This window comes from Strongylocentrotus purpuratus, unplaced genomic scaffold (assembly GCF_000002235.5).
Source record: "Strongylocentrotus purpuratus isolate Spur 01 unplaced genomic scaffold, Spur_5.0 spur5_scaffold_16, whole genome shotgun sequence".
NCBI classification, from domain to species: Eukaryota; Metazoa; Echinodermata; class Echinoidea; order Camarodonta; family Strongylocentrotidae; genus Strongylocentrotus; species Strongylocentrotus purpuratus.
In genome coordinates, this window is record NW_022145601.1 from 17,951,986 (window position 1) to 18,096,164 (window position 144,179).

The 144,179-nt window shown below is 38.7% G+C and overlaps 9 protein-coding genes across 10 annotated transcripts in view; 5 read left to right on the plus strand and 4 right to left on the minus strand.

The window, feature by feature from the left end:
* Nucleotides 1–9,470: 9,470 nt before the first annotated feature.
* Nucleotides 9,471–13,417, plus strand: LOC593741 (cytochrome b5 domain-containing protein 1). The gene is made up of 4 exons (XM_793209.5): nt 9,471–9,653; nt 10,774–10,850; nt 11,594–11,812; nt 12,482–13,417. Exons 1-4 carry the CDS (start codon nt 9,536–9,538, stop codon nt 12,710–12,712), a joined length of 645 nt encoding a protein of 214 aa, XP_798302.2. The 5' UTR covers nt 9,471–9,535; the 3' UTR covers nt 12,713–13,417.
* A 3,111-nt stretch (nt 13,418–16,528) lies between these two features.
* Nucleotides 16,529–44,991, minus strand: LOC115924544 (pre-mRNA 3' end processing protein WDR33-like). Its single transcript, XM_030986954.1, has 16 exons — nt 44,914–44,991; nt 41,941–42,196; nt 40,984–41,095; nt 39,904–39,972; nt 39,381–39,485; nt 38,589–38,684; nt 35,872–36,026; nt 30,809–30,906; nt 27,627–27,905; nt 26,074–26,152; nt 24,338–24,448; nt 23,304–23,401; nt 22,229–22,312; nt 20,431–20,775; nt 19,366–19,464; nt 16,529–18,665 (listed from the first exon to the last, which is right to left on the minus strand). The coding sequence occupies exons 2-16, from the start codon at nt 42,102–42,104 to the stop codon at nt 17,281–17,283; spliced, it is 3,279 nt and encodes a 1,092-aa protein (XP_030842814.1). The 5' UTR covers nt 42,105–42,196; nt 44,914–44,991; the 3' UTR covers nt 16,529–17,280.
* A 242-nt stretch (nt 44,992–45,233) lies between these two features.
* On the plus strand, nt 45,234–56,643 carry LOC115918684 (RNA polymerase II subunit A C-terminal domain phosphatase SSU72-like). The gene is made up of 5 exons (XM_030986955.1): nt 45,234–45,353; nt 52,719–52,862; nt 54,059–54,198; nt 54,683–54,801; nt 55,865–56,643. The coding sequence occupies exons 1-5, from the start codon at nt 45,283–45,285 to the stop codon at nt 55,964–55,966; spliced, it is 576 nt and encodes a 191-aa protein (XP_030842815.1). The 5' UTR covers nt 45,234–45,282; the 3' UTR covers nt 55,967–56,643.
* A 3,829-nt stretch (nt 56,644–60,472) lies between these two features.
* On the minus strand, nt 60,473–67,342 carry LOC105447393. Its single transcript, XM_030987599.1, has 5 exons — nt 67,155–67,342; nt 66,009–66,181; nt 62,891–63,081; nt 61,662–61,789; nt 60,473–60,841 (listed from the first exon to the last, which is right to left on the minus strand). Exons 1-5 carry the CDS (start codon nt 67,315–67,317, stop codon nt 60,627–60,629), a joined length of 870 nt encoding a protein of 289 aa, XP_030843459.1. The 5' UTR covers nt 67,318–67,342; the 3' UTR covers nt 60,473–60,626.
* Nucleotides 67,343–84,646: 17,304 nt separating this feature from the next.
* LOC115924692 (macrophage-expressed gene 1 protein-like) lies at nt 84,647–91,154 on the plus strand. The gene is made up of 7 exons (XM_030987437.1): nt 84,647–85,038; nt 86,647–86,694; nt 87,467–87,678; nt 88,258–88,347; nt 88,685–88,835; nt 89,853–90,035; nt 91,129–91,154. The coding sequence occupies exons 1-7, from the start codon at nt 84,669–84,671 to the stop codon at nt 91,152–91,154; spliced, it is 1,080 nt and encodes a 359-aa protein (XP_030843297.1). The 5' UTR covers nt 84,647–84,668.
* Nucleotides 91,155–91,211: 57 nt separating this feature from the next.
* Nucleotides 91,212–94,194, plus strand: LOC115924545. Its single transcript, XM_030986956.1, has 3 exons — nt 91,212–91,508; nt 92,006–92,208; nt 93,510–94,194. The coding sequence occupies exons 1-3, from the start codon at nt 91,217–91,219 to the stop codon at nt 94,002–94,004; spliced, it is 990 nt and encodes a 329-aa protein (XP_030842816.1). The 5' UTR covers nt 91,212–91,216; the 3' UTR covers nt 94,005–94,194.
* Nucleotides 94,195–105,423: 11,229 nt separating this feature from the next.
* LOC115924546 lies at nt 105,424–111,538 on the plus strand. Its single transcript, XM_030986957.1, has 2 exons — nt 105,424–105,491; nt 109,010–111,538. Exon 2 carries the CDS (start codon nt 109,024–109,026, stop codon nt 111,478–111,480), a length of 2,457 nt encoding a protein of 818 aa, XP_030842817.1. The 5' UTR covers nt 105,424–105,491; nt 109,010–109,023; the 3' UTR covers nt 111,481–111,538.
* A 3,690-nt stretch (nt 111,539–115,228) lies between these two features.
* Nucleotides 115,229–118,126, minus strand: LOC115924547. Its single transcript, XM_030986958.1, has 4 exons — nt 118,009–118,126; nt 117,621–117,742; nt 117,000–117,321; nt 115,229–115,958 (listed from the first exon to the last, which is right to left on the minus strand). The coding sequence occupies exons 1-4, from the start codon at nt 118,124–118,126 to the stop codon at nt 115,753–115,755; spliced, it is 768 nt and encodes a 255-aa protein (XP_030842818.1). The 3' UTR covers nt 115,229–115,752.
* A 20,723-nt stretch (nt 118,127–138,849) lies between these two features.
* The window catches only part of LOC115924550, a 7,769-nt gene continuing 2,439 nt past the window's right edge, over nt 138,850–144,179 (minus strand). The window contains exons 1-5 of one of the 2 annotated variants that reach the window (XM_030986961.1): nt 142,580–142,586; nt 142,202–142,326; nt 141,815–141,936; nt 141,171–141,492; nt 138,850–139,248 (exon numbers count right to left, since the gene is read on the minus strand). In XM_030986961.1, the coding sequence (XP_030842821.1) occupies nt 139,043–139,248; nt 141,171–141,492; nt 141,815–141,936; nt 142,202–142,319 (768 nt within the window). In that variant the 5' untranslated portion in view covers nt 142,320–142,326; nt 142,580–142,586 and the 3' untranslated portion in view covers nt 138,850–139,042. Of the gene's footprint in view, nt 139,249–141,170; nt 141,493–141,814; nt 141,937–142,201; nt 142,327–142,579; nt 142,587–144,179 lie in introns of those variants that run through there. The other variant, XM_030986960.1, reaches the window with a different exon arrangement.

A 144,179-nucleotide genomic window follows, 5' to 3' on the forward strand; every position in this document is an offset into this window, starting at 1 on the left:
ATTTTCGAGACTCCCGATGACGATGTCTCCTTATACATGATGAGGGACAAACATTTTTCGTGGATGTTTGTTTTTGTTTGTTTGATTGTTTGTTTGCATTTAGGTGTATTTCCGGCGTCTTACGTAGCTGCAATTTGCGTCATATCACCAGAATAACATCAAACAAAAGTCTTTTGATAATCGAATCAACCAAAAAGGGGGAAAAACCCATCTAAAACAGAATGTGACATACTAAACATTATAATGTAATAGGTGAGTGTGTGCGTGCGTGGGTGGATGCCTGTGGAGTATGCGTGCGTGGGTGCGTGGGTGCGTGTGCGTACACTACAGAGAAATAACCCCAAAAGCAGAAGATTATTCTGTGTTTCAAATAAATACGATTCAACTACGATTCAAATAAATACAACAAAACTACGCAATATCGTGGGATGGGTGGAATAACATACCCCGTCATAAAATTTGTCCGAACATTAAAATTGTGTTAAAATGCAAATTCAATGTATGTTACTGGCTCGAAGGGGTAATTTTAGGACCTTTGCATCCAGGGGGAAATCAGACCTACTATTCAATTTAGCTGTTTATCTTTCCCTCTGGTAGCGAGTCATGAGCGTTTCATCAGGTTGACCTCGTTTGAAACAAAATGACGGCCAATTTTCATGTTTGTATGCATGTTTTGCACCTCTCTCGATCTCGCTCTCTCCATTATTCTCTCACTCTCTCTACCTCACTGTCTCTCTGAGTCTCTCCATCTCTCCGTCTCTCTCTCTCTCTCTCTCTCCCTCTCTCTTTCCCTCGACTTCGCCAAATGCAATTTAATGTTGTTTTAATGTAGAGTTACATTCCGAGAATGTGCTTCACAGACATGCTCGTAGTAAAATCTTCGTCTATTCCCAATATACCTTAGACCACCTGGAGACAGAAACTGTCAGTTTCACGAAAAGATTAGTTTTATTCTATTTGTACCAATTTGACTCTCGGAGGAGAAAGATCGTAGCAAAGGATGTATGTGTAATCATTGTTGGTTTCGTGACGTTGAAAAGTAGATGGTATAAGATTGTGATTGAATTACCATATATAAGAATGAGCTTATGAATGACAGAAGCAGACGAATGGAGAATGTGATATTCGATCATTTTGACAGGTACCCAATAATTGCAACAAAAAAAATAGCATTCCATTAATTTGGTAGGCGAATCATTCCTTGGGAATGTCACGTGATCCGTCAAAGCCCAGAATATCAGTTTTCCTGATTCTCCGGGGAACTTTTTTTCGAGCAACATCTGAATAATTGTTTTCAATTCTCGTCATAGCTGCTGAATTAATTCTCACCCCGCATTTGATGCAGTCATAAAAATACAATGTAGCGAAACTATTTTTGTTGATTGCTATTCCATGATTTCATATATATACTTGGTCTTTAGGCCTGGGCCTATATCACTGTTAAAAAAAGACATGTCAAATGTTGAGCAAGTCTCGACAATTTTGGATTCATTTGCGATAGGCGAACATTTTAGTTGATTTCAAAACAAATGCGTGTAATAATAACAACATACTACTACTACGACTACTATACTACCACTACTACTACTACTACTACTACTACTACTACTACTACTACTCCTAATATCAATATTCATAATAATGATAATGATACTACTACTCACAATAATATTGATATCAATAATAATATATGTAGCAACAACAATATTATAATATACGACAACTATAATTATTATTAGACTAATAATGATAATTAGATACGTGTATGTGTGTGTGTGTGTATACAGTCAAACCTGCCAATGACGATTACCCAAGGGAAACACAAAAGACATGTTCCTTCAATGCATGTTTCAATGAGAAACCAGTTTCAAGGGGGAAAAGTGATCTTTGCAGACAGGTGGTCACTCAAGCAGGTTTGACTGTTTATATAATTATATATATATATAAATACTATATATTTCTTACTATTTCTTAACATTGTCCTCGTTCTTTCTTTCTTCGCTGCAGAACATGGAGCACCAAAGTATGAGGGACATGGTATCAGCACGACTCTGGTCTATCATCCAAAGACTCAAGATGGACCAAGCCGTAGACCTGAAAGACGAGCTTGATACACTAGACCAGGGAGCCGAAAAAATGCTCAGCGAAGATTTCAACAAGAGGGGGCGTCGTCCAGCAAGAAAAATCTGCATCAATGACATTTGGAAGGGCCGTGGTGGTGGACTTAGATGCAACTAACTCTTATCTGTCTTTTTTTCATTTTGTTTCGATTTTCCATGGGACACGTTTTCTCCTTTGTTCCATTATTTTTGTTTTTGAGATTCTTTCTTCGTTTTTAAAGCTGAGTGATTTATTTGGGGTCTGATTTCAAATGCCAACTGGTGTGGTGATATTGATTTTGTGCTGCCGAAATTCTACAAATGTTCTGTTTTGTTTGATTTCAAATTATATTCTCATTTTGAAGTTTGCTCGTCGAAGAAGAAAACGAGATAAAAGAAGATGATAGCGATTTTTATTTCTAGTAAAGCTTTGTACGCATACCAGAATATTGTGTTCAATTGACCTCTTCAGTAGATGAACCTGTTTCTGAAGCAGAATCCTCATGTACTGGTGTGTAGCTCGTCATTTACATAACCGTTGTTTATTTTCTATGAACATCAATGCCTCCTCACAACAAATTCAAACCGAGATCGACATTTTATAAATTGAACAGTGAGCCCGCATTTTATATTCGTCTTGTAAAATGCAATTACATATTTCTAAATATTCTAAAGTTGATATCTCCTGCATATCATTGATGAATGCGTAGTATTTCTCAGGCGCATACGTTCATCACAGCTCATCTTGATAATAAAATAAGTTCTTTTTTTCCCCTTTTCCTTCAACAAACTATATAAAAAAAAACTGATGTTCTTGATGTTAAAACTAGGTAAGACTAGACCTACAGATCGATTTCGTTTGAGCTACCTCGCTTTCCTTATGTGAACACACAATAATGTATATTCTCTTACTAATAAGATGCATAATGCGATAAAATAACACGATTTCGTTCATGATTCTAACCGCGGTTTATATTTGTCGACTCGGGGTACTTGATTTTCTATTTTCTTTGTTGTTTAAAATGAATTCGAAGTAACATTCACAGAAAAGGAAAATTGATTACCCTGCTTATCATTTCCATTTAAATGCAGCTCGTATGCTTAAATGTAATCACCCGACAAAGAGCTTTGAACCGAATTTTCTTTACGTTCAATATATTTACATCATTTTGAAGATTCATTTCAGCCAATTAAATGACCAGATACCTGAGATAGGCCTAGTTTGAGACCTAGAAGGACGTTATCTCATATACGTCTATACGGGGTTAACGCCCTTCTGGAAATAGTTAGAGGTTTATTTAATTCGGACGCGACCGAGATTTAGGGCATTGGTATTGAATCACATTATCATTGTACATTAATGTTTTATTATATTTCACCCCTGCACTGTATAGCTTTATTGTGACTTTTCCGGTTGTTACTGTCTGTCAATTACTACTATTCGACCTGATGTTAGGAAACAAACATGTATATAGTTGGTTATAACAAGTTTTTTTTTCTTCAAATGTGCAAATAGGTCTTTTGCCCTCGTATGCTGTAACCGGACAGTAATTTCAGATTCGATAGATAAATATAAAATCTGTTTGATATGTTTATAAACTGGTGAATATATCTAAAAAGTAATATTCTTATCCTCAATTGAATCTCCTTTTCGATTCCTGACCATGATTTCATGACATATTCTTTTATTACAATGGGGCTTATCAGACGCATACGATGTAAATAAAAACAGCTCTGTGAATTCCAATGACAGTGTTCTTATTCGTAGCTAAATTAAATCGCATTTTAGTGCATAGATGTAAATCGCCCTTCCTGTCATGTTTTTCGTTTCAAGTAGTTATTTTTGCCTTGAGAGAGAGTTTTTAAAATGGTAGACGTTTATTGATCAATAAAAACAGATGCAATCTAAATGTATTGCTCAGTTCCTATTCATTAATTTGTTTGTGTTTGAATTTAATTGTTATTTGTACGTGTGATGTTACGTAATATCGATTATGAATAAATAATTTGAGAGATTCCTTATTTTAAGATCAGGGACGGATGAACATTCAAAATTGGTGATAATGATGAAGATGATGATGATGCTGCTGCTACCGTTGATGATTATGGTGATAATGTTGTTAATGATGGTGATAATGATGGTTATAATGATAAATGACGATGGTGATAATAATGATGATTGTAATGATGATAATGATGATGATAATGATGGTGATAATGATGATGATAATTATGATAACGGTGGTGATAATGAAGATTGTAATGAAGGTAATGATAATGATGATGTCATGTTAATAACGATGATTATGAATATAATCAACAACAACAACAACAACAATAATAATAATACTAATAATACTAGGCCTACTTCTTTTAATAATAAAAGTAATGTAATGATAATAATGCAAATTATAGTAATGATGAAGATGATGATGATGATTAAGATGATATTAACAATGATTACATCAACAAACAAGAAGGAGAAGAGGAAGAAAAGAAAAGAAAAGGAAGAAGTAGAAGCAGAATATTTATAAGAAAAAGAGGAAGAAGAAGAAATACAGACAGTAGAACTTATTATGATGGGTAAACGCCTACACAATCTTTGCATATTAATGTTAAAAAGGGAGGAAACAAAACATTTAAGCCCCACTGTCCTACTTGTAGTAACTTTCTCTCTCTATATAGAAAACTTCCCTAATCGGTGCCTGTTGGTCCCCCATGATCCTCTTTTTCTTATATGAGTTTAGAGCTGAATGAGATAGCCACCTGTCAGTGACCTTGCTGTGTGGTCTAATCCCTTCTGGCCCAGTATTATTGACGGTCTTTAAAAAAGTAGACGATGATGACACCCTTTGCACGCCCTTCAATTTCTAACCCTGCTCATTCACATTCCATCCAGCTATTAGAACAGATGCCCCCCCCCCCAAGACATCATTACTCCATTAATGACTGTGCTCATTATTCACCCAGTAGCGGTTCTAGAGGAAGATTTGGGGGGCTCAACCCCTCCCCTTTTCCCCCCCCCCCCCCCCCACAAAATGGTATTTACTATAATGCATTTGAACACGGGAAACATGTATCGAATGAATGAAAGAACCTCAAAAGCCGCAAATATCACAAAGCCCAACCCCCTCCCTGCCCCCGATAATTCCTCTAGAGCCGCTCCTGTAGGACATTTATGGTCTTTGTAGGAATTCATCTTAATACCTTAAAGGGGCATGTTCTCCGTATTCCAGAGGGCGCTCAAAATACGTACGCGCTGGCAGACGGCGCTATAGCTGCCTATTGCCCAAACAGAATACGGCTCTTACGCAAGATGGCATGTTCCGATAACTACATTGGTGGGAACGTGCCCCTTTAATACAACGTGTGGAAAGCTGAAATCAACTAATATTCTTCAGGTTGAGCATTGCAGAAAGAAATAGCTCTAACAAATTAAAAGAATAGAGTGACATAAATGTTATTTGACAATGGATACACGACCGTATAGTCAGCTGCTAAACAAACCTTCCGAAATCGATTATCAACCCCCTCCCCCCCCCCCCCGACAAAAATAACCCCTCATTGACTAGCCTATTGCAGTAACAATCAAATGCAAAAGCAAGGAAATATCATTAAACAACACGAAACCTTACCGTTTGTTGATTTCATTTAATTATTTATTTTTTAAAGTTCTGAATACATAATAAAAACAGCATACATAAAAACATACATGCATGAAGAAATATGAACTTTTTAAAAACAGAACTGGCCATGGTTCCAAGATAAGCAAAATCGTGTGAGCCCTGACAACAATTAGTTACTGTACGAGCAGAATATTATTAGGGGTTCCTGGTGATGCAAAGTACAGCAAAGAGAAGAGAAGAATGATAGGTAGAGACAGAGAGAGAGAGAGAGAGAGACAGAGAGAGAGAGAGAGAGAAAGAGAGGGAGGGAAAAGAGAGAGAGAGAGAGAGAGAGAGAGAGAGAGAGAGAGAGAGAGAGAGAGAGAGAGGGGGGGGGGGGTTGTCATGTCTTGTTTCAATGCACTTTATAAACGAAATGCATTGACCTTTGCAGAAACCCGATCGGAAAGACTCTTAAAATATCAAGCTAAGCCATTCCAATTTAATCTATCGCCTTTTTAAATGTGCCGACATTTCATGACATGATGCGTAATCCCGAAACAAATTCTCTACTCAATGCAGTATTAGGGTTTCTTAAACTTCCCTTGAGTTGATTTCTCGAAAGTCTTTGCGACATCTCGATATATTACGAATCCATCAACTAAATTATGTATAATAATATACCTTTCGGGTTCTTTATTCAGGGGAGGATTTCACAAAAAAACTGTATGAGCTTTAATTATAATCATTTAATTTTATTTACTCTCAAAAAGTCGAACTTCAGAGCTTTCCATCAAATGATAATTTCGGAAAATGGTACGACCGGGGATCTTTAAAGGGACTTGGTAACATTGTTCAATTGAGAGAAAATGGTGCCAAGGTAGTGACTTTAATGCTAGATGTACAATTAAAGATAATCTGAAAGTTTGAGTGAAAAAAACAACATTATTATTGTTGAACAAAATCGGGGAAAACTGATCTGATCGATTCTTTAATTCTCCCAGGTATATTATTACAATTTAATTACATTTTAGGTGAATGTAAATAGTCACAAAACAATAAATTGGCTCTATATACCATTCCAGACATTTAAGAGTTGGAATTTTTTTTTTAAAGCCTGTATAATGTCTTATTTTCATTGAAAAACGGTTGGGAAAATTCAAAAATGGTTGGGAGGATTTACTGTTAGAGGGTGTTGCGCAGTGACGCCTTCAAAGAAAAACATTAATATCTTTGTGGTTTGATATTTTGTTCAGGATTTCTTTAATGTTGGTGGGTGAATACAGTAGAAGGAATATAATAAGTAACATTTCTTACACAAATTAAGCACTTTTGTTATCAACCATTAACAATGATACCAAGGCACTTTAAAGATACTATGTCCCTTTTGCAGCCAACCTCAAATTGTGTAGAACTTTTCAGGAATTATGAATATGTCATGTATGTCTTATCTGTGAAATGTAAACGTTAGCAGTGTCCTAATATTCAAATTATACAAGGAAACCTGTTTACTTGCTAGACTTCACTGTCAGACACTATTGTCAGTATTGAGTGACTGACTGGCTTTTTTTCTTCTTTGGTAATAACATACATAAAATGAGCTGTAAATGATTTGTCTACATCAATAACCCACTTCTTGTAATGGCCAAAATTAAACTGATTGTTCTTTGCGCAGCATAAAACGTACGACCATGCAAGTACAATGGTCTGAAAATCAAGACTATTACTTATTAGCTCTATTGCTCCTAAGTCGATTTGACAACTAATAGTCGTTATTTTACCACTTTTAAGACATTTTCAAGCCCCGCCCCTTTTTTTAAGGGGAGTTCTAAATTAGTATTATCTTTCAAATGCCATTGGAATTTAACCTTTTCATTTTTTTGGCCTGCAAATGGGACATAGTACCTTTAAGCACACACGTGTCGGCATACTTCCATTGCCACAAGGCATACAAAAAATTAATTATGCAGACTTTGGCATACTGCAAGCGATATATGCCGACAAAGCGTAAATCCTTTTCGCGAACACATTAATTTCATTAGTAGCATATTCAGTGATTAACTTACTCATTATTCATCTTCATACACGTACAGTACCCAAATTAGATCTCATCTTCTAATTAGGAACATAGGGAGTTGAAGTGATAAAATGTAAAACAGCCAGTTTTAGTAATTAATTGATGTTTAAAAAGGGGGGAAATCGACAAAGAGTAGGCTTTGTTCCTCGCTGATTAAACGAAGAAATAATTTTAAGAGGGTGTTTGGGCTGGTTAATTAAGAAAGTTCGATTTAATATCTAGATACAAGAAATCGGTATGAGATTTCATGGAGGTCATTTATTCAATAGTGGGAGGTGAAATGAATTTTTAACAAAGATTCGCTATGCCTCAATATTATTATTTAATTCCTGATATCCATCATACCTTCCCCGGATGAGAGTTAATGAATTTTTAATTTTATTAGGCCCATATTTTACTTTTTTTGTAGTTTAAAATAATTAAAATATCACGGTAAGGAAACCAAAGAAGAAAAAGAAACAAAAAAACAACAACACAATTTTGATTTTTGTGCGAGACTGGGGTGAACATTTATTTCAAGGGACTAGACGAATCGCCATCTTCCTCTTAATATGAGAACAGATTTTCTCAGTCTTTTCAGCAAATTTGGTTTGCACAAACTTGAGACATTTGTTTTTACTGCTATTGAGGTCCAATTATCTTGCAAATGATATTATACAGTGTAGTTCGATCAGAAGCGGATCTAGAGGGGGGGTTGGGGGGTTGCAACCCCCCCCCCCCTTGGGCGGCCCCCCCCCCCAAAAAAAAGGGGAAAAAAAGAAAAAAAGAAAGAAAAAAAGAAAGAAAAAAGAACGCACGCTGGAGAGAAACCCTTTCAAGTGCAAAATAATATAATATAATATAATATAATATTGTGAGAAGATATTCAACTCATCTGGTAACTTAACCAAACACATGATAACTCTGGATATAACTATGTATTAAACTGTTACTTGATTTAAAAAGACGTTATCATGCACTGCTTTTTATGGTCTCCATTGTGCCAGGAAAACATCACTTACGGGGTTCAAATAAACACCCCCAAAAAAATCGGCTTCGCGGCTCGTGGACGATGCTCCGCATCGTCATTATTTTGGTCAAACCCCCCCCCCCTTAGCAAAAAGCTAGATCCGCCCCTGTCGATACAAATTTTCAAATGGAGACTTGACCATTTTCTTCTGAATAGTGACTAGGCTATTGCATCCCCCAATCAAATATAATTTTAGTGTGACTTTGTGCGGCAATTTTGATTGACAATCAAAATACATAAAAAGACTCAACAATGTTCAGTCTTTTTATGTATGTATTTTTTATCATTGTTTTTCGTTTAAAAAGGGATCTTTGTGTTAATGAATCAGTAGTTGTTATTGTAGTATTTTTTCCTCATAAAAAAATGATTCATAATACTTTTACCGGGGGTCCTATCTATAAGCTCTGCTTTTAGTCGGCCCTCCTTCCCTTAATTTTCAATTTCATATTTTTGAGGTAATATATTGTATTGTGCAAATTGATCTATATGTATAATGATATGCGAATATGTAAAAATGTACCATCGTTGTAAATATGAAAAATTGAAAGAGGAAAAAGAAATGAATTGAATTGAATTGAATTGAATAGAAGATGACGCACGACATACACACATATCAGCGAAGTTTACTACAATAAAATAAAAAAAATCACCTTGCAAGCTACCATAGTATTCGGTAACTTGGCAACAACGCTGAAACTAAGAATTTTTTTAGAATCGTTCTTATTTGAAGCTGAAAACGGGAAAGATGCGTCCTAAATATTACACTCCCAACGAGGTAGCAGTGCACAACACTCTTAAAGATATTTGGGTGTCCTTCTTGGGTAAAGTTTACGATTTAACGCCACTATGTGAGAAGTACGAAGGTGAGTGCAACATTTTAATGTCGGTCCCACATGCTGAATTTCATGCGTGCTATCGGGTGTGGTGCATTGCCATTGTAGATTGATCGGAGCCCGAGACTAGCCTGGGCCTGGGAGTACCGACGAATCGACCTGGCTCAGCCTCAGGGCTCTTCTTCTTATTCTTCTTCTTTTCCTCCTTATTCTTGTTCTTGTTCTTGTTCTTGTTCTTGTTCTTGTTCTTCTTCTTCATGTTCTTCTTCATTTTAATAATAATAATAATAATAGACTAGACTCTAGATCTAAATTACATTTATATAGCGCTTAATACAAAGTTTCTAAGCGCTTAACAAAAAATAAAATTAAAGTAATGTTAACTTACAAATTACAAGAATATAATACATGATACATAATTATAATAACAAATTCTTAATAACAATAATACAATAATAATAGTTAATATTTACATAAAGCTTTATAGTTAAACAAACAAAAATATGATTACATTAGTATATTAAACAGATAAGTCTTAAGTTTACTTTTGAATGTCTCTAACTAAGGTTGGGGACTCGCGTATTTCATGGGGAAGATTGTTCCAAAGTTGGGGGGCACAGACAGAAAAGGCACGATTTCCATAGCGGGTGTGGGTGCGAGGGCCTGGGGCAAGATGAAGATGTGCTGTGGATGACGATCTGAGACGCATAGATGAAGTACGAGTTTTAGGAGTGATGAGTGCCGAGAGATTTTTCTTCTCCTTCTTCTCCTTCTTCTCCTCCTCCTTCTTCTCCTCCTTCTTCTTCCATTTAGATCAAGTCGTACTTTAAAATTAATCGTAGATTAAGACTATGAATGATGCGTTCCAGCTCAATAATTCTTGGCTTTTTAACTAGAGATAGCAGAATCATATTCTAAGTTCTAGATTAATGCTGTTCGAAACAGAATTTAAATTGGAAGTTGACCTGTGCAAGATCGTCCGTGTAAAATTATAGCGAAAGGGTTAACACCTGATTAAATTGTAACCTGTGACAGCTTTGTGAGTCTGCCTTGACAGATTTTAAACCTTGTTAGGTCGATCAAAGACATTTGTAGCGTAGGCCTATTAGATTCTATTATTTGATCCAATTGTCATTTCTCTATTTCACAGGGAGCATTTTGTTAAAGCCTGTCGTCGCCAGCGCTGGAAAAGACATCTCTCATTGGTTTGACAAGAAGACAAATGATGTGAGTGTACACCTCAAATGAGTCCAGATCTCTCTACACAAATTAATTTCTGAACACTGTTTAAAATGCACATAACATTTTTTTTTAATTACATGAAAGCTTTTAAAAATCAGTTCCTTAAAGCTTGAAATGATAATCTCATTCAGCAGCTATCCCTTATCATGATGATATGCTGTGTGTCAATGTAAGGTACCATGGTGAAGTAAATAATAGCATTTGAAGTAAATGGTATTGTGAAGTAAATACCAGCACTAAAAAAATAAACATAATATTCTGTTGTCATTATTTAGTTGGGAACATGAAGCAATGACCAATGACTTGTATGCTTCATTATAGGCATAGTCTTACAATATATTTTATTTGAAAGTATCATAGTCTACACTGTATATTATCCATTTGAAAATATTGTACATTCAAATGTTGTGTGTCCTTTCAGTTTGTGTATCCAGACAATTTATTTGAATAGGTGATTTGAAGAAGTTTACATGCAATATTTTTGATCAATATTGTAAGATTGATGTTACAACACATTATGAAAGAAAAATATTTCTGATTGTTAGTGATTTTTTTTGCACAGTTTTCGTTGAATACTAAGGCAAAAGTGACTGGTTTATTTTTGTTCAGCGTCCGCACGCACAAACTCCCATCATACTTACTGGGAAAAAAAATACATGTACACTGTACAGCTAGCAGTCGTTATCAGTACCACATGTAAATGCAACTTTGTCGCCCTCATTTTGCAGATTCGAACGCACGTGGACCCTGCCACAAAGTGCGTCTTTCCCTACTCGCCTCATGGCCGCTTTGTCCACATCCCGCCCCCTTCTCCACGTACCGACTGGGCCAATGACTTTGGCAGACCGTGGTGGAAAGACGAGGGATACTGCATTGGGATCTTATCCAAGAAGACAAGAATGGTCAAGGTCATTAACACTCTCACATCACAAGAACAGATTATAGAGGTAACAATTAAAATTCAGTTTCTTATATCCGATTAAAACAGTACTTTTGTTATTCTAAAGTGATTCTGTATATTACGTTGCCTCAGATTCTGAAACAAAATCCTGGATTTAGCCCATGTTGCAATCATATTTATAAATCTTTAGGTCAAGAATCCCATGGCTTTTACAAGCCTGTCTGATTATCGAGATATTTATGATTGGAAATTGATTATCAAGCAATCTGCTTACAATGACAGTCCTTCTTTGCAAATAATTGTATAATGTTTTATAATGCTTGAGGAAATTTAGTATTTATGACAGTTTATCATTTCGTTCTTGAAAATAACAAGTTATATATATATATATATGTATTTGCTAATATATATATATATATATATATATGTTATAATTCAATGTCAGAAAAATACTTATTGTATTTTATATTGTTATTGTTATTTCGGTTTTCATAACACTACGGTCTATAAGGGAAAACGAGTACAGGTATGGTAAATCCGGTCACTCAAGGATTTTTACTTTTTTGAGGCACTTATTTTGAAGCGCAATTTTTTCAGGGCTTCATTATTTTTTCATTTCACATACACTGATAACACGTAGGGCCATGCATCTCAGATTTAACATTGTTAAACGATGCCTTTAATAATCATTATCGTTGTCATCCCACCACCTCAGGTTTGCTCGGAAGAGACCATGGATGAGATTCTCCAGCGGTACTTGAAGTGGAACGAGCACGCGGCCAGCTACACCTGGAAATATGAGGGCGCGAACCTCGACATGAACCAGACGCTGGAGGAGAACGGCATCTCGGACGAGGATGAGGAGTTCTACAAGCTCAGCATGAACGACGACGAGTACCTTCGAGCTATCCACCTCTACTTCAACGATGACCTGACGGAAGCCTGATGTCGCACCATCATTCGTTTGTCGAGCAAAAGTGCCCTTTTTCATGCAAGGCACAAGAGTAGTGTTAAAACATGAACTCACAATTTCAAAAAGCTGTATATTTCAGCATGTGTCAATCAGAGAAGCAAATTCGTGGATGCATCCCCAACATTTATAAACATGCCCGATTTTGTATGGTGATTACTATATAATTTCACTTAGAATATGTTTCTAAAATTTCCTTCTGTTTACAGGATTACAAAGACCTATATAATAATGTATTTAGACCAGGAGTCTAAATGACTGTAGGCATTAAGCCACTTCTTAATTTAATGTAAATAAATTAAGCAAAACTCAAGCTCTTTGCAATCCTCATAGAAATTGGTAAGACATATAGATAGGGGGGGGGGGATATATTTATGAAAGGGATCAATAGAAAAGAAACATAGTAATCATTCACATTAAAGCAGTAAAAAAGATTAATTGAATAGTGGAAGTTTAAAATGTTTCGGACCAATAAGAGAACTATGAATTTTTGAAATAAGAGATCACTAAATTTCAATTATTTGCCCCTATCTTGTGTTAATGTATGTCTGTGTTTATGCATGAAATTTTATTTTCATACATGTGTACATTTGTAAATATATGTATTTAAATATCACCTTTTAGTGTTTTCCAAATTTCAAAATTAAACTATCAAGCTATATTAAATCCGTTTGTTGATTATTCCATTTGTCATAAGTTTTGTATCTTTTAGAATGGATGCAGTATTTTTCAGGAATCTTATTTGCTAGATACCGATACATCTAGGTTTGAAGCCATACTATACTTAGAAGCACCACCGCCGAACAGAGCCATCTATACACAGAGTTTGGCCAACTTGATTTCACTGAGTCACAACATGGCATATATTCCTTTCTTGTGCTTGCCCAACAAAGCAGTAGTCGCCATATTGTGTCCAACTCAAACTGGGTTGGCCAAACTCTGTGTATAGATGGCTCTGCCACAGAATCCCCTTTAGCGCCATCTCAAGTCAGCTATAACAGTAGTGGCTCGTAACTCGCTGCTTTCCTAGCTGTGCTTTTGGTTCTCACATTGAGTCCTCTCTCTCTGTAAGGGGTTCTGGGTTATGAACTTTTGGCCAGTTGACCATGAGATAGTGCTGTGCAATAAACGGCACTCTAGGTCAAAAAGTAAAAACTTCTATTTTGAAAAATGGTTCTCTAGGGCGCATTCAATACATTGCTTACACCTACAAACACCCTATAAGGAATGAGAGAGGATTCAGTTTTTGACAAGCTTTTAGTAATGTGGAATGTTACAACATAGTACATGCATGGTGAATGGATAAAAAAGACTTGACATTGGTAACAACTAATTTACTGGTAATTATTTGGAAAGTTCAAAGTGACAGCTAGACCTATCAACTTCACAGAATCAACAGTTGTAATAAAACTTCTAGCCAGCACTTTAAAATCAGACCAAGTCTAAGACCCTCTCTCTCCTTTGCCAATTCCCTACCTTTTTCGGTTCTTATTTTTCTCTTTCTCTTTTCATTGCTCTCATTTTCTCCCTCTCCCTGCTCATTTTCTATTTTGCGTATTCTTTCCTTCCTTCTCTTTTGTCCTCCACATGTCACTTCTTCTCTTTCTTTCCTCTTTGCTACACTCTCCAATATTACCATAAGGATTAGCGTCCCTTTATGCTTAAAAGCGCACAACATTGTGTTTGCCATGTTCGATGATTTTCTAATCGTAACAATTTCATGAAAGCCCTGTGGTGGCAAATTTGAGGTTTCAGACATTTCAATCTATCGGTGATTCAAGCCTGATTTAAACCTTGGATGAGAAGGTTCTTAGACCCCGTTTACAGTGAGAAAAGGGCCAGGTCCGGGCCAGGCCTACTCGGCCCCGCAATTTGTGCGTTTACAGTGGCAGGCTCGGCCGCGGCCTAAATTGTAACCTTTCAATATTTTGTCAGAGTGGCGCTCTGCATTTTAACAAACATTATTTGGAGGGCAGGCCGGGGGTCACAGTGCAGATCCGGTCGCGCGCAATTTGCAGTGAATCTCTTCCCCAATTTCCTATACACGGCGAACTTTCACTTCCGGGGTAACAGTTGGCCGTGCATTTGGCCCTGCGTGTGTCAACAGTGGGAAAAGGCCGGTCCAGGCCGCAGCTTAGACTACCTCTAGAGCAGGGCCAAATGCGCGGCCAGATTGGCCACGCATTTGTCCTTTTGCACTTTTACAGTCCTAGGCCGGGCTGCGGCCTGACCAGCCTTTTGCTCACTGTAAACGGGGTCTAAGTCTACTATGTCAACTTAACAAAGAATTTTTTCTGGTCACTGAAAATGTATTTAAATTGCAATATCTCTTCGAAGAAGTTACATTTGAAGCTCACATTTTGAATATGGTATACCCACACAAAACCCCTCGCATCAGGATCAAAACATGTTTTGGCGATTGGTACATTTTAATAAATGTGGGGGATTTTACTTGGTCCACTTATGACTCCTCTGACACCATTTATAAAGAATAATCATAACCTTGCCCCACATATCACCTATCCTTTTCAATACAAGTTAAGAATGCAACAGTGCAACATGTACACAAAACAGTCCAAAATAGCACCACATGTTACATATCTAATGTTTTTCTTTATTCTGTGATAACATTTCATTTCAAATTTCATGTCATAGTTGCCGAAATGAGTAGCAGAGAAGTGATAGCTAGTCGCAGAATAAACATAAATGATGTAAAAGGCTCTGTACAAATTCATTCTGAAAATATTGAACATGATTACGACAATGGTTACATGAACAGATTTGACAGTATTTACATCAATATTCAATTGTCAAACAAATCAAAAATTTCTCTTACTCAACTTTTTCCTTTCCTTTCTATACCTTTTTTGAATCAAATTTTTCTCTGATTAAAAAAAAAAGAACGACCTGGAAATATTTCATTTTGATCATTCCTCCTACAAATGTAAGGAGACTTATTCTACATTCTAAAATTGGAGAAACCTTGAATACTGAAGGAAATACATGTGCACACATGTATTACATAAGGCATTTTTTTCAACTAGATAAAAGGGGTTTCCAGTTTTGGTGCAGTTTTGTAGCAGAAGAAAGTTCATTTTAATGAAGTTGAGTTTCCCCGTGTCAAGAGACATATGTACGAGAACGTTTGGTATTTTATCAATGATTTCCAGCAAATTTGAGTGTAGATATCTGCAAGATAGGCTAGATAATAGCTATACACTTCCCTTTGCCAAGACCATTCCACAAAAAAAAAAAAAAGCGATCAGGTAGATTTTACCTTACTAGCAACAATTGACAATGCCAGTTGCTGATTTTTTTGGTAATTATTAGAACTTACATGTTTTATCACCGAACCCAAGAAATGTGAGCTTTCATTAATTTTGATGATGCTTGTAAGTGTCAACTTGCATGGTGATGTAGATATACAGTAGGCTTGCGGGTGCACCATGTGAGAAAAGGACTCTCTGTAATCTTTCTTGAGGGTTTGTAGTCCTGAAAAGGACTGTTTGGTATAGTCTTGAAAAAGACTGTTTGTTATCTTTCATAGCTTACAGTTCTAAGGAGAACTATAGCACTTGGAGAGGAAGAGTGGCGGAAGTGGCTCGACGTTTCGAACAAGTTGACTATCCGTCGTCACATGGTGCACCCGCAAGCCTACTGTATTTCATTAATTTTGTTGCTTTTTTCCCTCTATGACCCACGCGCAAGGGGACACTAAAGATGAGATGATTATTTAAAAGAACCCAATTTATTTATTTATTTATTTTTATTTATTTATTATTTTTTTTTGGGGGGGGGGGGGGTTACCTAGCCATTTCTTACCATGAGAGAGTTTATTGTTGTGATTTTTTTAGCCATGAAATTATATCAAAATAGGAGGCAAGGTCAAAAGTCAAAAGTTGTGAAATAAACCAATCTTGTCCGGTTGTGCATTCTTCTTTCTTTGGAAAGTAAAGGGCTGCTGTGCAGTAGTGCATGCATCACAATACCAGTGCTCACAAGTGTATAATGCACATTTTTGCTCTTTACCTTGCCCCTTATTCTGATGTACTGCTCATTCCTTGGATACAAAATCATAACAAATATGGTACCATTTTAAAGGGGGATAAACATTCTTAAATGATACTAAACAAAGAAATGGCCATCACATGACAGGAGAGATATAATGGATCAAAATTGAGTAACCAAACTTTTTTGAGGGGTTTAATATCCACACTATGAATGAGATCTCAGTGTATTTCTTGGTTAATATAGTCTGTTACTACAGTTCTCAGCCAGTAACCCGATGTGATTAATATAACAGATTGTCATTATTTTCTTTTCAGAGGATGAAACTTGAAATTTGTTGTATATGACGAGGAAAAGGGAAAGAGATTTTAGGTTAAATACTGAGGTATTTTTCAAATTACATCATACTTCTTACAAAAGGGAACTAAGATAATAGAAAAATAAGCTAAACCAGTTGCAAAGTCCAATTGGGAAACTCGCACCATGGGGAAAAAAAAATAGTAGGAGGGTTTGGAATTCCACAGTAGAGTACCATCCTACCACATTCCCCTCCCCCTTCCCCTTCCTCTACCCCAACCTCTACCTCTGCCCCTAAACCCTCCCCTTCCCATGTCTGGTCTAAACCCACCACGACCTCTCATGCCCCTACCCCTTCCACCACCCATGTCATGCCCTCCAAATCCAGGACCTTCATCCATCATCCCGGGACCTTCTTCCCAACGTTCTGGATCCTCATGCCCTGGTCCTGGTCCTTGTTCTTCCTCCCACGGTCGCTTCCGGTGAGGCAATGGTGGGAACTCTTCGTGATCCATAATCGGGAGTGGTCTCTCGTCGAAATCTCTGCCGGGATTCGGGAACTCCCCATGGTTCCCTTGTCGGAAATCTCTATCTAGAGGTTCTCGAGTTCTTGCTATGGGGCTCTCAATGGACATCAAAGGAACAGGTGGGCCACCACGTAGGTCTTGGTCTTCTGAACCAAGCCCGGGGATGCCTTCATCATCGGCTTCCATTAGGGGAAACCTGCGATTGTCCACATCCTGCATGGGCATTTGTCGCTCAAAGGAATGATTGCTTGGGCCATTAAAGCGTTGAGGGGGACCTTGCCGGAGTTCCCTGTCCCCCATATTCTCCAAGTGCTGTGGCTCCTGACGCAAATCGACATCTCCACGTCCTGCACCTGAGACACGCTCATCACGATCCTGTCCAAAGCCATCAGATTGTCTCACAACAGGCCCATTTCTCCGCTGTAGTTCCTGTGTGGGTGGCCCTGGTCTTATTGGTGGTCCACTCATGGGACCACTCCTTGGCTCTAAGAGTGGGCCTGACAACCCAACTACTGGTCCTTGTCTCATATCAACATCCCCAAACAGGGGTCCTTGCCTCATATCAACATCTCCTGTTCCTTGGGTTGCATCAGGTTCAGGCAGCAATGCTTCCTTTGGTAGTGTCTGCATAAGTGGAGGAGGTTGTGACTTTGCAGCTCCTGGAGTCTTTGGTTCTGGCAACAACCCTCCACCTTGACCGGGATCAGGCAACAAACCGGCACCTGGCGCGTTCGGTCCTCCACTCGGAGGCTTATCTCCCAGCAGACCCTTACTATCAGTCCCGTTGTTGGGTGCGGAATCACCATCTACAATCTGCTCCTTGGACGCCTCGTTTTCCTTGTCCGCTTCGCCTGGTTTGTCCGGAATGGCGTCCCCCTTCTCCTTTTTGGTTGGCGGGACAGCAATGGGTAGCTTGGCGAGGTGTGGGGGTAGTGGTCTCTCTCCGTTACCCTCCTTCTTGTCCATCCATCTTACTGCTTCGAGTGGCAGGAGTCCCCCTGCCCGCAGTCTCTTGGCAAAGTGTGGAGGGATGTGGCCTTCTGTGAGGAGGACCATGATCGGATTGACATGAGGCTTGATGATGGGTAGCACGGTACCTGTTAAACAAACATAAAACTTGATATCAATAACAAGTTACAAGCTACTGTTATAAGCTACTGAAATCATGGCATGTGATCGGCTGAGAGCAAATTTGTCATAGAAATTTAGCATTTGTTATAAGTAAAAGGTTTCATGAAAAGGGCCCCTGTATTTGTTTAGAAAAAAAAAGTCCTTCATGCCAATAGTTTTAATTTGAGGCAGATTTGTGAGTGTATATTGAAAGAAAATGGCTCCATAGTTGTACCACCCATGCTCCAGCAGCAACTGTTATGTACTCAGTTTCCTACACTAAATGAATCCCTAACATTAACCCTTGAACCAACACTGTACCCAAGCATACCTCTAACCCTAAACCAATCTATAAACAGACCCCACCCCCCCCCCACCCCCCCCCCCCCCCCCCCCCAAAAAAAAAAAAAAAAAAAAAAAAAATACAACAAAAAAGGAATAAAAAGTATGGAAAAGAAACAAAAAATTATTAAACTGGCAATGGAATGGCCTATTTGAAAATGCCTTTTCTTAAAGACATGGTCTTTTAACAAATGGTAAATATTTTCCTACATGTAGTTTCATTTACTTAGGAGATGCATTTGTAGAATAGTGAAGCAAAGAAAGATAAATAGTGGTGTTGCCAATTTAATACAGAAAAGCTGATCACTGTTTTTCTTCTATAAATCCCTGTCACTCGGAATGTACCTGAAGGAAGGTTCGTCTGGATGACGTTCACCAAAGCTTGTTGAGCAGCTTTAGGTCCCTGTGACTTGGCAATGAACTTGATGACCTCAATAGGATTACCTTGGAAAAACAAAGATGGTACAAGAACTTGTGTTAGTATCCTTTTCAGGCAGGCAGGCAAAATACAAGATTTTTTTTTCTTAACCTGAAAGCAAAGTGAAACTACTGTTTTAAAGTCCCACTGCACTACTTGTAGCTACTTGTTTCCTCTATATAGAAAACAATGCCTAATCGGTGCCTGTTGGTCCCCCATGATCCCCTTGTTCTTGTGTTAATTGAGAGCTGATTTGATGATATAACCACCTGTCCAGTGACCTTGCAGGGTGGTCTAATCCCTCTTGGCCAAACTAACGCAGAGAGGCTTTAATTGACTGATAAGAGAAGAAAATCTTTCAAAAGAGGTACATGAATTTCTTCTCAAGAAAAATATACATGAGGGATGGCATTCATTTGGCGAAGTATTATCCTGAAGACCAATTCTGGACAAATCCAAGGTCACTAAAATCACACAATCTTTCTAGTGAACAATTGGGGTTGTTTGCAGAAGATGCACACATATGTACGTACACAAGAGGATGAACACTGTATGCATAAAATACCTTTTGGTTGTTAGATTACCATCTAGCAGATACACTCAAAGCTTATACTTGGAAATGATTCTATATATGTGATGATTCTGCATTCAATATCCATTCCAAACACCCACAAATGTACAAAGACTGTTAAACCAGTGAAAAAAGAATTTCCCATAAGGGACAATAAATTTTCAATTCAATTCAATTCAATTCAATTCAAATGTTGTGTGATCTTTCATGGGACAGGCTCTGTGATTTTTAAGACGCTTAATGATTTATGAAAACAATGTTGATATTATGTTTATTCTTGGGAACCTACAAAAACAAGCTATACTTTCCAGTAGGTTCCTGTTTCATTTCATAATTTTGAACTTACTATGTCTACCATGTTCTTTATTGTGCAAACAATTTATATAAAATGGAATAAATTCGAATTAATCAATCAATGTACCTCCAAAGTCTGGAATATTGACAAGTCCAAAGGACTCTGGCTTATCCATCTTCCTCTTCAGTTCCGTCTCTTTTCTCTTCTTCTCCCCCTCGGCCCTCTTCTTAGCATCCTCCTCCTGTTTCTTCTTATCTTCTTCCTCTTTCTTCTTCCTCTTCTCCTCCTCGATGTTTGGCGCCACGCCCGGGGCCTTGTTGGCCTCCCATTCGTCCAGGAAGTTCTGGGGGACCGGTCTGGCGTAGGGGACCTTCCGTTGGGGTTTGGGTTTCAGTCTCTCCAGCTCCTCGAGGGAGGAGTCGAGACCGGGGATGGAGGTGTCTAGGTTCTCCTCTGCCACCGGCATCGCAACTGTGAGATTAGACAAAAACACGATGGTGAGAATGCATCGATTTTTGGTAAATAACACCAAAAGGGGATTTAAAGCCCCACTGCGCTACTTATAGCTACTAGCGCCTTCTATATAGCAAACAATGCCTAATCGGTGCCTGTCGGTCCCCCATGATCCCCTTTTTTCTTATGTTAATTGAGAGCTGATTAGATGAGATAACCACCTGTCAGTGAACTCGCAGGGAGGTCTAATCCCCCTGGCCAAACTAGTGCAGACGGGATTTAAATATTTATGGACCGTTCCATGAGGTTGGTGCAAAAAGTACAGCAAAAGTCACCCATTTAAGATTTTTATGTAATGAACTTTGTGGTTGTGCCCTGCGAGAGTCATTCCTGTCTTAGCAAGTACTCTTTCACACATTTAATTAATAACAATCTTGGTATTGAAAGGCAACCTTTTTTGCAAAAACATGTCTATATATTTTACCAAAATGCTGAACAAGTCAATTTTGTCTTAATTGGTTCTCTTCAGTTCAGAAGTGCCAGGTTTGTTGAATTTCAATGTCGTCAAGTTGTTCGGCTAAAACCCTACATTTTATGTCAGGATTTTCTAAGTTTTGAATTTGTAATATCAATACCATTCATTTAAAACTATTCATTTTACTGCCATGGAAGATGACTAAAATGAAACCTGTATCAATTTCTTCAAATAGAGAATTAGAAATAGAATCTTGAATTACTGTTGATGCTAATGTTCTTACGGTCGGTGTTCCGATCACCAAAAAAGTTTCGCTCTGTATGTTAGGGTTCCCTTTCGCTATACAAAATACAATCTTCAAATGAGACTTCTATATAACGAGGTATTGCAATTTTAAATACACTGCCTCTTAATTCACGGAAAAGCAGCATAGATTAGTCAACACACCTATAAGCGATTGCACGGAAACGGGCCGCACGGAACCCAAGGTAACGATATGACAAGTCCAACTTGGGTTGCGTGCGCAAGAGTTTTTGTTCTTCTTCATCTCCTTCATACTGATACGTCTTATCCGTTGGCCCATATAATATCAGGATAAGTATATTGAGGCTAATCTTAGACCTTCTAGCTGTACAAATATTTTTGTACAGAGTAGGCTTGCGGTTGCACCATGTGAGAGAGGGGTAAGGATTGGGGAGTCCTGAAAAGGACTATCAGTATTATTTCTTTCTTGAGTGTGTGTAGTCCTGAAAAGGACTGTTTGTAGTCTTGAAAAAGACTGTTGGTTATCTTTCTTAGCTTAAAGTTCCAAGGAGAACTGTAGCATAGGTTGGAGAGGATGGGTGGTAGGAGTGGCTCGACGTTTTGAACATGTTGACTTTCCATCGTCACATGGTGCAACCGCAAGCTCACTGTATATCTACATCACCATGCAAGTCGATACTTATAAGCAGCATCTAAATATTTGTCTGATATTGATTGGTCCCCTTTTATTACCTGGTTCGTCTTTCTTGAGATGGTCTGCGACACCATATTCCAATCCCATACCAGGGATGACAGGGAGAGATGTGGTGTCATCATCTAGAAAGAGGAAAGAGATTACCATGTTTGAATTGATTTCTAAGATTCAATTCAATAATAATAATAATAATTATAGGCATTTCTATAGCGCCGTCTACCAAGAAATTCTATCCCGAGGCGCATTTATTATTACCCCGGCTTTAGCCTAGCTGCCATTGCAGCGCTCTAGCATTTCAAGGAATTAATTCCTACCAGGTACCGGTTTACTTCACCTGGGTCGAGAGTGGCAAATGTAGATTAATTCCTTGCCAAAGGACATTAGTGCCATATCGGTCGGGGATTGAACCACGACCTTTGAATATAAAGTCAAGTGCTTGAACTACTCGACTATGACACTTCTACAGCGACCCTGTGAATCAATCCATTTTGACCACAATGTAAATAATAATTCTTAACTATTCAAAGGGCTGTTGAAATCACCAAACAGAGAAATATAAGACACTTTGCCAATAACAACATTGCAAACTAAAGTGTACCCGTATTGGACATTGCATGGTAGCAATTGCTCACCTTTCTTTTAAGTATTTCTTAAATATCCCCTCTTACCACCTCAGCCATTTGTAGATTTCTGAATTCAAAATAAATGTTAAGATTTCAAAAAGTGTTTGTACATTTTTAGGAGCGCTATAACAATCATCTTGATCAAAAGAAGAGCCCCCTTACATCTTGGGAAATGATGTTCTAATAAATTATGTATTTTATGCATGTTAGTTTTAAAACTACAGTAGTCTTCAATCCTATTTTGTCTTCAAAATTCTTGATGCCTATCAGTAACAGCAGACACAAGAAACAAACTAACGCAAAGGTATACTACTGTAAATTAAGAATGTGTAATATGTTCTCAGAGGAAAGAACAAGGGGGCAATTCACAAAACTTATCATCAGTGACAAATGAAATCCATGCTTCTGATTTGTTATCAGTAGATTTGTCACTGATTTTTGTCATTTGTCATTCAAAAAAGGCTTTGTGAAACAGGCCCCTGATGCTTACCAAACTCCAAGAGGTCCTCTGAGGTTCCAATGGGCAGAGTATTCAGATTGTATCTGTCTCTCATCTTATCCCCGGGTCTGTTTCTTGTCCAGAATTTCCTGTAAGTGAAAGAACAAAACATTGAATTGAACAAAAACGCACCTTTTTAATTCATGAATGAGATTCTACACGGGCACAGTTGAGAGTAGGTCAAAGGGGGAGCACATCATCTTATTCCTTGATTGTTTGATCTAATGTTTGATCTCATTTTTATTATTATTATGATATATGCATGATTTATTGAATAAAGAACAGATTTATAATTTGTGTGTTTATAATAAGTTTTGGTTGGTAAATTTGTAGTCAGACAATGGTGCGCTTAGAAACAACCGTATTAAGCTCCTAATAAATGTTGTGTATTATTATTATTATTAAATAGCATGTAATCTGCCCTGGCGAAGAGGAGTTGTACCAAACTTGCTCCACCAGCAAGGATAACATTGAGGTCAACATCCTAGATTAATCAAATTCAAATTTCAGCTCTGGACCAAACAGAATACCTAAGCCCAACCCTGACCTTATAGGCATCGTTTAACAATGTTAAATCTGAGATGCAGTGTCTATGATATGATGTAACATTGAAGTGCTTAAAAATTTGCACTTCAAAATGATCATGAAGTGCCTCAGAAAAACTGTAGTGTTATAAAAGCTGTTAGGAAAACAGTTTTTGAAATTTCGATTTCCAATCATAAATATCTTGATAATCAGACAGGTGATCGGCTTGTAAAAGTCATTGGGTTCCTAACCGACCTAAAGTTTTATAATTATCATTGCAGCATGAGCTAAATCAAGGATTTTGTTTAGAATCTGAGGCAAAGATACCATATCCCTTTAAACCTAATATAAAACCTAAGTAGAACCTTAATCCCCAACCCTATATTACTTTGATGAAATAAAGCACATAGCAAATTGACTCGAGTCCTCCGCACCTATCAATCAGAAGAGGTGTTGCAATTTGCACCATTTTCCACTGCCACAAATGGATTGCTACTTACGTTGAGTGATCATTGGATCCTGAACATAACATATGGCCCAATGGATGCCATGCCAGACTCCATATGATAGATTCATGTGCCTCTTCGATACCTCCAATCTCCTTGTCATGCCTGAGGAGAAATAAAACAGAGATGAGTTTTAGTAATACAGTCAAACCTGCTTCAGTGACCACCTGTCTACAAAGACCACATTTTTGGTTTCCCTTGAAAATGGTTTCTCATTGAAACATGTACTGAAAGAACCTGTCTTCAAAGACCACTTTTGTTGTTTCCCTTGGGCGGTCGCTATAGACAGGTGTAACTGTATCATGAAAGTATCTGATCCTTAACATATACATATGACCAAAGAGATGCCATGCCAGACCCCAGACACATGCTAGTCACACGGGGGGAGTTTCACAAAGATCCTACATCGAACTTATATTCCAAGTTGGACTTAACAATTATGGAAAGCTGTTAGCATTTTTGAAAATATTTTGTAGAAGTTATTTTAAAAGGCATAAAATGTTGATTCAAATCATTCATAATTTCTATTATCAAGAAGATCTTATCTTCTTGATGTGTAATTTATGAAAAGTCCAAAATACTTTAATTTTTTGCTTTTGAATATATTTTATTTTAAGGCTACAAATGGCTCTCCATAATGTTTAAGTCACACTTAGAGATAAATTTAACTTAGGATCTTTGTGAAACACCCCCCTGATATGATATCTATCTATGTCTCATAGCTTGGAGGCCGTTAGACTACAATGAAATGGACCTTGAGACACAGGTTCCCGAAAAACTTTCTGTCTTCAGCTGTCCAACGTTAGGAGGCGCGATAGCTCAGTTGGTAAAGCAGTGGTCTCCTAATCCGGTGACCCGGGTTCGAAATTAAGTCGATGCGCTAGTGCCCTTTGGTAAGGCATTAGTCCTCATTACCAGGTCCCTCGGAGAGGATGTAAAGTCGTCAGTCCTCTGGTTGCTTACTAACAAGCATTCATGCTTTCTTAGTCGTCAGGTTAAATAACCACCACTACTACGACATTCCCATCCCACTTGATGTTGCCAGTCTATGTCCTAGTTGGTCTGCTTTTTTTTCTTTTCCCATTAGTTGCCCCTTGCAAGATGGTGTTTGCAATGCTTTCGCAATTGCGATGTGGTGATCGTGTTCCCATATATAACTCTCCGTTATCCCTCTTACTTTCTTGTTGGAAGTTGGAAGTGAAGTGGATATGCAGGAGCTGATACAATTAGACTCAAAAGCTTCTTTTATTAGGGACTGTACGCATGAGCCCCATGTCAAAATTTTAAAATTTACGAACCTGGTCCCAAGATTTTGAGGGCCCACGTGTTCCAGGCACCTATTTTACAGCGTAAAGCCTGACCTTCATGCTACATGTACAAGTTCATGGGATTATATCAAGGGTTCAGTGACACAAAGACGTAACTCCATATTTTGCCAAAAGGAGTATTTGATATCCAAATGTTCAGAAACATGTGGGCTTTCCAGGAAATACGAAGACTTAACTCCACCCAACACCCACTGAAGTCAATGGCTAATGAAACATAGACTTAACTCTTTAATGCCCAAGTGCTTAGTGACACATAAACCACTTTTTCTCAAAGTGGCCAAAATGGAGTTACGTCTTTGTGTCACTGATCCCTTGATATAAAAAACAAACATTAAAAAAAAAAAAAACTATGGGTAGACTGAAGTATCGATAACTATTAACCATGCTGTTGAAGCCACTTACCCGACTTGCCAGAAGAGAATGCCTCCATCGGAGCCTCCTGATACAAACATGTCCTCATGTATAGGATGCCATGCTATGGCTGCAGGTGAGAGATAAAAATACATGTTAAAGGTAATGCAAATGTTTTGAATGAAATTGTATATGCATCATCTCACACTGAACTGTTCCTCTCTTCCACACTCTCTTTCTCTCTTTCCCTTTCTCCCTTTCTCTCGTTCTCTCTCTTGTCTTTCCTCTTTGCCATCCAGTATGATGTACATTTAGTTTATGTCTGCTACCCAAAATAAACAGTATTTATCTGGATTTTTTTAACAATTGATGAATAATTGATTTCAGATCTTTGCTGTGACTTGTTCTATTTATATGTTATATGACATTGATTGTTGTCATGTACATTTTCTGCAATTTTTTAAAGTTAGTATTGTCTGTTGGGAGCCAGGGGAGTACAAATAATCAAATAATTCCCCTGGCTCTCAACAGAGAGGTTAAATTATATTACATTGTTATGTTATTTATGTTATTTGTAGTCACCAGTATTTGTCTATGATTTGTTAATGTATTGTTATATTATATATTAATGTGAGCCGTAAGATGATTTTTATGCCTTCATTTTATTTTGTGCATGATAATAAAGAAATTCAATTTAATTTAAAGGTACTACAAAGTTTTGGTATGGGGTCATGAATTTGGTTCAAATTAACATATTGGAAGCATAAACGTTCCTACAATATACATTGATCGTTGTCGCGGTTGAAATCGAGTCTTAAGTTATGAAATTATAAATAATAAACTCTTTATGTTGTATAGCTCCCTCTCAAGGTCAAGATATTAATTTAACTATGAAACAATGTTTCTTGACTAAAATCGACAGATTAGCTATTCCCGTTTGGAAATTATATATCCCAACTACATATTTTGAGATTTTCATGGTCGCAACTACCATTGTACGGCCATAGGCGCTATTTGAAATTTATCAAAATTTACCGGGAGCACCGGTAAATTTTTATATTCAACTTTTCTCGAAAACAGAAGTGTTTTAGGGGCTATTTTTTTTAGTGCTTATAATACATCCACAGGGGCATCCAAATATATCAAAATTGTAAAGATTCACTATCCACCCAATTTTCAAAATCTCAAAATTTTGAAAATTGGATGGATAGTAATTCTTTAAACTTTGTTATGTTTGGATGCTCACGTGGACGTATTATGAGCACTCGAAAATTTTGCCCCTAAAGCGCTTCTGCTTTCGAGAAACTGAATAATCAAAATATTTACCGGTGCTTGCGTAAATTTCAAATGTTTCAAAAAGCGCCAAAGGCCATTCCATGGTAACTGCGACCATGAAAATCTCAGAATATGCAGTTCTGATATATAATTTCCAAACAGGAATAGCAAATCAGTCAATATAGTAAAAAAAACATTGTTTTAAAGCTAAAGTAATATCAGTCTTGAGAAAGAGCTATTCAACATAAAGAGTGTATTATTTACAATTTTATCACTTTAGACTCAATTTCAACCCCCAACAAAGATCATGTCACAGGGTGTGTTCATACATGTTGCTTCTTTCTTGTGCCCCCTGAATGTAAACAGCTCCTTCATCATGCGAATGTCAAAGAGCTTGACCAGATGGTCCCTGGATGCGGTCAGAAGCCAGTTGCCGTTCATGTTCCACTTGACCGACATGACGGTGGACTTGTGGGCGTGGAGGGTGCAGAGGGACTCCCCCGTCCGGGAGTCCCACAGCTTGACCGGCTGCTGGGAGTCCTTGCTGCCGGACACGACGATGCTCTTGCTCGGATGCCAGTCGACGCACCGCACATCAGCACCATGACCTTTGACACAGGAAGCAGAATGAAACGGGGCATAACTAATCAAGGTCAGGGCACCACACTTACTCTGTTACTGCTGTGTCATCTTACAAAGGCCAGAGAGTGTTTCACAAAGATCCTAAGTTAAGCTTAACTCTAAGTTAGACTTAATTATTATGGAGAGCCATTTGTAGCCTTATAATGAAATATATTCAAAAACAAAAATTCAGGTATTTTAGACTTTTCATAAATTCCACATCAAGAAAATGAAATCTCCCATAATAATAGAAAATATGAAAGATTTGAATCAACATTTTATGCCTTTTAAAATAACTTTTACAAAAAATGTTCAAGGATGCTAAAGGCTTTCCATAATTTCTAAGTCCAACTTAGAGTGAAGTTTGACTTTATGATCATTGTGAAACATCCCCAGGGCACCACACTTACTCTGTTACTGCTGTGTCATCTTATAAGGGCCAAGTCATGTAGTATTTTAGTTATCTCTCAGTCAGGGAGGTGGGAAGATTCTGCCAAGTACACCCCCCCCCCCTCAATATCTTGGCCATGGAATAATTAGAATTAAGACACTGGAGTATATTCATGTGGCTGGCTTTAATTACAAACTAGCTGTGTTGAGGAGCATGCTACAGGATCGTATACTATACATGTATCTATATGGAGTCCAAACGGAGGCATACTATTTAATGAAACAGTTCCCAGGGAGTGGAGCGTGTGCACTATCATGTACAGATCATGACCGCAGCGATAATAATTACAATGGAAAGTGCTTAGAAATGTAACATTGAGCGCTATGAAATTATTATACAAATGACTATTATTATTATTATAATAGTACAAGCTGCACTGCTGGTCTATGTGTCATATAATCCAAAGGCATCAATGGACATTTTTATCCTCAAAACATGTGGACCAGTAACTTTTCGCTGGCTAGACTCATTGATTAAAAGGCATTCCAACTTTTAGAGAAAGGCGATTTGAAGGCATACAAATTATAGAGATACAGACCAGTGGGAGAAAGTTTGAACATCGTTAGTTTAAAGGTAAAGACCAGTATTGGAAACGCCCCAATTTCAAAAAAATGAAATGGAAGCTCTTATTACCAATCATATGAAAGAATATGTTTTGACTAATACATGATGATAAAAAATTTGCCGGGGAACCGCCTACTAATTCATATATTTGGTAAATTTGTTTCTCTCATGGTCTGTGAGAAATATAGGGTAGTCCCATATACATCTTTCTGTGTATAGTGCTTGTAACTTTACGAAGAATGGGCCAAATTTCTTATCATTTTGATGATTCCAGAACCTTGCAGATGCTAGATCCTAGATGATCAACCTTTTCTGATCGATTCCACAACGTTTCTTTCACAATGCAATCGCATGACCATAACTGGTCTTTACCTTTAACTACAAAGTTATGAATTATATACAAGAGAACCTCAAATTGTGAATTTGATTGTGTCCCTCTGATATGTAAAGGCTAACAAATCTTTCCCCATTTGTTTCGACACTCAAAATGGCTTAAAGGGACTTGGTAACATTGTTCAGTTGAGAGAGAGTGGTGCTAAGGTAGTGACTTCAATGCTAGATGTACAATTAAAGATAATCTGACAGTTTTAGTGAAAACGGACCATTACTAATAATAAAAATTGGGAAAAACTGATCTGATCGATTGATTAATTCTCCCAACTATATTATTACAATTTAATTACATTGTAGGTAAATGTAAATTGTCACAAAGCAATGAATTGGCTCTATATACCATTCCAGACAATGAAGTGTTGAAATATTTTTTGAAAGCCTGTCTTACGTCATATTTACAAGGAAAAAAGGTTGGGAAAATTCAAAAATGGTAGGGAGAATTTACTGTTTTAAATCACTGTTAGAAGGTGTTGCACAGTGACACCTTCAACTTATACCATAAATATCTTTGTAGTTTGAGAATTTTCTCAGGATCTTTTGCCTGTTAGAGGGTAAGTACAGTAGAAGGAATATAATACCCGGTAAGTAACATTTCATACAAAAATGTCCCTTTTTTTAATCAACCTTCAACAATGTTACGGAGTCACTTTAATTTTAATTTGTCGACGCCTTTTATTGAGTAGACTCTGACGTCATAAGGCCGAAATGCTTTTCACATTTCGACTACAGGTCTAAGGGATGAAGGCGAACGACCGATTCACAAAGGTCGATTTAGTGTGCTCAACCTTCAATCAATTCCTTATTCCAGACTTGCAAAATTAAAGTTTTGGGCATGAAAATACCTGGTTGTACAGAAGAGCTTCTAAGCTTGTTATAAAATTGATAATGCAACATTAAAGTGGGTGCCTTGCATTATCATCTGCCCGCATGAAGGCTGTTACAGCCATTGAGAATACACAGCTCTTAGGGCCCTCTTGTGGACAGCTGATGATGTTTCTGTAGGCCTGTTTCTGTAGGCCTGTCTTCATCAGCTCGAGATTGCCAAATAGCCCGCTATTTCTGATTTGGGAAATAATCCTGAAGCTACAAATCGTGTCTTCATCAGCTCGAAACTTGAAACTAGAGCTCAAGATATTTGCTCAGCGTTCATACACAGTGCGAGTCTTCGGGCTGGTGAAGACGCATCGGACAAATAGCGGAATATTTTGCAAACTAGTCCAAGATATCTTGGGATGATCATCTCAACAAAATATCCTGCTAATTGCAACTTCGGGCTGATGAAGACGCAAATTAACTGGATAATTTGCGATCAGGATAGTTCAAATAGCGGAATATTTGGCAATCTCGAGCTGATGAAAACAGGCCTTGTGGAAAATCTCTGCCGGAGTTTTCAACCATGCAGAAAAAACCTAGACTCTTATCATTTCTCCTCGCGTCTACATCACCGGCCATCGATCGGAAAAGAAAATGAACACCACGTACCTCTAAGGATCTTCTCCTCGTGACATCGCAGGAAGTCCCAGATTCGCACGGTCCCGTCGTCCGAGCAGGTGCAGAACTTGGTATCTAACGGCGCAAAGCTGGTGGAAGGGGAGGGAGTAGGTGAGGACACATATGGTAATTTGATGTCTCTTGGTAAAATCAGCGATCGATGTTTATACTTAGGGGGATATCATGGCTTACGTTACATGGACTGTTGATAGAATTCTGCAAAACGACATCAAAAATGTGATTTGTTACATCATGTGCAGAGCCATCTATACACAGAGTTTGGCCAACCCGGTTCGAGTTTGACACAATATGGCGACTACTGCTTTGTTGGGCAAGCACAAAACAAAAGTTAAGACGCCATGTTAGCCCAGTAAAACCAAGTTGGCCAAACTCTGTGTATAGATGGCTCTGATCATGTGAACCAAATGCCTTTGGTTTGACGAGTACCTGATGTGTACCATCTTTTTCTGTTATTAATCTTCCTCTATTCCTGTTTAATACACAAAGGAGGAAAAAGGTAATTTAATTTTATGGGAGAGTTTTGATATACCAGAATCATATGAAACAATAAACTTTATCAAATAAATTGAAAAGATCTGCCAGTTTGATAGTTTCATGAGGTAAATGCTACCTTTTAATTCCAAGAAACTAGGTTCAGTCTTTTGTTGATTGTTTCAAAGGGAACACACCTCATTTTGTGAAAAGAAAAAAAACGGGGGCTGTGTTCAAAATTTTGTACAGGTTATATTTTTTTTATAAGAAAGAAAGAAAACTCTGGTACGGTAAATACAAACATAGACAGCAGCTATCTAAAGTGCCTAAATTAAAATGTCAATGTACCTAACAAGATTTTGAGCCCCAATTTTAAAGGTTGGCAAAAGCACTCCTCGACTACACCAATTACACAACATCTATTACAATCTGAAAATCTACAATCTCTCATTTTAACTGTTACATGTACATGAAGCAGAATTCTATCAACTTCTCTCCCATTCTTCTCTAATGCTCACAGCTCCAGATACAAACATCATCTTAAAGACCTCTGAATACTCTACAATGCGACAACAACAAGATTTGGAGAAGGTTTCGATTAGAGTAAGACACATGCATTAGAATATTTTTTTCAATGAGAACAACCTTTCTTGTCTGAGATTCAGTAATAGTCATTATGTACCAATAGTTAGACCAAGAATTTTGGCATTGAGTTCCAGCACTTTCCTTGTGGTAAATTTACCTAGTCAGTGATGACTAGTCACAATCTAGTAACTGATCAAACACTGCCCCAATTAAAACCCGACTGGGGGTTTCTGTCTGATTTAAATATACGATCAGCACGAACCAGGAAGCCGGAGTAATAATATGATTGCAGGGCCCTCAGAGAGAACAGTATTAATACTGATGAGACTACCCTGGGTTGACATAACAAGACATATTACTTTTATTATTATTATAAAATATTTTGAGATTTCAAATCTTCTGAACATGCATGTACTCCAATCACCACTTTCTCCAAAACTTTTGCCTAGCGTACAAGGGGAGGGGCTCAAATATGATATTTTCTGAGGTGACTTCTCTTTGCTCAACACGATCCCTAGAATATGCTTTGATCTGTAAAACAAATCCGCAGACAAAAATATATTTCACCTATGAATTTAGGAAAACAGTATCAACAAATTGCAGTGTATTTATTAACCCCCCCCCCCCAAAAAAAAAGGACTTCTTTGGGGGAAATAAAATTCAGTGGTAAATATGAGATGTGAGACTGATGTTAAGATTTTAAGAAGTATAGTCAATACCATAAGAATATAATAAAAATCAATGTGTTCGTCTTAGGAGAAACATGACATTTGGGGTTGGTAGAGAAGAACTCAGAAGATATCACATCAAATGCACACACACACACACACACAAAAATCTAATGCAAATGTCAAAATTGATTCACCACTCTAACCCAGACCAAATACATAAATGAGACGATTCTATTTCATATGAAAAGCACAGGAAATAATTTTGTTTTAAACTTTTCAATAGACTTTTCCCCGTACAATAGATGATTAAGGCTCCTTTCTAAACTAATAAGCAACCAAATTAGGACACGATTTTTGGAATTTAGATTTGAGACTTCTTGAAATATAAAATATTATGAACAGCTTCACAAGGTAGACTATTCGTTTTTTTAAAGGTTTTTTTTTAAGTTGTTTCTTTTGTGACAAATTGCACTTCTCCCCCATATTTCATATTTAAAAAGAAAAATATATAAATACTTTCCTCAAATTTACAAGATAATTGATTTTCAAAGGGGGAACATATCATTTGACTGTGACAACACAATGAAGCGAATAGTTTCAATTGTTATCACCATACTGAGTTTGAATTTTCTGCAAGAAGAAAGCAAATATATATTTATGAAAATCAGCATATCAGGCTGAGAAATGGGAAAGCTTCAATTTTGACATCTGCACAAGCTCTTGTAATTAGTTGTATAGTCTTTCAAACAAACACTCCCCGTAAACAGACTGTTCTCGATTATTTCACACGCAAAATACGATGTTCACTGAGTGACAAAAGTTACCTTTCAATTTTTTTTCACAAAACATAGCTTTCCACTTAAGAGCAAATAGGGTGTTCAGTAGGAGTAAGGTTGTAAATGTCTTAAAACAGATTCCTACTACTGTTTGGAAGAATAGTTGATTTTTTTTGGGATTAGTGAATTTTCTGTAGAGAAATTATTGTACTCTTTGTATCGTTCAGTCAGTCAGCATTTTTAAAAGATGAAATACCAAAGGACATCATAAGTTGAATACAGTAAATACATTCAATTTTACTTACATCCACCCTAGTGGAACTGAAAACAAAACAAAACATAATTTTCAGATCATGTGGATATCATTTTATTGTTGTTTTGTGTTGTCTGTGTTTGTTATGTTTTATTTTTCTATTCTATTGGTACAGAGAAGTTTCAACTTTTCTTCCTCTTCTCCGAGATTAATTTGTTCCAATATGTACAAAACCTTTCCGCACTCAATGAGCATGTTCTGCAGAGAATTATCACTGTGACGTAACTTGAGTAAACAAAAAAAAAGTTGAACATTTATGTGTTTCACATATTTTCAGAAAAGATCCCCCTTGTGACACGATTGTTTGCATAGGAGTAGTGTGTATGGAACCTAAGCACATTACCATGAAAATGTCAGTCTTGCACCTTCAAGTAGTTGGGCAATGTCCCATCCAGTTTGCTTTTGTCGGAGACGTACTTCACAAATATAGATGGTGTATTTAAATTGAAAAATGTGAGCGGAGTGTATCCTTTTTAAAATGACAGGACCAGATGAACCCAAGTTCTTGAACATTAAGGACTCGATCCTTTCCTCCACTTACATCGCTAAAGTTAGAGTGATCAATTTCTACTTCTGCAAAGATTCTTTTTAAAGAAATGAGGGGGAAATCTGAACTTTCAAAGCTATCCAAGCCAAAGTGTCAACGTGCGCAAGATTAACTTACATACAGTGGAATTTAGTTTACCCCCCTAGTAAAAAAAAGCTGGTTTACAAAATAGAATATCATTGAGATATAAAACAAATATTGTACGTTTACATGACTCAAATTGTAAAGATATTATAAAGTCTTTAATTTTGTTTTGATATGTGTATTTGATAGTTGTAATAAATCAAATTTTGTGTGTAAAGCTGAGCTATGGTACACTTTTAATGTATTGAAAGATTTGCTTAGAAACTTAAAGGGGAAGTCCACCCTGAAATTAAGTTAGTTTTAATAGGAGTAGAAAAATGAGAGAAACAAGTCAGTGAAAGTTTGAGCAAATTCCGATTAAAAATAAGGAAGTTAGGATTTTTGAAGTTGTGATCAATCAAACACAAATTGGCAACTCTATGACGTATCATGCGAGCTCAACTTCCATTTGCTCAGTACTAAAAAAATCTAAAATTTTCATTTTTCCTCAAGAAAAATTTCAACCATACATGCACCCTAAATATAATAATTGCAAATATGTTTCTATACTCCCCCTGCAAGGAACAAATATATATTCCGTCATCAATAACGAAGAAAACATGGTTTTATGGAATATTATGCACAAAGCAAATGAAGGAGAGCTCGTATAATAAGTCACAGAGTTACCAATTTGTATTTGATTGATCACAACTTCAATAATTCATAACTTTCTTATTTTCATTCAGAATTTGCTCAAACTTTCACTCACCTGATTTTCTTATTATTCTGCCTCTATTGAAACAAACTTATTTTGGGGGTGGACTTTCCCTTTAAGGCAAAGGCTCTCTCTATTTCTCTTTAAAACACTCTCACAACTAACTTAATCTCATCCTGCACTGGCTGCAAACTTGGAATATATTTTTCTGTCTCATGCTCATTGAACACAAACCTATAAACATTATTTCTCACACACTTGTATCCATTTCCTTCAATTTTATTAATTTTTCCTGTATTTATATTTGATGATTTTTTTTTTTAATTTGAATTTATTCAAATATGTATTTCAATTCATTTCAAATTTAATCATTGAAAACAATTCCAAAGTAATATAAAGTTTCACTTAAATTTATCAATGGCATGCATTTGTTTATTTCAATAAGTCCTTTTATTTTTCATTTTTATTTCTTGTCAATTACCATTTCTTCTCTCGCATCACTCTCATACACTTCTCAAAATTTATTTCTTTATAATCGAAACATTTGTATGAATTCTTAGTGGCAGCACTTAATATAATAATCATATTCAAAACAAACGTTACGTTAATTTTCAAGTGAGCCGTACAATCTACAGATACATAGTGCAATAGAACTTGTAATACAGTAAACCCCACGGAAATACAATGTACTGTATAAATCCAGACAGTCTGAAGGAGCATTGCAATTGTTGATATAAATATACATGTGGCATAAGAATCATCGAAACATAGGTGACATAGAAAACTTCTTAATGAACGACTACAAGTAACATTATACTTCTCTTTCTTCAAATTGCTACTGAATAATTTGGCTGGAATGCCTCCCGACTGGGCTACTGTTAGGTTGTAGTACCTTGCGCATCGGACGGCTTGGTCTTTGTGGGCCTGATACATCTGCACGTTGTTCATGTTGGACTGCCAATACTTGATGAAGCCTTGGTCATCTCCGGTCAGTAGCCACATGTCGTTGCGACTCCACGTCATCGTCCGGACGGCACACTCGTGGGCCTGCGAACAAAGAAACAATCGAGCTTAGTTTTAATCCTAGAGGCACTACGCATGTGTTTTGTGTTCTGGGGTGCTAACTACCAAAAAAAGACAAATGCAATGAGCAGTAAAAGACGATTAAAGAAATATATTTGGGTGTCTGGAAGATGACGAGAAGCCTGTATTATAAACAAATTTAATATATATATATTTCTTTCTTTCCATTTTCTTCAAGAATAATTATGAAGTTCCCTTGAACCAGCCATTTCTCAAGATGACACATATCTCATCACATAATCGTAGATTTCAGGATGTAAATGAGATGGAATAAATTGACTGATACATAACAGAAACAAGATTAACAACTGCCAGCACTGTATCCCCTTTTCACATCATATTCTTCTAAAATGATGAGAGAAGGGGCACAGTTCTTAAAAGGACTTAGTAACATTGTTCAGATGAGAGACTCTGGTGCCAAGGTAGTGACTTCAACGCTAGATAACAATTAAAGATAATCTGAAAGTTTGAGTGAAAACAGACCATTGTTAATGACAAAAATTGGGAAAAACTGATCTGATCGATTCCATAATTCGCCTAACTATATTATTTATTGCAGCAGCCATGACAGATGGTCTGGGAGCCGGGAGCTAGGAGAACCAAAACTATTTAGCTGTCTGCTGATATTCATCAACATGTAACCCATATTTAGAATGTATCCTTTGTTTTTGCCTTTATGGAGACACCTGCAAATTCTATGATCGCCAAGAGGGTTATGTAGTAGCAAAAGCCCCGAGCATATCACAAAGAATGTTTTGCATTAGAAAGTTTACTTAGTATACTTACTGTCATGATCCTTAGTATTCTGTACAAATAATTATGTCACCCTTTGCATAACGTCTTCCAGACTTTGACCAAGCCCAAAATGTTACTTGCATTTACATTGCGTGTAAACCAATCAGAGGGCAAAAAAAATTGATTGATCTTTGAACATATATGATGATCCATTATTTTATAAATACAGGATGAAAGATAAATCCAAAGGTGATAAGAAGCAGGTTCTTCAGGTAGATGGTTCTAATAATATGGCATTCCATTATTAATGCTCTAGAAATTTTCTATGGCTTTGGGTTATACAAACGTAGTATATAGAGAAGCATTATTTTTCTCATATTAATTGATTATCAAATTTTCATTCAAAGAAATATATAAAACTGTGATACATGATGACTGAACATAGTACTCTACTCACATCACAACTGAAATAAAAGCATTGATACAGTCACACCTGCTGTAGTGACCACCTGTCTACAAAGACCACATTTTTAGTGTGTGTTTCTCTTGGCGGTCGCTATAGACAGGTTTGAATGTACAAAAAAGAAAGAAATAGACCGAGACAGATAGAGCGACTAATAAAGAGGGAGAGAGAGAGAGGGGGAGGGGAGAGATTGAGCAAGTCTAACTGATTGCATTTGATTTCCGTCAACAATCTGAAATAATAGCCAATTACACATGTACATGTATCTGGGTAATTCCAGGCATAATATTGCATCCTCATACCTAGAATCAGTCTTTACTCAAAGCCACAAATACGTGTGGGTTCCTTATGTTACTAGGACACCAAAAATGTTACGAAGTGGGTCCCTAATTTATGGAAATACCCATCTACTAACTTGACTCATCGATCAAAAGGACGTGGGATAGAAAGATTAAAGTTGAAATGGCATCGACTGTTCACACCAGCTTCAGACTCATGATTCTTTAACCCTATTTAGCCCGGGGGGGGGGGGGGGGCTTGAGAAGCCCCCCCTCGACATTTTTCGCGATAATTTTTTAAACGCAAGAAAATCTTGCACTGAAATTTTGTGACTTTTTTCTTTCGAGTCTTGCACAACTTTTGAAAGAAATTTTTCGAAAATCGGACCTACCATTACAAAGGCACGTGTCCTTTTGTCTTCGCATGTCAGCCCGAAAATTGCTCATTTTTGTGATTTGTGTACAAAACATATGGAAATCTCATTTTTCAAATAAAGAGGTAAAACATTGGTTATTTGGTCTTGTTTAGATTTTAGGTGTTTATTTTGGGGTCAAAATAGTTGAATTATAGTTGGAAATGAAATAAAACAACAAAAACAATAAAATACATAAGTTAAAAAAACAAAGAAATACATAAGAAATTATCAAAACAATAGATAACATAAGGAATAACCCTGGTTTTTCAAATTTTTGTGTTGTATTATTATTCCAAATGGTCTAACAAATATATGTAGTGAGAAAGAATGCTTAAATATGAATAATGTCTGATTTATGGGCGAAAATGTGAATTTAATGACCTTATTTGCATAAATTACCATAAATATGCAAATGAGTGAATTTTTCAAAAAAATTGAAATTATCATAGTATTCTATACACTTCACTTGACATGTATGCAAATTTTCGCGGCGATCGGGCGTTTCACGGCCGAGATCATAGGGGGGGGGCCTTAGAAGCCCCCCCCCCCCCCCCCCCCCCCCCCCCGGGCTATGCAGTTTCAAAATAGCCCGGGCTAAATAGGGTTAAGATATATGAAAGTCGTGAATGCTTACCTGAAGAATTGTTTCAAAATTAAACGTAAGTCCGTTCCACAAAGTAAACTCCCCACTCGACGCCCCAGTAACCAGCCTCCTTCCTTCTGGTGTCCACTACATCATAGATAAGAAAGAAATGAAATGAGATGGACATGCTTTCTGTACGGGTTTATAAAATGGTGGGTGCATGTAAAGGTGATATGAAGGCTCTAAGGACGATTTGTCCCTTTTCCAGACCTAAAAACCTGAAGTTCCATGAATCCAGCGGTATCTTGAAGAGGTCTGTTATTAGAAATCTCCCACCAAATGAAGAAAAAAATGAAACTGGCTTTCAACAAACAGATTTTGAATGTTTAATTCCAGATATTTATTTTCTAGACCTAAAAAAAGTATTGTGCGGAATTCAAAATTAATTTGACCGTTATATCTGTTGATTTAAGAATAGCTTCCTCAGCGGTAATATGACAACGGTGCTAGATTTTCATTTCTTACAAAGAATTTGTACAAAGAAGACTGTAACATTGTACACACGACATCTGAAGGATATATTTCAAACACTTGCCAAGTTTCGCACAAGTCTGCAAAAATAAACTTACTGCCCATAAAGATAAAATTTGAGTTCTGGTCACAGGATTGCATTGTGAAAGAAACTGTGTGGAAGCAACAGGAAAAGGCCGTTTATGTAGCAGATAAGGTTTGGTGTATACTGTTAGGTTTTGGAATCAACAAAATGACAATAAAATTAGAGCAGCATGTACTTAAATCTTATTTATTCTGTCGGCAATGTTGGTGACTTTTGAAAACACTTACCACAACGCAAAATATAGGGCATCGGACCTTGTTGGTTGAAGTCCGCACGAATCGAGTTGTTACTGCATTGATAGGGTTGTCCAACATCTGATGAGGCAAACTCAGCTTCACAGAAAACAGAACAGAACATTTTTAGGAGATTCTTGACAAAGCACAGAGGGTCTCACATCATATACACTGAATATCTGTAATGCAATTAAATGTGCAATTTGTGACTTCACCTCTAATTCTTTTTCCTTTTTCATTTACTGTTCTCATAGTCCAACTATTCTCCTCATACATGTAGGAATGCCCCCCCCCCACCTTTTGCCAAGCTTGAGTTTTTTTCAATTTTCCAAAGCTAAAACAGCATATTTACATATTTTTTATGCTACTTCTCTTCCCTAGTCTAATCTGTATAATTTTCTTGTCCAGCTTATTATTTTTTCCGTCTCTAAACAGATACAATCTTCCTTCCTTCTGTTTTTTGCGAGTGGACTAATAATCCTCTTTTGTGTTGTTAAAGAAATAAAGGTCTACTTACATTTCCTATATATGAGTGGTCTGGCTGTATCATTCTTGCATCCTTGTAGTCCCGCTGCCAAATTCTTGTCTAAAAGATGAGTTTTAAATTTCATTAAAGGGATTGGGTATCTTTGCATCAAATTCTAAACAAAATCCTGGATTTAGCTCATGCTGCAATCATAATTATAAACCTTTAGATCAGTCAGGAACCCCATGACTTTTACAAGCCGATCGCCTGTCTGATTATCAAGATATTTATGATAGGAAATCAAAATTTCAAGAACCATTTTCCTAATGGTTTATTGGGGAAAAAATGGTATGGTAAAACCGGTCACAGATTTTTACTTTTTTGAGGCACTTCATGATCATTGTGACGCGCAAATTTTGTAGGGCTTCAATATTAAACCATATCACAGACACCAGACACTGATAACATGTGGAGCCATGCATCTCAGATTTGTAAAACTGTAAACATTGTTAAACAACGACTTTAAAGCATTTTTACAAGCCTGTGGGTATAGAAAAATCTGTAATTTCACATATACTGCAAGTTACCCAAACAGGCTTAGGTGGGCATCATGCATGACTGCCAACACAGTGAAATGGTTTACTGAAATAAATGTTATACTCTTTGAGGCCTGCTCCTTTTATTGTTGAGTTCTTTTGAATGGGCTCTGTTCTCTGAAACTTCAACAAAAAGGCTGATAGCCACTGAGCACTAAACAAAGAACCAACAAGATAATCCATTCTTAAAGCACATCTGTACTAGTTTACAGGAGGGACTAGATCACCCTACAAGGTCACTGACAGGTGGTTATCTCATCAAATCAGCTCTCACTTAACATAAGAAATAGAGGATCATGGGGGACCAATGGTCACCGATTAGGCATTGTTTGCTATATACATGTAGAGGGAGCAAGTAGCTACAAGTAGGACAGTGTGGCTTTAAGCGCTATATAAAAGTGGAACATTATTATTTATTATTCTTTTGAGGGGGCTCTGTTCTTTGAAACTTCAACAAATGGCTGATAGTCACTCCACAAAGAACCAACAATACAATCCAAACTTTTCTAAACTTTTCTTTTCTACCAATCCTTACCTGAAGATATTTGATGACTGACGTATTGTAATCAACCGTTCGCCTCTGCAGGTTATTCTTCATCCTCTTCTGGTCAAAGGTCGTGGCATTCGTTGGCCCATGTTCTTGATGTCTTCATAGAAATCAATCATATAATTATCATTTTTCATTAATACCTCAGCAACAGAAATTATAACACGAGGCATAAAATATCCTTTTTCTTTGTATTAATGGTGCATGTTATTTAATGTTTTGCCCAGTTATTTTTCTGGGCTTGAATTTTGGTAAATATTCAATTAAAGAAACTTGTGATTTTGTTTCATGCGAGATGTAGGGTTAGGGCTTAATCACTAAGGGCTTAATCAGCTGGTTACATTTCCCATGTGATCATATTTTAAAATCAAATACAACATATTAAAGATATAACCCCTTATGAGACTATATCTCTCTTCTGCAGTCAAAAAAATGTTATATCACACACCCTAATAGTCAAAACTGCATATAAATGAATTGGTATGCTTGTCTATAATTTTGTTGGGTAAAACTTTATTTGATACAGTGGAATCTCGTTATAACTAAAAATGTAGGTCTTTGGGACCGTGGAAATTACCTTGTTATATATCAGGGGTGTGTTTCACATAGACTAAGATCGACTTTAAGTTGGACTTAACTATGGCAGGCCATTCATGCCACTAGTTGCTCTCACCATTGGTCTCTCAATTATGATCTTTAGATTATAATTTTTCCTACAATAATAAACAATAAAAATGTAAATTCTGTAGATTTGTGACCACGATTGGTACGTCCCTTGAGAAACCAATGCCAGTAAATGACGAGAGAAAACAGTGGCACGAATAGCCTGCCATAGTCAAGTCCAACTTAAAGTCGATCTTAGTCTTTGTGAAACACTGTTTATAATGAGGTTCCACTGTATTATTATCAAGTTCATTATGAACCGAGGGAGAACCCTGATCATACCTGTGATGGTGCGGTCTACGATGATTGCTGTAATAGTTGGGCTTGATCTGGTAGTATGGCAGTCGAGGCTGATGAAAGAACTGTCCCTGGCCCTGGTGTCCCTGGTGGCCCTGGTGTCCCTGGTGGCCCTGATGCCTTGGCGGTCCCCCTCCTCCTCCCTCCATCGTAACCAGAAAGATTCAGACACGAGAAGATCAAGGAAGTCTAAGATGAATGCTTCGTTTGCATTCTCCTCCACAGGTATGAATCAATAAATCTATTTTAGAAAGATAATAATGATAATAATAATGACAATAAATACATCTTCACATGTACGATTACATATATATATAAGAAAGAAAAAAATAGTAAGTATAATTTGTTCTTCTTTTGGCAAACTGGTATTAAAAGGGCAAGTCAAAGGTGCATGTACAGTAATAGGCCATTTTCTGTTCAATACTTTACCAATAATAAAGAAGAGAGAAACAATTCAAAGTGTAAATTTCCTTGCAACCTTGTCTGCTCCTCGGAGCTCTAGTAGAGAGCTGTCAACTAAGAAGTCGAAGGACAGGCATATGTATGTTAAAGGTACTATGTCCCTTTTGCAGCCAACCTCAAATTCTGTAGAACTTTGCAGGAATTATGAATATGTCATGTATGTCCTATCTGTGAAATTTAAACGTTAGCAGTGTCCTCATATTCAAATTATGCAAGGAAACCTGTTTACTTGCTAGACTTCACTGTCAGACACTATTGAGTGTCTGACTGGCTTTTTTTCTTCTTTGGTAATAAAATACATGAAAAGAGTTGTAAAGGGTACATGAGCATTTGTCTACATCAATAACCCACTTCTTGTGATGGCCAAGATTAAACTGATTGAATCTTTGCGCAGCATAAAATGTATGACCATTCGGTACAATTGTCTGAAAATCAAGACTATTACTTTTGGGCTCTATAGCCCTAAAGTCGATTTGACAACTAATAGTCGTTATTTTACCACTTAAAGACATTTTCAAACCCCACCTTTTTTAGGGAAGTTCTAAATTAGTATCTTACAAATGCAGTTGGAATTTAACTTTTTCATTTTTTTGGCCTGCAAATGGGACATAGATCTAGTACCTTTAATTGTGGTCAATACGCATCCCATGGGGGGCATGCGAACCTCCGTTCAAACTGTAATCTTATGTGATCCCTTGGAGATATATTCCTTACGACTGGAACTACTTATCCCTTGGGAGTGCATTTCTCATAAGTGGGAAATCTCTGAGCTAGGTCTACGATGAAATCAGTGTTTAAATCGCCTTCTTGATCAAGATACTTTTAGAGTTCAGAGATGCATCGTTTGGGGAATGTGGAGAAAAAACTGCTCTTTCAATTTTCATATTATTATGATACCTCATTTGTTTTGTATCGCCTTCAGGAAGAATAAAGGTTTGAATCTCAATTTGGTGATAAAAACATTGACCAATTTTCCATGAGTGCACAATGCATGTAGACTGAAAGTTCTATGCCTATGGCTATGGGAAGGTAGGTAAAAGTAGACGGTAAACTGGGGTTATTTTCTTACGCAGAATCCGTTTTTCGCATCACTGGCGTGCGGTTCAGAAACCCAAAACCTGCAGGGCGTTGTTGAAAAAAAACGTCAGCGAAAATATAAACGATCCCTATTTTTTAGGACAAAATAAAATAGAGTAAAGGAGCCCGTAATCGGCCAGCTCCTGTTTTCGGCCGATTGGTTGGATGCAAGGTAAAATCACTCTTAAATAAATCGCATAATAGCATAACACATATCCCACACATACCATACCATGCCAGTGTCACTGAAGAACCACATTTGCAATGGAAAATATATCCTAAAATATCACATTTTAGCGATGTAATCGCCGGTCCCGCTACCCAAATCTGAAAAATCGAGTATCTTACGCGTGTCTGTAAGAAATATGGGTACCATAAAATGAGCTTTATTTCGAGTATTTTTCAGATTTAGAGCCCGATTTTGTGCTAGTCGCAAGCTCAAAAGTATGTCATCGCATGTATTAAATCAATGCAGCCGCACACCGCGACGCACACACGATATCTCTGTCTAATTCAGATTCCAACTTCCGATCACCGCTGTGCCTGTCTTCGGCCAGGCGAGCATCAGGGAGCTCCGGCGTGGGATACCTGCTCCGCCCGCTTGTGCTGTACATCAGCGCGGAAACGCACGGCGCGCGCGAGCGCTTCCTATTGACTTTGTACATGCGGCCGTAAACTGAAACGCTCGGCCGATAACGGGCTCCAAAACAGTGAAAATTGAAATGAATATTGTCATGGCAATTCGTGATTTTTTTCTGGGATTCTTTTTTTGTTTAAATAATAATAATATTTGCTTCATGATTTGAACAAGAAATGATAATAAATAGGAAGTAAAGAGTCCTAAAAATAGGATTTTGTCTTAAGTGGCCGAAAACGGGCTCCTTTACTCTATGTTGGCGTTTACGAGGATATCCTCGTTTTTGCGGAGGATCCTCATTCTCGGACCAGCGCCCTAGTGCCAGGTAGTGACCAGTGTTGCTTATTTGCCGCTTATTTCATGAGAAGGCCAAATGGTATACTTATATTCAACCTGAATAGTGACCTCTACTACTATGTACGGTCACAGCTAAGGCCTAGATCTACAGCATGTACAGGGCAGGGGCAGGGGCAGGGCCTGGGGCATGGCAGGCAGCGTGTTGTGCACGGATGATGTCGCGGTCAGCAGCCAGCAGCAGCTAGCAGCTGCGTTTACGCCGCGCCGTGCATTGTATACAGAAGCCTAGTCTACATGTAAATTTGCATTGAACACAACTTGCTTGCCGAAGCAAAATATAAATCCAGACAACTTATTATATAGCGAGCCATACAGAAGCAACATTCACAGCAAACGATAATAGAGATGCATAATTTCATAAGGATTTATTTCAATTTTTAACCATACTTTAAAATGATTTAAAAATGGTTTAATGTTTGTTTTACCTCGCTCGAGCTTCGTCAAATTTATCAATAATACATATCGGAAGTGCATCTCCCTTTGCAAGTTAAGTTGGAATTGTGGGTAACTTAGAATAATTTATTTTTATTTTAGGGTAAAAACAATATAAAGCTTTGACCCATTTTTTTAACAGTGTAAAACTGGTAAAAGTTATGCATCAGAGCAAATTATAAATGGTTGAAACTCATTATATTGTATGATCCCATTTTTCAAACACTAGAAAGCAGGTTGAGATCATCAAAACAATTTTTTTTTAATGAGACTTTTGTCTCATGCATTACATCCCTATGCACTAAATGGTACTTTCCACAATCTCGCGGACGCTTGAATCCGGTCACTCTATTTCTCTGAAAATGCCTCTTAGAATTGCAGTTGTGTGCTCAAGTAATCAGAACAGGAGTATGGAAGCCCATGCCATACTAAGGTTTGAATTATGCTTGCATTTGTGATGTTTTGATAACTTGAAGCTCAAAAAGGGGCTAGACTGAATTGTGTGTGTATGCTAGTTATGGTCCCACATATTCGGCTTTCATCGAAAGGGTGCGGTGCGGTGCGGCGCGGTGTGGTGTGCTCAACGCACCCATTCGATAAAAGAGGGGGGCCTTTTCTCGAAAGGGTGCGTTGAGAGCGGAGTACCGTTTTAACACACCCTTTCGATGAAAGCGGGGGGGCTTTTCTCGAAAGGGTGCGTCGACTAGTCTTTCGCATCAGTCGTTTAAAATGAGGATCTCGGACAGAAGGTAATAGTTGCCAATTTAAGTATATCGAAAATGTATTAAATAAAATGGAATGGTCTTGATTACGGAGTGGTCTTTTTCGTTATTACTATGTTGATGGGGGAGACAGAGAGAAGGAAAAAAGGGAAAGGGAAGATAAAAGGAAAGAAAGAAGAATAAGAAGAGAAGAGGGAAAGGTGGGGGGGGGCAAAGGACTCTTGCCCCCCCCCCCCCCCCCGCCAAAAAATAAATCAGAGAGAGAGAGAAGGGAAAGGGAAAGAGAAGATAAAAGGAAAGAAAGAAGAGGAAAAAGAAAAAAAGAGGGACACGGGGGCGAAGGGCTCTTGCCCTCCCCCGGCCACCCCCCCCCCCCACCAAAAAAATAAATAAGAGAGAGAGAGAGAGAGAGAGAGAGAAGGGAAAGGGAAAGGGAAAGAATATAGAAGGAAAGAAAGAAGAATAAGAAGGAAAGATATGGATACGGGGGAGGGGCGAAAGGTTCTTACCTCCCCCCCCCCCCCTTCCCGCCAAAAAAATTAATAAGAGAGAGAGAGAGAGAAGGGAGAGGGAAAGAAAATCTAAAAGGAAAGAAAGAAGAGGAAAAAGAATAAGAAAAGAGGGAAAGGGGGCGAAGGGCTCTTGCCAACAAAATAAATAAGAGAGAGAGAGAAGGGAAAGGGAAAGAGAAGATAAAAGGAAAGAAAGAAGAGGAAAAAGAAAAAAAAGAGGGAAACGGGGGCGAAGGGCTCTTGCCTCCTCCCCCCCCCCCCCCGCCAACAAATAAATAGGAGAGAGAGAGAGAGAGAAGGGAAAGGAAAAAAAATATAAAAGGAAAGAAAGAAGAAGAAGGAAAGATGGATACGGGGGAAGGGCGAAAGGTTCTTACCTCCCCCCCCCCCTTCCCGCCAAAAAAATTAATAAGAGAGAGAGAGAGAGAGAGAGAAGGGAGAGGGAAAGAAAATCTAAAAGGAAAGAAAGAAGAGGAAAATGAATAAGAAAAGAGGGAAAGGGGGCGAAGGGCTCTTGCCAACAAAATAAATAAGAGAGAGAGAGAGAAGGGAAAGGGAAAGAGAAGATAAAAGGAAAGAAAGAAGAGGAAAAAGAATAAGAAAAGAGGGAAACAGGGGCAAAGTGCTCTTGCCTCCTCCCTCCCCCCCCCCCCCCGCCAAAAAATAAATAAGAGAGAGAGAGAGAGAGAGAACCTGTTCTGATCCTGGTCCTGATCCTCAAGAGGGATATAAAGATGACCAATAAGAACGTTATCGTTCGAGAGAGAGTGTTTGTTGCTTCTAGAACATTTTAGAATTAAGTCCCATCACATTGCAGTTGTGGGGAGGGACTATGATTATATTACCCCCTTGGATGGCTTCCCATAAGAGTCCGGCTTTGAAGGTTTCGACTGCGTCGCAGGCAAAGATGCTGGGGGGGGGGGGGAAGTAAATTCCAGGCCCGTATGGTTCTTGGAAAGAAGGTGAGTCGATATATATCCGTCTTGCATCTTATGTTGGAGAAGGAGAGGGAAAGAGAAGATAAAAGGAAAGAAAGAAGAGGAAGAGGAAGAAGAATTTGTGTTCTGCCAGTGTCACAAATAGATATATAAATATGCCCATCTGACGATAATTTGATGTATAAAACCCCTCACCTTCTTGGGGCTCCGCCCCTTGGATCCAACACCAATTTGTGTCCTTCCAGTGTCACAAATAGATATAAATATATGCATCTGACCGTTATTTATTGCCCAAAACCCCTGAGCTTCCGGGTGCTCCACCCCCTGGACCCCACGCCAATTCGTGACCCCTGTGTCACAAATAAGGTATAAAATAATAATTATTTAATGGACAAAACTCCTGAGCTTCTGGGGGCTCCGCCCCCTGGACCCAGCACCAAATTGTGTCCTGCCACTGTCACAAATAAGGTATAAAATTATGCTCATCCGACGTTAATTTTGATGTTTAATACCCTTGAGCTTCTGAGGGCTCCGCCCTGTGAAAAAAACGTGTAAAAAAAAAACACGTTAATTTTTACCGTTTTTGGGAGATACCCCCCCCCTGGCGTTCAAGGGGGGGGGGGGGGGGTACGATTTTTCAAATTTTTGAGGGCCCCAAAAAAGATTAGTGCTCTCTAGTAATTTCGCGAATACTCCGGAACCGCGGCAGATAATTATAAAGTTTTTCTTTCATGACTTTTTTTTCTTTCGAGTCTTACGCATCTTTTGAAACATTTTTTTGTTGAAAATCGGACGTATAATTGCGGAGTCACGTGACCTTTTGTTTTTGCATGTCAGCCCTAAAATCGCTCATTTTTGTGATTTATGTACCAAACATATGGAAATTCCATTTATTCTTTTAAAAAAAAGAGAAAACATTGGTTATTTGGTCTTGTTTCAAGTAAATGTGTTTGATTTTGGGTAAAAATAGTTGAATTGTGGTTAGAAATGAAATGAAATAACAAAATAATATAATACATAAATACAAATTATCAAAACAAGAGATAACAAAGGGATAAACTGGCTCTTCCAACTTTGTTGTCGTATTATTATTCTAACGAATATATGAAGTGAAAAAGAACGCTCGAATATGAATTATATATGATTTATGGGTAAAAATGTGAATTCTATGACCTTGTTTGCATAAATTACCATAAATATGCATTTTCGCGGCGATCGGCTGTGAAACGGCCGAGATCTTAGGGGGACCCCCCCCCCCACCCTCAAGTCCACTCCAATCACATTGAAAAAAAGTATGACTTAAATCATCTCTCTCATCATTATACCGCTATAGTATTCATGTTTTTAATATTATTTATTGTCCATTAAACAAGTTCATAGAGAAAATACTTATCTCTCTGCAACATTAAAAAAGAATCTTCATTAATATGTCTTAATTTGTATTGATAGCCTTGTGGTAGCCAACAGTGGCGAAGGCAGGGGCGTCTCCAAAGGGGGTGTGGGGGTGCGACACCCCCCCCACCTGTCAGGATATTGTCGGTAAAATTGCGCTGCCGTCGGGAAAAAAGAGAAAAGGGGGAGGGGAAAAAGAGAGTAAAAGGGAAAGAAAAGAAAAAAAGAAAAAGAAAAGAAAAAAAGAAAAGAAAGGAAAGAAAAGAAAAGAAAGAAAAGAAAGAAAGAGAAAAACGAAAAAGAGGGAGAATAGGAAAGAAAGGAGGCAAGAGCCCTTTGCCCCCGTTACCCTCTTTTCTTCTTCTTCCTCTTCTTTCTTTCCTTTTATCTTCTCATTCCCTTTCCTTCTCTCTCTCTCTCTCTCTCTTATTTATTTTTTGGCGGGGGGGGGGGGAGGGAGGAGGCAAGAGCCCTTCGCCCCCGTTTCCCACTTTTCTTATTCTTTTTCCTCTTCTTTCTTTCCTTTTATATTTTCTTTCCCTCTCCCTTCTCTCTCCCTCCCTTTTTTTTTTTGTTTGGCGGGAGGGGGGGGGGGGGGTAAGAGCCTTTCGCCCTTCCCCCGTTTCCCTCTTTCCTTCTTCTTCTTTTTTTCCTTTTATATTCCTTTCCTCTTTCCCTTTCCCTTTCCCTTCTCTCTCTCTCTCTCTCTCTCTCTTTTTTTAATTTTTTGGCGGGGGGGGGGCAAGAGCCCTTCGCCCCGTTTCCCTCTTTTTCCTTTCCTTTTATCTTCTCTTTCTCTTTCCCTTTCCCTTTCCCTTCTCTCTCTCTCTCTCTCTCTCTCTCTTATTTATTTTTTGCCGGGGGGAGGAGGCAACAGCCCTTCGCCCCCGTTTCCCTCTTTTCTTCTTATTCTTTTCTTTCTTTCCTTTTATCTTCTCTTTCCCTTTCCCTTCTCTCTCTCTCTGTCTTATTTATTTTTTTGGCGGGGGGGGGAGGGGAAGGAGGGCTAGGAGGCAAGAGCCCTTCGCCTCCGTTTCCTTCTTTTTCGTCTTCTTTCTTTCCTTTTATCTTCTCTTTCCCTTTCCCTTTCCCTTCTCTCTCTTACTTATCTTTTGGCGGGGGGGGGGGGGGGAGGAGGAGGCAAGAGCCCCTCTTTTCTTCTTATTCTTCTTCCTTTCCTTTTTTATTCTCTTTCCCTTTCCCTTTCCCTTCTCTTTTTCTCTCTTATTTATTTGTTGGCGGGGGGAGGGAGGCAAGAGCCTTTCGCCCCCGTTTCTCTCTTTTCTTCTTCTTCTTCCTCTTCTTTCTTTCCTTTTATCTTTTCTTTCCCTTTCCCTTCTCTCTCTCTCTCTCTTATTTATTTTGTTGGCAAGAGCCCTTCGCCCCCTTTCCCTCTTTTCTTATTCTTTTTCCTCTTCTTTCTTTCCTTTTAGATTTTCTTTCCCTCTCCCTTCTCTCTCTCTCTCTCTCTCTCTCTCTCTCTCTCTCTCTTATTTGGCGGGAGGGGGGGGGGGTGGGGAGGTAAGAATCTTTCACCCTTCTCCCTATCCATCTTTCCTTCTTCTTCTTCTTTCTTTCCTTTTATATTTTCTTTCCCTTTCCCTTCTCTCTCTCTCTTATTTATTTGTTGGCAGGGGGAGGCAAGAGCCCTTCGCCCCTTTCCCTCTTTTCTTATTCTTTTTCCTCTTCTTTCTTTCCTTTTATCTTCTCTTTCCCTTTCCCTTCTCTCTCTCTCTCTTATTTATTTTGTTGGCAAGAGCCCTTCGCCCCCTTTCCCTCTTTTCTTATTCATTTTCCTCTTCTTTCTTTCCTTTTAGATTTTCTTTCCCTCTCCCTTCTCTCTCTCTCTCTCTCTCTCTTATTAATTTTTTTGGCGGGAAGGGGGGGGGGGGAGGTAAGAACCTTTCGCCCTTCCCCCGTATCCATCTTTCCTTCTTCTTCTTTCTTTCCTTTTATATTTTTTTTCCTTTCCCTTCTCTCTCTCTCTCTCTCCTATTTATTTGTTGGCGGGGGGGGGGGGGGGAGGAGGCAAGAGCCCTTCGCCCCCGTTTCCCTCTTTTTTTTCTTTTTCCTCTTCTTTCTTTCCTTTTATCTTCTCTTTCCCTTTCCCTTCTCTCTCTCTCTTATTTATTTTGTTGGCAAGAGCCCTTCCCCCGTTTCCCTCTTTCCTTCTTCTTCTTTCTTTCCTTTTATATTTTCTTTCCCTTTCCCTTTCCCTTCTCTCTATCTCTCTCTCTCTCTACTATTTATTTGTTGGCGGGGGGAGGAGGCAAAAGCCCTTTGCCCCCGTTTCCCTCTTTTCTTCTTCTTCCTCTTCTTTCTTTCCTTTTATCTTCTCTTTCCCTTTCCCTTTCCCTTCTCTCTCTCTCTGATTTATTTTTTGGCGGGGGGGGGGGGGGGGCAAGAGTCCTTCGCCCCCCCCCCCCGTTTCCCCCTTCTCTTCTTATTCTTCTTTCTTTCCTTTTATCTTCCCTTTCCCTTTCCCTTTTTTCCTTCTCTCTGTCTCCCCCATCAACATAGTAATAACGAAAAAGACCACTCTGTAATCAAGACCATTCCATTTTATTTAATACATTTTCGATATACTTAAATTGGCAACTATTACCTTCTGTCCGAGATCCTCATTTTAAACGACTGATGCGAAAGACTAGTCGACGCACCCTTTCGAGAAAAGCCCCCCCGCTTTCATCGAAAGGGTGTGTTAAAACGGTACTCCGCTCTTAACGCACCCTTTCGAGAAAAGGCCCCCCTCTTTTATCGAATGGGTGCGTTGAGCACACCACACCGCGCCGCACCGCACCGCACCCTTTCGATGAAAGCCCACATATTCATATTTACGTTGTTGAGAACACGTTGAGTTGTTGTTGTTGTTGTCTAGAGGTCTAGATCTGTCTACATGTTTTTTTCACACATAGTTTTTAGCAGCTTTAGTAGTATACTTTTTGTGTATTAAAAACTGTTAAGACGACCTCTAGACTATTGATTCTCAACATTTCAAACACCAACTCAACTGAGTTCATTTAAAATCGGTATTTTAATCACAATTGATGACACCTAAAACTAAATAGCAGTCAGTCAGTAAGTAAATCTTAAACTTACCGAGTGAGCGCGATGTCAGAAAAATTCATTGAAACTTCAAATTGTGTGTCTAGACTGTCAATCTTGCCGATCAGCCACTTCGTATTCATTGTGTGCATTATTGTTTGTCGCTGTGCACGCACGTGAGTGCTCGAAATCTCCTTGTAAAATCGTATGGTCTACACAAATTTGAGACACGACGCGACGGAGGAGAATCAGCGGCGGTTCTTCAGTTTTTCTACATGAATGAAGATATCCTAAGGATCGTCTGCATTTTTGCAGAAGTTTTTTTTCTTCAAAGCTCTGTGATTGTAGGGTTCCCAATCCGCTCACTGGCAATGCGAAAAGCGTAATAAAATACACCCGGTTCACCGTGTACTTTTATGATTTTTCCGTCTTTCCAAGGATTTATTGTCCATAACGTGAAAATATCTTTGCAAAGTTAGTGTGAAATGCATCAAGGAGCATCATCGTGGAATCCATTTTTCACATCACCAACGCGCAGATCGGAAATAAGAATAAGATACTTATTTTTTAGGACGCGTCTGTTCGCGTTTACGAAGATGATCCTTGTTTATGCGGACGACCCTTATTAGCGGACCAGCGCCCTACTGTTTAATGTTATTGTTTTATAATGACATGTTATTGTTAACATGCCATGGCACGTAGAGCGCTGTACATTGCGATAAAAAAAACTATAAGTGGCAAAGGGTCTAAAATCATTCAAACAGTCAATAATTTTGAAATAAATGTTGGCAACGATCATTTAAACATTTATAGAGAAAGATACTTCTATATTGCAATCAAATAACTTCTTTCCGACTTGATCTTTAAATTGATCTGATAATTACCGGTACCCAATTTAAATCGGTTTCCTGATTTGATTTTTTTTTTCTTCTGATTTTATCCTGATTTTCCAGATTTTTCTCTTATTTTCTCTATTTTTTCCATATTTTCCCTATTTCTTCCCATTTTTCCTACTCAAATGGGAGGGGGGGGGGGGGAATGTTGTTAGATTTTGTTCTCCCTGAATCCTTTTAGTGCTCACTATCACACCTGATTTTGTGAAATGTCAATATGTGAAGTCACTGAAGTGGCCATATTTTTTTTCCGGTGGTCTTGATTTCATTTTCACCTGTTTCTACTTTCTGTGCAGCAAAAAAGGTTTCAATGTGAAGTCCTATGGAACTGGTGCGACGGTAAAGCTGCCTGGCCCAGCACAAGACAAGCCCAACATTTATGACTTCAAGACCACCTATGAAGAGATGTATCAGGACCTGAAACGCAAGGACCGTGATCTGTATCCTTTTATTAAATTTCGATATCTTCCTCTTTTGATGAGGGATTTCATGAAACCCAGTAGCCAACAGTACTAATACTGATAAAATTTGTTTTTGTGGTACAGTCAAACCTGCTTTAGTGACCACCTGTCTACAAAGGCCACATATGTTGTTTCCCTTAAAAATGGTTTCTCATTGAATCATGTACTAAAGGAACCTGTCTATAAAGGCCACTTTTTGTGTTTCCCTTGGGTGGTTGCGATAGACAGGTTTGACTGTACATATAAAGGTGCTCCAATTGAACCCAGGCTCAAGCAAGGCTACTGGTTTCAGTGTTCAAGAACCCTCAAGTGCTCAAAGCCAAAGCATCTCAGCAATTCCTTCCTATCGGTACCCATTTTTAAATTGTCTTGCAAGAGGACTTCAGTGCCGAGCCAGGGCTTGAACCCACAACCTTCCCATCTTCAGCCGAGAGTGGTGACACCTCTAGAGTAGATAGGTGCAAGTACGTATAGGTGCCGTTGTTGAATAGTAATAATATTCCGCTTTTACATGGCTTTACAGATATATATTATTACCCCGGTCATTGGATTCACACAATGTTTGCACATTCTCCACTCCCTTGGGAGCATTCCAGCCAGGTGTCATTTTACAGACGCTAACTGTGTTGAGCAAACCACATCAACTTTCCCATCCTAACAGGTACCCATTCAACACCTGGGTGGAGAGTGGCAAATGCAGATTAACGTCTTGCCAAAGGACGTGAGTGTTGCGCTGGGATTTGAACCCTGTACCTTGTTATCTGCAGTCTGGTGACTTATCCACTAGACCACAACACCTCTACTACACTGGAGGTGCAAAGCCTTTGGACTTGATCCCAAGCATGACATCAATACTGTATGTAATTTTTTGTGCATGTTGCATCTCTCCACCCAGGTGTTAAAGTGGGCATCCAGTAGGATGTGAACATCATTGTGAATTGATCAGCTTTGAGCATGCATGTAATAACGGCACTTGGCTAAAAAGCGCCCAGGGATTGGAGAAGGTGCACACAATGTGCGGAGGCAAGTCTGGATCAGATGAGCAGAGAAATAAAATATATTGGTAAACCACTTCTGAGACATCGTAGTTGTATTAATCACTATTTAATCTCATTGATAATTGTATTCTTTTCTTTCTTTAAAAGGTGAATAACCCTTAACTTATATGAAATCAGATATACACAGAATGGTATTCTACATATGCTAGACAGGAACAGAAGAATAAAGTCAAAGCCGGAGAGATTTCAGAATTCCAAGGATAAATTTGATGTCGTTCTCACTGCAGAGGAGAGAGTCTACGATCAAGTTTTGGAGGGTATGTACATGCATATAGTTAAAGCCCCATTACACTACTTATAGCTATCTGCGCCCTCTATATAGCAAGAAATGCCTAATCTGTGACCGTTGATCCCCCATGGTCTCCTTTTTCTTATGTTAATTAAAAGCTCATTTGATGAGATAACCATATATCAGTGACCTTGCAGGGAGGTCTAATCCCTCCTAGCCAAACTAGTGCAATGTATGGGGCTTTAAGATATGTTTAAAACTTGAATTGTAGCATTCACAGAGGAAATCTTACTTCTCTCCCTCTATTTTTGTACTTGTTTCAATTGCCATCTGACCTTTGACCTTTAACAGATTTTGAGAGCAAGGAAGAAGAAACTCAGATCCTAGTCGGTATCATCCACATTTGCCTTCAGAAATCCATTGAATTGTAGCATTCACAGAGGGAATCTTACCTCTCCCCCTCTATTTTTTTTTACTTGTTTCAATTGACTCCAACCTTTGACCTTTTACAGATTTTGAGAGCAAGGAGGAAGAAACCCAGATTCCAGTTCATATCATCAACATTGACATTCAAGATAACCATGAAGAGGCAACAATAGGTGCATTTAGGATGAGCAACTTGTGCATAAAGGTAAGGTCTTTGGGACCACTCACTCCAAACAAATATTGTTCTCTGTATGTATAGTGCTCTTGAAATGGCTTTCTGCTCTCTGTCTCTTTCTCTCTCTCTCTCTCTCTCTCTCTCTCTCCCTCATCCTTGTCTTTCTTTCTTTCTTTCTCTCCTTCTCTACTTTCTACCAATCTCCTTATATCTTTACTCTTCCCCTAATATTTTTTGTGATATTTTAATGCCTTTTAAAAGATATTTGATGTTTTTCCGCTGTTAATTTGAATTATTACATTTTTTATTTTTTTTATTTTGCCTTTTACTATTTCTAATCATGCATATTATTCTTATTAGTTTATACTTTGTTTATCTTTGCTTGTGAGCTTTGGTGATTTTCATTAATTATATTTCCGTGTATTACATTTTTATTCTGTTGAGGACCAGGATATAAAACAGATTTTGTATCAACAATGTTTATCTGATTCTTGTTATCCTGATTAAATATATTTCAATAAATAAATAGATGAATAAATAAGTATAGGACAAATTTGGGGTTGAGGGTTTTATATGTGTGTATTATACAAATATTGAATGATTTGAAGAGGACGTGTAAAACAATTGCCCAATGTGATCTCTAACTGTACTGTGCCTCAAGACAAAGTTGAGGGGCACAGTGCAGTCTCGAGATCACAGAGGAGCTATACTTTTAACTTTGACCTGAAAATAAGCAGTCAATATTTGTTTTGAAGGAGAAGTCCACGCTGATAATTTGCTGGCATTTATAAAAGCAGAAATACACAAGAGAAACAAATTAGTGAAAGTTTGAGCAATATCCGAATAAAAATAAAAAAAAGTTATGAATTTTGAAAGTTGTCATCGGTGAAATACGAATTGGCAATACTGTAACGTATCTTGTGATGTCCTCTTCAATTTGCTCTGTACAGAAAATTTCATAAACTTTCATGTTCTTAGTTATTGATGACGGAATAGATTTGTTTCATAAAGGAGTTGTATAAAAGAACTCAACCTTCTCTTTAAGTCTAACATCTTTTACCACTGTGTTCTGTTTCATTTTCATTTTTAATAGCTTGAGGCGCTTCGAGATCTTGACAAGGAAATCGATGAATTAATCCAATTGTTTGAAGAGGAGCTTAACATCAGTGTGCTTCATACCTTGTGTTTCTACTGATGTTGGTCGTCCTTGGTCTTTCCTCAAAGGCCACTCTTCAAAAGACTAAAACCTATCTCATAAGGTCCAGGAGCAGACTGACCTTAGCAGAAAGAAGGCACTGGTAATAATGCCTGTTTTTTATATAGCGCCTTTTCGATAGAGTGCTAAATCAAAACATGTGAAAAAGTATTTTCCGCTGGTTCAGTGGATTCAGATAGGATTCTGCACTTGTAGTGCACATTCTCCACTCCACATGGGGGCAGTCCAGCCCGGCGGCCATTGTAAAGGTGGACATGCACTACTACAGCCAAAGTCGTATCGGCACCCCACCAGGTATATGTACTCATTGGAACATTTGAATGGAGAGAAGCAAAGTGAATACAGTCAAACCTGTTTATTAAGGCCGCCCAAGGAACCCCCAAAGTGGCCACTGTAGACAGGTGGCCTTTACAAAGAGGTTCTTTAACACACATTTCCTCTTTGAGGGAGGCAATCTGGTGGACCTCTATATACAGGTGGCTTTTGTAGAAAGGTGGCTGCTTAGGCAGGTTGAAAGATTTGAATGGACTATCTGTGCAGTGAATTGGAAGACATCACCTTACAACATGTAGCGCTGGATCCTAGTCAACTTACTCGGAAAAGCAGGACAGTTTATAAGACAATATAACCTATGTAATAAGTCCATTTGTATGAATTCAGAAAAAATAAGAGAAACAGAATAGAGAAAGTTTGAAATAAATCGGACCAGTGATGATGGAAATATGAATGTTTTGAATATTAGATCACTAAGTCTATGCGAATAAACAGTGCCTCTCTTTGCTGTTTGTAGCTGGTTCTGACTGGTCACAACTGGTTCTTACTGGTCACAAACTCGGCAAACTCACCAGAGCAGGGCAATCTGTGCAGTGAATGTATGAATACTGCCACACTGCCAGTTGTAACTCTTTCAATTTTATATTGACAACATACGCGGCACACCCGACAGACCTGGGGAGTGTTTCACAAAGACTAAGATCGACTTTAAATTGGACTTAACTATGGCAGGCCATTCTTCGTGCCACTGGTTGCTCTCACTATTGGTCTCTCAATTAGGATCTTTTGATAATATTTTTTCCTTCAATAATGGATTATCAAAAATTTGTAAGTTCTGTAGATTTGTGACCACAATTTATACATCCCTCAAGAGACCAATGCGAGTAACAGGGATGCCAGTTTTTAGGCAATAGCCTGAATTCGGGCCCTGGCAAGTTATTTTCAGACCATAGTTTAGGCTTTTTTGTGTACAAAATAGCTCATTCTGGGTTATTTTCAGGCCCTCTGATCAATTCTAACTGGCATCCCTGCAGTAAATGGTAAGAGCAAACAATGGCATGAACGGCCTGCCATAGTTGAGTACAAATTAAAGTCGATCTTAGTCATTGTGAAACACCCCCAGGGCTCCATTCTCCATTGCCATTTACTGATGATAAATTTGCCATCAATGATATAGAAATGTAAGAAAATTTCAGAAGTAATTTGAAAACGTATCTAATGAGCACTTTGTAAAATTTGAACCCAGCGCACCATTTTTGTAAATGCATAGAGACGTGCAATTATGCCTAAGTGATCTGTCTTCAAGATCATTTTGAAGCGCAATTTTTTAGGGCTTCAATATTACACCATATCACAGACACTGATAACACGTAGGGCCATGCATCTCAGATTTGTAAAACTGGAAACATTGTTAAACAATGCCTTTAAATCATGGAAAAGAAAAGCAATTGTGACAATGTGGCCAGTAGCATTTTGGGGGAAAAATATTTGTATTGAATCATGGGATTTTTTCTGGAGTAAAATCAGTAATTACATGAAAATGTTTGTGTTTTTTTCTTTTTTTTTCTTTTTTCTTGTCCTGATTTTCAAAAGCAATGTTGTGTGTAGAATGGAACAGCTCAACTTTACCAGAATTTCAATAATATACTACGTTTTAAGTCAAATAAACCAAATAAGGCAATATGGCATTTGTTTTAAAGTGAAGGTTGAGTTCTGGGAAGAGGTGAAAAATAATATGTGAGCGTTATTGTTATTATGCAAGTTTGGAAGAACATCAGATAAAAAATGTTCCCTGAAAAGTATGGCTCTTCAAATGCCTTAAAGGGATCCGGTAACTTTGTCTTAGATCCTTTAGAAATAATCCTTGATTTAGCTCATGCTGCAATGATAATTATAAACCTTTAGGTCAGTCAGGAACTCCTTGACTTTTACAAGCCGATCGCCTGTCTGATTATCAAGATATTAATGATTGGAATACAAATTTTGAAAACTGTTTGCCGAACGTTTTTCATAACACTACACTCTATTGGGGAAAACGAGTATGGTAAAACCGGTCACTCAAAGATTTTTACTTTTTTGAGGCATTTCTTGATCATTTTGAAGCGCGATTTTGTTTAGGGCTTCAATATTACACCATATTACAGACACTGGTAACATGTAGGTTTTATTTAACATTGTTAAACGATCCCTTTAATATTCTAAAATATGGCATGTAAATGATGTGACAGAATAAAAATCGGACGGATTTTCATGCAGCGTGTTTTTGTTGTCCCATATACATATTTCTGTGTATAGTGCTTGTAACTTTATCATAACTGGGCCAAATTTCTTATCATTTTGATGATTCCAGAACCTTGCAGTACACACCAATACTTATATGCTAGATGATCAGCCTCTTCTGATCGATTCCACACCGTTTCTTTCACAATGCAATCGCATGACCAGAACTCAACTTTATCTTTAGGTGTCCATCAGGGCAGTATAGAAAACTACTGTCAAAAAGTAGCAGATGTCTCTATCCATGTCTATACATTTACTTTGTAATAAATCAAGTCGAAACGTCATTTGAGTCATTTGATATTGGTTTTTATTTCCTTACTCCAACCTTTTAAGTTCTCCAAGTTGTGTATCTTGGACATCAAGGTACATGTAGTGATAGTGTATAAAAACCTTTGTACAAACAAAATGTAGACATATATGTTGCTAAGGAAAGTGAAGACTAGGAGGAAGTTGGGGAAAGAAGGGGGGGGGTAATAGACAGAGAGAAAGTGTGAGAGAGAAAGAGACACACAGGGAGTGGTGGGAGGGGGTAATAGTGAAGTCTGGGAGAGCAATCATAAACTGAGGTATTGGATAGAGAGGAGAGGAGAGGATAATATATAGAGAGAGAGAGAAAGAGAAGGATAACAGAGAGAGGGAGATGATAGAGAGTGAAAAACTGAGGAAGTTGGATAGAGAAAGAGAGAGAGTGGGGGGGGGGGGTATATAGAGTGAGGGGGATAACAGAGAGAGATAGAGAGAGAAGGTGGGAGGGAGGATTATTAAGAGTACATATATTACAAAAACAACGGTGGAATATCAGAGCAAGCTAGTTTCCTTAAGTTTGAATTATGCAATGTATGCATGAAAGTACATGAAAATTAATGTGTTGTATGATCATCACATGGATATATCAGATAAAATGCTTGAAATGAATTCAAATAGATACATGTTCCTTATACATGGTCTTATTTAACCGTCAATTCATAATTGATAGCAAGGTCAGATAATATCAGTGTTTACAGTTTCTTACAATTGCTTGAATATACCAAGAAGAAAAAGTGTTTTTTGTTTCAGGCAAATCAACGCAGTGATCACCCATCCTATCCTCAAATCAAGGAAACACAAAAATGCTACACAAAACACAAAGTGTGCTCCTTTTTGTCATAGATGGCGCCATTGCAATGTGCACAAACTACATGGAAACTTTGGGTAGAGCGCACCAATGATCGTACATTCAACAGTGTAACTTATTTTCCTAGGTGTGAGGTTAAGTTTTAAGAAGTATATGATAAGCAAATGTGGGCATGATCACGTGGGGAGACTCGTGCAAAATATGATAAAGAAGGCAACTTTCTTCATTTTCGGTACTCCAACACAAAGGCCCGAATTCACAAAGGAGGTTTGTCGACAAACCTAGGTTTATGTACGTCATATGACGCGTTTTTTACTGGTTTGTAAAAACGCGTCATTATGACGCACACAAACCTAGGTTTGTCGACAAACCTCCTTTGTGAATTAGGGCCATTATGTCCGACGGAGACAGTTGCTCCGAGCTTTATTCATTTATCGTTAGTGTTAAGATTTATGATCGGATCATATTGTCATATTTGGGGTTAGTGTTGAGCCACAGGTAAAGTTACACAATTGGTCAGCGTATGGAACCGCATTATTAATTAATTACCATATTGTGATTGGAGGGGAAATGTAAACTTCTCTTTGTAAGATGTACATATAGTTTACGTACGTTGCCACACATTTTCATCAAATATCATTCAGATAATACCTTAAATTTATGATAATATGTTATGAAAATATTAAGTTTCGTTATTATATGTACATATATTATGTAAAAAACATTTTGACATGTAGACATTATTGTTTGTTTATGTTGTATTATACCTTACATTTATATGTTCTTTGTTATTCATTTATATTGTATTTGGAAAAATGCAGAAACAAAATAAAATCAAATACAAAAATTGAAGAAAAAAAATCAAATAACTGGTTGATTGATGCCTTTCAAACCAAATGTTGCATAAGTAGAAACAGGAGATGTACGCAACAAACAAACTAAACAATTGTACATATTTCGGATTCGTTGAAATTATTTTGCGTAGACAAAATAGTAGGATCCGTTCCACGTGTATTTGTTCGCCTGCCAGGACCCCATGTGCGTCATGGCACCGTTTGACGAAGACCTTGGACCAAAGTAGACAGACTCGATCAGGACCTGGTCCGAAGCCTCATCGGGTCTTGGAACTTCACCCCATCCACATTTGTGTGATGTGCCGCGTATGTTACGACACGTTATCCGATTACCTTAGAAATACAAACAAACAACAACAAAAATGGAGGGGGAAAATAATCACTGACAAAAACAAAACATATTGTTATTGACTCGCCTTTTCTATTTACTTTCTTTTGTTGTCATAATTTGTAGTGCGATATGGCCTAAGTGGAAACTCTTAAAATCATAGTAAATTATTAACAAGGATCGTAAATACCCATGCAAGTATTATAAATAATAATGAGCAAAATAAGATGGGCAGGGGTAATCGCCCCTCCCCCCTTAAAATTCAGGGGCCTTAATTACTCTATACGGATCAAAGGTTTATCAACATTGCAATTGATTACAGGGCGGGTATGGGAAGGGGTGGAGTACGTATTACCTTCTTTTGACGTTTCATCACCACCCCATCCCCGCTCACATACACCACACGCACCCACATACACCATCTCTCTCTCTCTCTCTCTCTCTCTCTCTCTCTCTCTCTCTCTCTCTCTCTCTCATATTTTCCCTTTTCTTTCACCATTTTGGTTAAGGGCACATATTCCCAATGCCCCCGATTCATATGCCTTCCTTTTAAGCAAGTCCCCCTCTCTCTCTCACTCTCTTTCTCTCTCTCTCTCTCTCTCTCTCTCTCTTTCCATCCTCTCTATCAATCTCTCTTTCCATCCTCTCTATCAATCTCCACCTCTCTCTCTCTCTCCACCTCTCTCTCTCTCTCTCTCTCTCTCTCTCTCTCTATCTTTCTCCTTTCCTCTCCCGTTTTTTTTTTTCTTCATTTGATTTGGGGGCAATTAGTGCCCTTGCATGTGCCCCGGAGTTATGCCACTATAGACGCAACAGATCACATACCTCCAGGTAGAAACTGAAGCTTGGTGAAGTTCTCTCCAAACCCATCGATGTAGAAGGCAGCTCGGTTGAACCAGGGGAGGACACGGGCCTTGACACGGGATGGATTCGTGCTGTCGTCCGCCTGCATGCTGCGTAGATAGCAAAGATGTGACATTCAAGTTCAAGTTCAAGTTCAAATGTATTGATCATGCACAATTGCATGGCATAAAAATCATTTTTCGGCTGTTTTTTCAATTTACATAACAGGAATAAAATCACGCAACTGAACATGAGTACAAAATGATATAGGCTTTGGTATATAGAAAGATAATTACACACTATAGAGGGTGTGTACAAGGCTTTTTCTTCCCCCTTCTCTTCTTTCTTCTTCTCCCTGTCTCTGTCTGCTTTTTCCTCTCTCTCTCCTTCTCCTTCTCCTCCACCTCTCTCTCTCTCTCTCTCTCTCTCTCTCTCCCTCTCTCTACCCTCCTTACTTCTCTTCTCTCCTTATCTTTTCTCACATTCCTCACTCACCTTCCCTCTCTGATTATTTCATATTTCTTTAAGAATTTTTTTTTTAAATTCATAATTGTATAATTTTGTGTGTTGGTGTATCTTTCCTGCTCTATTTTTTGTTCGCTTTCATTTTCTTTGGCTTTCTGTCTTTGTTTCTTTTGCCCAATTAATAACTACCGAGCACTATAAGTAATTCCTAGTTGAATAGAAAATCGCCATACAAATTTATACAAAACCAGGGTAGAATGCGGGCGTTCGGGTTTATGCTGTCATTCGCCTGAAGGCTGACGGGAAGTATATGTATCGCAAAGATGAAAATGATCTCTCTAAAAACAGAGTCATACATTTCTTCGTATAAACCATCTCCCGCTCTCTCTCTCTCTCTCTCTCTCTCTCTCTCTCTCTCTCTCCTTCTCGCTATCTCTATCTCTCTCTGTTTTTTCTCTCCTTTTTCTTTTTTCTTCCCTTTCTTTTTCCCCCCATCTTGTTTAACTTTTTTGTTCTCACATCCTTTTATTTCATCCTTTAAAACACCATGCAAAAACTTTGATCGATTGGTAAAAAAAAGAAAAGAGAATGAATATATACAAACTACTAACTACCGCATTATACACAATTACATCCCGACCCCCCCCCCCCACTCTCTCTCTCTCTTTCCCCTCTCTCTCTCTCTCTCTCTCTGCTCCATTGTATTTTATTTTATTTCCATCAATTTGCATGAAGAAATATTTTACCTGAAGGTGACATCTGTATGGATCTTGAATGTATTGTACTTCATGTCGATCATTTCCTTGAGCTCTGCGGGCTGCATGACCTGGAGCCGTACTTCAATCATGTCTTCGTCGACGAAGTTCCACACGTTTTGTTTCTCCGCCTGACCGTAGCGGGCCCATCCACCTCCAAACAAATCCATCTCACAGAAAACCTGGTCGAGATATGAAAAGGAACTTAATTATATCGATATGGGGAAAGTGGACCTAATCTCAGCTAACAGTCCAGTTTGTAAAGCGCAAATCGCATTAGAGGTGTCGTAGTCGAGTTGATTATAAGCACTTGAATGGAAATGCAAAGGTCGTGGGTTTGCTCCCCGACACGGCACTAATGTCCTTTGGCAAGGCATTAATCTACTTTTGCCACTCCATACCCAGGAGAGAAATGGAAACCTGGTAGGATGACGAAAGCATTTGTGATAGTAATTGCCATATGCTCTCACGGTAATTTTTCGGTAGGAATACTCCCCAGGGAGTGGAAATGGTGCACAATATGCGTGAATGAATCCGGTGACTGGGGTAATATAGGATTTTCTGGCCAAATTCGCGAGTTTGTCATTTAAATTAATTTGTCTTGCGTTCAAATTCGACGGTTTTAGTGCTGTCAGATATATTTTGGGTTTATATTAATTTTTCTAGATTTCAAATCTATGAAGTTTTCATTAGAAACTCTGTAAGTTTCATTCAAATTAATGAATAGTGTGCTTTTTTCACTTTTTGGTCATTCGATTTGGCGCAACACGATTTCTGACATCGCGAAGGTGTAATTTTAGCATTCGAATTCATTTGTAGCATTCAAATTAGCAATTTGTGCACTTAAATTGATGGTCAATATACATTTCTCGTTTATTACACACTTTTTATAGCTCATTCTCTTTCTTTCAACATTGTTTCTTCCATGTATATTTCATCATATTCTGTTTTATTGCATTTATACAATTTATATACTCTTAGATTTATCTGATATTCATCATCCTTTAATTTTAATTGTTAAGAAAAAAAAAGGACTTACATCATTCTACGGACTTGATGGTCTCAATATTTTTGTAAATTTTCATGTAAGGAAGTTGTCGTCTTGTGTTTCATCATAAATTTATCACAATTTCATTATGGAGGAAGGGTACAATATTGTGACTGGGATGGGTATTTTTGTATCCCCACTTTTCCGGGGTATATGAACATGTCCGTGCAGAAATGCCATATCCCTTGATTTCGCCCCTTCTTTGCCAAAATGTCTGACTACACCCATATGCATTGTCCTCAAAATTAATAAATGGAATAACAGAAAAGACCCTAATGGCAAATCATGCATTTAATTGCATTTTTAAAGCTTTAAACGTGTGTTGCATTTCTTCCCCCTAACATTCCTAACTTGAATGAACATAATTCAAATACGAATGACAGGTGTTAATTTGAATGATAAAAATGACGCCTCGACAAGTGACGATTAATTTGAATACTAGTTGAGCAGTTTCTAAATTAAATGACAGATCTATGAAACCCTTCGACCAAAATTTTAAATTGAATACCAAAACGGTAAAATTGAATGATAATTGGCATGGCAAAGCCGATCTGCGTTAACTTCAATGCAAAGTAAATGAATTCGAATGACATACTCGCGAATTTTGCCGGGAAATCCTACATATAATAATATCTGTAAAGCGCTTAGAGACGGTATATCGTATAAAGCACTTTATAAATCCGGATTTATTATTATGACAGAGCCTATCTATGAGCTTCGCAAGGACTTTTGATACTTATTACGTCAGCTTTAAACTTCGGCAACCACACATGTAGCGCTCAGAGCATATAAGGAATAAAATCTAACTAGGTACCCACTTCCTGGTTCGAGAATTTTCAATGGCTTGACACGGACAAATTAATGGGATATAATTGATTGATGGTTGGTGATGATTCTGTTAAATGTGTCCTATACGATATGATTTCTCTCTTGACCCTCGTTTCATCCAAAAATGATAAGCTCTTGGTAGGACCATTAACTAATGACAGTTTACTGAAGCAGTATAGCCCTATTAACATGAATATATATATATATTATTAAAGGCGTCATTAGGGGGAAATTTGGAGTGAAAAAAAAATGATTCATTAAGTAGACATTGTCATTAGGAGGACAATTTGGTGTCCTCTTAAACGTTGTTTACGTTTTATTTTTCATAGAAGGCCCATTTTTGTTTAATAAGCCATTAAGTAGACATTAGGGTTAGGGTTAGGGTTAGGGTTAGGCTTAGGGTTAGGGTTAGGGTTAGGATTGGGTTAGGGTTAGGGTTGATGTCCACTTAATGTACTATGTAGGGTTATATATTTTATTATATTTGTCATATTTTATTTCACTTTACTTTAATAATTTACTTTTTATGTTATTGCATTTGTATTGTATTTTGTTTTATCTTTAATATATTTTGTTTATACTTTACTATGATTTAGTTCATTTCATTTCAGTTGATTTAATTCCATTCTATTTTAATTTCATTTACTTTCATTCTAGTCCATTCCATTTCAGTTCATGCCATTTCATTACATTCCATCCATCCATTCCATTCCATTTCAGTTCGTGCCATTTCATTCCATTCCATTTCAGTTCATGCCATTTCATTACATTCCGTCCATCCATTTCATTTCATTTCAGTTCATTCCATTCCATTTCAGTTCATGCCATTTCATTACATTCCATCCATCCATTTCATTTCATTTCATTTCATGTCATTTCATTTCATGTCATTTCATTTCATTCCATTCCATTCCATTATATTTCATTTCATTCCATTTCATTTCATTTCATGCCATTTCATTACCTTCCATCCATCCATTCCATTCCATTTCAGTTCATGCCATTTCATTCCATTCTATTTCAGCTCATGCCATTTCATTCATTTCATTTCATGTCATTTCATTTCATTCCATTCCAATCCATTATGTTTCATTTCATTCCATTCCATTTCATTTCATGCCATTTCATTACCTTCCATCCATCCATCCATTCTATTTCGTTTCATTCCATTTAATTTCATTCCTTCCGTTCAAACAATACCAATTCATTCCATTCCATTTCATTTTAAATCACCTCTGTGAAGTATCCATTGTCTAAGCAGTAAACCCCAGATGGTTTGTTACACGACAGTTTGAGTTGGTTACAAGAGAGCGCTGGTTTGATGGATGTACCTAAATCGTCACAGTACTGGTGAAGACTGGTGGTGGGTTGTGACTGGGCTGTGCTCAAAGTCATAGCTGGAAAACCTACCGAGTGAAGATAAAAAAAAATATACACTTTTTTGTTAATTGTAGTGTGATGCAAAGAAGCGTGCGGGTACCTACAGTTCCACCAAGGGGAGAGGACAGATGTATCTGGCCCGAACCATAGTCATCTATACACATAGTTTTGTCCAACCCGGTTCGAGTTGGACACAATATGGCAACTACTGCTGCCTTTGTTGTGCAAGCACATAACAAAATAATATACGCCATGTTGTGAAACCAAGTTGGCCAAACTCTGTGTATAAATGTCTCTGGCCCGAACTGTGGAGTGTGGATCACATCGTTCGCGGTTTGAGTCTCGCCGCAGCACTATTACAATGTCATTTGGCAAGACATTAATCTACATTCGCCGCTCTCCACCCAGGTGATTTAGATGGGTACCCGGTAGAAAGATTTCCTCGAATGTCAGAGCGCCTTCTGCTCAGGGTAGCTCGTCCAATGCCTGGGTAATGATATTACAGCGCTTAGAAACAAAAGTATTAAGCGCTATTGTAGATGTTACTATTCTTCTTTTTTGTATAATCATCGAGACAGCTTTCGGGTTAGAAAAGGTCAACATCTACATGGAATTGTAGTGAAAGTGCTTTTTCGTCACCCAAATAATGGTAGAGTCTACCATTATTTGGGTGACGAAGATGTATGAAGATGTAATTTTTATATCTTATCTAAATAAGATATAAAAATTACATCTTCATACTCGGGAACCTCGCTTCCTGAGTGACGGAGTACTCGAGGGTGGGGTGGGAGGGGGCTGCAGCCCCACCTCGCATATCTATGGTATAAACTTTAAAAAAAAAAATCCACCCCTTTATATTCTGATCTGTTACATGTGCTCATTTATTTTTTCTCTAATTCCATCCCTCTCATTCTCTCTCTCTCTCTCTCTCTCCCCCCCCTCTTTCTCTCTCTCTCTCTCTCTCTCTCTCTCTCTCTCTCTCTCTCTACTATAGCCTACCTTTCATCAAGTTGTGGACACCTAGTGCCTCTGCCTCTGAACAGGTCTCTCCATCGTCAGCTAGAGCCACACTGATGGCGGCCAGCGCCAGCTTCTTGAGTTTGTTACTCGATCTCTCGAGGTCGGAAACCCTGGACTCCAATGTGGCCATCTTCTCCTGCATCTCAGTAACTACGACTTTGTCCTCAACTTCTATGTGGGATAAATCAAGAGAAAAATATGGTCAGGCGTTGTGGCGTGCGCCTGTAATCCAGCTAGCTATGGATGTTAGAAACTGATTCAGCCGAGGACGCAGGTTCGAAACTGAGTCAGGTCTTTCGGATGGTGACGTTTAAAGGTCGGCACCCAGACGTAAACAATCATATCTGATTGATACACGTCTGTAAAAACACACACGCACACACACACACGCGCGCACACTAACAATCACACACATATGCACACACACTGTCCTTGCAAAGACAGTTGCCCATTCCTAAGTGACTGTGCTTTTGTATTGGGGGTGTGATTTTGTTGATGTTATTGTTGATTTTGATTTTTTTTTTCTCTCAACAAAGAAAATCGAATACATTAATTGGACAATCAAGATACAAAATTGAGTAAAATTTAAATGATAAGATTCAATAAAAATATACTAATAATCAAAAATAATAGCTTATATTTGATACTTTAATGAAAGCACAGGAGGTCCTACTTCTACAATGAATTCGTATAACATTTCCTTTAGTATAGACAAAAAAGACTTCTGTTATTATGAGGGAAAAAAAAGATCGAACCTAAATCGTAACAGAAATGACAATTACAGAAATAGAATAAAATTAGATGAGAGATGTATGGTTCCCTCCCCTTATAGCTTGTCTCACAAACTCCCCTTGTCCACCACCCCCTCCCCTTAAACAAAGTATTAAAAAATATTATACCTCACACAAATACACACACACATTATAGATTGAAAATATAGTTCAACACAACGATGGTGGATAAATATTTTATAAAAACGCAATAAATATGACCTCAGAACACGTTGTTAGTTGTTTTTTTTAATTCAAAATTGTAATCATCGTCATTGATCTCATTCTGGCATCTCCATTTTAATTTTCTCATATGTGTATTAACTGCAGCTAGATCTTGAATTGTTTGATAGATAGAGTAGATATCGAAACCTGCCGTTCGTAACCGACAAGTGGCCACATTCATGTACAATTGAAAGAATCGAGCAATGTCAAAGAATTAATTGATCATCGCTCTATGAATAATTATTTCACATTTTAACATACCTACATTAGTATGCTTCACGAATGAACATTTGGTAGGTATCTTGAATGTCCGCTTTGATTAATTATCTCCCCATTTCTTTCTCCCTGTTTAATACTGATAAAATGTTAAGTCAAAGGCCAAGATTATATTCATATTTTCTTTTTGCAAGAAAAAGAGAGAGAGAGAGAGAGAGAGAGAGAATATATTGATTTACAATTCTCATGTGAAAACATGACCTGCATCCTTTTCAATGTAATTAAATTCGCTGCCATTATCCAGAATCTTAATATGGTGAATCCACTTAATACACCAACGCTGTTAACCGCATCCATTATTCTAACCATAGACCATATGTCCATACAGCTGATTGAGCAAATATGGAAAGGTTCTAAATGAAATTTGAATTAAAAAAAAAAATTAAATATACCATGCACTAAGAGGCTTCAGGTGAAATTATGAATTCTCTGTGATTGGCTTAGCGCTAGTTTTTAAAGGGATCAGTCACTAAGATCTATCACTTTACAGGTGCCTAGAAAAGAGTGCATGGTACATTTGATTTATAGCCTTCACCAAGAAATGAAAACCTATAAAACGAAAACTGTAGAGAAATACAACAGAAATCAAGTATCAATTCACACCTTGTCCAAAATACACATGAACACACACAAACACACACACCCACACACACACACACACACACACACACACACACGCACACATACAATCTTAAAATGACCTTCGTGATACTGTTTTTAGATTATTTTTTTCTCAATATTTATTTCTTCTCACCGTATGTTCCATTTTAAATGAAATAAATAACCTTGTTCTTTAACGGTACAACAATTTATCAAAAAGACGATTTATCAGTCTGCTTAAATTTTGAGGCGGGAGGTTTTGGACAGATATGTTTCCGTATTAAAGTTGGCCAAATTCTCTACCAAAATTTCGAAAGGAGTTTATTTTATTAGATGGCGACATCATCCGAAGTCTAGACGGTCAAGCGACATAGGGATTACGTTGCACGAGTAACTGACAAAGCAACCGGTCAGTTTCATATGAAGAAGCTTATTGCAATAACCATCAACAACAAAAAAGGTGTGCCGGAGGGTAGAGGGGAGCACGACATACATGCATGAAAAACATCAAATATCATCCTACATGTAGGCCTACATCAATCATGGAGAGCCCTTCTAAATCATTTTTAAAAAAAATAATTTGTGATTGATTGATTGGTTGCCTTCATATTCATATTCCATGCAAAATTAACAAAGCATAATACAATTTGCGAAGTATAAATTTCTCTCTCCCCCCCTCTCTCTCTCTCTCTCTCTCTCTTTCTTTTTCTCTTCCCCTCTCTCTCTTTCTCTCTCTCTCTCTTTCTCTCCCAACTTTTTCAAATTCTTAAGTAATTCAAACACATCATCTCAGACACGTTGAAAGTAAATAATACAAAATGACTATGATTAAACGTTATGTGTGTTACGATTTACGAACAATTGGAGAAGAAAAATATTTAAAAAACAAGGGGAAAAGAGATGAATTTATCAAATCTGAATTCAGTTTTTTTAGTACTGTATGTTGCCGCCAAACGGGTTTTCTCTTCTTTTGTAAAATTACATCTGATATTTTCATCAAAAAAATTGTTTTCCTTTGTTCAATAAAAAATATTGAGATGAACAACTGATTGCAAATGGACTTTCCCATTCAAATTAACAAATCGTTGCAATGAGCCAATTTTTGGGTCAATAAAGTTTTCTGTTTCTTTCTTTGTCGGCAGCTAAATAGTGTATTAAATTTGGGAATGGTAATTGAAAAGGAAATGATAATGCTATGGTGTAAATTATGATAGCAAATTGTGTTTTGACGGTTAATAATAAAAGCATGAAATTGGTATACCCGCTAAATGCACGTGCCTGGATAGGTGTAGAACGTGAGGCTATTGTGGTGTAATTATATGGGTTAAAAAACACCTTTGCAAAAAGATTCCCCCATTCAAATGAATAAATTCCTGCAATAGTCAATTTTTATTTCATAAAAGGTTTCTATGTCAATCAATGTCGTCAGTTAACAAAATGTAACATTACAACTCACATTTCCATCAAGTAGTTTGTTTCTTTGTTTGATCAAACAAATATTGAGATAAACATTGTTTGCAAATGGATTCGCCTTTCTCAACTTGAATAAATTGCTGCAATGAGCCAAATTATTGTTATTCTCAATTGACAGCTAGTGAGTGCATAACATTAGGGAGCCATGTTTCAAAGTAAATAGGGTACTTCAAGCACCTGAAAAGGGTACCTATATAAGAAGGGGGAAATTTATTACACAGGAAAAGGGTCAATTATAAAAATAAAGGGGCTCCTATTAGATTAGTATAGGGGCACTTATTTGAAGTTTAAAAGGGCACTTTTCCAGCAGTGGGCACTTCGGGGATACTTTTTATCACGTTTTCCCATACTCAGAAGGACCCATATACACTGTCGCTCATATACACTGTAGTTGGATATTTTTTTTTACCCCAATTTATGGAATTATTTTGACAATTATTTATTCCTAATAGATCTAGATAATAGAATACATTCTCAGATTTTATTGAATAATAATTTGCCAGTGTTTGTTTTGCGTGACTGCTAAAGCATGTGTATGCTACTATGCTTATCAACTAGAGGACCTACGCCCTTAAATCATAAAGGACAGTAATGAGGATTAATGCCGAACAAAAGGGCACTAATATGGTACATCGACACGGTGTTGATCCTGGGGCCTCACAGTTACGAGGCCATTGTTTGGTCACTGAACCATGACTGTACGCAGCGGGGGCTAGGGTAGGGGGCAGTTCCCACAAATAAAAAAACACAAAGAAAATGCAATAAATTTTCAATAATTCATTGAATTTCCCCCGGTCCCCAACAGAAAAAAATCTTCTGTGTGCCCATGCCTCGAGCCATAATGCATGGTCGTACAGAGGATTTTGTAATGTTGGGGACCAGGGTGAAATGCAATGGATAATTGAAAATTTATTGCAGTTTTTTTTTTTTTTTTAATTTGTGGTAACTTTGTGGTCCCTTTACCGGACATTTTGGGAACACGCATGCGGTCCCTCCAACCCCTGAGTGGGTTCCTCGTAGTTGGCAGGAGCGTTTCAGACGTTCATTTGTGCCCGATTCGACCCATATTTACAACAGTAGGGTAAAACGAGGGCAAGTATTGTAGACGTTGTACGATTTTTTTTGCTTTCCTGCATTTCCTAGGCAAGCAATCGCATTGTACTTAAATCATGTTTATCTGATACAGACTATTTCCATATTCCCTATTTACGTTTAAATTGCGAAGTGCCTGGATGTGGGACTTCGCTCGTATTGTTAGATGTAACGCCATTGATGTTATGTTGTTATTATGTTTTATAAATTGCATAGTTGTGTACATTGTTTGTAACACACCTGTACCAGTGAGCAACGAATTTCCATTTGTATGGACAATAAATCAATTCAATTAAATACTAGGTTTATATCAAACATTATCTACCTAATCTGTTTGAAAGACGTCATTTAGTTCCAGCCTTGAACTTTCAGTGTAAGTTCGGTATGATCCTGTTGAATATCTTTGCTACGTCTTTACAAAATCTCAAGATTGCCTTTATATTTGCCGTGAACTCTCCCAGAGCTGTGTCTCTGGTAGCCTCCGGGGATACCAGAATCAGAGGATTTTAGCTCCCTCTATTCTGAATAGAATAACAAAAACACCTGAATAATATTATTCCGGGTTTATATAGTGCTTACAACATCGACAATAGTCTTGTTAAGACGGAGGCAAGTTACCCTGGGGTAAAGGTCGTGTTAAGAGCTAGTCGGGGTAATTATGGCGAAGTAGGTGTAAAAGTCGGAGTAGTGTCCGTCTGAAACGATGATCGTGTTAGCTACGCCTACCTTTACCCCCGACCTATTTACTCCTGCATTTGAAAGATAAGACTAATTTAGAACTCCCCTAAAAGAATGGGTCTTGAAAATGTCTTTAACTGGGAAAATAACGACTATTAATTGTCAAAACAACTTAGGAGCTATAGAGCCAATAAGTAATAGTCTTGATTTTCAGACCACTGTACCGCATGGTCGTAAGTTTTATGCTGCGCAAAGATTCAATCAGTTAAAATTTGGCCACTACAAGAAGTGGGTTATTGATGTAGACAAATCCGTTACAGCTCATTTTATGTATGTTATTACCAAAGAAGAAGAAAAAGCCAGTCAGTCACTCAATACTGACAATAGTGTCTGACAGTGAAGTCTAGCAAGTAAACGGGTTTCCTTGCATAATTTGAATATAAGGACACTGGTCACACTGCTATCGTTTAAATTTCACAGATAGGACATACATGACATATTCATAATTCCTGCAAAGTTCTACAGAATTCGAGGTTGGCTGCAAAAGGGACATAGTATCTTTAAGGTACATGTATGATTGAAATTTTTTCTTGAGGGAAAGTAAAGAGCAAATGGGAGGGGGGATCGCAAGATACATCACATCGTTGCCAATTTGTGTTTGATTGATCGCAACTTCAGAAATTCATGACTATCTATTTTTTATCAGAACAAGCTCAAACTTTCAATGACATGTTCCCATCAGTTTACTGCTTCTTAACGAATAACGAATGGACCACTCTTAAATCATATTAAGCCCCGACAATCCCCAGGATAAATACATGTACTCTTTTTCTAAACTTTTTCAGACGAGAAGTCATTATTTTCTTTCTTCTTCTTATACATTTTTTTTTAAAGTCAGGGTATGGGCTGTTTAACATCAATTCAATTTGATAATGTGCACTACGGTTTGTAGATTCCGGAAGGTGTTTTTATATATTTTCAAAATATTTAAACGTCCTTTAACAAAACTATATTCTACATTTGCCACGCTTGACCCAGGTGAGGTAAATAGATACCTGAAAAATATCAATTCCATAAAATGCTCGAGCCCTGCAATATGGCAGTCATGCCGTGTAAAGGTGCCGTGGTCTATTGGAAACGTCTCTGTACTTTCATGGTTCGCAGTACGAGTCCCACTGCGGCACTAATGTCCTTTGCCAAGCCTGACATTAATTTACATTTGCCACACTCGACCCAGGTAAGGTAAATGGGTACCTGGCGGGAATGAATTCATTGAAATGCCTAAGCGTTGTGATGGCAGCAGTTCGAGAAAAAAAAAGGCGGGATAATAACATTGGAGCGATGCGAGTGACAGCGCTCACTCACGAGACCGACACTAGACTGTCAATAGAAAGACCGAAAAAAAGTAGTTGTCGGTCGCTTTAGTTTGACAGTGTAAGCTAGGGTATATGGCCGGGCTTTCACTTCTAAATCCCAACTTGGCCACCCAATATTCAAATGCGCATCTTCTTTTTTATCTTCATATATCAAATTGAAATCCAACTACCAATCTCTCCCCCCCCCCCCCCTCCCCTCTCCCCTTTCCCCTTTTACCAATATTGTTTTCCTCCATGTATCCATTGAGGGTAGTCATGCCATCAAGCTTTGCTTACTTTGTCAACCCTCCTGCTTGATTTTTTCGATAAATTACAGCAAGTCTTACTTTATTCTACATATACTCTTTTGTCATGTGTAAAATTTGCAATGATTCGTTAAATTTTGTTTGTTATATATTTGTAAAACTGCAAAAGAAGAAGAAAATCAAACAGAAATAAATAAATCAAATCAATCAAAAATCTAATCAAAATCATGGTGTAGAAAAATACCATCATTTCATACACCATTTATACAAATGAGACAAAAGAAGAAGAAAGAAAGAAAAAGGAAAAAAAATTGATCATCGGTCGGTTAAGTTTGGCGGTGAAAACTAGGAAAACGCGCTAGCCCTTCACTTCAAACGTCACGGCTGAAAGAGCACAGTAATATAAGTACCTGGATCAAATTGTTTTCATCACTGATCAGGCTAGCTGTGTTCCTGTGAGCAAAGGAGGTAAGACTTCTAATCTTATTTACTCATCAATAATTATTTTGACTCTGTTTTTCTTTTAAACATTTTTAAAACGATATGTATATTTACAAAATGTTACATACAAAGTTAATGGTGTTTATCATACAGATTTGATTCAAACTAAAATCAACTTCTTATTTGTTTTTAGAAATGCTTTGTAAATGTTGATGTCAGGTTTGTCAACTTAAGTACATTTACACACTTTCTATGCGTTGTTTATAGTTTGTATATTTGTGTTGCATAAATGACCCCAACCGAGTGCTGCAGCCCCCATTCCAATAGTCTCCTTTTCCTTCTTCAGTTTTTGCTGCTGTCTCTTTTTCTTCTCCTTCTTCTTTTCCTTCTTCTTGTCCTTCTTCTGCTTCTTCTTCTTCCTCTTCTTCTTCTTCTTCTTCTTCTTCTTCTTCTTCTTCTTCTTCTTCTTCTTCTTCTTCTTCTTCTTCTTCTTCTTCTTATTTTCCTACTCCTTCTTCTTCTTCTTCTTTTTCTTCTTTTTTGTAACATTAATGTTGTTATTGTTGATGTTGTTGGTGTTGATGTTGTTGGTGTTGATGTTGTTTGTGTTGATGCTGCTCTTTATAGTGTTCATCAAGTTGTTGTTGTTGAGGTAGAGGGGCGGCGAAGCGTCTGCCTAAGTGGGAGCCAACAAACCAGTGCACATCCCGGAAAGAAAGTTGCACCTACAGAGAGAAATCTCAAAGCGAAAGTATACAATTGTTTAGACATTGATATACATGTATGTTTATACCCCTACATTGTGATGATATTATCAGGAATAAATCCAACATTTAAGCATCATACTTTGTAGTTAGGTATTATGGTCCAAATATTTGTTTGCGGTAGACCATACAAACATCAACTGGTGATGATATTATTATTTTGAATATGAAGGCTAAACAGTTCTACTTATTATTTGAGGAGCAGAAAAAACTAGACGAGTCTTTTGTTTACAATGTTTGGCAGCAAACGAGATAACAGAATCAAAAAATTTGATTTTAAACGTTTGCATATGTTTTTTTACTGGCATAATATAACACAATATGAATGGAAAATTAAAAATGATTATTTATGTGGAGATTGTAATACCATTGAAACATAAAGGCATATGACGCTAGAGTGTAAAAAGATAATTAGCATGTTTGATATATCTTCTTTTTAAATTAGATATTTACATAAATGGGAAGAATTTAGTAATTGGATATAATATAGGCAAGTTAGATAATTACTCGGTAAACATTTTGATTAATTTTGCTGAATATGTTATCATAAGAACTATTATAAACATTTGAAGAAGAAAAAGCGAAATGAATGGTAAAACTCTTTTAACTGATTTGAAGTATCAATTGATGTCACATTTAATACCTAAAACAAAAGCGAAAGGTAATGAAAAACGGGTAACATTTTTGATTGATATGCTAAGATAATGTTTTAATTTTAGAAGTATATTATGTTATTGTGAACGTTGTAGATATGTGAAATAAAGTTCCATAAAAGGGTTATTAAAATAATATAATAATTAAAATAAAATGGGAGCGGCCGTAATAAGCCAGCCTTGTGGGAAATTTAAGAAAAAGTTGCTCATATTTGCCTTAAATAAGAATCACCTTTAATCTTAAATAAAGAAAGTAAGAGAGGGAACCTGTCAAAAGTAAAAAGGACACTTATCAGAACGGAAAAGGAGCATTTGTCGAAGTAAACTAAGGCAATAATCAGAGGTGAAAATTTGACACTTCTCTCACCTGAAAAAGAGCACTCTCGAGAGATGAAAAAGCACTTATGAGAATTAAAAAGGGGTATTGGTCCAAGGAAAAATGGGCACCTACCAGATTTAAGTAGGGTCATTTGTCAGAGGTGAAGAAGGGGTGTTAAAGGAATTAATCCCTTGAACGTCTCCACCGCTGTATAAATGGCAGTCGTTCTAAAGCAGGGTAGTGCCAGATGTAAAAACCAACCATTTGTTATTATCATTATGACGTTTTCGAACATTTCAAGACCTCTTTCTCTCGACAAACATAACATCATGAGCATGAGCATCATTATCATACCGCAGTTATACCAACGAGACCGACACCAGACCGACAATAGATCCTCCCTACCTCAACAAAAGAGATAGAAATAGAAGAAGAAGAAGAAAGAAAAAATGGTGATTGGTCGGTTTAGTATGCATGTAAACTATGGTATACTCTTCACTCGGCCCTCCCTTCCCCATCTATATCACGATCTAGAAATGTGACCATTTTATACCCCAGTTACACTAGCTATGTACACCGAAACCAGACAGACGGGAAAGAAAAAGAAAATATGAAATGTTGATTATCGGGGGGTTTTGGCGATGTAAACTAGGGATATCGCTTGTCTTTAATCTATCTAAATCATGATCAAGATATAATATTACGGCCATTGATTACACCGTTGAGACATCTCCTCCTTCTTCTTCTTCTTCTACTCTCTTCTTCTCTCTTCTTCTTCTTCTTCTTCTTCTTCTTCTTCTTCTTCTCCTCATCCTTCTTCTTCTTCTTCTCCTTCTTCTTCTTCTTCTCCTTCTTCTTCTTCTCCTTCTTCTTCTTCTTCTTCTTCTTCTTCTTCTTCTCCTCTTCTTCTTCTTCTTCTTCTTCTTCTTCTCTCCTCATCCTTCTTCTTCTTCTTCTTCTCCTTCTTCTTCTTCTTCTCCTTCTTCTTCTTCTTCTCCTTCTTCTTCTTCTTCTTCTTCTTCTTCTTCTTCTTCTTCTTCTTCTTCTTCTCCTTCTCCTTCTTCTTCTTCTTTTTCTTCTGCTTCTTACAATCACTTTCATCCTCATGAGTTGAAATCTTCTTTTAAAATTGTACCAACAGAAGACTCAATTGACGGTGTTCAGATACTTGTTTAAAGAGTGGATTGAGTTCTGACAGGGTAAAAAGTATACCTTGTTTGATTTCTTATTCGTTGTATTGTCCTCTGTAGAATAATATGTCTTTGGATTTCCCGAAATTCTTACAATAATAATAAAAAATGAGCTGAGCTTGATTTGATTATTGCGTGTTATGTCATCATAAACACGAACTTTATTTACAAACTAAAGTGGAAGTAAAAGCGTATTGGTGAGTCTGAATTTGCTTCCTAAACACGCTAAATAGAAGTCTGTTTTTTAAGGGCTCTGTCGTTGTTCACTGTAAGAAACAATGGCAGTTTTGGAAAAAGTTTAATATATAACAAAGAGCCTTCACATTTAGATAGAATCATAATAATTTGGGGCAAATGAAATTTGGTCATTTCATGGGTGAATTCGGACAAAAATATTAAGCCTACCGAGTCGGGCACAACAATTTTTCGACTTAGGTCGAACTTGCGAACTTGCGAACTTTCGAACTGTGATGTGATGTAATTTATATTAAATGCAAATTCTGTTTCCTTGACTTATCACCTATGTATTTCTCCTAAACCGCTTAGAGGCATTATGCAGTTTGAGATATAGAAATAATTTTCTTTCTTTCTCAGGCTCTTCAGAGTGGGCCTCTTTTGACCCAGTTTTGCTCGATAGTTCACGAAGCATTTATTCAGGTTTGGTGGTATGGCAGATCAAATAGCATGGAATGATTATTGTATGTCTGTATTCCTATTTGTCAGTATTTTATGATATTGGTATGCGGGTTCAAATTCATCTGGGTCTCTCGTATTGACTACATTTATCATGTTTACAGGGGGGAATTAAGATCTCATGTTATTAAATGATTAGTCTTTTGGATGAACATCGAGCCCTCAAGGGCCTCGTAAAAATGCAAACTAAATGTGTTTTCGTTTGCATAGCCGCATGAAGATATTTCAGCAAATTTTTCCTATTCACAGATATTTTGCAGATTGTATTATATATGTGGACTTCTTTTGTCCTATTGTACCATGGGTCCTGAATAGAATTTACACAGTCTGGCAGGTACCCTTAGAAGTGATTGTACCCATTCTTATATTCAATCAAACATCTTTTTCAAAAGAAATAATACAAATGTAGGTTCGGCTGACTATTTAAAAGAGATGACGGAATTTGGAAGCGTTCAGCTCAATTTTCTTAATATACCCAAGAGAGAGAATGAATGAGACAGACAGAAAGAGAGAGAGAGAGAGAGAGAGAGAGAGAGAGAGACACAGACACAGACACAGACACAGACACAGACACAGAGAGCATTAGGAAGAGCGACTCGACAATTTTTCTTCCTTAAAGAAAAAGTTGAGTTGAGCTGGACTCCGAGTTCATGGGATTGATTGATTAATTAATTGGTTGGTTGATATTTATTTATTTTATTCCATGCAAAATTAACAATGCATAATTCATTTTGCAAAACATACAAATAGGGTAATTTTCATAATTATTTATGAATTAAAAAAACACGTGTCTGTTGTTACGGCTTGGAGTCATGATAAGTGAGATGATAGTCATGAAAGTCATGATAATGCAATCGCATGACCATAACTGGTCTTTATTGCTACCTTGTTTGGCGTTCAACAATAAGGGATAGAGCAACGTCGATCTGGCGCTGCTCAGTGACAGCCGGGCTCACGATCAATTGGGCATAAAGAATTTCCATTTTCGGTTTAACTTAATGAAATTTGGAGTGGACTTTAAAAGATTATTATTATTATTATTTTTTTGTATTATAATTTCCCATCTTTTGACTGAACTCAATAATAAATAGCCATGGGTGATGGGTCTGTGATGATGTGTGTTCTGAATAACAACATTTGGAAATATACTCCCCCCCCCCCCGCCTTCTCATAGACTTGATTTCAAAGGCTGTTGCTGTCACCAAATAGAAGACATGGAAATTGATCGTCGCATAAAAAAAAAACGATGTGCCGGCAGCAATAGCTGACACATACCAATGAAGAGATAGGATTGAAAGAAAACTAAAACCCTGGGGATTTCTTTTTATTCGAAAAGCAACTTTGCAAATCGTAGCAAACCGAAGATGAAAGGCTTATCGATAGACACCGCGAGGTATTACTCAGGCGCGGATCCAGGATTTCTTAGGGGGGGGGGGTGGCCCAAATTTGAAATTATGCGAGTCAAATATTGGTACGTAATGGTGACCAACAGTGACGTAATGCGGGGGGGGGGTCGGTGCAGGGAGGGGCGAGTTTTTCCCACCCTCCTTCACGAAACGCGGAAGCTTTGACGTTTCATTAAATTATAAGAGAAAGAAGACGATTCGTTCTACTGTTCTCGACTCAAAATCTTCGTCTGAATTTAGTTTTGTCCCTCCTGCGCGAAGAGCGAAAAATTTTACGATTTATTAAATTATTAGAAAAAGAAGACGATTCGTTGTAGAGTTCTCGACTCTTAATCCTTGTCTAAATTCAGCCCCCCTCCTGCGCAAAGCGCGGAAGCTTTGACGTTTCATTAATCTATTAAAGAAAGAAGACGATTCGTTGTACCGTTCTCGACTCTTAATCCTCGTCTGAATTCAGGTTCCCCCCTCCCGAGCGAAGCGTGGAAGCTTTTACGTTTCATTAAATCATTAGTGAAAGAAGACGACTCGTTGTAGAGTTCTCGACTCTTAATCCTTGTCTAAATTCAGACCCCTCCCCCTCCTGCGCGAAGCGCGGAAGCTTTGACGTTTCATTAAACTATTAAAGAAAGAAGACGATTCGTTGTACCGTTCTCGACTCTTAATCCTCGTCTGAATTCAGGTTCCCCCCTCCCGAGCGAAGCGTGGAAGCTTTTACGTTTCATTAAATCATTAGTGAAAGAAGACGACTCGTTGTAGAGTTCTCGACTCTTAATCCTCGTCTGAATTCAGTTCCCCCTCCCCCTCCTGCGCGATGCGCGGAAGCTTTGACGTTTGATTAAACTATTAGAGAAAGAAGACGATTCGTGGTATCGTTATCGACTCTTAATCCTCGTCTAAATTCAGTCCCCTCCCCCCTCCCTCTCCTGCGCGAAGCGCGGAAGCTTTGACGTTTCATTAAACTATTGAAGAAAAAGAATACGATTCGTTGTAGAGTTCTCGACTCTTAATCCTCGTCTGAATTCAGGTTCCCCCCTCCCGGGCGAAGCGCGGAAGCTTTTCATTAAATCATTAGAGAAAGAAGACGATTCGTTGTACCGTTCTCGACTCTTAATCCTCGTCTGAATTCAGGTCCCCCCCCCCCTCCCGCGCGAAGCGCGGAAGCTTTTAAGTTTCATAAGATTGTGAGAGAAAGAAGACGATTGCCTGTACAGTTCTCGACTCTTAATCCTCGTCTGAATTCAGGTTCCCCCCCCCCCCCCCCCGCGCGGAAGCTTTTAATTTTCATTAAATCAATAGAGAAAAAAGACGATTCGTTGTACCGTTCTCGAATATAATTCTCGTCGGAATTCAGGTTCCCCCCTCCCGCGCAAAAGCTTTGACGTTTCATAAGATTATGAGAGAAAGAAGACGATTCACTGTACCGTTCTCGATTCTTAATCCTTGTCTGAATTCAGTCCCCCCCCCCCTCCCCTCCTGCGCGAAGCTTTGACGTTTCATTAAATTATTAGAGAAAGAAGACGATGCGTTGTACCGTTCACTATACTCTTAATCCTTGTCTGAATTTCAAAGATGTTATTTGTCTGCTCCTTTTACTTCCTACGTCCTCTTCCGATTTGGGGGGACCGCCCCCCCCCCCGTGGCTACGCGCCTGCGGTCAGATAAACACATTTTGATAACTTGTCCGGCCCCGGAAGCTCAGGGGTTTTAGGCGTTTAATTAAGGTCAGATGATCTTTTTTTTTTAATACCTATTATTTTGTGACACTGGCAGGTCACTATTTGGCGTGGGGTCCAGGGGGTGGATCCCCCCAAAAGAGGGGTTTTAGGCATTAAATTACCGTCAGATGAGCATCTAAGGGCCCGTCGTAGCGCCCTCAGTGGAATCCAGGGGGCAGAGCCACCGGAAGCTTAGGGTTTTAGGCATTTAATCACGGTCAGATGAGCATATTTTGATGCCTCATTTGTTAACACTGGCAGTTAACTATTCTTTCTTTCTTGCTCTCATTCTATTTTTTTCTCTTTAATATATTTTTTCAAATAAAGTGGGGGGGGGGGGGAGGGAGCTCGAGGCTCCCGATCCCTGCTGTACCTCGGGCCCTGACATGTAGGAATCTCAATAATCATATTTCGTGCCTGGCTGTAAATTTAGGAATTTGTCATTTTCCAACAAACACATATACAAACGTATAATTTACTAAAAAATGAGGACAAATCTCGGAAATTATGTCATTTCAGCATTATTTGTAATCCACCGTTGTGGAATTAGAAATAAACCGCGTTTGAATTTGATTTATAATAATAATAATAATATTGGCATTTATATAGCGCTCTTACAGACATACATGTGTATCACAGCGCTTTTACAACATTACATTACTTAATTGACATTGATAGCAAACAATAAAATTACGTACACAAAAATATATAAATTCAACTATTAAAGAGAAAGGTTTTCAAGGAACGTTGAAAGATAGCGAGAGAAGGAGAAGATCGTACAGCCTGAGGGAGATTGTTCCAGAGACGTGGTGCGGAAAGAGAAAAAGATCGATCCCCAAAGCGTGTACGACTCCTGGGAACCGAGAGCAATGTTGGGTCGTTGCCAGATCTCAGACCATGCCTTCCTGGTTGATGTAATGAGAGAAGGTTTTGGAGATACGAGGGAGCCATTTTATGGATGCACTTGTAGGTCATTGTGAGAATTTTGTATGTGATTCGCTTTTCTATTGGAAGCCAATGGAGCTGACGAAGGAAGGGAGAGGCATGGTCATGCTTCTTAGCGCGGAACACCAACTTTGATGCTCGGTTCTGAGCTCGTTGCAGGCGATTGATATTTGACATAGAAATATTACATAGAAGAGAATTGGAATAATCAGTCCTAGATGTGACGAGAGCACGTACAGCATGCTCACACGCGGACTTGTCTAGGTAGGGTCTGATCCGAGCTATATTAGATAGATGGAAGTGGAGCGTACTAGAAAGTGATGACACATGGTGATTCATTCTCAGTGAAGAATCACCCAAAGCCCCCCCCCCTATTAGTACGCCAGTATCTCCTCTTTTCCTTTTTTTTCTTTCCCTTCCTTCCTTCTCTCTTATTGTTTTGATTGGGGGGGGGGGGGGGGTCAACAGCCTGGGAGGCAAAGCCCTTCTGGTCCCCCCCCCCGATTTCCTTCTTCCCCCTTTTCTTTTCTTCTTCTTCTTCTTCTTTCTTTCCCTTTCTCTCCTCTTTCCCTTTCCCTTCTTTTCCTTTCTTCTCTCTCTCTTTTTTTTTTTTTTTTTTTTTTGCGGGGGGGGGGGGGGGGCAAGGCCCGCTCGGCCCCCCCCCCCCCTGGATCCGCGCCTGGTATTACTAGTTCAAATATACGGGGTAAACTTTTGCATCATCTTTCTTTCAATAAAAGTGATGAAACCTTGAAAGGTGATCTTAATATTGGAATTTCCACCTCTGGGCTAATATTCAAATACTCAACTCAAAATGGATAATTATTTAGACGAAGATTTCTTCAGCATTGATGTTGTCTTTTTCTTTAATGTCAATGTGTCAATACTTTTTTCTTAAATTCATGACATTTTGTGCAATATAGAGAAAACTAAAAGAAACCGAACTTGATTACTATTCCCGCTCTGTCTATGTCATTGAAGGGCGGGGATGTCCATTTTGTGATAAAATGCGGTCCGTAGACCTACATCCCTCGGACCATCAGTAATAGCTGAACATAAGACATTGACTGCTCAATATAATATATCTCAATAAATATTAGGATCTTAATTTATACATTTAAAAAAGTTGTTTATATATGTCATAATAATGGTATTCAATCCGCATAGCGAACTGCAGACCTCATGACCTGTCAGCCGTTACCTTTTCCATTCATGACCAATCATCCGCGTCCACTACGCTGCTGTAATATAATCATGATAAATGTGTAACTAGAGACGTGTGTGTGTGTGTGTGTGTAATTGGGTTTTTACAGACGTGTATCAATCAGATATGATTATTTACGTCTGGGGACCGACTTTTAACGTCACCATCCGAAAGACGTGACTCAGTTTCGAACCTGCGTCCTCGGCTGAATCAGTTTGTAACTTCCACTGTTAGCTGTATTACAGGCGCACGCCACAACGCCTAGTTGTAGAGACATAGATGGACGAAAGTCAGTTGAGAGAGGGCAGTAGCTACTCATGAACATAGCGCTTTGAGAAAGATAGTTGTGACACCTGTGCACAAATGCATACGCGAGCCCGGTGATAGACTAAATCAATGAGCCAAGACGTCTCTTTCCAAATGTATTAATTTATTGAATTTTCTCTAAAAAAAGAAGAAAAAAACAATATAGGGTCTAAAGAGAAAATAAGCAGAAGGAAAAGGGATGGAAAGAGAAAGAATCCTAAAAATAGTCATTTATGACATGAAATTGTATGTATATATAAATAATTCATAAAATAGTGTGTGGCAAAAAAAAATCAACTGTAACTGATTGTCAAACAAAATCAAATCAAGAAGAAGAAGAAGAATACTTGTACACTCTTTATGGGGGAGAACTATTTGGAGCTCTTTGAAATACATGTAATTGACCAATCAGATGTGTCTTCCGCTGTCGCGACTTTATCTGAATCAACTGGCTGTTAGTGTCAAAGCACATTAGGGACTTTTAGATTTGCACGCCGACATAGTGGACTGCTACGTGTGACATCCTTTTAAGGCACTGCCAGTGCCTTAAAAGGATGTCACACATAGCAGTCCACGTTCTCGTCGTGCAAATCTAAAAGTCCCTATTTGCTGCGGCGTAGGACAGCGTCGGTACAGGTGTTTATGATGCACCATGTATGAGTAAATAGTGAGTTCACATATAGGGAACATTGCAAATAGTGCAAACACTTACTAACTGATGTATCAATTTCCTTCTCCGGCTTTATTAGCTTAGTAATATCAAACGCAATTCGAAATCAACGTCTCGTGTGAAACGGATGTAACTTCTTAAAAATGAAGCACCGTTTAAGTTGGAGGGGTCAATACGTTTGCCCCCCCCCCCTTATTTTTACACAAGAATTTCACTGACAGGCATTGTGTTAAACATCTGAGGGAATAATAGCTATTTAGGTCCATGCAGTTTGTTGTTGTGTTGTTTTCTGTGTGCTTGGTTGTTTTTTGCAATATACGTTCACATGATGCAAACGTTGTATATCGATGTATTGTAAGCCTGTAAACAAACATTAGTTATTATCATCTTCTTCTTCTTCCTGCTTTATTTCCCTCTTTCTTCCGGCCTCTTAGTCTAGATCTGTTTTCACAATGGAGACACCACGTAGTGTATGCGGTTATATGTTCGCCCTCCTCTTCCTAATGCCTGCGCTATCACTAGGCGCTTCTACCAAGCCCGTTCCAGAGCAGGTGAAATACGTCGGCATCTCCTACGATATCATCAAGGGAAACCCCGAGGGTAACCAAAAGACTGGAGGGGTCGACCCCGGGCTCTTGACGACTCGGCGTGTCTTGAAACTCACCTACGACAACGGGAAAGTGACGGCCGACAACGAGTACCGAGTGCCCGACGAAGTGGATTTCGTGCGACGTAGTAGCTCTTACACGTCGCAAGAGAAGGATACGTTTTACGGAACGAAAAGCTACGCCAAGAAGCTCTCCCATCAGGTGAATGTCGATGGTAAGCTGCTCGTTTTGTAGCCCCATGCAGGCGCGTACGCGGCGGGGGGGGGGGGGGGTTGAGGGTTGAACCCCCTCTCAATTTTGTATCTGTATGATTTTTGATGAACCCCACCCCCCTAAATATATATTTTTTAATATTAAAAAAAAAAAAAAAAAATTGTACCAAAGGGTGACCCCCAATAAGTGACCCTACCCCCCCCCCACCCCCATGAGTCGTTGCGAATTTTTTGGGACCACAACCCCCCCCCTAAATTTGTTTATCTGTATGATTTTTGATGACCCCCCCCCCCTAAATACATTTTTAATAGAAATTAAAAAAAAAAAAAAAAAGTGCTCTTACCCCCCCCCCCCCCCCCCCCCTTGAAAAAATCCTGCGTACGCCACTGGCCCCATGCTATATCGTGAAATACCCGTTTCACATGCTGCATCATTTTGATCGCGCTATTATCTGCGTTAATCAAGCTTTCAATCAAGCTGGCAAAGCTGCGTTTATAGTCGCCAACGCAGTCCTGCGTTAGGCAGATGTCATTTCGTGCTTGATTAGTGGGCATGTTACAAAGGCAATGAAATTCATCAAATCGCAAACAGAGCGTTATCTAGCGAGTTTCTACGTAAATGACGTCACTCAATGGAAGTTTAATTCATTGCGCATTGAGACAGGGGGTGACGACACATGAACGGATGTTTCGTATTTTGTTTAAATAACGGGTGCGGATGGAGGGGATTCGAATAACTTTAAATTCCTTCTTTTCCGTGCCTTGACATTAGGGACTTTTAGAATGAGTGAACGAGAACACGACGAACGCCGACTGATCATGCGTGTCAACGTACTTAACTGCCCATGTTGGCTACAATTAGAAATCTTTTAGATTGCACTCGACGATATGCATGCAGGAAGTAACACAATAAACATCACGGACAAAGAAAGAGGACATTCCTCATTCTACCCTCAACAAAAGAACATCCCTTCACTGCTAATATGTAAATATGTGTAGAACAGGTGCATGTGACACCTGTTCTACACATTTCAGCATGTAAAGGCGCTTTATAAAATAATGTCAATATGTATGTATGTATTGCATGTACTAGATTTAGGAAAATCAAGGTTGACGCATTCTCGATCGCCGACTGAGACCACGTGACGCAGGCGCAGTGCCTTAAAATGACGTCACACGTTGCAGTCAAAGCTCTTGACGTGCAATTCTAAAAGTCCCTATTTACGAGATGGGTAGTTCTATTGAAAACCCGGGCGTCAACACCGTATATGAAGAAGTTAAATTTGCTCAAGCGTGGGTATATAGAGGGCAGCACACGGACGTACGCACGGGAGCGGAATACCTGGCTCAGATCAGTGTTATGTAGCGATCGTGAAGTTGGCTACTCACGAACGACTATATACCCACGCATGAACATCTTTAAGAACGAGTTTATTGTCGATTCTGTCTGTCTGTAAAAGCTGATCATTAACTTTTATGGGGTATCCTGCTATGGTATGCATTTCTAGTCTATTTTGTTTTATATATGGCAATCTACATGACTCAACGAATAGTATAAATCAATAAGTTTTATCTTTTTGTCCCTTTCATTCTCTCTTTTCACTCTTTAGTTGACGTTTCAGCTGTCTTCGCTAGCTTCCAGTTTGCTGCCAGCCATCGTAAGAGAGCTATCCTTACATGTTAATTCTAATGGGGAAGTGGGGGGGGGCGGTCTTGCTATTTGGGGGCGGAATGTTTACAGTTGGGCCCATCGACAATCATTTTGGGATTTAAATTTCTATCCGATATTTTTACTGCGCCCTGGGACGGTTCCAGGATTTTGTAAAAATGGTGGCGCAATTCCGAAGAATTTCCGACAAGCAAAAAAAAAAGGGGGGGGGGGAGGCGACAGCTATTTCCTAAAATCCTCTTACAAGGAATGTATTATTTTGATTGAATCATGGTACGATAAACATATTACAAGGATCACATGATTGAACAAATTCAAGTATTATTCACGATAATACATGTGTTCGAACCGGTTCGTACTTAATGAACTTTAATATTTTTCAGAATTGTGTTAATCTCACAAAATTTTCCTTTGAGAGTTTCAGTTGTTTTCTTTTTTTTACGTGGTAGGCCTATTTCAAATTTATCTACAACATCTTTTTGAAATTCGCAGACCTCATGATCATAATGGAAAGCGACTTATATATGTGTATAGAGATTGTTATAAAACCTACTTCAGAAGTGCTAAAGTCGTCTTAACGTTACAATATGCAGATGATCAGTATTAGAAATATACATACTTCTTTTACATTGACACAAAAATTAATCAAACATTGCTTTGTAGATAAAATAATCATAATTTTTAAAGAAATTGAAAAGCGTATTTATTCAAAGGTGTCAAAATGTATCTTTTATTAACACTTCACATTTTCATGGTTTCAGAATACCAGTCCATCAAGAACGATGAAAATACCAAGGGTTACGTGTACTTCTCAGAGCAAACGATCCAGAACTATGGCAGTATTCGATACCTGGAGGCCCTCGCCAACACTGACGGGTTCGAGCCCAGTCGAGAGTTTCGTGTCGCCGTCTGTGGTCTGCCCACTACCTATGACAAAGCGGCCTACATGACATTCCTCTCTGACTGGGGAACGGTAAGGCTTTCCTCACCTTTAATTAGGATGATGATGATGATGATGATAATGATGATGTTGATAATGACAATGGTCACATCAACAACAACAATGATAATGATAATAATAATAATGTAATAATGATAATGTTAATAATAATAATAATAATAGTAGTAGTAATAATAATAATAATAATAATGATAATAATAATAGTAATACTATTACTACTAATAGTAATAATAGTCATAATATTATTGTTCTTCTAGAACCTAACCGCGCCTGCCTTTGGCATGTTTGGTTAAACATTACACTAGTCTCTCTCCATCCAGGTGGAGGGAATGGATAAATGGTAAATGAACGAGTCAATGATTCACAGCAATACTAATATATATTGATAATTTCGTGTAACCGTCAATAACACATGGCGGCTCAAAGGACCACTGACGCAAAATCAAATGCCAGAATGGTCGATTCCAAAGTGCGTTTTCATTTCCAAAATAAGGAAATACAGACGTAAAACGGACATTCTGAAGCATGACCTTCATAATTCCCCTTTCTTTATAAACGGTTGTTTCTTTTTCTCTTGTTTTACCAATGTAGCACGTCGTGACGGAGGCTCAATTGGGGTCTCGTTCGGGCACAACCTATCGTGAGGACACGTCATCTTTCATCAAAGATTCCACGAGAGATGTAAGTGATTACGTGAACCATAGCTCATCGAGAGAGATAGTTGTGACATGCGCATGCGCGTACGCGTTTATAATTATGTCACGTTTTGGAGTGACCAGCGGGGTGTTTCATAAAACTTGTCATCAGTGACAATTGAAAGTTTTTGTTATAAGCTAGTGAGATCCTTGCTTCTGATTGGTCATTAGTAGATTTGTCACTTATTTTTGTCATTTGTCATTGAAAAAAGAGAAATGGGTCCCTGAACAGTATTTTGCTTAAACGTCTAGAAATTAGTTTGAACCATGATTTATATTCATTGTTTCTCGCACCTTGTCTCGGTCTCTTGTTCTTCAAACAGATGTCCAACAGCGTAAGTGTTGGAGGTAGCTACAAAATCGTCTCTGCATCGTTATCAGTGGATATGGACAGGTTCACCAAGACTGCAGCATCGCAGGAAAAGTTCGGCAAAGTGTACAAAGAGTACACAGTGGGCAGCCTGGAGTATAATGGTACGTGTATTTTTGAAGATGAGGAACAAATCTTAAAGCCATACTTTACTAGAAGCACTATCGCAAAGTGCCCTCTAGGGCCATCCATGTCAACTGTAGTTCGCTGCTTCCCTATAGCTGCGCTGTTCAATGGTTCTTGCGTCTAGTCCTGTGTCTGCGAAGTGGGAACTAAGTATTGTGTTACGCACTGTTGGCCAGTTCACCATGCGATCGCTCCGTCACTCCTTTAAATGTGAAAATAGGGACTTTTAGATTTGTGTGGACTGATACGTGTGACGTCCATTCAAGGCAGTGCATTAAAAGGTCGTCGATCGTAGCAATCTCCATTGTCTTCGTGCGAATCTAAAAGTCTCTAATATAACAATGACATATTCCTTAATTCGAACCTGATTTCTATGGGGCATTAACGTATCGAAATCGCTCCTGAGTTGAATTTTCGAAACTATTTGCGATTGGGTTTAGGGTTCCAAACAACGATAACAACAGCAACAACAACAGTTGCAACAAATTCTCGTGTTGGACTCGTCAATATGACTGTCATCCTCCGAAAGAAGATGAGATCATACTGATCGAAACGTCGGCAACCCAGAGCTCGTACCTGAGCTCACCAGCCCGTTCATTGCTCTTATTCCTTTGAAAAATATCTCAGTGTAACCCTATAACTTTTACCTAAAATTAAGTTCTGTGCGGTAGGAAGTTCATCTTAATATTATATATCGAGTACTTATTGATGAGCTTCGAATATTACTTCCATATGCCAAAATTTTAAGCACTCCTTTTACAAAGTATGAAACGTACGTCTTATTTCTTGTACAAACATGCACTTATATTGAATTTCATATCCTCATTTTATTTGCATCTTCTGTAAGTTGCGAGCAATTAAGCCTTCGAGTGCCATTCACAATTGTAAAAAACATGAATATGAACCATGCATGTCACCGTACCCGTTCGCACTCGTAAACTAATTTGTGCTTTTTTTTCTTCTTTTTCCTCACCAACTTTCTGAATGTCTCCTAGAACCCATCAGCATAGATCTCATAGGGCTCAATGAAGTGTTGGATTCCAAGTTCTGGACCAGACAGACGGACTATGAAACCAGCGGAGATTGCCCAGCCAATTGGCAAAGAGGAACTATCCAAGCAAACATCTTGACAGCTTTCAATGATTATCCATCATACAATGATGTCACTCCTAGTGAAGGTAATATATGCATTTTTAAGCCCCACCACACTAGTTTGGCCAGGAGGGATATGACCTCCATGTATGGTCACTGACAGGTGGTTATCTCATCAAATAACCTCTCAATTAACATAAGAAAAAGAGGTTCATAGAGGACCAATGGTCACCGATTAGGTATTGCTTGCTATATAGAGGGCGCAAGTAGCCAAGTGGTGCAGTGGGGCTTTAAGCTAATACTTTTTCACGTTGTTCACGAGGCATTGTTTGGCTGACGTAAAGAGGTAGGATGTCCAAGCTCTTTGGCTGACGCAAAGAGGTAGGATGTCTAAGCTGTTTGGCTGACGCAAAGAGGTAGGATGTTCAAGCTGTTTGGCTGACGCAAAGAGGTAGGATGTCTAAGCTGTGTGGCTGACGCAAAGAGGTAGGATGTCTAAGCTCTTTGGCTGACGCAAAGAGGTAGGATGTCCAAGCTGTTTGGCTGACGCAAAGAGGTAGGATGTCTAAGCTGTTTGGCTGACGCAAAAAGGTAGGATGTCCAAGCTGTTAGGCTGACGCAAAGAGGTAGGATGTCCAAGCTGTTTGGCTGACGCAAAGAGGTAGGATGTCCAAGCTGTTAGGCTGACGCAAAGAGATGGGATGTCTAAGCTGTTTGGCCGACGCAAAGAGGTAGGATGTCCAACCTGTTTGGCTGACGCAAAGAGGTATGATGTCTAAGCTGTTTGGCTGACGCAAAGAGGTAGAATGTCCAAGCTGTTTAGCTGACGCATGACCGCGTCTGTTGACTGTAGAGTAACACGCCATAGAGAATCATGTAAATACCGAAGAATTAATTCTAATATCTCAGTTAAACGCGACGCGATGATGTAGTCAAGATAAAATAGAGAATAAATTACTGGGGTATACTGCAAAATTATTTTCTTTTGTAAACTTGACTCTGTTCAAGCCGAGGTCCAGCAAAGGGCAAATGTTACCTTTTTGAGCAGATTTGATTCATGTATTCACTTCTCGAATATTGTACTCTGAATCATGTATCATGGCAATGCATGACAAATGTTAATTGATTGGTAACTTGGTTTATGTGAAATTTTGTATGAAATTTGAATCTTATTTGCAGTTTTTGTTTATAAGAGGAAAGAATAAACAAAAGTTTAAACAAAATAAATGTTTCTTCCTTGCGGATTTTGGCAGACATTCCGGTGCACATGACAGTGACATGGCCGGATGGAAAGTACGCCCTTCCAGAGGCGGTGACACTAGCAGGGGATACGTGCCCCAAAACAGCATTTACGTGGGACTTCGGCATGCTATACCAGTTCACAGACAAACCCGCGGCCAATACATGCTCCAAGGGGAATCATTTGACCAACTATTGTGGCAATGAGTCCGTGAGGAGCTACTACTGCGTCAAGTCCACACCAAAAGCTTCATCAAGCTCGTGGTCTTGGATGCCTGGTGTGTACTGCATCTACAAAGTTGGCACAACCTGTCCAGACGGTGAGTCTCATAATGACTATAGTCTAGAATTTGGCCGGTTCTTCATCAAGCCGCCGAAGATGGTGTTATCAACGAGCTCATAATCATGCTGACCAGCCCAGCCTGAGAACCTATTTTATGGTCGGGCATCCTAGTTCAATGATCAAGCTAACTTCGGCTGGTAGCAAGTAAATGGGGGGAGGTAGCGTTTGTGTGGTGGAGATCAAAATTTGATAGGCCTGATTCAAGACTACATAATGACATGCAAAATGAAAAATGGGTGACACTACAGTTATTATTCTATTGCATGGAAATGTACGTGTACCTACAGCTATTAATTTAATAACATGTATCCTTGTACCTTACACTATATGAAAATCTGAATTGCCAGGAGTTTTATGAAGGTGGTTGGTATCCAAAGACTTTAATTGTTCCAGTTGATACTTTCTAGATGCAACTCCGGCCTCCTTTTCCCTTTTTAACACACACTCTCTCTCTCTTTCATTTTCATATTTTAGGGTTCACGGGTGGTAACATCAGATGGAACGATGTAAGTAGAGGGGTTGACCCGGACTATAACACGATGCCCGCGGGGACCTATACCGGTGGACCAACAGAGATCGAGTACTGTTGCCGTGAAGACGGCAGTGCCGCCAACCCAATCATCCTACCAGCGGAAAGCAGCTTTTACCTCATGAAATTCCATGGGGCATGTCAGACGGTAAGTGTCTAGGGTCACCTGACTCTTATTCAAATAGCTGAGGGTTCGAACCCCATCCCGGTACGAACGTCCTTTGAGGGTTCGAATCTCTGCGCGGTGTCCCTTCAAGGTGCCTGCCAAGACCTCACAACATTAGACAGGTAGTAAAGCTGCGATTTCACCTATTTTTCCCCCTCTTATTTCTTCACAGTGGGTCGCGCGCATAACTGGTTCTAGTGTCTTTTATTTTGAAATCCCATTTTATGACGTTGTATGGCGTTTTGCTAAACGTTTTTATATTAAGTTTTCTTCTATAATAATAATAATGAGTTTAATTACCCACGCACGCTTCATCAGCTTCAATGCTGTTCCTCCTGAGGGCCCTGCTATTATTATTACCCCAGCTATTGCCAGGTACCCATTTATACCTGGGTGAAGAGTGGCGAATGTGGATTAATATCTTGCCAACAGACGTTAGTGCCTGGCTGGGATTCGAACCCTCAACCCTTGGATTGAGAGTCAAGTGAACGAACCTCTATACCACGACACGTCCACACCTTCTTTCTAGTTTGGTATACTAGACCTGCCTACCTGGCACTTTAAGCGTTAACTCTTATCCTGCCCCTGGGCTAATCCCTATGGTGCCAGGCCACAAATCCCCCCAGTGCCAAATTTATAACAAGGTAATTGGATTAACGCGATGGTACTGTTAATAGCGCGTGCGAAACACTAGGCACAGTACAATGGGCATGAACAATAACTGCTATTACATCTGCGTGCAATCATGCAAGAAGCAGAGGAGCAGTAGCTTTCAAGCGTGCACAAGGCACTATAACAATAGCGTGCATGCAGCCTCATGGCAGACTGAGTTAATAGACCAGGGGAGAGTTTCACAAAGATTGAGTTTATGTTGGACTTCACTATGGTAGGCTATTCATGCCACTGTTTTACTGGCATTGGTCTCTCAAGGGACGTACAAATCATGGTCACAAATCTACATAATTTACATTTTTTGGATAGTTCTTTATTGAAGGATTTTTTTTATATCTAAAGATCATAACTAAGAGACCAATACAATAGGGAGAGCAACCAGTGGCATGAATGGCCTGCCATATTTAGGTCCAACTTAAGTCCCCTGGCATTTTATTTAAAGTTGGCTCTCCTCACCCAGGGGTTTAATGAGTGCCTGGCAGCATGTATTCCTTGAAAAGGCATGGTGCGCTGATATTCAGTGGCCTCTGTGTCATGAGATATAATATAAGATATTACACTCATATCAGAACAAGGCTTTACAAGTGCAGTCTTAACTTTTTTTCGTGCAGGTACTTGGCATGACTGTAACGGAGGAATCTCTCGAGTGGGCTACCAAGGAAGCCAATCCCATCACGTGGCAGGATGGCGCACATCCTAAACCCGGCAATACGGGCCATAATGTCAAGATCTACTACTGCTTCTACCAGCCAGAAACGGCTGCGAAGAGAGACCTTGGTCCCCTGGCGAAGGATGCAGGTAAAGTGAAGAAAGAACTGGAAGAAGTCAGAGAGCTCGTCAACTTGCTAGAAAATCAGCTCGATCATGGTAAGAGAGTTGCACTTGAGAACAAGGAGACCGAGGCGGAGGATAGGAGTGTTGAGTCTGAGGAGGAGGAGTTAAGGGAAGACGACAAGGAGACCGAGGACGAGGATAGGGGTGTTGAGTTTGAGGAGGAGGAGTTAAGGGAAGACGACATGGCGGGTGAAGACGAAGACAAGAAGTTCGAGGAAATGGTTCGGGCTATGGATCTTGTGCTGCTCCTGCGTGAAATGCGTAAAGTATAGAGGAGGGAAAAGGAAGAGGATACTAGGGGTAAAGACAAAGACAAGAAGTTCAAGGAAATAGTTCGGGCTATGGATCTTGAGCTGATCCTGCGTGAAATAGAGAAGGACTTACTTAAGTTAGGGTAATAAAGTCCAAAGCTCTTTGGAAGCGCATAGAGATGTTATTTCATAACGTATTATGCGCTATACAATAACTGAACTATTATTATTATTATTAATATTATTAATTGCAAAAAGGAAAAGGGGATTTAAAAAACTTCAATTTTTCATGAAAAAGGGTACTTTTTCAAAATCCTGGTGTACGCGTTTAGGGTTATTTTTACGGTTACGTCAGCTTGCTAGGTTACTTTATATAGAATAGATCAAATTTTAAATGTAATTATTTTTTTCAAAGAAAGGACTTATGATGACTGTGCATTAAACCCATCTGGAAGTGTACAGATTGATGTTAATGCTTCTCTATTGAAATAAATGTTTACATCGTGAATTATAATAATAATAATAATAGTTCGTTCATATATATCGCATTTCAGGACCGCAGGCCCTCTCAAAGCGCTATACAGATATGTATTTTTGTTTACATCAGAAGCGCAATTTGATTTATTTTACATTGTCAACAACTTAAAGGGTAATCACTATCGCACTTCAAAATGCTCGAGGGGTTACAATTTTACAATACTTGTTTAGGAGTACACAAAAATCACGCGAAATCCTCATTTAGGGTGTACTTTGGCTTCAGAAGAAATCCTCGTGTAGGGGGTGTTTGGAAAGCCTGTGGTCACGCATGCTTACAGTATTTCTACTAGTTCAGAATCTGGCCTATTTAATTTTGATCTCCACCACACCAACGCAATATGCGACCTCCCCCCACTTACTTGCTGCCAGCCGAAGATGGCGTGATCATTAAATTAGGACGCCCGGCGAAAAGCTGGGCTGGTGAACGTACTAGCATGATTATGAGTTCGTTGATATAAATAACCGACCGGATTCTGGAATATATTTTTACATGATTGAGGCCCCTGAGAAAATGTCTAAAAGGCAACGGCATCATAACTACAAAGAGGATTACGTGTAATCTAGAGGTTGGGCTGACTTAGGCAAATGTGATATACATTGGGCCGATAGGCTTGGACGAGTAGGATCATAATTTATAGATTTGTTGTTGTTGATTTTTTTTTTTTTTTTTTTTTTTGGATTTTGATTTTGATTTTGATTTTGATTTTGATTTTGATTTTGATTTTGATTTTGATTTTGATTTTTTTTTTTTTTTTTTTTTTTTTTTGGGGGGGGGGCTTATAGCATGGGGTAAAGCAAACTATTAGTGGATTTGCATGTAAAAGACTGCTGTGCGGTCTGGTGACTCTAACGATGAATGCATTTTGTAGTGGTTAAGTGGGAACTCTGCCTTTCTGTCTTTCAGTCTTATACATCATAACTATATCAATTTCATTTTAGATTGTAAACGGAATATAGGCCTTATGTACATAGTATACAATCTACATCAATGTGGGGCAACGTATTTTCTTTGGTAAAGGTCTTGTGAAGTGAATTAAAATAAAATGATACTTACCACAAAACTTTGTATGCACTCTTTGAACGTAGGCATATATGGATTGTAATAAAGATAAAGTTAAGTTTGTGTCATATATCGATTACAGTGTAAAATAAAGCCTGGTGGTAATGCGGGGACGGTTGAGTATGAGGTACATAGAAATTGGTATTGAGATCATCAAAATGCTTAGAAATGTATGGAATATTGCTGAAGTTCGCACGCACTGCACACAGAAATATGTAAGTGGGACTCAGCACACATGTGGCATGAAAATTTGGACCACAGTTCACAGCTTTTTCTTTTCACTTTTCAAATTTTAAGGCATTTGAAAAGCAACTTTTTTTTCTTCTTCTATAAACTGACATGAATCGAATGAAAAGGGGTCACAGATTATTGTTCTGCTCGGAATGTATAGTCGGTCTCTTGTCGGTCTCTCGTTGGAGTGACTGAGCTACGAATATTTTTGTCTTTTGTAGTATATTGGTTTCTTTCATGAACAGCTTACCCGAGTATGTATGGTGCAACTATTCTCTATCTGTATAGTATTGGTACGACATATTAAAGTTGACCCAACGCTGGGAGAAAAAAAAGTGTGTAATGAATTATGAGCATTACTATCTGTATAGTATTGGTACGACGTATTAAAGTGGACCCAACGCTGGAAAAAAAAACCCGTGTAATGAATTATGAGCATTATTATTTTGCGTTATCACAACCGATGCTGTTGATGATGGTAAACAGGAGTGGTCCATGAGCCCCCCCCCCCCCCCTCCCCATCCCATCTCTCAACCTCCTTCATTAAACCTCTACCAACGGGTGAAGAATATAGACGTGGGAGAGAGAGGCATATACACAAAGAGAGGCAGAGAGAGGGGGTGGTCGGTGGAAGAGAAAGAATTGAAAGGGAAAAGGGGTATAATGGAACAGCATGATAGAGAAAGAGAGAGAGGGGGGACAGAGAGAAACAGAGCGAGGGAGAGGGGAGAGAGAGAGGGGAGAGAGATAGGGGGCGATATGAAGATAGGTCGGAGAAGAAAGAAAAGAGGAAATGAATGAACAAGATAAAAGGAATTTCTAACTATAACATCAGTACATCAGTGTCCATAGAAACATTGAAACAATGCAAGAATAGCGAGAGAAATAATTGGAATAGAAGTAGAGAGAGGGAGAGAGAGAGAGAGAGAGGGGGGGGGGGGGGGGGGGGTGTGCAAGCGTTGGAGAATGATAAGCACCAGACACGATTCATGACTTCTAGTTGTTTTTGCAATCAAAAATCTATCACAAGCGAACAAGGACAAATATTTATCCCATCATCACGCGCCTCTTTGGCCGAACATTTGGAAAGGGGATAAGGCTCGTGCTTTGTGTACGTGACATTAACTCACTCTAGTGAATGTGGCAATCCTTCGTGATTACTTCATGTTAGTAATATAATATAAGTATTTTACGTTGATGATGTATTAATCATTATCATGATTATTATGTTGTTATTAGTTTGCAACTTTGGAAAAAACATGAAGAAAAATAAAATAAATAAAACAAAAAATAATACTGAAAAACAAAGTAGGCTATATGATTTCAAGATAATCGTAGGATCTAAGTTTTTGCATCCTATCCGATAGACTTAGTAATTCGAAATCGAAGTCTAATACATGCGTATATCACTTTGGACCCTCCGTTTCATGATGTCACCATATGTTGCGGCTACAACTGTGGACAGCCCTTATAATAGTCATTTTACAATTTGCATAATCTACCTGTCATCATTCCCCCCCCTTCTCTCCCCCCCCCCTCTCTCTCTCTCTCTCTCTCTCTCTCTCCTAGCTACCTCCTTTTCCCTCCCCCTCTCTCTTTTTCTTCTTCACGTATTTGTAGTTTTCCGAAATTTCTTACCTTAGTCATTCGGATTGTAAAAACCGAAAATCGCATACATATTATGATATTGGGGTAGATATGTACTTTTAGCATCCGTCTGATTTGAATTTCCAAATGCAATTTAGAGGAAATAATTATTGGCAATACATCACCTTCAGCTAGCTGTTCGACAAGATCAACGATACCGTCTCGTCCGCTCAAGTTACCCCTAGGTGTTGTCGTCATCGTCCTCGCATCCGTAGCCGCCGCATCGACGTCGTCGTCGTCCATCACCTCCGTGTCCGACGAACTCGGTTCGAAGAAACTCGCCAGGTACGCGTCGGTAGGTGTCGGTGGTCGCACATCCTTGGCGTCGGCATATGAAGGGAGATCGACGACCACGGATATGAGCAGGAGAACGAGGAACGACGACAGAGGCTTCCAAGGTTTATCCATCATCATTGCTCTCCTGTTCGATGCGCGCGGAAACCATTTACACTCTCCTCCAGAAAGTCCGTTCATCTTTTGTCGCCTGGACTCGCTCATCATATCTCAATTTTTCTGGAAGCTTTATTTTTATAAAGCGGGAAAAAGCATTGATCAAGGTACGGAATATTCACGCAAAGCAAGATCGTGTCTTGCAGTAGTCCAGTCCTTTGTGTTGCATTTGTTGCAACAGGGACTGCATAACATATATTCACGTTTCTCTGAAAACGTGCGGTTTGGTCTAAACACATGCTGACAACATCAATATGGCGTAGCCAGTTCTTTCACTTAACAATCGAGAAAAGGGGCAGGGGCAGTCGAAGCTAAAACTTAAAAAATGTATACGGAAGAAAAGGTTTATGTTTTAGATTTGGAAATTGCCCAGACATTTTTCAAGGTAGTGAAAAAAAGTCCGTACAAAATTCTCAAAAAAAATAGTTAAGGCCAGGGCAATATTCCCCCTCCCTGCTACCACCCTTTAGCTACGCTGGGGGATGAAATCGAAGTCATCACTTTTTTACTTTCTGTTCCAAAGGACTAGTCAAGGGCACCCGCAGTTCGAAAAGTGGGTTTCGTTTTTTTTTTTCTCCGTAAGGCAGCTGAGAGAAAACTTTACTTTCGCAAATTCGAGTCAATTAAACTTTGACCGGGGATTCTAAAAAGTAACATCGTGTACAGCCATTCACACCGACAAACCGACTCCAAAATTACCGATAATTTAGCAGTTGGGGATGTAACTTTTGTTTGGTCTGCTATCGGTGCTATGTCGGCTTCGAGGTGGCCGGGCCCTCACCAAATAGCGTGATCGAAATTCAGGAACGATGTTATCGATTGCATTTTTTTGCTTATAGGAATTTAGAAAAGTGTTTGAAAAGACCGTTTATTGTGTTGTGAATTCATGTACAATGTAAAAACAAATAATGAAAAAAATATGTGAATACAATCTTAAAGCATGGAGGTTTTTAACGTTTTGTGGGCAATGAAAAATATTCATCCAAAATTTGTGAACGATCAATGGAGAAGAAACATACAACACAACAACATAGACATTAAAGCTAAAACATAATATCGATGGCTTTCAGACCTAGCTGTCATCATCAAATTCATGATCAGGAAAGAGCACCGGAAACTTAAAATCGCCTTTCTGGTGGAGTCACGTTGGCACGAGCCCTTGAAATTAAATTTTCGCAAACAAAGCTCCTCTCCCAAGAGAATGACGTTCGAATTGACCCCTATCAGACAAGGGAGCAAGTATGACTCATTATGCGATTGGAAGATTCCACATCCAAATCCGCTGCATTTAGAACCATTTTTTTTCTTCCAGTAGCGGTGCAAGAGGAGGGTTTGGGGCTTACCTCCCCCTCCCCTCCCAACCCCCCCCCCCCTCCAAAAAAAAAGGTGTGACGTTCCTTTTTGGTCAGCTCTCTGTCCTCGCCTACAACTGACTCAGGCGGACCCCGGTTCGAAAACCTCAGTTACGTCTTTAAGATAGTGACATTTAAGGTCGTTCCCAAGATTAAATATTGATTCTGATTGATTTTTTGATTTTTTTTTTTTTTTTTTAATTTTTTTTTTTACACGTCTGTAAAAAATACACTATAACACACACTTTGGTTTTCATACCAAAGGTCATTGAACCTGCGTGTAACACCCCGGAAGCATTATTATTAATAATAAAAGTGAAAAAGGTTGTGCACATACCGTTCTTTATTGAAGCATAAGATAAAGGAATGTAAAAGTCTTACTAAGTGGAAACAGGAGTTTGACCTTGGCAATATTGTATGGAGTTCGTATTATCTTCTTCCCTTTAATTCAATTGTCGATGTTAACATGAGGTGGTTTCAGTTCAAGTTACTGAATATAATTCTTTATATGAAAGGTGCTTTGTTAAGATTTAAATTAGTTACAGATAACTCATGTACATTCTGTAATAACAGTGTAGAAACGAGTATACATATATGTTGTTACTGTATTCATACAAACGAAATATGGTCTAAACTTGAGTACTGGTTGTCCCGTAATAAATCAAAATAAGTTGTTTGGGTTTCACGGTAATAATAACAGTGCCCTCAACTGTATTATGATTATAGTCAGGAAAGAATTTTTTGCAGCGAAATGCAAACAGTGTTTGCCAGTTTTTGAAAACATAATATCAGTGTTATTATATCATGGAAAAGTATATAAAAGAAATCTGAAAGAACAGAAATTTATGAAAAAGTGGTTACTTGTGTTTCTGATTGTTTATTTCTTCTAAAATCATTTTGCCAACTAAATCTGTGATATATATTTAAAAAAAGGGAACTTCAATTTGTAACTGATATCTATAACTGTATTTTCTTATCATATTTTGATCGGCCAGGAATATTATTTTGAAATTCTGCATGTAAAAATAAATTCTTGTATACATAATAATGTGAATGATACTATTTGATAAAGGATTCCTGTGGAAGGGAAAAAAAACACACACACACGCACACACACACACACACACACATGTAGATACACACATACGGTACAGACGAGACCTACACGAGGACAGTAGATCGAACAAAATATCATGTTACCGAGAAGAAGAAAAAACCAAGAACATCTCCATCTGGGTTCCTTCTGGAGTCAATGTGGCATTCTGAACTGGGTATTAGGGTCAAAAGTATTTTCAAATTGCTTAGGACCCGCCGATCACAATGTCAGGGAACTCTAGCCCCTACAATTCTTGTAATACGCCATCGCCCTTAAAGGCATATCGTGGCAGTAAACACTTACTCCCCTCCCCCCCCCCGAAAAAAATAATCACCCCTACCACCCCGTCGGGCACTTTGCTTACCTTAAACGCCCCCTCCACTGAATATATCAAATTATCAATCCACCCCATCCCACTGGACACTTTGCTTATTTTGAACCAACCTCCCCCTTTCCTGAATATAATGCAGAAAGGGCGAAAGCGGTGCGTGTTGTGACATATGCTAAATCTTATTTGCTCCCAGTTTTTGTTTAAATTTCATATAGTATGCCCTTGAGTACATTACTACTCCTTCAGTCTCAAAGTTGACCCAAATTCAATTCGAGGTAGGAAAAGTACAATTGACTTTTAAAGAATAATCTCTCTCGAAAAGTCCCTCAATTCAAGCTCCCGTTTTTAATCTCTTGTACTTCGATCCCATTATGTGCTTCGCCACATTGTGAGTTGGCCTGGCTTCAGTTTGGGTAGAAAATATGCAATCGGCTTCTAAAGTTAGAATGAAGGAACACACCGAGGAATAGGCCTAGTTTAAAATTCAAGAAATAGTAATTGCCAAAAAAAAATCAAACTTATTATAAACAACTATGGGTTTCACTGATTCCATTTGCTGAAGCTCTCTGGTGTAGAGATAATTTCATAAAGAAATGCAGCCAGTTCATTGTCAGGTATACAATGGCTTTTTGATTATATAAACATAATAACAAACTACATAAACAAAGAGTTTTTACACTCTATTGAACATTTAACGCAATATTGGAAGAACAAAGAAGACTGGACAATTTGCTCGTTATTAACTTACTAATTTCCAAGGGACTAGTATATATTGTGATTTGTTCAGCCCCCCCCCCCCTCCCCCAATCATTATCCTAGAATTTTATGTCATGTTTTCGACATTAATGAGAAATCGGCATCTAAATGTTAAATGGAAATATTCTGAAAGATTATGTGGAAAAAATATATTCTTACTATAATAATTATGTACTCTTGTTTTTGTTTTTGTTGTTGTTCTTGTTGATGTTGTTGTTGAAGTTGTTGTTGTTGTTGTTGTTAACAGCGACATTTCTGTTGCAGGTTTAATATAGTGACATTCACAAATATTGAGGCCATAATCTGAAGTGAGAATCGATAGCCTTCTCCAAATCTGCCAAAACAAACATGTGCATTATCGCTTTGACGATGATACACTGTTTTGGCGGGAAGTTTGCTTCGTCGTCATGGCAACAAATATCTTAGTTGAGTGATGCAGTAGGTTGTTCGTAAGACCCGCAAGATTCCATCTCTTCGTGAAATCGTATCTCTGCCTCCGGATGAAAGGTACAAGCTCGTGCATGGAAACCCTTGGACAGAGAAACGTGAGGAGAGCGGGGAAAGAGTCGAAAGAGGAGAGTAGGAGAGAGGGAGAGAGAGCGAGAGAGAGAGAGAGAGAGAGAGAGAGAGAGGGAGAGAGAGAGAGAGAGAGAGAGAGAGGGGGGGAGAGAGAGATAGGGGCAAAGAATGATGTACGAGCTTCTGTTTGAAAAGTCTAAGACAGAGAAAAAGGAAAGAAGGAAGAGTGGAAAAAATTTGGTTTTGGTTTGATGGTTTGTTTTACCTGACTGCTAAGAAAGCATGTGTATGCTTGTAAGGTAAGCAGTCAGGGACCAACGGACTCCAAGGGAATTGTGAATGAAGATTAATGTCTTACCAAAGGGCTCTAGTGCATCGACTTGCTTTCGAACCCAGGACCCCCAGAAGGGAGTAGAGAGAAAGAGAGAGAGAGAACGAGGGAGGAATGAAAACCCTTGGACAGAGAAACTTGTTACAGAGAGTTGACGAGAGGGAGGGAGGGAGGGAGAAAGAGAGAGAGAGAAAAAAAAAAGGAAGAAGGAGTGTGGTAAAAGCTTGTGTTTGAAAACGTTAATACAAAGAAAAGGAAAGACGGAAGAGTCTTAAAAAACAGAACTAAGCAAAGGGTAGAGAGAAAGAGGGAGGGAACAAGAGAGGGAGGTAAACATAAAGCTCGTTTATGGAAACCCTTAGACAGAGAAACTGTGGGAAAGACAGAAGATTTGAAAGAGGAGAATAAACAGAGAGTTAGAGAAAGGGGAGTGAAAGGGAAGGTGGAAGAGGTTGTACAAGTTTCTTTGTGAAAAGGGAAGAGGGAACTTAATTCATGAAAAAATGTGGATAAGCAGAGTATAGGAGAGAGATATGATAAGTAACTATAATAGTGATGATAATAAGGTGAATTTCAACACTCCTTGTGTTTCAAGGCGCCAAAGAAAGAGGGTGAAAACGAGAAATGGAGGTAAAATTTCGTGTATGGAAACCTATAGATAGAAAGAGGAAAGGCGTCAACGTCGAAAGTGGAGAGTAAAAAGAGAGTATAGGGAGAGAAGGAGGAAGGGAGGTAAAACCCTTGGACAAAGAAACTTGAGGATAGGCGGAAGAGTCGAAAGAGGAAAATAAACAGAGAGAAGGAGACAGAAAGAGAGAGAAAAAATAAGAATGGGGGAACAAGCTTGTGTATGCCAACATTAAGATAGGGAAGAGAAAAGGCGGAAGAGTCGAGAAAAAGAGAATAAACAGATAGTAGAATAGAGGAGAGAGGATATGAGAGGGGGGGGGGGAGACAATTCAAGGAATTTTCGGATTTGCAGCCGACCCCTCCCCCCCCCCCCCCCCCCTTTCACACACTCGGCCAGAGAGACCCGGATCCGTCACTGCATGATAATGGAAGGAAAATAAAATGAAGAAGAAGAAAAAAACACTCCTACTTTTGCTTTAATTCAATATATTTGGTACGGCTTTTATCATTTTTTTCCACGCCCATTCCCTTTCACTCGTCATGGCATTAGTCAAAATGGATAATGTAATTTTTTAACTTTAAATTCAAAGAGGGAACATATGACATGCAATTATTGAATTGTTTTTCAACTAAGTGCCCTTGAATACGGAACTTCCTCTGTGAATCGTGCAAGCGAAAGACTCTCTCTCTCTCTCTCTCTCTCTCACACACACTCTTTATCCCTTTCTTACTCTCTCCCTCTATCTCTTTCTGTGTATCCCTCCCACTTACCCTCTGTTTCTGGTGAGAGAGAGAGAGAGAGAGAGAGAGAGAGAGAGGGAAAGAGAGAAATCAGATTATAGATTATCTCCATTACATAGGACCTATCTAAACAATTATTTCACCTGTATCATTCTATCTTACCGTCTTTCTCTCTTGTTCTAGAGTAAAGCCCCCCCCCTTCTCTCTCTCTCTCTCTCTCTCTCTCTCTCTCTCTCTCTCTCTCTCTCTCCTCCCCCTCCCTCTCTCTTCCCCCCCCCCCCCTCTCTCTCTCTCTCTCTCAGAGTCTCTCTTGAAGTTGAAGTTGAAGATTCGCCGCTCCAGGTCACCTTTTGGGGATGCCTTATTAGGTCACATGTTTTAGTCCCGGCTTCCGCAGTACTCAGAAAAATCATCATCATCATGTGAGATGAAAGATACAAACCGTTATAGTACGTTCAGCCCAATTCTGGGGCATACCAAGTAAGTGTCATAAAGCATGGATGCGTGAAGGAAATTTACCATAGTACTCTTATGGCAAAGTTGGCCTGAAAAGTCACTTGCTCATGGGACAATTGCCCCGCCTGAACTTCCTACACTAACTGAATTCTTCACTCCAACCCCGAACGCAACACTGTACCTAACCCTAAACCTCACATAATTATGACCCCATGCAACTCTCAAACGCCAACTCTATCCCGTGTGCGAAATAAAGCCCACGTATAGAGTCTATAATGTTTAATTATCCCCCAACGAAAAATAGATTGATGAAAGAACAACAAGAATATATTCTTTTCGAAATCAACCATGAAAATGATAAAGTTGCACTAATTAGGTTAGTGGAGAAGCAATAATTTCGGAAGAACCGTGGAACTATGCAACGTATTGTTATTTCATTCAAATCAAGTGCCTATATATGCCCCCCCCCCCGTCACACACCACAAATCCGAAAAATTAACCAGCACTCATGCGTATGAAACACAATCATCATGAAGTAAATCATTGGTGATTTTTAACTTATGATAACAGAATAAAGCTCAAGTGTGTTCAACCTGTTCATAATTCTCACAAACGAAGGGGAGGTGCTCAAAATATTATCTACCCCAATTCGTCATCTCATTGGCTTCGCCGTGAAAATTTGAGAGCAAAAGAAGAAAAAAAAAGACCGAAGTTGAGAAATAAGGCATGGTTTCATCAGCTCGAGATTGCCAAATGGCCCGCTATTTCTGAATTGGGAAATAGTCCAGAAGTTACAAATCGCATCTTCATCGCGTTTTCATCAGCTAGAGACTTGACCTCGAAACTTGAAACTCGAGCTCGGGAAATTAGCTCGAGATATTTTGCTCAGCGTTCGCGCATAGTGCGAGTCTTCGGTCTGATGAAAACGCGCCGGACAAATAGCGGGGAATTTTGGGATGATTATCTCGACCAAATATCCCACTAATTCCAACATCGGGCTGATGAAGACGCAAAATTAACTGGATAATTTGCGATGGGGATAGTTCAAATAACGGGATATTTGGCAATCTCGAGCTGATGAAAACAGGCCTATAGATGCATGTCGGGATGGAGCGGTGACGCACCTTTACGTCAATCAACTGGTTCAGCCAACCGCGCCATTTCACCTTGAGATCGTTCAACTTCTCTTGCGTGGGCCCCCTGATAAGGGGAAGGGGCTGATGAGATGGGGGAGGATGATACTGACATGAATATAAATAGCAGGGGCTAAACAATCTTCCTATTTCGCTGTTCCTCTGTCGATTCAGAGGGTTCTCTTTGGTTTTTCTCTTAACCTGAACTTCGTTTTTATCTCTTCTCCTCAAGTTAGAGGTAAGTGAACATTTGTGTACTTTGTGTTGATGCATGATAATAGCCTATTTTATATTTGTTTCACTAAATTTTCTCGCCCTCTTAATTGTAATGTTTCATTTCAGCCAAAAACAAGTTATCGCGAAACTTGTACATCTATCAACTTTGGATTTTTTTTTTTAATCGAGAGGAATTCGGAAAAGAAAACATAACCGTCAGAGTACTACGAAAATTATCATAACTTTTCGAAATGACACGACCCTTACGCCTCTTTCAGATATAATGTTGCAAACCCGCGACGTTTTTTAAATATTATTTTGATTTTAATGACGTAAAATGTAAACGCTTCATATTTCTGAAACGTATAACGTAGTACTCAGTGGTAAATACATTGTACGAGCAAATCCTTTTTTGGGCGCAGTTGCTATTCCTTTTGCCCGTAACAAAAACATCCAGGGAGGCTTTTTTGCGGCGGCTTACCGCTACTCAACAAGCCTTGAGGCATAGTTTATTATTAATAATATGTTGGATTTTGTACAGTTTTTGTATATTTTAAAGTGTTCTTGTTTTCCTTAATTATTTAAATAGGCAACAATCTGAACTGCATTTCATTCAGCATATGTTTACGTCTAATTTGAAATGCTAACATCAAAATATAGTTTGTAATAGGTTTCATGCTGATTATAAATTGTAGTTTCTCATTTTCTAATTTAAAGTTATATGATTAATAACCGAAAAAACATAGCTTGGTGTACTCATTTCTCATATCATTTTATATTTTTGAAAGAAATACCACGGATAGGGTTTTTTAAGCGATGTGTACCGTTTTTAATTCAATAAATTAACACATCAATGTCTGTTCGTCTGAATTAGACATATTATTTTCCATTTCCTCATTGCATTAAACCAGTTTCGGATCTATGAATAAACTTAAAACTCGAACGCATATATTTTTAAGAAGAAGAACAACAAACCTATCAGGCAATTTCAACCGCCTTGCCCATCACCTTCTTCACTGTGTGAACATAACATATAACGTATTACACAATCAAATAATCAGAATGATGATAAATATGGATATGCGATGGGGTATACCCTTGAGTTGATATCTCAAAAGTTTTTCCGATCGTGTTATGATGAAAGTTATGTCAGCTGTTAAAACTTATTATGATATGGAAATATATATGTATAGCAAAAACAAATCTTAAAGAAAATAATTTCGTGAAAAAATAGTTTTATTTTACTAAATGTTTCTGAGTGTCTTTGTTGAGTCTGCTAGTTTATCAATGTTAAAGAATTGGTGTACAATTATATTTTGTCAAGTTTTAATATCATTATATGTATACCGGAGTGTTGGCTCAGTCAGTAGAGCGGCCGCCTCACAACCGGGAGGTCGTGGGTTCGTACCAAAAGACGTTAAAAGATGGGAGTTGTTGCTACCTTGTTTGGCGTTCAACAATAAGGTATAGAGCAACGTCGATCTGGCGCTGCTCAGTGGCTGCCGGGCTCACGATCAATTGGGCAAAAAGAATTTCCGTTTCGGTTTAATAAAACTTGGAGTGGACTATTAGGCTATTATTAGTATAATTAGTATAAGTATTATTAGTATTAGTATGTGCGGCCGAGGTTGTTTTGTTACATTTCAATGTTTGAATATTTATATGACAAGTCATGGAATAGTGCATGTATCGATCTTTTGTGAAAATGATTATGTTGATAATTAAAAAAGAAACTCTGTGGAAGGGTAAATAGAAAGGAAAAAAAATATTTGACCATTGCCTAGCTCTTCAAGCACATCACATACCTTTTGATCTGACATTGACTCCATTTTTGAAGGAAAATAAATGCAACAAAATAAGAAATGTAAGTTTACGTCAATTCTAACCCTTCTTAAATGAGATCCAGAATTCCAAATGAATAGGAAATTGCAGGTAATTGTGAGCGTTAAGCAGGCATATGCTCAGGTGACATGTGCTCTGGGCTTCATTTCGTGAAAGATAGGGTTCAGTAGAGTTGAGATTGAAATGAGTTTCGGGTTAGGTTTAGGGTTAGGGTTAGTATATAGCATTTGGTCGCGGGTTGAAGGAAGGAATTAAGTCGGTGTAGGGGGTTGACCGTATTGTTCCCTGACCATGCTGACCATGGGGGTGTTTCACAAAGACTAAGATCAACTTTAAGTTGGACTTAACTATGAAAGGCCACTCAAGTCACTAGTTGCTCTCACAATTATGATTTTTAGATTTTGTTACTTCAATAATGAATTATCAAAGATTCTGTAGATTTGTGAATAAATTGCGAACATGAGTTGTACGTCCCTTGAGAGACCAATAACAGTAACTGGTGATAGCGATCATTGGCATGAACAGCCTGCCATAGTTAATTCCAACTTAAAGTCAATCCATATCGCTCCGTTTAGTCTCATTTCACAACGCCCCTTATCGTCAGAGTCAGCAGCCTAACATGTTAGCCTATGGAATTTTACCCCCCAAAATCGTTAAAAATTCATTTTTTGTGTAAACGAAAAGCACATCCACCCCGACGTACGTTATCACTAGCTCTTTCATTGGAACTCTCATGTCCCATTGACTTTTGAAAGTTCATCCACCGTAATTTCATCAAAATAGGTTGCAAGCTCGTCATTGCCTATAATACACATGTGAAACAAGTCGAACTTTGGACTCAGTTTGCCAAGCGATTTTAAGATTATAGGTCAAGCACACGAAGGATAAGACGCATGAATTATCATATATCACTTTTGCTTGGTTCATTATGTCCATTTCATCCAACCCCCACCGTCATTTTTCCATTTAGTAAAAGCAAACATTTTGCCGAGGTAAGCAAAAACATGAATATTCATGAACGGTCAGACAATAAAGCCTTTTAGTACGTAACGTATAGTGAATGGGAATGGGCGATGATCCATCCAGGAGGTAGAGGTCAGTGGTTTGTGCTGGCAATATTCCAGCGAGCGAAAATGAGACAACCGGAGCAATATGTTAGTCTTTGTGAACACCCCCATGTGTCGTAAAGGACCTGCTACTCAGGGAAAGACCCCTTTGGCTGCGAATCATAGTGACACCAAATTGGTCGCATGCACGACTGCAAATCAATGTGTGGCTAGATCGCCAGTTTATCCAAATGGAAAGCCTACAATATACCTACGCTTTCGATAATGCAATGTTAAGGCCATTTCTGATTCTAGATCAAGGAGCATCGATAAAACCTTAGGCGCGGTTGACTGTATATGACATTCAGTCAATAAAGTAGAATTTTTAGAGCCTCGTCAACTAATCGTTAACAAATTATTAAATGGTCGTCACCAGTGAAAGAACTGGGTATTATATACAAAGATCTAAATTTTCGGGGTCTTTTTCATTTATCTATTTTAGATTCCATCTGGTGTTTTTTTTTAATCATTTTGCTTTGATTCTTTCCCTCTTTTGATTTATGTGTTATCGCTCTTACTATCTGCATTACAGTTGCTGTCTTAGTAATTATTTCCTCCTTCCATCTTTTCTATTTTTTCTGTAAACTTACAGGTCTTTCAAGCAAAATGCGAGTGGCAATCGTCCTTGCCTTTGTTCTCGTGGCGACCATCGCCCCTGCCACCTGCCAAGCACCATGGTGGAGAGGGCAAGCCATCAAGCGACTCGGCCAGGGGCAGCAGCAACAGTTCCGCCCCAAAAATCAATGGCTGCCGCCCCAAGATCGCGAGGCTGCGCAGGAGATGCGAGAGCGAATGGCGGAGCAAGCAGAGCAAGATGCCGAAGCCGCAGAAGAGTTGCGAGAACAAGAAGAAGAACGGGCACAAGAATTGCAGGAGCAGCAGGCCGAAACTGCACAACAAATGCAAGAGCAGCAGGCGGAAGGTGACCAGCCAGATGCCTGGGCCGCACAGGGAATGCAACAACAAGATGCAGAAGCAGCACAGGAAATGGCAGAACAGGATGCAGAAGCAGCACAGGAAATGGCAGAACAGGATGCAGAAGCGGCTCAGGAAATGGCAGAACGGGATGCAGAAGAGGCTCAGGAAATGGCCGAACAGGATGCAGAAGCGGCTCAGGAAATGGCAGAACAGGAAGCTGAGGCTGAAGAGGCTCAGGGAATGGCAGAACAGGAAGCTGAGGCTGCAGAAGAGTTGAATGAACAACAAGCAGAAGAAGCGGAAGCTGAGGCTGAAGCATTGGAGGAACTCCAGGAACAAGAAGCTGAAGCAGCTGAAGCAAGGGACGAAATGCAAGGTGAAGAAGCAGAGGGAGCAGGCCTAGGAGCAGGTGGAAGTGGAAGTGTTGGAACATCATTCAGTTTAGGAGGTAGCCAATATCCGCCTTCAATGGGAGGCGGGTCAGCTGGTCCCTCATTTTATGATCCAACAGGAGGTCTTGGTGGGTCAGGAGGGTCCGGAGGGTCCGGAGGGTCCGGAGGGTCTGTTAGCTATGGGGGATCTTCATACAGGGGAAATCAAGGATCCACCGGAGGATCAAACGGAGTACCCGGTGGAGCGATTGGAGGAGCCGGTGGAGTACCCGGTGGAGCGATTGGAGGAGCCGGTGGAGTACCCGGTGGAGCAATTGGAGGAGCAGGTGGAGCAGGTGGAGCAGGAGGATCCCCAGGAGATGTACCTGGAGGAGGAAACATAGGAGTCAATGGAGCGGCAACAGGAGGAGTACCAACTGGAGCAGCAAACGGAGCCGCCCCAAATGGAGCAGCGAATTCAGGAACCAATGGTACCACCAATGGGACAGCAAACGGAGCCGCCCCAAATGGAGCAGCGAACTCAGCCACAAGTGGAGCCGCCCCAAACGGAACAGCAAACGGAACTACTGGAGCAGCAGGATCGAATGGCTTGAATGGTAATGGAGGGGTAGGTTCCCAGGGTACAGCTGGATCTTCGCAAGGCTCAACCAGCACATGGACTGAAGGAATAGGACAGAGCATGGGAAGTTCTTTCGCTGGATCAACTAATCTCGGTGCCCCAAATGAGCCCAATATTGCCTTTGCACCTGCTCCTCTCGCACAAGCTACAGATGCTCCACTGACTCCGGCCGAAACAGCTGCGTTGGACAAAACGTACATGGACAAACATCTCTGTGGTGGATTCATGGGTGCTAACGGAATATCGGGAAAGAAAGATCTCGCTGTGCTTGCTCTTGACTATGCAGGAATGAAACAAGCACTCGATCCTTGCAATGTACCGAAGAATGGACAAACGACCGGACGTACTCCAGTAAACATCGCGTTCCGCACGGGTATGGAGACGCACGGTCAGGATCCTGCCTCTTCTGTCCTTCGTGATCTTCCAGGTATGATCCAACGATATCAAAAGGCCCCGCTAAAGGTTCATCTCTTCTCTTGGTTTACGCCATCCGAACATGCTCTCCGTAGTCTCCTTACAAAGAAACGTCGAGGAGGTCTTGTAAACGCCGAGGTGGTCCTCGGATACGTTGAGGAAAGCAAAATGGCCCTCTTCAGCGCACTCCTGGGTGACACCACATTCACCAATCTCTTGGGTCAACTCCAGCAAGCCGGCATCGGTGTAAACCGTGTTTGTGACACTTGCAGTCAGATTGCCAACTTGACCAACTGGCAACGGAAGCGCCAAGGCCTGGTCAACGGAGTCGGTGTGTTCGACCAGCAAGCCGGACAGTGCGGACCCGTTGCTGAAGTTCCGGCCACCGACCAACTGGCCCTCAGCGCCCCACAGTGCCAGAGCTTCCAGGAATCCATGGGGTCTTGCATATTCGGCAAGCTGACTGCTGCATGCCCCTGGCTTCGACACGCCCAAGCTGCCAGCGAACACCCACTGGCTGCTACCATGCAAACATGGTCCACCGAGTGCGGGAAGAACCTTGCCTGCTGGCAAGACAAGGGTGCTTACCTGAGTTTCCTGGCGCGCTCTGCAGCCAGCTGTCGCGTCTCACAATACGGTGCTTCCGCAGCCATTGGTCAATGTGTTGGCGCAGGACAGAATACACCTCTTGATCCCGCTCCAGCACAGCCTTCTTTGTAGAGAAGTCCATTGACCTGTCGCTTGAAGAAGAAAAAAAAGGGGGAAACGAAAGAAAAAACTACCTATACTATATTGAGTACACTGAACTATTCCTAACCACGACATAAGGATACATTTACTTGTGTGTACATAGAAAAGATTTTTTATTTTGTTTATAATCAACAGTTGTTTCATTTGCCTATCTCTTATTTTACATTGATTCATTTTCTTCCATAAACAAATGTCTGATTATCCGAAAGTTAAATAGCGAGAAGAATATTTTACAAAAAAGACACGAGACTCAAACAGGCTTCTCTGCCAGGAAATCGATCATACCTTTCCACTCGAGTTTATGCATCACTATCCCTTTTGGAGAGGATTAATCATTAATGTGCTTTGTCTCTTGCGAGGTGCATGTTTATCTGTACGCTTCTCTCTAATTGCAACGCCATATCTCAATTGAATTGTTTGCCTTCAAACTTCTCAAAAGTAACGTATATTACTGTCTGTTAAACTAGTTCATCAGGATGGTATAAATGTATATTGTTGTTTCTGTTTAATCTGACGAAATCGTCCAAAATGTATAACATTATTTAGAGGAGTTGCCTCGAATCCCAAAAATATTGTTATTTGATTTACCGAACTGTATCAAACAATATAGTTTGTATTGACATTTTCGATATTGATTGTTCGACACATGCTCATGCGACTTCTCCGCGATCAATTCTTAACATCTACCCTCAATCAGACACTTTACCTAGCCCTAAGCCTAGACATATTCTAAAACCAATTGCAATCCTTAGTCTCAGCCTATGTATTGGACGGGATTTAGCTCAGAGCGACGGTGCATACATTGGAGCACCGCAATACCACCTCTCAATGGTAAAAGAGAGAATTACTTTGAGCAGATTTCGAACGATTTCACCTCATCAATTAAATGGTATATTGTTATTAGAAAATAATGGAAATAATCATTCTGATGTTTTGTATTGTATGTAATAAAAAATGTACAACGGATAATTAAATAAAAGCAAATTTAATGGACATTGCGTATCTATAATTCTCTCGAAACCCTCTTTGGGCTTCATGATTGCTGAAGTGTTTTGCTTATTTTATAATGTATTTCAGCCCGTTGTCAAAAAAGACACCGCCTGCACTTGTCGAACTGAAAGTATTAAAAACGCAATGTTTTATAGTGTATTTTTTTAATAATGTGGTGTGCATATTAAATGTAACTAAAATTAACATAGTAAGACAACAGAGACAAGGAAACCAAGAGTATAACGAAATAAATGTGAGGTAAAATGATACAAATTCTCTGTTTACTTTTCAGTATCAAAACAAAGCTTGAATGAGAGAAGAAACATGTATGTGGAAGATGAAGGCCTAAATGTATCGTTCGTACTTATACGTGTTTGATTGGTTCGTTTGTTGATTGATTCATCGACTGTTTGATTGATTGATTTATTATTGATAGGTTGATTGAGTAACATAAGTGGTTGATTGATTGATTGTTAATTTGGTGATTGAATGAATGATTCATTTATTGATAAATCTTAATTAATTCTTCATTTCGGTGTCTGGTTGGTAGACGATTGAATGAGTGATTGATTGGATAAAAACGTGTTGATTGATTAAGGGCCTAAATGTACCTTTGATCGTTAGGCATAATTAATGAGTTGTACATCGACTGTTTGATTGATTGGTTGATTGAATGATTGATTGGATGAATTTTAGTTCGGTGATTGAATAGGTGATTGATGTATTAATCGAGTAATTTCTTGCTTGGGTTTCGATTAGGTCGGTGGCTGCGAGTGGTCAATTGATTGATGGAGTTATTGGGTTGAGTCATACTAATATGAAAATGTATTTTAGTTAAAATTGCATATCACTATAAAACCTTGAAATTTGGTACGATGTTTGACATAACTTATACCAAACATCAGTCAGCCTATCTTTTGATTATAATCAATCAATACAGTTATAATTTATTCTGTCTATGGATGGGCCATTCGTAGATGAAGCAAGAAAGTACTCAATAAAAACCGTAAATCCGTCAACAATCAACCACTCAGTCAGCCGGTACATGAACAGATCTAATCAATCACCAACAATCAAGTCAAATCAACGAACTAATCAAATCTATCAATCAATCAAGAAATCAGTCGAACAATGAATTGACAAATCAGTCATTCAACCAATAAACAAAGTAGTCAATCAATTAATCAGACAATCAATCAATAATTCATTCAATCGATCAATCAATCAATCAATGACCAAATCAGTCAACCAACCATGTGAATAGGAATTTGGAACCAATCAATAAACGAAATACAAAACTTGTCAAACAAGCAGGCAATTAAATTAGAAAATCCTTTGTTAATCGCCTTTAATCCGCTCTAAATATATATTATTCAATTCTTACAGTCCCACAAATGCGTCAAAAAGTCCACTTCTCCCAAAATTTGTTGTAAGATTAGATTTTATTTTATTTCATTTATTTATTTCCGTTTCTATATAAACATGACAGGCAAGTACAAAGTACCTGAAAATTCATCAATTGACATAAATGATTTTTACAATTCAGTTAAGCTAAAAGTGCTTCACCCTTCGTTTGTTACAGGTGAAATTCAAAGAAAATCACAAATATGTCAACTAATGTATCACTAGAAATTGGTAAGCTAACATATGGCCATCGTACCAGTTTTAGGTCAACTACATATCGGGTGATTCATAAAAGTACAAATACAACCGCCTCCATAGCAGCTGGGATATACGAGAGATTCGCCGGAAAAATAACGATGTTTTAATGACGTCACTATATGGACCAAAACTGCCCAAGCAGACGACATCCCATAAAGAATAAACATAATTGCAAAGCTGTTATTTGTCAAATTATAATGAATTTAGTGTATATAAATGTAATGGCATGTCAAACCTTTCAAAAGGGGATATGACCCGATTCTGATAACTAAAATCTTTTGCTTGTAAATACACAGGATAGGGGTTAATTAACAATCTAAGAAACCAGACTTTCAAATTGAAACCCCCCCCCCCCCGATTGATATTAAGGACGGCATTTGGTTCATCTTGAAACGCCGAACATACCGCGGTGTGTGCAGCTGAATATACAATGGCGTCTTATTTTGTTTACAAGCGACAGATTCCTTTATTTTTGTATCGCTGCATTTGTCATCAAAATAAAACCATGCGCGGGGTTTAGAGGCAATAAATTATACATTTAGCCTGACGGTAGTGAAGTAAGAGAAAGAACTCAAGAGAAGATGAAAACACAGGCACTGAAAATGTGTGAGATGTCATGGGACATCGTCTGCTTGTGCAAATCATGTCCATACTGTGATCTCACACATCTCAGCAGCGTTCGGAAATTTATTCAGTTGCTATGCCGGGGCTGTATTTAGGCGTTTTGTAATTTATAATAATCATTACTTCGAATGTTTCCAGGCATTGAATTTTGATAACCTTGTCGAATCAAAGTTTCAACTTTGCAATAATGATAATAAAGTTAGTTTTTAAAATCAATGAATATCTACTTTAAGTTACATTTTAAAATGTATTATATACCTCACTTAAGAAATCCAGCCATCTGATTGGTCGAAATTGCAGTCATGGTTTTAGCCATTCCCGTAAATAAACGAAAAATGCCACGCCCACGTAATAGTTCGAGGGTAAAATTCAAGTTACCGGGAATAGTTCAGTTTTGCTTAAAAACTGGTTTGAGCGATCGCGGATACCATACATGTACGTGTGCGAAGAATTGGTCGCTAGACAGCAAGAACACCAAAAGGGTAGGCCCTACGTGAATGAATTGGTCTTATTATCAGCCGTAGATCCAGGTCTAGACTTGTTTCTTGTCTGTTATAGTCATTTAATAGATTAAATACTTGAATTCTGAGCAGATTTCAGTAACACAAAAAAATCCAGCCCGTTCATAGTCCCACACACGTATTTGTATGTGCCTTGTGCCTAACACTGCTTAGTCAATTAGTCTGCTGTCTCGATAGCGTAAACAAACTTGATTATCATGATTGGTAAGTCGCACATGTATTCTATGACCTTTTTCGGTATATAAAAGTATTAATGACTTCTTAATTTTTGAGACATAGTTGTTTTATACGCTCTTGGGAAGGTTACAATCAAGCTATTGCCCGAGGCTTCAAAGCAGTCATCAATACTATACTAATACACAGTATGTAAAAAAGAAACCGTGATAAATTTATACTACTTCTTATCTAGAACAAGGTTTCATGTTTTACTCTATCGACCAAATCATTACTTGGCATAAACATAATAGTAGCTTCCGTTCCAAGTGTACTTGTTGCGGAACCACTGATCACTAGACAAGCTTGCCCCTGATCCCCGGGGCGAGAAGAAGAGCGACTGGAAGAAGAAGGGCTTGGAAACCCCATTGGCAGGTGGTAGCCCTCCCCCTTGTCCGCATTCGCTTGTACCCCCTGGAATGCAGGTCACTCGATCAACTATGGTATAAACGAAAAACACATTTTAATTGTATAAAAAACAAAATAAAACATGGTGTGAACCCGGTGACATAGTGTGTAAACCCTGGGAGATGGCGTTTTATCCCTAATTAAAACAGTTTCAATATGAATCATCACCAGTGCGCTATTTTGTATAACGCAGGTGCTTTGCAATAATATTTAGAATGGGGATGTTGCAAACACATGGAGTTTTTGAATTGCCAAAGGGTTAATTGAATGGGGTCAGGCAACTGAAAGCATTATGAATATATTTTGATTATAGACTACACGATGAAAACATTTACCACTGCCAGACGGAAATTCAATACGGGTATGGTCGTTGCCGTAATTAGGAATGAACAGACAGTCAGACCGCAGCGCCCGCAAATTCGCACGCATTTATAAAATACGTATGCATGAAATCTGGGTCTTGAATGCGAAGTGCGAGAAAACACCCCCAAACTTACAATCCCCTAATTCTACGGAGAAAAGGTGTATGGACATGAAACTTCAGGAAAAGTTAGATTAAACTATGATGATATGCACCATGAAAAAAAAGGGTCAGATTTAGGTTCTAAAAATGTCTAATGACGAGGAATTATAAGGAGGAAATTTCGGTAAATTATGTTCGATTCATCGGCATGAAAATGATCCTGAACGTCCAATGATTCAATGACAAAAATAGTTCACCATCTTCATCAACTCTTCTGCTTTCCATTAGTACCTAAAACATATTATTTCAAGTTCAATACCAGTCAGGAGCTAGCGAAATACGACGAGTGTACCGAAAACACCAGACGAGAAACCTCCGCCTCGGACAGCCGACGGTTTTCAGTAGCTTAATTTAGACCGGGGGTAGTCACGCGATGCGCCATTTGGGATCCTCCTTGTGTCAGCGATCGCAATAATTTGAATCGCCAATGGGTTTATTGAATGGGGTCAGACAAATGAAAACATTATGAATATTTTGTAATGCACATTTCGAACATGATAAAAACCTGTATAAAATGAGACTATAGACCACACGATGAAATCATTTACCACTGCCAGACGGAAATTCAATGCGGGTATGGTCGTTGCCGTGATTAGGAATGAACAGAGGTGTATCCACAAGCCAAGGAAGGGATCGTGTAGTGAGACGCGATGGGTTAACGCTGTCATCTGCCTGCATTTTGAAGACAACGTCAGTTTGGACCAGGAAATGATTGTATTTGAGATCAATCATCTCTTTGACTTCGGAAGGGGAGATGATGTCGAGAGTGATTTCGGTGGCGTCTTCGTCAACATAGTTCCAGACGGTTCCTTTGTTGGACCTGCCGTAGCGGGCCCACCCACCGCCCTCAATGTCCATCTCACAAAACACCTGTAAGACAAGATGGAAGATGGTAAAATGTTACCTGTGTGAGGATGGAGCTACATGCATCATACAACTGAGATTTATGAGTTCGGGGGGGGGGGGGGAGGGACACGTGCCCCGACCATCTGGAATCTTGCAGGGGCAATATTGTCATTGCAAAAAGAATATGCACTGAATCCTGCCCGCAAAAGGAAATTGGACCCCAAAAAGAAGTTGAATGTTATAACAATTTTTTTTTCTTACGTTCTTGTGGCTGGTGCCCTATACCCATCCACTCACGTCGTCGAACTAAAACAAAAACATACCTTTCGATAGAGCCCAGCGCTCTCGATGTAGTAGAAGCCACTGGCTGCTTCACGGCACATATCCTTGACATGTTGGCAGGACAATGCCGGGTTGCTTGGAGTTCCAAAATTATTGCAGCCTTCTGTCGTATGATAAAATTTAAAAAAGGCCGTTGCTAGTTTTCGTTCCAAGTGTGTAGGCCTAACAAATATCGTGATCGGGCATCTCAAAAACTAATAAAAGCTAAATCCTTTCTTTTTTCTTTTTCTTCTTCCTCTCCTTCTTCATCATCTTGTCCGTGCTTCTCATTCTTCTTTTTTCATTTTTTCCTTCTTCGTTGACTTATTTTCCCCCTCCTCTTCTTTTTTCTTCTTTCCCTTAACATTCGTACTATAACCCATTTTTTACCTGCTGAACCTTGGCATGTAATCGCACCATTGATGTGCAGCTGTGCTTGACCGTATCCCTGGGCACGGATGCTGACAATCAACAGCATGACCAGAGCGATGGAAACAAACGACGCCATTTTGATCCTAACAATCAAAGATCAGGAAGAAATGTATAGAGAGTTCAGGTTTACTTCAAGTGGACTGGATTTGTAATCAACGGGCTTACAAAGAATTTAAGCAGCTACGTGACTGCATTTTGAAATGTTTGTGTCAGTACCACTAACCTAACCCGGGGATCTACAAGCACACCTATTACCCCTAATTACCAAACAGGTGAAGATGGTCTGTAAGTAATCACCAAGTATATACTCTGACTGATAACCATGATAACATGCATCCAAACAGGCCTACTCAAATGGCGGCGCGAAGTCAGTCGAAGCGGCGCGCAGCTGTTGCCCCCCCCCCCCTCAGCACAGTCACCAAACATACAGGTTGGCACTTCAACTTCAATAACATTTTCATTTGGCACTTCTAATAAACTAGTTGAGAAGGCCTGATCTAGAACATGTAACCTTATCATACAATGCCCACATTAACTGATAACCCCAGTGTTATCCCACCTCTTCCCCGCATGGTGCCACGTCATTTTCAAACATATAACTCATTGTTAGCGGGGTAGAAAATGGCCCCAAGGACCTACATGAGCCCTTGTATTCACAAAAGTACCTTATTTTTGAAAGAAAAAAAACAGGTAGACCTACATACCACGGGTCGCCTAAATTTACCGCCCCCTCCCCCTTTATTATCGTGATATTTTATTAATATTGGTTATGATTATATAAGTACATAAAACACAATAAAACTTTTCTGTAACATTTCAAGAGCTACTATGAGAGAGGAAAAACAAAACAAAATAAATCAAAACACTTATATGAGGTTAAACGAATTCAGCGTTTGGCTCGTGAGCAAATAGTTTTAGCATCGCCTAGATAATTAACACTAGATTGCATGGAATGAAATTAAACTCTCCACAACTTACCTTTTTTTAAATACAGATTCAAACGGCTTACATGCACAGTAATGTCACCTTGTGTTCTGCGGTGAGATTTATGTTGCCTGGCCTGTATTTATAACGTATCGAGAACTAATATTCGTGTGCAAAGAAAAACATGATATAAAGATTATTTTACCAAAGTTACTTATTACTTATTTTACCACGCTTACTTATCAATAATTACAGAGACTGAGGCATTCAACCATGGTCCGTGTGCAAAAAAAAGGGAGCAAATTCGTTTCCTCCTTTCGTGTATGACGCGCAATTTGCCTAATAATTCAGATAAACAATGTTTATTGCCGATAATCACTGATTATCGACTGATGTACAGTGTTTATCGGCGATAAATAGTGTTTATCGATAAGCACTATTTTTTCGAAAAGCAGATTTATTCGTATTTCGTCGTGAGTGGGCGCTTTTCAAAGTCGAGCTCAAAGGGCCTTAACTAAATCGCTTCTGCATCAATGATTATCAATCAAAATTCTCAAAGATCATTTAGCTCACTAAACAAGTGCCGTTCTCATAACATGATCTTTCATATTGTGCCCCCTCCCCAATGAAAATTTCAATTTGGCCTTGTTCTTTTCATATTTGCACTCAACGCCATTTTTTTTTAATATTCGCCTACCCCCCCCCCCCCCACATGCAACTTTGAAAAGCGCCCACTCCCGGCGAAATACGAATAGCTCTGTTTTGATAAACACCTTGTTTATCTCGCTAAACTGTCGGCGATAAACACTGTTTATCGAAAGGAACTATGTTTATCGAGTGATAAGCATAGGTTTCTCGATAAACAGTGTTTATCGCTTGATAAACAGTGTTTTCGGCGATAAACAGTGTTCATCTAAATTATTAGTCAAACGGCGCGCCATATGTGTATCGATAAAAACTATGTTTATCACTAGATAAACACTGTTTATCGAAAAGCAGAGTTATTTGCATTTCGTCGGCCGGGAACAGGCGCTTTTCAAAGTTGTACTCAAAGATATTGTATCATACATAGTATGTACCCAAAAGGAGGACTAGAAGGGCAGCTAAATTGTGATTTGAAAATATTATTGACAATAATGATGATAATAGTAATGATAACAATAATTATAATGATAATAGTAGTAATAACAACAAAAATAATGTTCAATGTTTTTTAACGGCGATAAACAGTGTGTATGTGATTGATTGGGCAAATGGCGCGCCATATTCGTGAATTTTAGCTGACAAGGGTGCTTTGAGCGTGACCACGCCCACATTTCAATTTATAGTAGAGAGAGATGTCATGCACCTATGGGTCCGTGTGCAAAAAAAAAATAAGAAAGAAATATCTATTACCATTAATCCAATTCGTTTTATTGCCTTGTCATGATCACGCCTTCTTGTGTGGACCTGAAAATTGGGTTTCCCCCTTATTTTTCAAGAGTTTCCGCATCGGATAATGTGAGTAAATATCGACTTGAAAAGGGACGCAAACACAATAGGAGAACGTTATACATGGGTGCTGCTCTTCTTTGGTGCTCTGGTTTTCCCCAACATATACACACAAAACAAAATTATAACTTGTATTGCAATGGTATTAGAACGATATGCATGCATTGACGGCAGTGTTTCTACATGACAGACAAACGAGCATCTCTCGGACTATCCAGAGCAATTTTTTAGAATTCTGTAGCATCTAGGATAGTGGAGATATAAAGGGGTTAAAGAGAAGCTTCTTTGAAATTTTAAATATATATACAATTTATTATACCTCTACAGATTGCTTAGAACCTCAACAATAAGAAGAAAGTACTCTTAAGCCCTCACTAGTGTGAGGAATAAATTAAATGCAATTTTGATATCCTTTCCAGAACCCACTCACAAATTGAAATGACGGCGATAAAACACATGCGATAGTGTGACGTCAGTGAATGACCTACCTTACATCACACATTCGGGACAACGTTGAATTTGATGAGATTCTAGAGATTATGCCTAACGAAGTTTGAAATGAATCGGAATAAAAGAACGGACCAATAAGATAGGGCTCATATGCATTACGTGGAAAAAGAATGGGATTTTGATGAAGGAAGAACACGTCATGACGCGTACTGTGTCAGAAATGACCTTCCATACTAGCATAATCATGCAGGGTATGAAATGGCGTTTAAAGTGTCCCCCTTGAGAGATTTTCAAAATCCTCCACCCGGAATATGCTTGCAAAATTTCAAGGAAAGAAGTTCGGAAAGAGGGTGAAAGCGTTCTCAAAGATGACGTCATAGCCAATATTTGTTATAATTGGAGGGAAACACAACATAATCTGTTTAGTGACCCATGATCAAGAGAGATTTATTAAAAAACATTTTTGTGAACATATCACCTTGTTTGGTGTCATTCGAAAGGGCATTTCGTTGCGGTTAGTTGGACACATTTGACTGTTGCGCGTTATGTATTGCAAGCATTAAACGGGTTGTTATACAATGCAAAGTAAATTTATCATTTGTGGCAAAAATTTGTGATGACTTCATCAAATTTTACCAAACTTGGCAGACAGTTGTCAAGTGTATGGATAAAACATGTCTGCTAAGTTTAATTGCGCGTGTATAAAGATCGCCATTTGAAAGCAAGTTGAATCGATTTTGCAATTTTCATCTAGCAGCGAATCAGCTAATCAACCGGCCGGCGAATGAGCGGGTGGGGAGGGGGGGGGGGGGGGAGGTAAAGAGTACAAAACGTACGACCATTCCGTACAAGGGTCTGAAAATCTAACTATTACTAAATCGATTGCAATTCTAATGCTACTTTTTTTTCTCCTGATAATATTTCAGCAACGAATTGAGAGTTTTGGTAGACATCTTGGATGTAAAATAGCAATCATTCCTGGGCACATGACGTATTGTACTAAAATATTATTATGATAATAAGGATATGAAGATAAATAACAATAATTATAAGAACATTTACAATATTAATACTAACAATAATAATGATAATAATTGCAATGATAACTACTATTATTACAACACCAATGACAATCATGATAATAATGAAAATAATAATTATCATGATACTGCTGACATTTATATTACTTTTTATACTATCTCCTATAGGAAGACAAAGATGATGAAGAAAGGGAAGAAGAAGAATCAATACAGCGATATTAGTGATTACATTATCTTTGATCGAGGCATACACATGCATATTACATACTCCGTGGTAAGAAGGAAGTAAGCAAGGGAAAAGAAAGGCAATGAAAAAATGAGAAAGAGAGATGAAGTATAGCCTGGGTTCAAATTCAGTTTTCGTCAAATTATTATACCAGGAAATGATCCTCATTTTAATATCTGCCATACTATTGCCATGGGACGCTACATAAAAATAGTACCAGAGTGCCGTCTATTGTCATCAAATATTGTTCAAATAGCATCATAGAGACGATGAACGAAGAAGAATAATAATGCAAGGTCATGAGAATATTCCATTCTTTCTCTCTCTCTCTCTCTGCTAAATAACCCGAACAATGGAATCAACTGTTAAAGATACCATGTCTGTCTTGCAACCAACATCAAATTCTGTAGAATTTTGCAGGAACTATGAATATGTCTTATCTCTAAAATGTAAACGTTGGCAGTGTCCTAGTATTCAAATTATGCAAGGGAACCCGTTTACTTTCTAGACTTCACTGTTAAACACTATTGAGTGACTGACTGACATCTTTTTTTCTTTGGTAATAACATACATAAATGAGCTGTAACAGGTACATGACCATTTGTCTACATCAATAACCCACAACTTGTAATGGCCAAGATAAAAGTTATTAAATCTTTGTGCTGCACAGAACTACGACCATTCGGTACAAGGAACTGAAAATCAGACTTTTACTCGGTGATTGCAATCACTTATATCGATTCGACAACTAATGGTCGTTTCCCACAAAAACCTGATTTTCAAACCCTTTCGTTTTGAGGGAAGTTCTAAATATGCATTGTCTTTCAAATGCCGTTCGAATTTAACCTTTTCATTTTTTTGACCTGCAAATGGGACATTGTACCTTTAAACGAACTTATCCTGAGTCATGAAATTCAATTTGTTACTGCTTGTTATTGTAGTATTGAAAAACAGCAGTGGCGTACATTTGTCCCTAAAATTCAGCAATCGTTGCTTAAGGCCCGGTCACACAGCGGGGACGCATGGGGAACGCACGGCCAGCGTATTGGAAATTTGCAATTTTGGCCAGTGCGTTGTCGTGCGCCAAACTTTTGTCGAAGCTACAGCGAGCGGACACCAAATGCACAACGTGTTGCTAGCGCGCTGGACGAATGGTCCACGCATGCACCGCGTTCTCAACAGAGGTGGTCACTCATAGACGACGCACGGCCCGCGCATTGGAAATCGGAAATGGCTGTGTGCCTAACTTTTGTCATGATGTTGGAAAAGCTAGCGAGCTGACACAAAATGCACAGCGTGTAGCTAGCGCGCTGTGCGTATACAGGGCGTGTGCTCCGCGTATGTCTGGCGCTGGTCTAGTGCCCTCCACGCATGTCTGGCGTGCCTTTGGCGTGTACATTAATGCGTCGAGCTCCGCGCACACTTTTGAGCATGCTCAAAAAATCCCGACGCACACAGCGAATGACGACGAATGCATAGCGTGGGTCCAGCGCGCTCGACGAACGAGTAACGTATGATGACGCACGCCTAGCGAACGACAACGCACTGGCCCAAACTGCAAATTTCCAATGCGCTGGCCGTGCATCCCCCATGCGTCCCCTCTGTGTGACCGGGCATTAAGATTGCGTATCTCTAAATATCACCATGATACATAAAGCTAGATAGAACTATGGTCGACAAAAATGATATTGTCTCGAGAACAGTGAGAAAACATTTGAACTAGAATGAATAAGACATAATGCGATTTTGTTAACAAGTTCATTTTCTCATGTTATTCATCCAGTACCAAAAGACTAAGCAAAACTCGAGCTAGATGCATATCAGAGTAAGCTTAAAGACGATAATATATGACAAATTGTTTATTGTCATGATTAAATTCTCTGCTTATTTCTTCTTTATATTTTGTTGTAATTTAAAATATGTAGTCTAATGTTTCATCCTTTCTCCTGATAATATTTCAGCAACGAATTGAGAGTTTTGGTAGACATCTTGGATGTAAAATAGCAATCATTCCTGTGCACAAGACGTATTGCACTAAAAAATTATTATGATAATAAGGATATGATATGAAGCAGAATAATATAGGTATATAACTTTCATCCTACCCCCTCTCTCCTTTGAAATTCATCCTCCCCCCCCCCTATTATGGGCGGCCAAAGGGGCCAATATTAACATTCACAAAAACAAACATAGATGCATACAAACAAACAAAGAAGCATACAAACAAACAAAGGTCAGAGCAAAATAGGCAAGGTAACCAGAAGAAAGTACCAATTAACAAACAATAAATCAAAGGTCAGAGCAAAATAGACAAAGTACAGGTCAGAAGAAACAGAGGGCGTTTTGGTTTACAGTAAGCAAATAGACATCAATCAAAAACATGAAAAAGGATAAACTCAAACAGACATCGCATCATCATACGAACTGACCCTCAAAGTAAGCAAATAGACATCAGTCACGAAAATGAGAAAGGATAATCTCAAACAGACATCACATCATCGTACGAACTGACCCTCAAAGGACAACAGAGGGCGTTTTGGTTTACGGTATGCAAATAGACATCAGTCACGAAAATGAGAAAGGATAAACTCAAACAGACATCACATCATCCTACGAACTGACCCTCAAAGGACAACAGAGGGCTTAGGCTCGCTAGTATTAACAGCTGCGTTAATGTATTTCATTTAATCAATGATCCATCCAATTGCATATAGTCATGAAATTATCATTACAGGCCGAATACAAGTGCAATTTTTGGTACAGGGCTTCCTTAGGACTTACCGAACGATATTAGGGTAAGAGCCCCCGGCAACAATTTCAAATAGGGATGTGGTGGGCGGGGGCGTCGTCCCGGAGCCCCCCAAAAAGAAATAAGGTGAAATAACATTGATGATTTGTTGTTGTAAAAATACAATTTTTGGTACAGGGCTTCCTTAGGACCTTCTGAATATTGTTAGGGTTGGAGCCGTTAACAAAATATTTATAAAGATGCGATTTGGGGGCGGGGGCGTCGACCGAGAGCCCCCAAATAAGAAATAGAGTAAAATAACACTGATTTGTTGTTGTAAAAATGGTACAGGGCCTCCTTATGATCTTCTGTACGGTGGGAGGGTAGGAGCCCCCGGCATAATATTTATATATGTGTGAATGGGGGCGGGGCGTCGTGCCAGAGCCCCCATGTTATATATAATGTAAGATCACATTGGTTTGTTGTTATACGACCGCCTTTTTGGTACAGGGCTCTCTTAGGACCTACTAAACAATATTAAGGAAAGAGCCCCTAGAAAAACATTCACATACATGTGAAGGGAGCAGGGGCATTGTACCGGAGCCCCCACATAATCAAGTTGATTTTTTTTTATACCTGAATACTTTGCATACTCTGGGCTAGAATGTTGTGAATTGCCAGTAAATAGTCTTATCCAAAATAACAACAGAAAACGGTCATACAGTATATTAAGGTAAGTGGGGTGTAGCCTCGCAAACTGATCTTCATGGCATTGACACTGTTTGTTTACATTTTGAATATTGGAGTGTGATACTAAATCACTACCTTTTCGATTTGACATGGATTTAAGAAAAGGAGAATGATTCATGATGCATGCGGAAGGGTTGGTTTATACAGTTATAAAAGCCCTCCTCCTAACACACTCTTTGCACCATTTAGTGTCCAACCAATCGAAGGCATAAACCCCTCATGACCCCTCGCCTGCAATTCAACAATTTGCAGGAGGTTTTCATGCCAAGTATAGGCCCAAAATTGAACGATCAGCCAAGGTGTGGAGAGATCAAATGCTGAAGAAGAGCCTTACTTTCATGTTCTCGGACCAGATCATGAAATATGAAGCCCTCGTACTCATCTTCATCAGAGCTCACAGAGAGAAAAACTTCCCACTCTATGTGAAGGTCCTTCGCCTTGGACCATGTGCACTATTCCAGGTGGACGCCTGTCCACATTTGAGATATAAAGTATTTACCAGCCCCTGTCAAGAAGGAGTTTGATCAACACTCACACCGGGTTCTTTCCAAAACATCAAACAAGCTTTCTTCGATCCCTTTTGACCAGGCCCATGAGCAAATGAACAAGATTGTGAAAGGTGCAGGTGGTGATATTGGACTCCTGGAAAACCCTGCTGCTCTTAGACGATGTATGCCTGGACCAGAAATGGCTAGAATGCTGAAAGAGTTTGAGGAAGAATTCTTCGCGGAATATGAAATGGAGAATCCCGGCTAAGAACTTCCAGCACCATGACCAAGGTCTCTCATCACAGAAGTTGTTCCAGAAACAATCAATGCCCTTTCTACAAGCATCAGGCAAACGGATACTCCATTTTCGGATGAGTTTAATGATCTGGTAACGCTTGACAGTTGCAAATGCACTGACCAAGCTGTTACTACCACAGTCCACACCCTGGAGGAGACTTATAGAAGGAAACAGTACCAAGAGTTTTTCAAGACCGTGCTTGATGAGCGCACCCACTCAATCCACGATCTAATTTAAGAGAATTTCACTGGCTCTTTTCAGAAATTCCCACTGCAAGATAGTTTAGAAGAAAGACAAGAAGATCAACGTGCTTCATAACAATGTAGCACTATTCGACCAACTCTACATCGCTCTTCTCTCTTTATCTACCAGGTACAAAGTCTGGCCTGCTGCATTGCCTTGAGCAGCTTGACCAACCAGAGCCACCATCAGCATATTGCTGTAAATTAGTCTCCGTTGGAGCTGTCATCGTCCACTGTCTGCATGTTATCGACACCATGCAGTACTTTGATGGGTACGCCAACGAAGTCTTCATCAGTGGCGGATCCAGGGGGGGGGGGGGGTATTTTTACAGGAGGTCATAAAGGAGCCCCGTGCTGAAAATTGCATTTTTACAACAACAAATCAATGTTATTTTACCTTTATTTCTTATTTAGGGGCTCTGGGACGACGCCCCCGTCCACCGCATCCATATATCAAATTTTTGCTGGGGGCTACTATCTTAATATTGTTCAGTAAGTCCAAAGGATGCCCTGTACCAAAAATTGCATTTGTACAACAACAAATCAATGTTATTTTACCTTTATTTCTTATTTAGGGGCTCCGGGACGACACCCCCGCTCACCACACCCCTATTAAAAAAAATTGCCGGGGGCTCTTACCCTTATATCGTTCAGTAAGTCCTAAGGAAGCCCTGTACCAAAAATGGCTCTTGGTATCCGGCCGGTAACGATAATTTCATGAATATATGCAATTGGATGGATCATTGATTAAATGAAATACATTAACGCAGCTGTTTATACTAGCGAGCCTAAGCCCTCTGTTGTCCTTTGAGGGTCAGTTCGTACGATGATTTGATGTCTGTTTGAGTTTATCCTTTCTCATTTTCGTGACTGATGTCTATTTGCTTACCGTAAACCAAAACGCCCTCTGTTGTCTTTTGAGGGTCAGTTCGTACGATGATGTGATGTCTGTTTGAGTTTATCCTTTCTCATTTTCGTGACTGATGTCTATTCGCTTACCGTAAACCAAAACGCCCTCTGTTGTCCTTTGAGGGTCAGTTCGTACGATGATGTGATGTCTGTTTGAGTTTATCCTTTCTCATTTTCGTGACTGATGTCTATTTGCTTACTGTAAACCAAAACGCCCTCTGTTTCTTCTGACCTGTACTTTGTCTTTTTTGCTCTGACCTTTGATTTATTCTTTGTTAAATGGTCCTTTCTTCTGGGTACTTTGTCTATTTTGCTCTGTCCTTTGTTTGTTTGTATGCTTCTTTGTTTGTTTGTATGCATCTTTGTTTGTTTTTGTGAATGTTAATATTGGCCCCTTTGGCCGCCCATACCCCCCCCCCCCTAATTAAAATCAAGATAAATGTTTGGAGGGGGCAATATTTTTGTAGGCTATAATGTGTGTTCAGAAACGATGTAGGCTATAGGTAGAGTGATACATAAAATAGGATCTGGATTCAGGCGATAGTCATGATTTTGTTGTATGATTCATGAAGATAATGTAAGGTGGAGTTCAGAATTCGCACCCTACCCCCATTCTTTACTTCCTTCTGCGAATTCGCCCTCCTCCTTAAAACAAACTAGAGCACTAGAGCAATATAAATTAATTGAAGTGCAAACGAAAAAGAGATCAAAGAATCTTCACATGGCGTTTGAAATATCATGGTTCACTATAGTGAAAATGTATGTCAGCTCGTGGGCTATACATGTACTTCTTGCCGCCCCACCCCTACCACACTCTTCCTCTCAAAACTGTGGCTTAACCCGATACTTAAAAGTATTGTTTTCGTACCCCAACAAATTACGATCAGTGACATAATTATTTGATATGTACATGTACATACTGGATGCTTTGGGTTTTAAATGTGTACGCCTGCTACATTTTTATTAATAGAAAGAAAGACATTGGTGGAAACCATAAGAACCTGTAACTCAACGTCACTTCCGCTTCTATGCCATTCCAATGCCCTCACCCACTCCAACTCACATACACACTCTTAAAATAGATGAGAGAAAATGGTGCAAAGCATCATTAATTTTTCAAAAATACATTGTATCGAACAAATAGATCACAAATACTTCACAAAACCTTGAGAATCAAATGATACAGGTCCCTCATGACCTGCTCTCCCCTCTAAATCCTAGCTTAAATCCGTATAAATAAATCTTAAATCAAGATCAAATCTACATTTATGTGAAAGAAATTGATTATCAGGATATCACTGACGTAATAAGAGACTTAGATTAAAGTTATGGACAGGACTTACAATGTGAAACAATTGTACATACTTGGTAATGAGGTTCCGTGTGACATGCCAATCTACCCTTCCGTATTTAAAAACATGAGAAAATGGTGCTAAGTCAATATGATTTTGAAAAATCAATCATGTATGCCTAATTTGTTGACATGGTTGCCAATGCAATACCCATCAAGCTCCCTTCCCCTCTTTCTCTAAAGTTTGACAAAAGTTCTATAAATATCCTTGCAATTTTGACCATTAAATGTTAAATGTATGGATAAGATTCCTTGGAAAATACATTTTTTTCGATTGCAATGTACTTGTGGTAATATTGCTTTGCCCAAATTTTGTTTTGGGAGAGAGAGAGAGAGAGAGAGAGAGGGGGGGGGGGTCAAAGAAGGGGGCAGATTTCGAGTTCTGAACTTACCCTAAATTATCTTAATGATTCAGACTGAGAATCATGATTATCACGTGGATCCTGATCTTATTACATGTATCACTCGACTGAAAACCTACATCATTTCTGGAAACACACCATGCATGCCCTACACGACATATTGCCCCCCCCCCCCCCCATCTCAAAATTTGTCTTGATTTTAAGGGAGTGCATTTCGAAGGGCTGTACTTACAATGTCTCGAGAATCGTCTGTTCCTTTGTCTTATAATGAACTACTATAATCAGAGTACTTCATCATGACCACGCCCTCTTTTACTTTTTGTAATTGTTCGTGTGCAAAGTTAAAGGTTATATCTAGATTATTCTACCAAGGAGCTCTGGTTTTACCTTAACCACGATAACTTATCAATAATTACAGAGAGGGAGGAAGCATTCAGCCATGGTCCGTGTGTAAAATAAAAAGAAAGCACATTTATTTCCACCTTTCGTGCAATAAAGCTGTGCCTGAGCGTGACCATGTCCACGTGTCAATTTATAGAAGAGAGAGAAGTCATGCACCTATGGGTCCGTGTGCAAAAAAATAAGAAAAAAATAAGAAAGAAATATCTCTTGCCATCACTCCAATTCTTTTCGTTGCTTTGTCATGATCACGTCTTCTTGTGTGGACCTGAAAACCGGGTTTCCCCCTTATTTTTCAAGAGTTTCCACACCGGATAATGTCAGTAGATATTGTGATGAAAAGGTGCGCAAACACAATAGGAGAACGTTATACATGGGTGATGCCCTTCTATGGTGCTTTAGTTTCCACACAAAAAATATAATAACATAATAACTTTTTTTTTTTTTTTTTTTTACAACCCTCGTGTCCGTAATGCCATGACGCTTTTAGCTCTCCGATGATGTATTCCCGGTTATAGCCGAACGAAAGATAAGTTTATATTTTATATTTCTTTGAAAATCAAAATAAATAAGTGTCCACTTTCTAATCTGTTTTTGTTTGTTTTACTAAGCGTATATAATATTATGTCCTCATTTCCTCTCCCGCGGCCTTACGGTACTACATCGGGCGATTTGATTTCTTTGCAGTATTTTAAAAGGGCCATAAAGGTTAAAATTCCAGTGGGCCGTTTTGTATTATATCCTGGTTCTATCATTAAAAAAAGAAAATCTGATTATCTTTATATTGAATATATACTGGATTTTCTATATTATTTTTAAATATAGCCGTCTACCGTTAACATACACAAGCCTGGGTTGTAACTTTAAAGGGGCGATTCAAACTTGCGAGTTTGCTAAAGAATAGCTTTTTGCTGAAGCAAGTGTTTCCGTGTTGAAATAAGAAGAAGAAGATAGGAAGAGAGACAAAATGGGTGAGAAAGATAAAGAAATAGAGGGAAAAGTAGAGAGAGGGAGAGGGTGAATAGGACAAGAGAGGCCAAAATGAAGTTGATGAAAATCGTAGGTAAATGACGATTTGTCAAGTTATGATATCAGGCAACAGAATTATCAATATTTAGATTTATCCATACTTACGATTAATAACATTATTTTATTCGTTGTATTATTGTAATCTAATTCATCTCAGGAAATAAAACGATTCGTGATTAAATGAATCAGATATTCGTTCTTTGATCCGTGCCCTGATGATCTTTTTTTCTTTGTTATCGACGAAATGAACAAAAATGATGCCCTTTTAAATGAATCATAACATACGTGAGGTTTTACAGGAGGCCTGTTTTGAGACATGTCATTTCAATAAATAAGACAAATTTAAATATTGAAGAAAAAAATCATAGATTGTACAATATCAAACAACGAACAGTATTATTAAGTTAAAGAGCGCCGAATTGTGTGCATTGCTTCCCAGCCTGACTCCCCTTCATCATACGCGTACGCACAATGCACATCTCTCTCTCTCTCCACTCCCCCCCCTCCAATAAAATAATCCTCTCTCTCTCTCTCTCTCCCTCCTTCCCTCCCTCTCTCTCTCTCTCACTCCCACTTGGACTCTCTTTCTGTTATCCCATGGCTGCGTTGTATTATGATATTGTAAAGAAAAGCTACCAGAATGTTTTCACATAATTATTAGGTTGAGTTCAAAAGCACGTTTGTCAACTAATAGCATACAAGTTTAATAATGAGATGTGTGAAAAAGACATGGGCGTAAATCTGTCATTGATACCTATTGGGGGGGGGGGTGATCTATTCATTCATCCCCCCCCCCCCTGAACAATAGGTAATACGTAAGGATTTACGCCCATGGAAACAGAACATACTTTAAAGGTATTATGTCCCTTTTGCAGCCAACCTCAAATTCTGTAGAACCTTGCAGGAATTATGAATATGTCATGTATGTCCTATCTATAAAATTTAAACGTTAGCAGTGTCCTAATATTCAAATTATGCAAAGAAACCCGTTTACTTGCTAGACGTCACTGTCAGACACTATTGAGTGACTGACTGGCTTTTTTCTTCTCTGGTAATAACATACATAAATGAGCTGTAAAGGGTACATGAGCAGTTGTCTACATCAATAACCCACTTCTTGTGATGGCCAAAATTAAACTGATTGAATCTTTGCGCAGCATAAAACGTATGACCATTTGGTACAATGGTCTGAAAATCAGACTCTTACCTACTGTATTGCTATCATCACTATGAATATGACAGACAAAGAAAGCGGACAAAATATACAGTTCCTCAGGTAGACAAAGGAACATCCCTTCACTGCTATTATGTAAAAAGGTGAATATGCATGTGACATCTGTTCTACACATTTTCACATAATAGCAGTGAAGGGATGTTCCTTTGTCTACCGAAGGAACTGTATATTTTGTCCGCTTTCTTTTTCAGTCGTGTTCATAGTGCATTTAAGTCGATTCGACAACTAATAGTCGTTATTTTCCAACTCAAAGACATATTCAAGCCCCCTCCCCCTTTGTTTAAAGGGAAGTTCAAATTTAGTATTATCTTTCAAATGCCGTTGGAATTTAACCTTTTTATTTGTTTTGGCCCGCAAATGGAACATAGTACCTTTACAGGGTCTTTCCTTGGTGCAAGATACATGTACAACTCCGCCCGTACGTCACATTTTCAAGAAAATGGCTGCGCTCATGTCATGTTTAAAAGGCATTACATCATGCCAAGAATTCTTCATTTATATATCGCTTGTACACGTTCGTAGGATTTATTGTACATCAAAGGCAGGAATTCATCTCTTTTTTTCAGAATAAAATTACCTACACTTATTCTTTGGGGTTAATTTTCCTTTAAATTCAATCTTCTCTTTTAAGATGGAGAGGCAACAAATATGCGACACAAACGTAAGGATTTATATTACACGGAAAACGAAATGTGGACGTTTAAAGCTCGACTTTGATGTCATAGTGACGCAGCCGGTTCCTCCATGTCCTCTCTCTCTCTCTCTCTTTTCAAATTGAACATTCCGTCTTCAAAAGTCGTTCTGCAGGTTGTACGACAGTCCCATTCATAACTTCAACACTGGTCCCAACACTAGCCTAAACCTAACCTAAAAACCCAACTGCAACTCTTACCATGTCCCCATAATTTTGACGGGAAAAAAGCCAGTTGCCGAAGCAGCTCCCACTCTGCACGGTGCACACTATGAACACGACTGAAAAAGAAAGCGGACAAAATATACAGTTCCTCCGGTAGACAAAGGAACATCCCTTCACTGCTATTATGTGAAAATGTGTAGAACAGATGTCACATGCATATTCACCTTTTTACATAATAGCAGTGAAGGGATGTTCCTTTGTCTACCTGAGGAACTGTATATTTTGTCCGCTTTCTTTGTCTGTCGTGTTCATAGTGGCAGTCTTCGATGTAATCTTCAATAAACCTTGAACTATCTAATTGAGTTCGGTTCACACGATAGTCCGTTGACTTTAAGATTAAGTCGTGGTTTTAACCTTCGAAAGTAGGGACTTTTAGATTGAGTGGACGAGAACACGACGAACGCCGACTGATCATGCGTGTCAACGTACTCAACTACCATGTTGACTACAATTAGAAATCTTTCAGATCGACGATATACATGCATGCAGGAAGTGACGAACAAAGAAAGAGGACAAAATATACAGTTCCTCATTCTATCCTCAACAATAGGCCACTTTCGTAATGTAACCAAATTAATGCATAAGTCTTTGTAAAGTGCCTCAATACAAATTATTTTATTCACCTGATAAGAATAATAGTATTTCAGTAGACAGAATCCGAACTGCATACATTAGTTGTTGCCATGTTGGACAAACGTTATGGCTTGACCTACCTAATATATGCAGTTGCATTATGACTATTGAAATACTATTATTCTTATCAGGTGAATGAAATAATTTGTATTGAGGCACTTCACAAAGACGTATGCATTACATTTGGTTACATTACGAAACTGGCCTATTGCTGTGGTAGAACATCCCTTCACTGCTATTATGTAAAAATGTGTAGAACAGGTAATTATGCATGTGACATCTGTTCTACACATTTTTACATAATAGCAGGGAATGGATGTTCCTTTGTCTACCTGAGTAACTGTATATTTTATGCACACGCGGCATATACTAGTACCGTATTAGATTTAGGAAAATCAGGTTGACGCATTCTCGACCGCCGACTGAGACGACGTGACGCATGCGCAGTGCCTTAAAACGACGTCACACGTTACAGTCAAAGCTGTCGACGTGCAAATCTAAAAGTCCCTATTATCTTGTAGTCAGAGACCGTACGAACACACGCGTGGTAACGAAACTGTAATTAAATTCGAAGTGAAAAAAAAACAACAAAAAAACACGACAGATCTTAAGGCCAGCACTATAAATATACGAGCAGCGGGGGTCCTCAAGTGCTTTATGTGCCGTGCGGACGCAATTAACTTTGACTGTGTATACAAATCCAAATCCAAAACATTCTATTATTCTCAACTGACATAACATTTTTATAATAATATATTCTAACCTAAACTCGGACTTGAGCTTAATCATTGCACGCAGTCATTTCGCTTGTTTGCATAGCTATACTATTACATGTGATTTATTAAAGCAAAGCTGTTTCATTCATAAAACCTTTACTGTGTCAAGACTAAATTAAACTAACTTATTTTTTTAATTTACCATTTTGAGAGTTTGTAAATACAAATGAATCAATAAAACAACGAACCTCTTTCCCTCCTTATATACTCAAATGGAATCACACACAAAAATCCCAGGATGTACTGGTTCTGATGCTCATCAGCTGTGCAGTCAAAATCTTGTCTTTAGGAGTTACTTGAATTGGCCACTAGATGGCGCTATCAACTTTGGATGAAAAACTCAGAAACCATTACTGGTACTTCCAGTCTTAACCAACTAAATGAGATGGGCAAATCTTCTTAGCAATTTGATACTTTAAATCAAAATTCACAACACATTTTATTATTATCTGTTGAACTGGATGGTATAAATGTATATTGCTGTTTTCTTTTAAACCTGACGAAATTGTCCCAAATGTATCACATTTGAGGAGTTTTCGAACTTGGTTATGCGACACATGCTGCGGCGACTTCTCCACGATCAATATCGTACATTATAATAATTATGATGACGTGGATCCTAATCAAATGATTGGTCAAAAGTGTACACGTGGCCAGGCATTTATTTTGTCTAACGCGTGATATGGATAATGACCGGTCATTATCCAATTCTAATGACCGGTCATTAGTAAAAATCATGTTATGAAACATCATTTTATATAACAAATAAAAAGTGATCTTATAAAACAAACAATACACAGCATTTTGTTTGAGCATTAGTAAAAAAAAATTACCCACACTTGGTACCTTCAAAACAGTCCAAACACCCTTGGCTACCGCCTCGGGCGTGTTAGACTGTACCAAAGGTACCTTGGGTGGGTAATTCTTACTAATGCCCTCATTGCTGTGTATTATTTGTATACTAACCGAATTCTTAACATCCGTCCTAGACTAGACACTATAATAATAACAATAATATTTAATTTTTATATAGCGCTTAATACAAATGTCTCTAAGCGCTTCACAAATATACCTAACCCTAAGCCTAGAAAATATTCTAAACCCAATTGCAACCCTAAGTCTTAGCCTATATTGGACGAGATTAAGCTCTGCTTTTCTATAGGTTCCTGCACATTTCACATTTTGTACTTTTGTCTGGGTTTCCTTTAAATGATATTAGTTGCCAAAACAAATGTGATGATTACCTTGTCAATGGATATAATCATTTTCTTTTTAATTATGAAACAATATGTCTTCTATGTATATTTTGTTATATGTAATATTTCTGCATGTGAAATGTGAAATCAATAAACTCAACTCAACAACTCAGAACGACGATCGTCGCAGGTACATACATCGGAGTACCGCAATACAATCTCTCAACGTTTTATTATTGTATGTATTAAAAATGTACAACGAATGATGAAGTAAAGCATACTTTAATAATGGACATTGTGTATAATGTAGTTCTCGAAATTCTCTTTCGGCTTCATGATTGCTGGTAATGACTTTGACAGTTTTGCTTTTTGTATAATGTATTTCAGCCCATTCTAAAAAAGACGCCCCCTTCACTCGTCAAAATGGAAGTATAAAAAACGCAATGTTTTATAGTGTATTTTCGAATAATCATATCTAAAATGAATATAGTAAAAACAAAGCGACAAGAATACAAATTGTCTGTTTATTTTTCAGTAGTTAAACAAAATTTGAATGAGAGAAGAAACACGACTATGTAAAATATGAGGGCCTAAATGTATCGTTCACGCTTAGGCTTTTTTGATTGGTTCGTTTGTTAATTTATTCATCTACTGTTTAACTTTCTGATGGATTGATTTATCATTGATAAGTTGATTGAGTTAAATAACTGGTTGATTGATTGATTGGTTGATTGAATGGATGATTCGTTTATTGATTAATCTGAGTTAATTCTTCCTTTTTATGTCTGCTTGTTTGATAGGTGATTGATTTATTGGATAAATAACTGGTTTATTGATTAAGGGCCTAAATGTACCGTCGATCGTTAGGGAATATTTAATGTGACCGTCTGTTAATTATCGACTATTCGACCGATTGATCGGTTAATTAAACGATTGATTGATGTAAGGTTGGATGATTGAATAGGTGATTGATGTATTAATCGAATAATTTCTTGGTCGGGAAGTCGATTAGGTCGGTTGATACATGAGTGGTCAATTGATTGATGGAGTGATTGGGTGAAGTCATACTAATATGAAAATGTATTTTAGTTATAATTGTATATGACTAAGAAGAATTTGAAATTTGGCACGATATTTGAATAACTTATACCAAACATCAGTCAGCCTATCCATTGATTACAATCAATCAATACAGTTAGAATGTATTCTGTCTATGGATGGGCCAATCGTAGATGAAGCAAGAAAGTACTCATTAAAACCGTTAATCCGTCAACAATTAACCACTCAGTCAGCCGGTCAATACATGAACAGATCTAATCAATCACCAACAATCAAGTCAAATCATATCAACGAATTAATCACAAAATCATTCAATCTATCAATCAATCAAGAAATCAGTCAAACAATGAATTGACAAATCAGTCATTCAACCAATGAACAAAGTAGTCAGACAATTAATCAGACAATCAATCAATAATTCTTTCAATCGATCAATCAATCAATCAATCATCAAATAAGTCAACTACCAAATACGTCAAGCAATCAATGAACAAATCAGTCAACCAACCGTGTGAACTGGAATTTGGAAACCAATCAATAAACGAACTACCCAAACATGCCAAACAAGCAGGCAATTAAATTAGAAAATCCTTTGTTAATCGGTATTAATCCGCTCTAAATATATACTATTCAATTCTTACAGTCCCACAAATGCGTCAAAACGTCCACTTCTCCCAAAATTTGTTGTACGATTAGAACAAGTTTCTATATGAACATAATAGGCAAGTACAAAGTACCTGAAAATTCATCAATTGACATAAATGATTTTTACAATTCAGTTAAGCTAAAAGTGCTTCACCCTTCGTTTGTTAAAGGTAAAATTCAAAGATAATCACAAATATGTCAACTAATGTATCACTAGAAACTGGTAAGCTAACATATGGCCATCGTACCAGTTTTAGGTCAACTACATATCGGGTGATTTATAAAAATACAAATACAACCGCCTCCATAGCAGCTGGGATATACGAGAGATTCACCGGAAAAATAACGATGTTTTAATGACGTCACTATATGGACCAAAACTGCCCAAGCAGACGACTTCCCATAAAGAATAAACATAATTGCAAAGCTATTATTTGTCAAATTATAATGAATTTAGTGTATATAAATGTAATGGCATGTCAAACCTTTCAAAAGGGGATATGACCCGATTCTGATAACTAAAATCTTTTGCTTGTAAATACACAGGATAAGGGTTAATTAACAATCTAAGAAAACAGACTTTCAAATTGAAAAACCCCCGGATTGATAATAAGGACGGCATTTGTTTCATCTTGAAACGCCGAACATACCGCGGTGTGTGCAGCTGAATATACAATGGCGTCTTATTTTGTTTACAAGCGACAAATTCCTTTATTTTTGTATCGCTGCATTTGTCATCAAAATACAACCATGCGCGGGGTTTAGAGTGAGGCAATAAATTATACATTTAGCCTGACGGTAGTGAAGTTAGAGAAAGAACTCAAGAAAAGATGAAAACACAGGCACTAAAAATGTGTGAGATGTAATGGGACATCGTCTGCTTGTGCAAATCATGTCCATACTGTGATCTCACACATCGCAGCAGCGTTCGGAAATTTATTCAGTTGCTATGCTTGCCGGGGCTGTATTTAAGCGTTTTGTAATTTATAATAATCATTACTTCGAATGTTTCCAAGCATTGAATTTTGATAACCTTGTCGAATCAAAGTTTCAACTTTGCAATAATGATAATAAAGTTAGTTTTTAAAATCAATGAATATCTACTTTAAGTTACATTTTTAAAATGTATTATATACCTCACTTAAGAAATCCAGCCATCTGATTGGTCGAAATTGCAGTCATGGTTTTAGCCATTCCCGTAAATAAACGAAAAATGCCACGCCCACGTAATAGTTCGAGGGTAAAATTCAAGTTACCGGGAATAGTTCAGTCTTGCTTAAAAACTGGTTTGAGCGATCGCGGATACCATACGTGCACGTGTGCGAGGAATTGGTCGCTAGACAGCATGAACACCAAAAGGGTAGGCCCTACGTGAATGAATTGGTCTCATTATCAGCCGTAGATCTAGGTCTAGACTTGTTCCTTGTCTGTTATAGTCATTTAATAGATTAATTACTTGAATTCTGAGCAGATTTTAGTAACACAAAAAATCCAGCCCGTTCATAGTCCCACACACGTATTTGTATGTGCCTTGTGCCTAACACTGCTTAGTCAGTTAGTCTGCTTGTCTCGATAGCGTAAACAAATTTGATTATCATGATTGGAAAGTCGCACATGTATTCTATGATCTTTTTCGGTATATAAAAGTATTAATGACTGCTTTAATTTTCGAGACATAGTTGTTTTTATACGCTCTCGGGAAGGTTACAATCGAGCTATTGCCCGAGGCTTCAAAGCAGTCATCAATACTATACTAATACACAGTATGTAAAAAAGAAACCGTGATAAATTTATACTACTTCTTATCTAGAACAAGGTTTCATGTTTTACTCTATCGACCAAATCATTACTTGGCATACACATAATAGTAGCTTCCGTTCCAAGTGTACTTGTTGCGGAACCACTGATCACTAGACAAGCTTGCCCCTGATCCCCGGGGCGAGAAGAAGAGCGACTGGAAGAAGAAGGGCTTGGAAACCCCATTGGCAGGTGGTAGCCCTCCCCCTTGTCCGCATTCGCTTGTACCCCCTGGAATGCAGGTCACTCGATCAACTATGGTATAAACGAAAAACACATTTTAATTGTATAAAAAACAAAATAAAACATGGTGTGAACCCGGTGACATAGTGTGTAAACCCTGGGAGATGGCGTTTTATCCCTAATTAAAACAGTTTCAATATGAATCATCACCAGTGCGCTATTTTGTATAACGCAGGTGCTTTGCAATAATATTTAGAATGGGGATGTTGCAAACACATGGAGTTTTTGAATTGCCAAAAGGGTTAATTGAATGGGGTCAGGCAACTGAAAGCATTATGAATATATTTTGATTATAGACTACACGATGAAAACATTTACCACTGCCAGACGGAAATTCAATACGGGTATGGTCGTTGCCGTAATTAGGAATGAACAGACAGTCAGACCGCAGCGCCCGCAAATTCGCACGCATTTATAAAATACGTATGCATGAAATCTGGGTCTTGAATGCGAAGTGCGAGAAAACACCCCCAAACTTACAATCCCCTAATTCTACGGAGAAAAGGTGTATGGACATGAAACTTCAGGAAAAGTTAGATTAAACTATGATGATATGCACCATGAAAAAAAAAGGGTCAGATTTAGGTTCTAAAAATGTCTAATGACGAGGAATTATAAGGAGGAAATTTCTGTAAATTATGTTCGATTCATCGGCATGAAAATGATCCTGAACGTCCAATGATTCAATAAAAAAATAGTTCACAATCTTCATCAACTCTTCTGCTTTCCATTGGTACCTAAAACATATTATTTCAAGTTCAATACCAGTCAGGAGCTAGCGAAATACTATGAGAGTACCGAAAACACCAGACAAGAAACCTCCGCCTCGGACAGCCGACGCACAGTGGGCCAGGGAGGAACCAAAGTGCGCCAAAACTAAGTTTGGGTGATTTTTTTTTTTTCAATTTTTTTCTTGCCCAGTTGAAAGGTAATACATAGAGGAATACCTCAGTGAAATATTTAATTCCGTTATGCACAATAAGGGTATAAATTTACTACTTCAAACAGCAAAATCCTACATATTCACAGTTTTAATGCAAAAGTGACTTATTTTATAAATCTTTCAATTCAACATGAAGTTTTTAAGTTATTGATATGAAATTGCTCTCACATATTCCTGATAGTTCATTTCGTTGAATGAATGGGTTAAAATTAATAGAAACACAATCTTCATGATATATTATAGGGTAATTCACTGAAAAATGGACTAATTATCCTTGTTTTTTATAAATCCAGAAGAAATGTTTAGATCTCCGCAGTGTACCGCTTAAATTTTAATACCACCATTTCCTCTGATGTCTAAGCTTTAAGTTGATACCAAATTTGGCTGCCCGATCTTGCCCGTTGTTATGTTAGAGCCGATTTCCCTTGCCACATTGCCCAAAAAAATGTGGGTTTTGGGGGTCCGCGGCTGAATCATGAAGGATTCGTGGTCATAAATCACGGCGCGAGGGGGCGCGTGACACTTATTCTGACACCGCGGACCGAAATGAACACATTTTCGGTGCAATGTTGCAAGGAAAACGGCTCTAACATAATAACGGGCAGAATCGGGTAGCCAAATCTGGTATCAACTTAAAGCTTAGACATCAGAGAAAATGTTGGTAATAACATTTTAGCGAAAATCCCTGGAAATCCAAACATTTCCTCTGGATTTATAAAAAATAAATCCCCAAACATGAGTTTTGGCGCACTTTGGTTCCTCCCTGGCCCACTGTGCAACGGTTTTCAGTAGCTTTAGACCGGGGGTAGTCATGCGATGCGCCATTTGGGATCCTCCTTGTGTCAGCGATCGCAATAATTTGAATTGCCAATGGGTTTATTGAATGGGGTCAGACAAATGAAAACATTATGAATATTTTGTAATGCACATTTCGAACATGATAAAAACCTGTATAAAATGAGACTATAGACTACACGATGAAATCATTTACCACTGCCAGACGGAAATTCAATGCGGGTATGGTCGTTGCCGTAATCAGGAATGAACATAGGTGTATCCACAAGCCAAGGAAGGGATCGTGTAGTGAGACGCGATGGGTTAACGCTGTCATCTGCCCGCATTTTGAAGACAACGTCAGTTTGGACCAGGAAATGATTGTATTTGAGATCAATCATCTCTTTGACTTCGGAAGGGGAGATGATGTCGAGAGTGATTTCAGTGGCGTCTTCGTCAACATAGTTCCAGACGGTTCCTTTGTTGGACCTGCCGTAGCGGGCCCACCCACCGCCCTCAATGTCCATCTCACAAAACACCTGTAAGACAAGATGGAAGATGGTAAAATGTTACCTGTGTGAGGATGGAGCCAAATGCATCATACAACTGAGATTTATGAGTTCGGGGGGGGGGGGGGGGGGGGGGGGGGGGGGGGGGGGGAGGGACACGTGCCCCGACCATCTGGAATCTTGCAGGGGCAATATTTTCATTGCAAAAAGAATGTGCACTGAATCCTGCCCGCAAAAGGAAATTGGACCCCAAAAAGAAGTTGAATGTTATAACAATTTTTTTTTCTTACGTTCTTGTGGCTGGTGCCCTATACCCATCCACTCCCGTCGTCGAACTAAAACAAAAACATACCTTTCGATAGAGCCCAGCGCTCTCGATGTAGTAGAAGCCACTGGCTGCTTCACGGCACATATCCTTGACATGTTGGCAGGACAATGCCGGGTTGCTTGGAGTTCCAAAATTATTGCAGCCTTCTGTCGTATGATAAAATTTAAAAAAGGCCGTTGCTAGTTTTCGTTCCAAGTGTGTAGGCCTAACACATATCGTGATCGGGCATCTCAAAACTAATAAAAGCTAAATCCTTTCTTTTTTCTTTTTCTTCTTCCTCTTCTTCTTCATCTTCTTTTCCGTGCTTCTTATTCTTTTTTTTTCATTTGTTCTTCTTATTTGACTTATTTTCCCCCTCCTCTTCTTTTTTCATCTTTCCCTTAACATTCGTACCATAACCCATTTTTTTACCTGTTGAACCTTGGCATGAAATCGCGCCATTGAAGTGCAGCTGTGCTTGACCGTATCCTTGGGCACTGGTGCTGACAATCAACAGCATGACCAGAGCGATGGAAACAAACGACGCCATTTTGATCCTAACAATCAAAGATCAGGAAGAAATGTATAGAGAGTTCAGGTTTACTTCAAGTGGACTGGATTTGTAATCAACGGGCTTACAAAGAATTCGAGCAGCTACGTGACTGCATTTTGAAATGTTTGTGTCAGTACCACTAACCTAACCCCGGGGATCTACAAGCACACCTATTACCCCTAATTACCAAACAGGTGAACAGGCGCGGATCCAGGATTTTCCAAAAGGGGGGCCGGAAATTTCGAAATTGCGCAGACCTTTTTTTTAAACTCAACGTATCAACAAGGTCATATTAGAAGCACCATACCGGTACAATTTTTGACATTTCCATCGGGGGGGGGGGGGGGGGGCTATAGCCTCTTGCCCGAAAAAGTAATTTTCTGGTTTTACAATTCGGCTAGTGAGTGAAGCGATCGAGCAAAAATTTGAGCATAATATTTTTATTGTGAAAGTGTTATTTATCACGAAAATAAACGAGAAAAGATATCAAAAATTCATATTCGTTAGCTCGCTGTCCCCCCCCCCCCTCCCCCATTACGCGCGAAGCGCAGAAGCTCTGATGTTTCATGAAATAATTAGAGGAGAGGATTCGTTGAACCATTCTCGACTCTAAATCCTTGTTTGAATTTAGTTTCCCCCCCCCCCCCTCTCGCGCGAAGCGCGGAAGCTTTGACCTTTCATTAATTGTTAGAGAAAGAAGAAGATTAGTTGTACCATTCTCGACTCTTATTCCTTGTCCGAATTCAGTTCCCTTCCCCCTCCCGCGCGAAGCTCGGAAACTTTGTCCTTTCATAGTTTAATGAAATTATTAGAGAAAGAATTAGAAGATTCGTTGTTCCATTCTCGGATCTTAATCCTTCTCTAAATTCAGTCCCCCCCCCCCCCCCTCCCGCGCAAAGCGCAGAAGCTTAACGTTTTTATTAAAATATTAGAGAAAGAAGACGATTCGTTGTACCGTTCTCGACTCTCAATCATTGTCTGAATTCAGTTTCCCCCCCCCCCTCCCGCGCGAAGCGCGTAAGCTTTGACGCTTCATTTTATAGAGAAAGAAGACGATTCGTTGTAGGCCTACCATTCTCGACTTTTAATCCTTGTCTAGATTCAGTTTACCTCCTCCCGCGCAAAGCGCGGAAACTTTGTCCTTTCATAGTTTAATGAAATTATTAGAGAAAGAATTAGAAGATTCGTTGTTCCATTCTCGGATCTTAATCCTTCTCTAAATTCAGTTCCCCCCCCCCCCTCCCGCGCAAAGCGCGGAAGCTTTGACCTTTCATTACATTATTAGAGAAAGAAGATGATTCGTTGTTCCATTCTCGTCTTCTAATCCTTGTTTGAATTCAGTTTCCCTCCCCTCCCGCGCGAAGCGCGGAAGCTTTGACCTTTCATTACATTATTAGAGAAAGAAGATGATTCGTTGTTCCATTCTCGACTTTTAATCCTTGTCTAGATTCAGTTTACCTCCTCCCGCGCAAAGCGCGGAAGCTTCGACGTTTCATTAAATTATTAGAGAAAAAAGACGATTCGTTGCACCGTTCTCGACTCTTAATTGATTTCCCCCCCCCCCCCCTCCCGCGCGAAGCGCGGAAGCTTTGACCTTTCATTAATTATTAGAGAAAGAAGGAGATTAGTTGTACCATTCTCGACTCTTATTCCTTGTCCGAATTCAGTTCCCCTCCCCCTCCCGTGCGAAGCGCGGAAACTTTGACCTTTTATAGTTCAATGAAATTATCAGAGAAAGAATTAAAAGATTCGTTGTTCCATTCTCAACTCTTAATCCTTCTCTAAATTCAGTTCCCCCCCCCCTCCCGCGCGAAGCGCGTAAGCTTTGACGCCTCATTCAATTATTAGAGAAAGAAG

Coding starts and splice junctions, on each gene's coding strand:
- LOC593741 (XM_793209.5), top strand. CDS start 9,536: ATGCGTCCTAAATATTACACTCCCAACGAGGTAGCAGTGCACAACACT. Junction 9,654..10,773: donor ACTATGTGAGAAGTACGAAG/GTGAGTGCAACA, acceptor TCTATTTCACAG/GGAGCATTTTGTTAAAGCCT. Junction 10,851..11,593: donor TTGACAAGAAGACAAATGAT/GTGAGTGTACAC, acceptor CTCATTTTGCAG/ATTCGAACGCACGTGGACCC.
- LOC115924544 (XM_030986954.1), bottom strand. CDS start 42,104: ATGGAGGGAGGAGGAGGGGGACCGCCAAGGCATCAGGGCCACCAGGGA. Junction 24,449..26,073: donor ATTCTCTTCTGGCAAGTCGG/GTAAGTGGCTTC, acceptor ATTTCTCCTCAG/GCATGACAAGGAGATTGGAG. Junction 18,666..19,365: donor CCAGACGAACCTTCCTTCAG/GTACATTCCGAG, acceptor TTTGTTTAACAG/GTACCGTGCTACCCATCATC.
- LOC115918684 (XM_030986955.1), top strand. CDS start 45,283: ATGCCTCTTAGAATTGCAGTTGTGTGCTCAAGTAATCAGAACAGGAGT. Junction 52,863..54,058: donor AAACGCAAGGACCGTGATCT/GTATCCTTTTAT, acceptor ATATGAAATCAG/ATATACACAGAATGGTATTC. Junction 54,802..55,864: donor TGAGCAACTTGTGCATAAAG/GTAAGGTCTTTG, acceptor CATTTTTAATAG/CTTGAGGCGCTTCGAGATCT.
- LOC105447393 (XM_030987599.1), bottom strand. CDS start 67,317: ATGCAGGAGAAGATGGCCACATTGGAGTCCAGGGTTTCCGACCTCGAG. Junction 63,082..66,008: donor ACAATGGATACTTCACAGAG/GTGATTTAAAAT, acceptor TATCTCGACCAG/GTTTTCTGTGAGATGGATTT. Junction 61,790..62,890: donor CATACAGATGTCACCTTCAG/GTAAAATATTTC, acceptor CTATCTACGCAG/CATGCAGGCGGACGACAGCA.
- LOC115924692 (XM_030987437.1), top strand. CDS start 84,669: ATGGAGACACCACGTAGTGTATGCGGTTATATGTTCGCCCTCCTCTTC. Junction 88,348..88,684: donor TCAAAGATTCCACGAGAGAT/GTAAGTGATTAC, acceptor TTCTTCAAACAG/ATGTCCAACAGCGTAAGTGT. Junction 88,836..89,852: donor GGGCAGCCTGGAGTATAATG/GTACGTGTATTT, acceptor AATGTCTCCTAG/AACCCATCAGCATAGATCTC.
- LOC115924545 (XM_030986956.1), top strand. CDS start 91,217: ATGACAGTGACATGGCCGGATGGAAAGTACGCCCTTCCAGAGGCGGTG. Junction 91,509..92,005: donor TGGCACAACCTGTCCAGACG/GTGAGTCTCATA, acceptor TTCATATTTTAG/GGTTCACGGGTGGTAACATC. Junction 92,209..93,509: donor TCCATGGGGCATGTCAGACG/GTAAGTGTCTAG, acceptor TTTTTCGTGCAG/GTACTTGGCATGACTGTAAC.
- LOC115924546 (XM_030986957.1), top strand. CDS start 109,024: ATGCGAGTGGCAATCGTCCTTGCCTTTGTTCTCGTGGCGACCATCGCC.
- LOC115924547 (XM_030986958.1), bottom strand. CDS start 118,126: ATGGCGTCGTTTGTTTCCATCGCTCTGGTCATGCTGTTGATTGTCAGC. Junction 117,743..118,008: donor TACATGCCAAGGTTCAGCAG/GTAAAAAATGGG, acceptor ATCATACGACAG/AAGGCTGCAATAATTTTGGA. Junction 117,322..117,620: donor GCGCTGGGCTCTATCGAAAG/GTATGTTTTTGT, acceptor CTTGTCTTACAG/GTGTTTTGTGAGATGGACAT.